Source organism: Choristoneura fumiferana, chromosome 12 (genome assembly GCF_025370935.1).
Source record: "Choristoneura fumiferana chromosome 12, NRCan_CFum_1, whole genome shotgun sequence".
Taxonomy (NCBI): Eukaryota; Metazoa; Arthropoda; class Insecta; order Lepidoptera; family Tortricidae; genus Choristoneura; species Choristoneura fumiferana.
This window is the reverse complement of record NC_133483.1, coordinates 14,159,953-14,278,819: the sequence shown is the minus strand read 5'-3', so window position 1 is coordinate 14,278,819 and position 118,867 is coordinate 14,159,953. Positions and strand designations below refer to the sequence as shown.

Sequence of the window (118,867 nt, the reverse complement as noted above, 5' to 3'; positions counted from 1 at the left end):
CACCACCGCCCATGAGTGCGAACTAACTCAAGGAGAGTCATTGAGCCGTTGCCGGCCTTTTAAGAAGTAGTAACTAAGCAACCAAAATTTGAAAATGAACTCGTATAGAGTTCCAAACGCGTCATGTGTTGTGTGATATGTTTGTGGCAGTTGGGTCCGCGTAACATATTATGTAGGTACCTATTGTGTGATATGAAAGAGGGCGGGTTCTTCATGTTAATATATATGTGTTGCACAGATGTAGCCGTGTTGCACGGTTTGTAGCGGCGAAGCCTGTGGGCGAAGCAAAGTAAAACAGTATAGGTAGTTTATTAATATTAATTTTCTACTTCTAAATTTTATCATCTGTGATTTACTTAATCACGAACAGTAATATAAGAATATATTGAATCAGGCGTTACTTTGCGGAGGTCCATATCAATGAACTAAAAGAATTGCTTTACTCACCCGCGAGTCCCGCGACCTTAAGATAGCTAACACCTGGTAGCATGGTGTACGGTTGTGTTGCTCAGAAGATGAGCTCCGGTTGAGTTCGAAACGCGTCAGTTTAGTGTGGTGGTGGTGATAGATGAGTTTGTGTGATTTGTGTGTGTTCTTGCAGTGTGGAGGTGGAGGAGCTGTATGAACACGCATATTTTGCATAAGCCTAGCTATCTTACTCGTAAGGTCGCGGGTGAGCAAAGAAATTCTTTTAGTTCAGTAATATAAGAACATATACATAACAAGATTGTGGAAAAGTATATAATAGCACTGTATCGCAACGATACTGCAACCTCTTACTTTTTAGGGTTCCGTATAGTCTTTTTCTTTATAAGTTGAGTTCGGACAGGCAAAGGTGCAGCCACTTAATTCATATGGTTTTTATACAGAACAAAAACTTTCCGTACTTCCGAACATAATCCATAGCTGCCATCAAGTAACATGTAACTTTAACATCGTCACTGACTAGTAAACGTCAATTAAAAAAACAATTCACAAGGAGAGCCTTGCAGTCGGGTAAAAACAAAATTTACCTTGGATAAATTTTGTCATTTTCATATTGCCCACTCGTTTATTGCTGTTCACTTTCTATTTACGTTTGCAATACTTTTTGTAAAAAAAGAATGAAAAAATTTGAAGTCCTACCTACTTTTTTCTCTAATTATGTGTTTTATTTAACTTACCTAGTCGTAGTACTATAATATTAAATAATATAACGGATAAACTATAATAATAGAATATAAGTGTAAGTATACACTTTCAGATATATTTAAATAAGTTTGCAGTGGGGAAAGCCCGTATGAAAAATCCAAAAAAGTCACGTAAAAAAAAAGTAATTATGTAATTATGTGATTAGTGATTACGACGTCACATTTAAACGAAGCTATTCGGGTTCATGATTTGTTGTGAATTTGACGCGGATAATTCAAGGCTGAGCCGTGACGGACGCATCCGCCACCTATTCATACAATTAGCCTGGCTGTCCAGCCATTGTGGTTTTCAATCAAAACAAGTATTTTTACTCGTACCCAGGGTGAAACGTTTGTATAAATGCTAGTATAAAATGGGTATGATTGTCATGAACATTTTCATAGCTAGTCCGTAGAGTTAACAATCATGAAGAGTTCTCTAGTAATCTCAGTAGGTATGGTTAGATTCCATATTTGGTGAACCTCATCTACACTTTACATCAGGTGAGATGGGTCACATGATACGTTTTATATTTAAAAAAAAAAGTTAAAATCCGTAACGATGAACTCGAGTTCGTGCGAGAAAAATCCTAATTAATGTGACAAAAAACGGAACCCACTCTCCTATCCTCCCACTCGGCTATCTTGCAAAAGTATACTCACACTTTTTAATCAATTAAGTTCATCATCATCATCATCCCAGCCTATATACGTCCCACTGCTGGGCACAGGCCTCCTCTCAGAACAAGAGGGCTTGGGCTATAGTTCCCACGCGGGCCCAGTGCGGATTGGGAACTTCACACGCACCATTGAATTGCTTCGCAGGTTTGTGCAGGTTTTCCTCACGATGTTTTCCTTCACCGCAAAGCTCGTGGTAAATTTCAAATGTAATTCCGCACATGAATTTGGAAAACTCAGAGGTGCGAGCCGGGTTTGAACCCACGACCCTCTGTTTGAGAGGCGATAGGTCAAACCACTAGGCCACCCAATTAAGTTGCATGTAATAAATTAAGTTTTTGACAAAATATCATTTTTAATACAAGCTATTTTGCCGACTGTACTTTTTGTTGACTATATTCGCATTGGCATTCAATGTACATAAGTATACCATAGTTTTAGTCAATTAACCAATGGAAATGCGTCAAAATAAACTTGCAAGATTTGACCCAGCAAAACAATAACAAACAGGGCAAGTTATAAGTATATATTATATGTCAGGGGTGGCCAACTTGATCAGACCCAAAATCTACTGTTTACTGACGAAACCCTGTGCGATCTACCAATTACGTACTTCTTGAAATCTTAAATGAAACAGCACAGTTCAGTATTTATATTTTTTGCCTTGCCACGATCGACTGGACTAATAGTCGCGATCGACCGGTCGATCTTGCCCACCCCTGTTATATATATTATATTTGTTAGACTCAAGCTTATTAAGCAGCTGCTCTGCTCAGGATCTTTAACTTTATCAAGTCTGCAGGGTTTTTGGTTGAATGTCATGCTTATGCCTATGAGTACAAGTGATATTTACCTACTTCTTATTATATCGATTATTTGTTCTTATTTTTCACCTCACTAGCTCGAAATAGTAGATTGATAACCAAGGGTGGAAAGTGACGCATTTTCCGGAGATATTTCTGGCGCTCGAACGAAGTGAGAGCGCCAATAGTTTGAGGGAAAATGGGTAATTTTATGAAATTCGGGTGCACCCGAGTTAGACACTCTATTTTTCATTTCGACTGTGAGGAAAGCAAAAATACCACAAAAAAATGAGAATAATAATAAATTGAATTTACTTATATCCAACCTCCAACGGTATACCTTTTCGAGTGACCACTTGCCACGGCCGACTATAAAAAAAATCGAGTTGGTCACGACCAAGGAGCTTATATACAAAACTGGAGGTTGAACGCCGAACGAAGAAGTTTGACCTTTATTACTTTTTTATATATTCCATCTCTTTCTTTCACATTTCACGAATGACTTCCATCTATTTCTTAACCTAACTAAAGAAAGAGATGGAATATGTTCGTGACGTAATAAAGATCAAATTTCTTGTTTCAAACGGATGTTCGGCGTTCAACCTTCAGTGTTGTATATAGGTAAGCTTCTTGGTCAAGACGTGCATCTAGATGGCCATGCTGAAACGTGAAAAAAAAGGTCATTGACGTAACTCAATAGTCTTCGACTCCGTTGCTAATCGAAAAATAAAAATAAAATACTTTCCACCCTAGAGATGAAAACGCAATTTTCCACCCGGCTATCTACCCATGAAAATTAAACTTTCCGAACAGGAGAGATGAACAAGCTTTCTTTATCCTTCGAAATCTGCGTGGAAAGTCGCTTTTTATCCTCTTGGCTGGAAAGAGTTTTTGAAATTCGAACGTTATCGTGAACGGGTGCCCCCTTGAAAATACATACCGACCGCTTACTTTCACAACCTCTTATCTGGCCACAAAATTGCTGTAGAATCATCTTTATAATATGTTAAGTACAATAGTGTGTTGATTTGTTGTATACAATTCGGGTAGATGCAAGGTTGAGGAAGTAAGCGTTGAATATTGACGTGTTCACAAAGAAAGTTCGTTATACATTGTTGAAGTAATATTTTAATCTGTTAATTAATCTGTTATTTTATTCTTATTAAACATTTATTTAGTAATAATAAAGCTCATTTCAGTTTTCTGAAATTATTTCAAATGCGACTATAATTACAAATAAAAATACAGAACAAACAAGAAGATTCTTGTTATTATTGTTGTGTGGTATTAATACCAAAAAAAAATAGATAACATTTATTTACATTTTGTTCCATTACAAAAGTTTCTTCGTCTTTATTCACAAAAAATAACGATAAATATGTGGTCCAATTCCGAACGCAACTACCGGAGGGAAAAATTTCACACTGTCAATATTACCAATTCTAGTAATAATTATTTTAACTTTAAGTAGGTTTAGCTACTTGCATAATGAAATGTTAAAGTACTGGCTAACTCACTTATCAACGTCCAACCCAAACCCTGGATCTAGAAAGCTGAACTTTTACTTGGGCTTCGAAATTCCCTCTTTTTATGGAGACAAGAACGTGAATGTATTTTGAGATATTTCCATGGGATGAGAATTCTGCGATTTAGAAAAAGCCACTGGCATAAGCTAGCTAGCATAACCTGAAACTGATTTATAAGAGTGTTCAATTTATTTTCTTCCATCTACCTACTATTTTTCTCGCTGTCGTGAGGTGAAAAATTGTGTGTTCCGCTCGGCTGTAAAGTTGTTTGGCATCTCGTGCCTTTGAAACCCTCGACTACGCTCAGGATTCCGATCCTAGAATCCTTCGCTTGCTCGGGTTTCAATATAAGCACTCGTGCCAAACAGTTACTTTCCAGTCTTGCATAACAAATAACTATTAAATAAAAGTGCCAGTTAGGCATTTTAGTTCGTTTTGTTAATTCAGTAATTAAATAAATTTAAAAACTTAAAATGTTTGCCCGGAATCTTTCAATGAGGTTCAGGAATGGTCAATGAGTGGTGCGTTTGTTTCGTATTTAGATTCACTGTCGTTTGATTATTTATGTATTAATTACATACAACTAGGCGATCAAAGTCATTACAATAGTAGAAATAATAGCAGTTAACCTTCTTATGTACAACTAAACATAGACAATATCTAGAATAACCTAGAGTGAATACGACGTATGACAAAGCACAGGTAATTAAGTTAGATGTGCACGCTTAGATAGCATCACTGACTAAGAAAAGTTTAGATTTTCACGCCATTGTTCACTGCAGATTAAATATTTTTTGCTGAATTACATACATACGTGACGTACGTTGACTCAGTTGACTGACACTATCACCCGGGGTCTTAAATGCATTGCTTGCCTAAATCTAATCTTTTACCTTAAAACGACTATTAGCATATTTATATTTATTTACATATTAATCTCGGAAACGGTTCTAACGATTTTTTATGAAATTTGCTACGTCGGGGTTTTGGGGGCAAACAATCTATTTAGCTTGATCTCATTTCTGAGAAAACGCGTGTTTTCGAGTTTTGGCCAGAGCGAAGCTCGGTCTCCCATGTACTATACCTATAAACGAGCAATAAAACTATCTGTACAGGGTGTAATCGTGTATTCTGTAAAGGCGATTATTCTGTAAATATAACAGATATCAGAAAACTTTAAACTGATATCGAAAGTACCGTTACCCAATGAGTAAAATCACGTGAATAACAAAAAAAAAACAGAAATATCCCAAGTATTAACTTTAAACCCACCCATACATTTAGTACGCCATTAGCGGAAGGCTTACAATCTATTACTAATTTAATTAATGAAACAGATAAATTGGTATTTTTCATTAATAAAACAGATGAATATGTGCCTTTATACTTAACAATAAATTTATGGGAATAATATAAATGGGAAATAAGCTTGAAATAAGGGATCCCATACACACAATACGACTGACAGTGGCCTTGCACGCAGTGTCTTAAGTAGAGCATTTGAATAGCTCAAATTTAAAATAGCTCTTTCTTTCGAAGCCCTAAAAATTATACAACACTAACTATGCTAACAACTGTATGGTAATTAAACTTTAACCGTCTTTAAATAATGGCAACAAATAACTAGTTACGAGTCGTAATACGAAAGCTTGCGTGGTAACTTTTAGGTTAGGTAGTAATTAGAATAAACTACTAGTCTAGGTGGGTACTTTTTACAAACTTTTATTTAACTTCTAATGTATGTACGGGTCAAATCTTACAAATTAGTGGCCTTGCACGCAGTGTCTTAAGTAGAGGATTTGAATAGCTCTTACTTTCGAAGCCCTAAAAATTATACAACACTAACTATGCTAACAACTGTATGGTAATTAAACTTTAGCCGTCTTTAAATAATGGCAACAAATAACTAAGAAAGTTTGCGTGGTAACTTTATAGTGGTAGTAATTAGAATAAACTACTAGTCTAGGTGGGTACTTTTTACAAACTTTTATTTAACTTCTAATGTATGTACGGGTCAAATCTTACAAGTTAAATACACTTCTTGCAGTCGAATTGACTTGAAATTTGACATACATAATGTAAATCTGGTGACAATACCTACTTACAATAATCTGGTAGTGACATCCTAGTGATTCAGCCAGCAGGGCTACTACGAAACTCGAAGCTCGAAGTTCGTGTCGTGCGGTCCCTCTGACACTTATGCTATTTAATACGACAGCAAGAGGGACGGTACGATACGAACTTCGAGTTTCGAGTTTCGTAGTAGCCCTGCAGGAGGTAACCCCTCAATGGTGAAGCTCGACTTGAAATTTGGTACAGAAATGTAGTTTAGATAACAATGAGAGTATAGTCAGCAAAAAGTATAGTCAGCATAAAAAATATTAAAAACTACATTTTTAACAAACAAATATTTAATGATACAGTACTTTAATTAAAATGAAGCTGCATACTTTCGCACCTTGTCACTTTGTAGCCACGTATTTACCTACGTACCTAGCTAATATAAAAATTAAAACCCGGCCAAGAGTGTCGGGTCTCGCTATTCACAAGGTGATACGACTGGGTAGGTACTCTACGCTCGTGTCAGAAGAGAGCCTAGGACGAACTTCCCATGCGGGCTCAGTGCGGGTTGGGAACTTGGGAATAAATTTAAAAATCATAAATTCTATGGCACCTATTCCCTTAATCCACATTTACATGAGACCATAATAACAAAGCCAGCCAAATGAGAGTCAGACCGCGTACCGAGCGTACGCATTGAGCAACTTACATACGCCTAACAATTTTTATTATTTTTAATACTATAGAATAAACCTATAATACCTAAGTAACTTTGTCACTTGTACGTATACGTATCACTCTTTTATGACCAGTTGGTATTAAGCACCTAATTATACTACGTAGGTTAACAAATAGTCACATGAATTAGGGTCTCGTTAGCACCCTAAAAATATCATAATTTGTAATAATGCAATGAAATTAAAAATATACTAGACTATACCTACTAAACTTAAATACAAACTAAGTACTTACTTTCAGGGCTAAGACTTCACTTTTAAAAGAGCAGTATAATAATTAAAATACACTCGAGTGCAACGAAAAAAGGCCAATTTCAGAAACCTTTACCCATACTGATCTCAGAAACTCTTTAAAAAGTTAGCTTATTCAAATAAACATGGGTATGGATAACTATGAAAAAAAAACCTTGTTGTTTGTTGCCAACTACTGCCGTGAAAAAGGTACTTAGGTTAAATTCTGAAGAATTGTCTTTTGCAAATAGACCTAAGTATTAATAGCTTAAGATTTGGTACATGCTTCTTTTTTACCTACCTTTTGCAGGTGGTAGGACCTTGTGCAAGGTCCGCCCGGATTGCTACCACCATCTTGCTCGCTAATCCTGCCGTGAAGCAGCAGTGCTTGCACTGTTGTGTTTCGGCGTGGAGAGTAAGACAGCCGGTGAAATTACTGGCACTTGAGGTATCCCATCTTAGGCCTCTAGGTTGGCAACGCATCTGCAGTCCCCCTGGTGTTGCAGGTGTCTATGGGCGGTGGTGATCTCTTACCATCAGGAGACCCACTTGCTCGTTTGCCATCCAATCGAATAAAAAAAAAAAAAAAACGTGTACTTATGTGTTGTATGTACAGTATTACCCATAGAGCGAAAAAATGGACGGAGTCATTGAAATGCAAAAAGAACAGTCAGTGTATTATTATTAATAAGTTGTCCAAAAGTCACAGTTACAGGAAAACGGTTGTAACTAACGCTGACTGGCAGTATCCTAGGGTTATTAAAAGGTTCAAAGTTAAAGTCAAAATAATTTTATTCGATTTTTTTATTTAATTTAGGCTATAACAAGCGCTTTTAGCACTTTTTGACATTCATATGTCTAAAAATCTATCACCGGTTCGGAAAGCCCCCTGTTGAGAAGACTCGGTTCCTGAGTGACCCGTTTCGTTTGCTCTCGAGTGTAAAAAAAGGTTATTCATCTAATAAACAAAACTGACCTTGGAATAGCGAGAAAAGTGTCATCGTGGCCGAAGAGAATGGCTTAAACTTGTAACGAAATAACTCGTGACCCGCAACCGCTGCTGGCCGTGAACCGACTACTAATTGTCGCTTTAAACAACGAGTATGAACTACCTCGGCACACACTCGGAGAAAATTAGTACTAATTAACTATTAACTAAATTACTACTACTACTACTAACTAAATTAGTACTAATTAGCCTATTACTAAACAAGTTGAAATCAATTGGAATTACGGGCAGCGCTTTCAGCATTTTTCAATCTTACTTAACAAATAGGTACCAGGTAGTAAAAATAGAACAATACAGTAGTTCTCCTTTACCTATTACTTACGGCGTGCCACAGGGATCAATCCTGGGTCCTTTGCTCTTTTTAATCTACATTAACAATCTACATGAAGTAGGACTGCGGGGCCATTTAACTCTATATGCAGACGATACATGCCTATTTTATTTTGGAGACACGCTTTCTGATATCATGCAACAAGCCCAACTAGATCTGGATCTATTGTTCAATTGGTTTCAGCGCAATTTACTAACAATAAATACCACCAAAACTTGTTACATAATTTTCTCGGCTAAAAATAAAAAACTAGAAAAAAATTGTCATCTCTACATTAATGGCGAGAAACTAGAAGAGAAGGAGCATGAAAGGTACCTAGGATTGATCCTTGATAGCAAACTGACATGGAAGCCCCATATTGCTAGCATCGTGCCCAAACTATCATCTTTGACGGGAGCAATATATAGAATAGTAGGCTGTCTCCCTAAGAACATTCGCGTCACCATCTATAATTCTTTAGTCAAACCACATCTAGAGTATCTGGTGGAAGTTTGGGGTAATGCAGCAGCGACCAATCTTAAAGGTCTTCAAATTGCACAGAATAAAATTTTAAAAACTTTATTTCACTATGATTTCTTAACACCCTCCAAAAAATTATATAAAGAAACAAAAGTAATGTACTTGAAACAAATATATGCCTACAAGACCTGTATATTAATACATAAAATATTAAACAATAAAATACATACGGAAATAAAATTTAACAAAAATCGCAACTTCCAAAAAATTAAATTAAGAAATGCCGAGCACATATCACTACGAGCCCCTAGAACCAGGTATGGACACCAAAATTTGATGTATGAAGGTGCTAAATTATATAATGATTTACCAAAAGCCATAAAAGATAGCAAAACACTTAATATATTTAAAAATAAAGTTAAATCATACATAGTTGATAACATTATATAGCCATAACACTTTGCACTGTATAAATATAGGTACTTAAGTCACCGTGTATGTATCAACTACTGCGAAACGTAATAATTGTTGTAATTCTAGTTGTAGAAATTGTCTTATAAGTGAAGTTAACTGTAATTTCTTTAGACAATAAATGTTCTTTAAACCGATATTGCTTTGGCCCGCATATGGAAACTAAGGCCCATGCTTTCTCATTCAGTACCCTTAGTGTAAGTTTTCGGTTACAAAATACGTATCGATCGCGTTCGCGTTAAAGTCTCAATTTGTATGGAAACACGAACATCGCAAACGTCCCGCTAGAGGCGCTGTTCGTGTTTCCATAAAAATTGAGATTTTAACGCGAACGCGATCGAGACGTATTTTGTAACCGAAAACATACACTAAGGGTACTGAGTACAGTGGTACAGTGTAGAGCACAAGCCGGACCTCATAGGGTTAACCATACAGTAATTGGCCACGGTACAGTAATTGCCCACTTGAATTAAATCAAAAATTTACAAAGAAAAGTGGTGATAAATCATAACAAATATCGTGCTAATTATAATTAATGCTCTAATATTACTTAAACTAATAATCAAAAAAAATCAAAAATCAAAATCATTTATTCAGTAAATAGGCCGCAATGGGCACTTTTACACGTCATTTTTTAAAACTACCAGCGCTTTCGGAAAGACCATCATTGCCAAGAAGAATGCGCCGCAAGAAACTTGGCAGAAAGTCATTTTTTCAACATAAAATAATTACAAATAAAATACTTAAAAACTACAGTATACAATGAAATAAAAGAAAATACAAAATAATAATAATAATAATACAGGGATGTATGGGGTCCCTTAGTTACAAAACTAAACTCTAACTATAATCTACGTTCAGTGGAAGTGTAGACTGCTTCCACCGTCATAAATTAAAAATAATAATAATTATAATAATAATAATTTAATTCTGAAATTTACATTTCAGGTCAAGTAACCATTAAACTTTTGGATTCCGAAGGCAAGCTCACGTCTGCCGCCCCCAAAGTTAGCTCACACGAACTCATGTCATGCTCTGAAAGCAGAGCGGTACCGAGTGCATGGTATTGCTTCCGTTCCCATAAGCTCTATGGGATCGTCTTGGGAGCTTCGACGTCGCGGGCCTGTGACTAGAAATTAAACTAAAAATATACACGTTTAAAATCCATAAGCTTAACAATATACAGCCTTAAATATAGCAAGGGGATGTATAAAGTCCCTGAGTTAATAATAAAATTACTATATAGCAAGGGGATGTAGAAAGTCCCTGAGTTAACAATAAATAAAATTCCTAATCTAAATAATTCAGAGATGTATATAGTCTCTGAATGTCAAAGTAAACTAATTTAATTAACCAAATTATACAATCTTCAGAGGTGTAAAAAGCCTCCAATGTCAAAAACTTAAAATAATTATTAAAATAAAGAAATGGAGATGTATAAGGTCTCCAAATGTCAAACCAATAAATATTTTTAAATTAAATTCTGCAACGTGGACAACGGCAACAGAACCAGAAACTAGACACGAAATGCGCCGGGACACTGCCAAGTCACACTTCACAACACTTATTTATACACCGACATAAAAACACACACATACACAAACACGAATACATCACATCACACATCAACATCCTAATTTTCATCGGCTTTCAGTTTAGGCCATGTCGCATCATCACATAAGTACTCCTCAACTTTATAGTAAGCTTTCTTCAGAAGTGCACTCTTTATGTATTCTTTAAAAGAGTTGTGTGGCAATTTCCATGCTTCTACAGGAACTTTATTGTAAAATCTCACACAGTTTCCCACAAAAGATTTGCTTACTTTCCGTAAACGGAATTTTGGAACGGCAAGCTTGTGCTTATTACGAGTATTGATATCATGTACGTCTGACACTTTTTAAAGGACTCGATATTCTTGTGTGTATACAATATCACATCATGTATATACTGTGAAGCTACTGTGAGGATGTTTATCTCCTTGAAGCGTTCTCTTAGTGAATCTCGGGAGCCAAGGTTGTAGATAGACCGGACTGCCCTCTTCTGTAGAATGAAGATAGTTTCTATGTCGGCTGCCTTGCCCCAAATCAGCATACCATAGGACATTATGCTGTGAAAATAACTGAAATAAACTAGCCGGGCAGTTTCAACGTTGGTAAATTGTCTGATTCTTCGTACAGCATAGGCGGCAGAGCTCAATCTACCAGCAAGACCAGAAATATGCGGGCTCCATTGTAAATTACGATCCAACGTAAGACCAAGAAAAACAGTCTCATGCACAAGTTTCAGATTCTCTCCGTTTAAGGAAATAGTTGTTTCAAACTGTCTCACATTAGGCAACGAAAATTTTATACACTTAGTTTTAGCTGCATTTAGTAATAAATTGTTAGCGGTGAACCAGTTTAGCGCCTCTGCTAAAGTCTCATTGATGTGGGTTGGATCTTCTTGTTGCCTGTTTACTTTGAATATCAAAGAAGTATCATCTGCAAACAATACTATGTTACATTTCTGTTCTAGCAAGTGGGGCAGGTCATTTATATATACTAGAAAGAGAAATGGACCCAAAATGGAGCCTTGTGGAACTCCAAGCTTCACCGCTGAGCCAGCTGACTGCGTTCTATTTATGTCCACTTTTTGAATTCTTTGGCTGAGATAAGACTTAACCAGGTTAAGTGCTTTAGCTGAAAGTCCATAGTGTTGAAGTTTGCGGATAAGCGTCTCATGCTCCACGCAATCGAAGGCCTTGGAGAGGTCGCAAAATATTCCTATTGCATCTTGCGAATTTTCCCATGCATCATAAATGTACTTCATGAGACTTGCGGCTGCATCTGTTGTCGAACGGCCTTTTGTGAAACCGAATTGCTGACTGTGTAGTAGGTTGTTTACATTGAAGTGACGAAGCAGCTGGTTAAGCATGATCTTTTCAAACACTTTACTCAGCACAGGCAGCACAGATATCGGACGAAAGTTGCCAGGATCAGATGAGCTCCCAGCTTTAAACAATGGAATCACTTTGCTATATTTCATTAAGTCCGGAAACACACCATCATCAATGCACTTATTAAATATGACGGCTAGGTACGGTGCCACAATATGGATGACAGATTGCATAACTCGAACAGAAATACCCCAAAGATCCTCCGTATTCTTCAGTTTTAAAGATTTAAAAGTCTTTATAATTTCTTCAGAGTTAGTATGTTGAAAATCAAAATTCAGACGTTTATCCTTCGCAATTTCATTTAGATAAGAACTAGCCAGCACAGTGGAAGACTTTAGATCGCGAGTCGTATTTACAGCAATATCTGAGAAAAAATTTTCAAAAGCACCCGCCACTTCTAAATCTGAAGTCAATATTCTATCATCCACTTTTAATTGGAATTGACAATTACGGGGCTTAGATTTACCTGTTTCTGAATTTATTACATTCCATACAGCTTTTACTTTATTTTCAGCGGATTTAACTTTATTACTAAGATAATCAGCCTTGGCAGCAATACATACTTTTTTAAATAATTTGGAATATTTTCTAACGTAGTCTATAAAGGAGGGGTCTTGACTGTGACTTTTCATTTCATAAAGTTCGTAAAGCCTAGTTCTACTCTTATGTATTCCCACCGTGGCCCAGTCACTAAACTTTGCCTTGTTACCGTTTCTCATTTTAGTTCTTAATGTGAAAACTTTTTCGAACTCTCGATTAATTACTGTAGACAGGTTCTTATATAGGACGTTAGGATCACTTCCCTCCATGTAAGGCTCAGGAACGCTGTTGATAATATTTTCCTTGAATTTTCTACACGGGCTTCTGTAACGGGTCTGTAGGTTATTACTCGATCATTTGTCTGTTTAAGTATTGTAAAACAGGCTTTTTGGCCGCTGTGATCGGAATTAAAACAGTTGATTATTTCCTTGTCCATAGCATCACACTTGCAGAAAATATTATCTAAACATGTAGCTGTGTTAGCCGTCACTCTCGTTGGTTCCTCAAAAGATGAAACAAGTTAAATGATTTAAATAAATTCAAAAGTCTTCCAGAATATCTATTTGCCGAGTCTAGTAAATTCACATTAAAATCTCCACATACGATGACAGATTTACTACTAGCAAAAACTTGTTTCAAAGCATCTTCCATCACGGGTTCGAACTGACAAAAGTCTGAGGACGGCGGCCTATATACACATAATATGATGTGATTCTCTAATTCAACACACGAAATTTCAATAACTCGTTCAATGGACAGCTGAACTACATTTTTTAGTTCTTTGCTCTTGTAATCGTCCTTAACAATAATCATAGAGCCTCCATGAATAGCCGATTTTTAATGATTATTCCTAATGTTTACTTGTACTAAAGATAAAATAAAATGCGTGCGAGCGAGCGAAGCGAGCGAGCAAGACGGTTTGGAGAAGAAGCGACTTGGATAAGTTAGGTTCAGAAGGCTAAGGCGGGAGCGAAGCGGAGCGTAGCTCCGGCCTAAGCCTTCGATGTTAGGTTTTTTTTATAGCAGCCAAGATAACTCCCACTAGGAAAGTAGGTTGGATGGATGACATTCAGTATGTTGCCAAATTAAGGTGTCATTTGACGAAAATAATGTTTTAGCTTTTTGATGTTAGGGCTAGTGAAATAAGGTACAACGTTAATTCGGATTGCTAAAATTAGGGCTAATGAATAGTTAGGAAAGTCAAAAATTCGGCTTTTTATTTTAGGGCCAGTGAAATTAGGTACCACGTAAATTCGGAATGCTAAAATTAGAGCTAATAAATATTTAGGAAAACAAAAAATTCGGCTTTTTGATTTTAGGGCTAGTGAAATTAGTGGTAGTGAAAATAGGATTAAAAATTTTCGGGCTACCATAGGAGAACCGGCCAATTACTGTATGGTTTACCTATATAAGACTGTGGCTATATATCTGACATGGCAGCAGTAGGTACGTCGGACCACTACCACAGCCAGGGACATCAGGTCCAGCGGAGCCTGGATGGCAAAGCCAGGGGTAGATTCTGGCTTTGACTAATGACCATCGCCAACAAGTTTTGGCTTACCTATGCTAGATTACAGAAGTTCGCTCCGAACACAAAAGACCAGCTGTGGCACTGAATCCCCCGTTGGGACTTCAAGTTTCCCTCCCTTCCCTTTCGTAATTATTTTCGCTACGAGTTACTTTTTTCTGAGGTATATAGCATAATCAATCCCAACAAAAACTTACCTACTGTGCAAAACATGCCAGTTTGTCTCAATTGAAATAATTTTTCTATAAAAACTAGCGAAATCTCACATTCAAGCCACCAAGAATAAGGGTTCAAATTAAGATTTAGAATACTTTATGGGTAGGCACGTAATTAACTTGTAATCTCGTCTTACTTCATTAACTTACGAATCTGAAAGTTGACTCGTTACTCAATTAAGTTAACGCTCGTTTGCGTGCCTAAATGCATGATTGGTCCATGTGTGATTTGATTTGTTTAGGTTCAATTTGCTAACGCTACATGGATATATCTATTTTTGTTCAAGGAAATCTAGTTTTACGTCAATGTAAACGCAGTTGGCAACAAACGCATTATCCCAATAAAAATGAATTAAATTCCAATTCGACTCAGCGAATTCGAGTCAGTTTTACAAACTATTTATTTATTATAGGTAAAAAATATTTTTACCTGTTTTATTTGTTTATTGCTATCCGACGTAAAACCATGTCATTTTTCGGGATAAAAACTGTTTTGTGTCCTTCCTGTGGTCTCAAACTACTTATATATCTCCACACCTCATCTAATGTATCAATGTGAAAATAATTGAAATAAATAAACCAGTTCAGCAATTTAAGCGTGAAAAGGTAACAGACAGACGGACATAGGGCAAATTGACATAGGACCGACGTACTGACAGACATCCTTACCCACTAATTCGAAACAAAGTCTGCTTAATCTCTTTCTTTCCTCATGTCAAATGGTTTTTACTTAGAAATTCTTTAGCAAGAAAACAGTCGAAGCATCGTTGCAGTCGTGTAGATGTAAATGCGTCAGATGCACTCTGCTTATTGGAGCGTTAGGAAAAGTGCGCATCCGAGCGCGACCGTGCGTTGATCACACGCAGATCCGTTTAATTACAATTCCGGTATTAACTGAGAGCTAAGCTATTTCCACTTGAACCCCATAAACTGTTTTTGTATTTTGTTCATGTGTTATTGCCAATCAAGCACCGGCTGAAATTCCTGCGCTTCTACTTCAGGGTGGATTGGGTGTTCCGTCTTAGGGAAGTGAAGATAGAAATCTTGAAATAGTTATGTATCTTTTGTTTTTTTTGTTTTTACAGTGTATTTGTTGCTACTGTTATGCTGTATTTATTTATTGGTAAATAAATAAACTACGGCGCAATGCAACTTGGGTTAGGTAGGTAAACAAGTGATTAGGGAACTTTGCTATTTTTCATGAAAAGCAGAATGAAGTAATGATGTGTCGCTCTGTGATCTTTAAGTAATTATAAAAATAAAACACAATTATTTACAATGGTACAAAGTAATAAACAACATTTTTTGTATAAAATATTTACTTAACTATAACACTTAATATTAACTATACAAAACGAACAAAATGCTTTTTTTTGTTTAAATTACACAAATACCTTAAGAAGAACAATTTGAAGAAAATATTGCTGGCACAAAGACAAGATAAAGATACTCCCTTATATTACTAAACTCAGTTGATTCGGAAATAAGACATTTAAGTAATGAATGAATCGATCGATACATCAATCAATTTACAATGATTATCGCCAGTTTCACAATTCGACTAATCGTACGTAATCGTAATAGCAGACAGCTAGAAATACCCATCTAATTGATCAAGGTCGGCATGCAAATTAAATTGAGTTTCAATAATCGCACCTATCTGACGTCTCGCTTTATAATTAACTCAAATTTAACAATACAATACAATTACTCTTTATTGAACACCAACACATAGTAAACAGTATACAAAACACAGGTAAGAAATGGAGCTTTTCCAAGGTAAGTAAGGCAATAGCAATACCATGAAATCGATGATTCAAAACTTTTTATAACCCCATAAGTCCTGGATTCTTAAAACATATAGTGCTTGAGATAAGACCATCTTGAAGTATGTAGAAACACAGACACCGTCCAAGTAATACATTTAAGTAGTAGTGGCACGCAAAGAAATAAATTGACTCGTGCGTGATTCCTTTTATCTTACTCACTACAAACTTTAGTAAAATACATATTTCTGGCTGCTGCGATTTATCTTGGATTCTTGAGGGCATTGCCCCGAATGCTTTAATCGCAATGCACTATGCACATCCAAGGTCTATGTAGTTCGAATACAAGCCCAAGTAAACATCTCTATCACCCACCACGGACTTTTCTTGAACTCAAACAGCAAAATGCGATAACCAAGCGTGTAATGTTTTAATACATCGTTAATCGGCACATTTCAAAGGAGAAATATCTGCCATAAAATATTTATTCTGACAACCTTCTGCGTACCTATTTTGATTGCCTAGATTCACACAAATCACCGATTTTACTTTTGTAACAGGTAACTGGCCACCTGGCAACATGCAAGATTGACCAGTTTAAACCGATTAAAATTTAACATGACGAAAATTTATGATAGGTGTACGCAAGATAGGTCAACTGCCGTCATCCACTTAAATACAGGTCCGTGCATATCACTTTACAAACACAACTTAGACTAACACTTCCCGGCGTCCTTGTAGTGTAGGGCCTGTACTCCTGCGCCTGTACTCCTGGTCATCGAAGGTAGATCTGTAAGGGTTCGAGGGTCCTCTGAACTCAGGTCTTCGCTCAGGCCACCGCCTCCTATTCCTGTCTTGGTACGTTGCCCTTAAAGGCCTGCGCGGCCGGTACCGCGCACTGTAAAACGGTAGAAGTCTTTGAACTACAATTGCATGATTCATTAATATTAATCAACATCTGCTGGTATGATAAGCAGGTTTTAACGAACACGCACTTGTTTTTTAGAAGTGCAAATTGCGTAATAGTCAACATTGTTTCATGATTATAAATACTTATTATGCATTTTGTCGCCTTGTTTCCGGAAAAAGTTATTGGGTATGCTTGATAATTGCTACCTACTGCATTTTTCATTGCATGCAATGACGGTGCTTTAGCCAAATTAAAGTTGCCTACGAATTTTTCAATGCATTGCAAACTTGTTATTTTTTTACGCAAAGTTAGTACTTATAATCATGTGAAATCAGTGATTTTTTCAGTAGCGGTCTATATATAGGTACTTGAACCTAAAAAAAGGGTTAATTTTGTGTAATTTGGCCGCACTCAACTCTATTTTTAACTTAAGATGGCGAATCACATAGTGATGGTTTTAGTTAAAAAATATCTATCAATATCATCAATATGAAGAGCTACGTCGTTAACTTGTGTTCTTCTACATAGTTTCCTCATTTCTGACTGGATACCGTAGAGATACATCAAGAATAGCTCTTTCCTTTACTCTTTGTTCTTATCTCGCTACAAATTCTTACATTTTAGGCCGCTTAGAATGCGGCACTTTCTTGCTAGTCCTGTAGCCTTCGGGTCGCGGCCGGTAATCGTCCTCGTCATAGGCTGTCCCCTCTTCAAACTCCTCGTGCGACGGCCGCGTGTGGTGGAACACCGGCCTTATCTGATGCACAGGAACTGGGTAAGGCTTTAACACTGGAACCGGTACCTAAAATGTATGTTAAAACGGCTTTAGTATTTTTAATGGGAAATGTATGTATGCACGTAACTAAACTCTTAACTGTACGGAAATAAATCAAAAACACAATTGACAAATATTTAGATCTAGACACGCCGTAGCGTGTCAAGTCAAGTTCAAGCTAACAGAACTGGCGAGCAGCACCGTGTGTAATACTTTATTAGTTACTTTAAATCTATGTTTTTTTATTTGTTTCATTTATTAAAATTTGTGTAAATTAGATCTCAAAATAAACCTAAGCTATTCATTCAAATTCATTTTTGTACTTATAAAAGTTTTCAGTCAGTCGGTCAGAGCATTCAGAGTGCGCTCGAAACCTACTAAATAGCCTATACATGTCACGCATACAAACATACAAAAAATAACATATATATCATTTAACTGTACAATACTATATAAAATTCTTACTCTTTACTCTAGTAAGTAAGTAAGTAAGTTTGTTAGTTTTATGCTTTTATTCTTATATAAATTTAAAATAATAGATGGCACGCTTTTATTGGGTTGTTTGTGTTTAGCAATCATTTATTATCAGGTAGTATTAAGGATTAGCATAAGTTAGAGTTAACAAATTCCCTGATGGCTCCCGAGTTGACCCGCCACCCCTGCCGTAGTATGTAAGAAAACTGTATGTATAAAAAGTAAAAGGGAAAACTAGAATAATAATTAAAAGATGGGTGATCACTGAAAAAAAATTATAAACGATAGAAAAAGAGAATAAAGAAAAATAAGATAAAAAGAAACAATAACGCGGACACCTCAAAATACGTATACTCGTAGCATAAAGATACCGATAGCATAAGATTAGCATAAGATATAGTGTTAGCAGCTAGGGTGGAGGGTGAACTTGGGAGAAAATCAGAATTATAGGTAACAAGATGACTTAAATTGCAATAAATAAATTGGTTAGAATCAAATCAAATCAATATCTGTGGTAGATGACAGGGGTGATGAGAGTGAACGGCAGCCACCAGTTTCCGGTGGCCGTTGGTCTCTCATCATCTTTAAAACAAAAACAAAAAAAGCTAACCTAACCTAACCTTATCTACAATAACTGCAAATCGCGGTAGATATGAAGGAAGAAAGAAAGAATACTATGATGAATGAAAGTACGAGAGGTAGCAAAAGCGAGAACTAGTATGCAAGAGACAGTTAACATATCATGTCAGAGGTAGCAGAAAAAAAAACAGGTTAGGCCATGTTAGGTTAGGTTTACAAAAAAAGGTTAGGCGATGTTAGGTTAGGTTTACAAAAAAAAGGGTAGGTTATGTTAAGTTAGGTTATAAAAAAGGGTAGATTAAGTTAGGTTGGGTTTTAAAAAAAAGGTAGCTTTTTGCATGTTTACATAACTATACCAAATTTTAAGTCAATCCGACTACTGGAAGTTGGTTGAATTTAACTTGTAAGATTTGAATACAGACAACGGGACGGGTGAAACGAAATAAAAGCTTGTAAAATCGAAATATTATGTAAGTTCATACACACGAAACTGCAAGAAGCTAATCTCATGGAAAAAATGTAAACAATTTAATACTAACATATTAATATTACAAATCGAACTCAGTTTTTTTTTTCATGATTTACATAGTTTCTCAGTTGGCTGATTTTTTAAATTCTCAATTTTGAAATTACAGATATAATGCGGGGGCTTGGAATCAAAGCCAGTTTCTCTCAATTCTTCTACACTGACCCTAGCGATTATAGGTAGGTAGGTAGGTACAACCCGTGGCACAAAACTGAAGCGGTGACCGTTCATATCTGCATATTTGACAATCGTGCACGCCAATCAACGCTTACCATTGCCATTTGCCAGCCCCGCCCGCCCCGCGCATCGCTAACTCCCCCTCGATACCTTATTTTTTTGTACTTCTGCACATTAAGTCACCGCTAGACTTAAGTGCCGCGGGCTGTACACCAGTTGTAGGTATTTCCTATGTACCTACTAGTCATTCAATTCTGCTTTATTATAATTATATTAAACGAGGCAACTTAAAATTAAAATAGTTTAAATTTCTAATAGTTAATATCGCATCTCCGTTATCCATAAGCCGCACCACACCCTTTTTTTGATTCAATTAAAATATTTCTAGTCTAAAGCAACACGAATAATAGACATTGCCAGCACATAATTCAGAACAGCAACGCTTAATCCCAGTAAAAAATGTTTTAATTAATTACATATTCAGCAATTTTTGCTTGTATCATATTACAAGCATTCTATTGTGACACATCTTGATAAGCACAACACGATTAAACTGACAACTTCTTATACAGGCTTTACCCATTATATTGGTAGTGTGCCACACGAGGCCTATCATTCAAGACTATCTTTTTGTATTATAATTTAATGTAGAATTTTTTGCACTATAATGTAACGACGAGGTTTGAGTCATGAACTGTTTCAAATTTTGTCAATTTAAGGGTTAATCAAGGCTGCTTTGATTATTTATTAATAGTTTTTCAATCTATTATTATTTAAGAGAGGTCTTTGTCCAGCTGTAGGCCTCAAATGTAAGCTAAGTAATGATGATAAAAATCTTTTATCAATAAATACCCTGATGGCACCAGTCATGGACAAGAACCAATAATGTCTTTTTTTTCGGTAACTCAAATTTTACTACTTACACTAATAATAATAATAATATAATGCAATAACACTAATAAAAATAATAATAACGTTCAGATAACTGATGATGAATCAAATAAAGTTCATGAATGGTAAGCTAGAAGGTATTGAATCCTTGTTGTCCATTACTGGGTAGGTACTACTGTGCTTAACTTAACCATGATTGGTGACGGCTCTCGACATAATGATTCAAAACCTTGTAAAGAAACAAGAAAGTTTTCGTACAAAACCCTCATCATAGTACTCTACATATAGGTACACAACAAGTATTTATGGTTAGGTTAGTTTAATACATACGAGTATAGGTAGAGTAATTCACGATGACGCGTGCCGTGGTTCTTATTACAATGTGATTAATGTCTAATTTTGACAAAATCACGCGTCTTTCTGGATGCCACTAGGTATAGTTAGGTTACGTTCAAACGTATGTACACTCCGTGAGCTCTTAAAAAAACCTTCGGATTTTAGAAGTATACTTCGGGTATTGACGATGACACCCGATCGTGCGGTTCTGTTCTGTTATCAACTCGCAAAACTTTTCGAAGTTACCGTAAAAAGAATAACCATCAGTACAAAATAAACCTTACTGTAATAATATTACGCTTATTTATCTTTTTCTAATTTTAATACAGTATGACTTTTTGTCATGACACAAATAAAACAAAATCAGCATTTTCGAATTCTTCCATCGCTTATTTAAATAGAGAACAACCCGCCTTCACACACTACTTTTGTTTGGAAGTATATAGAGCTGTTATACCGTGTCTACTTCTCTTGGCTACTCGTATGTCAAATAATTTTTTTTGGTCTGCTGCGTTAAATATCTTTTTAATGTACTTTTCGAAATCCTCGTTGCTTCTATAACTGGGTCTTGAACCTCATTAAAATATTTACAATCAACACATTTCTTGAAACTGTCAGCTTCTTATAAAAACAAATATATACATTAGAATTTCACGTTATTGGCTATATTTACAGAAATACCCTATTTAAGTTGACCCCATGGAAATCAATATACGACAAATAAGTAAGTGGTGGTTTCAACTGCTCTATATAAATCACTGAAAACACAACGAGTGCACTCTTCGCGTGATGGATTGCTACTAAGTCAAAAAGACAATTGTCATTTCCTATTACGAATCCTTACGATTTCCCCCGAAACCCGAAGGTTTTTCTAAGAGCTCACGGATTGTAAGTAATTTTAAGTACCTATTTAGTCAACTTCAATACCTATTGAAAAGTAGTGTTAAATTATAAGCAGCGTCTGAATATTTGTGTAAAAATAGTGCCTCTTTTTATACCCGTAAAAGTTGGAGTAGAAATAAAAAATACAAAAATACTCCAAAAAACCAATCATAGGTTTATTTTTAACAAAATTTGGTCTTGATCATTATCAGAATTGATTATTTATGAAATATGTATTAGTAAAATTATACTAAATCTTAAAATATTAAGGGGCTGTTTCACCATCCATTAATTAGTGTTAACTGACGGTTAAATGTGATGCCGTCTCTATTTGTTTTCTTCGAATAGACGGAGACAGCATCACATTTAACCATCAGTTAACACTAATCAATGGATGGTGAAACAGCCCTTAAGTATATCACAACGTAAATATATCGAAGCTTATGTACCTATTTTGGTAGAGTTAAATAAGAAAAGCTAACCACAAAGGCAACGCATATGAAATATAACATAACCGGGCAAGCACGATTGTTAAAAATGCGTGTTAATATTTATTAATACGTGTATTAAAATATATAAGAACGTCGTATAAGTGTTATTATTATTATAAATGTGTTAGCTAAGCCCAGATCTTTCTTCTACATTATAAACAAATCCACGCACTTATGAATAACATATTTACATGAAAGAAAAGATATAGTACTTAATAATAAAAAGCATTTAGTAAAATAAGCATGTACGTTATAATTCAATGTATTTCTATTATGAGTTATATACGTATCAGTATCAGTAACAACTGACCTTTTTTTCTACTTTTACCGGAACCGGTTTTTCAACCGGATAAGGAACTTTTTTATAGACCGGATAGGGCACCGGTTTTTCGATCTGCACGGTCAGCTCTTTGACAATTGGTACCGCTACCGGCTTGGGTATCGGGACTCGCACCGGATACGGTTGCGGCACCGGCACTATCACGGGTCGTGGGATTTCAATCTGTGAAGTATGTTCACATAAGGCTGCGTTTCCACCAGAGATGTGCGTGGATGTGTTGCAAGGAACATGTTTTTCATGAACCAATAGGAACGCTTCATATACCTAGCCTCGCTCCACGCAGCTGTTTCCACCAGAGCGGTGCTATGCAAGAATAGGTAAATGAAGCGTTTCTATTGATTCATGAAAAATAATTCCTCGCACATCTCTGGTGGGAATGCAGGCTTAATCTTCTTAGGTATATATTTAGTTAGTGTTTTTGAAAACATATCTTTTACGACAACTTTAATATTTTGTGCCCTTACAGGGCATCATGTCCTGACTTACCTATACATATTTTATACCATTTTAATTGCTATGTAGTTACATAACTTTACAATTACTAACTAAATAAATTAATATTCCTGAAAATAAAAAAACATTAACTTTGTTTTTTTAGGACCTTGCACATTATGTTTTCTTTCTGTGCATCAATTTTAACTTCGACATACTTATTGCTTAATAATTAATTAGCATTTACCTGCAACTTTGCACAAGTAAACTCTTAAATCTAGAAGTTAAATTAAAACCATGGGATTTTATTTAATTCCCATGGGAGTTTCATGAATTATATAGCCATTCCGTTCTGGAATACACTTCGAGTTGTTTACGTGCAGTTTTCTGTTTTATACAGTTAATATTTAAATATTTAAACTTATTATTTTTATCGCCAAAAATAATTAACGGGCCACGTTTGTATAAAGAGTGAGTTTTTCCTCTTCTCTGAGTTTTTCAACAGTCGGTGACCATACTATAAATTTTTGATTAAGATACAGAAAATAGTTCTATACCTACAGGAAAACCTAGTCTTGGGTGTCTAAAGCAAACCTTCTCTGCCCTCGCGATTTTAATGCGCATTTGTTCTATTTCTTTCCTGCATTGGTGCATGGTCACGGACATAAGCTAGCAGTAGCGTAACACGAAATTTTTCATTAGGCAAAGCAGTTGCTTAATTAAGTCAGTTGACATAATTATTTATTATTAATCCTTTTAGTATTTTGGGCTTGGACCCAGTATGACGCTACATACATAACCCTGAGTTAACAGTTAACTAGGAATAGTAGTAAACCATGGTCGGCTCATGTCCACCTCAACCTCTTGAGGACCACCGTCAAATTTCTATTTGTCAATCTATTGTGGATAACTTGTTCTCTTATTGATTGCACCAACACATGTTTAATAACGATAGTATATAGTTGTAAGTTATCTACGTAAGTATACTTACCAGCTATTAATCTTGGTTATATATTATTCATTTTATATTTATTTAAATACTTATTATCTTGACCACTAGTACCTAGTGAAAGTACATAACTTAAGGCAGCTAATGTTCCATAACGCAGGGCGATGGACTTGGACACCACTAGACGTTTATTAACCTAACCATTGATTTCCCTGTAGGTACCTTACTTCTGGTGCAATTGCTAGACTTTAGTTTCACTTTCATTGAGAAGTAACACGATATTACGAAATTAAGTTCAGGACTATTAACTCTATATGATATTATAAGCAGTATAACAAGAGAAATATTATCGAATCCCGCTTATGTGAGGCAGACATTGTAATCCTGTATAATCTGTAAGTAAATCATTTTATTGATGTGACGTATACTTAACCTCGAAAGTCGCTACAGTCCTTAGTATTTTGTCACAATATACAATACTTATAACAGTTTCAAATGTTCCAAACAGTTGTTTTTTTTTTTGAGATTATGACTTGGTTACAATTTGTTGAAGTTATGGCTTATTAGGGGTAAGGGCTCCTTTTGAGCTTGACTATAAAAAAGGTGGACCAAGTTTTTAGGGTTCCGTAGCCAACGGTCTGTCTGTCCGTCCGTATGTCAGAGCCACTTTTTTCCGAAACTATAAGAACTTGTTGAAACTTGGCAAGAAGATGTATTCTGTGAACCGCATTAACACATCACATCTGACATGTAATTACTTTATTTTGATTTTGATTGTGATAATGTAATTTAAAATATTGTTGTCTTGTTAATATGAAGCCTTGAGTTATGAAATAAATATTATTATTATTTTTATTATTAAGATTTTCACACAAAAATAGAAAAAAAAACAATGAATTTTGGGGATTCGCCATACTTAGAACTGAAACTCAAAAACATCATCAGACCCATACGTGTGGGGTATCTATGGATAGATCTTCAAAAATGATATTGATGTTTCTAATATCATTTTTTTCTAAACTGAATAGTTTGCGCGAGAGACCCTTCCAAAGTGGTTATATTTGTGTCCCTCCCCCCCCCTGTAACTTCTAAAATAAGAGCATGATAAAACTAAAAAATATATATGATGTACATTACCATGCAAACTTACACCGACAATTAGTTTGAACGAGATCTAGTAAGTAGTTTTTTTTAATACGTCATTTACTTGCTGCTACAGAACCCTTCATGGGCGAGTCCGACTCGCACTTGGCCGCTTTTTTTCCTTATTCCTGTACAAAATTTAGCTTTAAATAACCACGTTCAGAGATCGCTCTGATTTTCAAGTAAAATTTTTTACAAATTTACAAAGTACCTTTAACGATCAATTTTCGAAATTATCACGAGTGCGATCTATAAACTACAATATAAAGTCAACGAGTACTCATAGTAACAAAAATACTAAAATTGCAAATAACTTGACGTGTTGAATATGAAGTAGTATACTCGACTATCTATAAAACTACACACGGTTTACTCCTAAAGAAACTGTACCGTGTGTTTAGTTTCATGATTTCTCTGGGCCGCACGCGCATCATCTTACCGCCTACGGCAGGCGAGAAAATCAGTGCGCGACGCGTGGTACCAGCTTTTCCGATCCGCATTCTTTTAAATGCTTTTTGCTGACTAATTAGGTACATAAAATTATCCGACTGAATGTAAAACTTGGGACATCTAACTCGAACGTTTATACCACAAACTCCATGATATTATTAGTACCTACTTATTAGTACCTACCTATTAAGTTATTATAAATTATAGCTTACCGCGTATGGCTTCGGTATAGGCACATGCACAGGTTTGGCATCAGATGCATAAGTTTCGAAATCACGGAGTGTTTCCTTGTATTTCGATTGCAAATAAGATTGCTTCCATTTCTCGACGAGCTTCATATAATCAAATTCATCAGACACATCATGGAATGGCTTATAAGATGGCAAGTAAGAAGGGTGCGAAGTATCATGGGTCCTGAGACCTAGTAAATCTTCTTCAGATTTGAATCTTGTGAGAGATACATCTTTAGTCCAATCATTTGGGTTGTTTAGTTTCTGTGGTCTGGGTTTATTTTGATAGAGCCACTCACTTGGTTTTCTGTCACTGTATTTGCTTGAGCTAAATTTATGACTGTAAGGTTTTTTTGGTATATGAACAACATCATTAGTAATTTCATCGCCTTTGAACGGATAACTTAACGAATGATGCTTATCATCGTCTCTAAACGGAGAGCTAAACGAATGATGCTGGTGTGATAAGAATTCTGGTTCTTTAACATTACCCCAAATAGAGCTGGTGGTTGGGGCACTATTACCATATAAATTTTTAAACTGATTTATGTAGTCATCAGATTTGAACAAATCTTTATATTTAGATTGTATAGTGGAATAATCATCTTCATAATGCGCTTTCACTCCGGGTATCTTCTTAAAGCTAGAGTAATCTGTCCCTGGAAAGTTGTTGTAAAGTTCTAAGTTATTGCTAGCTGAAGCTTGTTCCTCAGAATGACTGCTGAATGGTTTCTTCAATGTGCTCGTATCAAATTTGAAACTCATATTACTGTAATCGGTCGAATATTCGTAGTTTTTTAGAGGATTCCTCCAGTTTTTGTTAGAGCTGTTGTATGAGATTGAACTGAGTTGACTGTCTGAGTCCCAGGGGTTGTGTTTTATTTTATCTTTAAATTCAAGATTGAGTTTTCCACTCTTGGTGATAGTTTTGGGAGTAGTGTAACTTATAAAATTATTGGAGTAGTCATGATGTGTATATACATTCGGCCTCGGATCTTCTTTTTCTTGATCTTCCTCAGTAACTTTGTAATTATTTTTATATGTCTGTGGCGGATATTTGAAGCTACTACTTTGGATTTCACTATCCTTATTTTGTTTATTTTCATATTTTTTCTTCTTCGTAACCGATTGAAATGTAAGGGGTTGTAGTTGAGGCCTCTGTTGAGGTTCTACCTCTGTAGGATAATATTGCTTATATTTTGTAAAGTCGATTACCTTAGGAAAATTAAATGAAATGGTATTATTTGAAGTGGGCTTTACAACTTCGTCACCAATTTCAGTCGGTGGATAGGTTGGTGCATAATTAAAGACATTCCTAATGGTGTTGGCTGACTCACCGTAAGATGTAGGCTTGTTTTGAGTAGGCTCTGCTTCCTTGAAATTTAAATATTTATTTTCACTAGGACTTGAAGGTCCACTACTGTAAACATTAAACGACGCCGTATCATTAAATTGGTTTAAGTATTTATTTTTATTTTTGTTTCGGCCCAGTTTAGTACCATATATGGGAGAATTACTTTCTTCGTCAACGATTTGCTTGTACTTCTCTTCTGGTGAGTCGTTTTGTCCGTTATCTTCATTGTGATCTAAGTTGATGGGGTTGTAGTAACTTGCGGAATTATACTGTAGTATGCTTGGTTGGGCGTTGTTATCTTCAACAATACCGGTAGCCTGGCCCTCCTGCGTTTGAGATCCGAATCCTGATGTTTCTAATGATGATGGAAATGCCGGTGCGTATAATCTTGTAGGTGTTGAATCTTGATTAGCATTGCTCAGGTAATTCACGTAGTCCGGGGAACTGGGCACGAACCCATCGTAAGATCCTACGTCGTTGAATCCAAACGTCGAGTAGGAAACTACACTGGGTTTCGGGCTGGTGTCTTCTTCGGGTTTGGGTTTGATACGCCTAGTCTTTTTAGCGTTGACGGTAGTAGAGATAAGGAGTCCAATGAGCGCGACGCGAAAAATTTTGTTGGTCATGTTGGGGCACTTAACATTTTCCGAGCGTTGCGAGTAGTTGAAGTGCCGGGCGCGACTGACGTGGGGTAGGACTGCGCCCGGTGCTTGCCCGGCTCCCCGTCCTAAGAAAACGAAAGCGTTCACGGTTCGTAAACGCAATAAATTTCCCCGGCTAATTATTCTTTGACAACGAAGCGGGTTCGATAATCTTATAATTCATGTCATGATAGTTGGATATGTGCAATAATTAGCGCATTTGATATGTGTATTAGGATACGTGGCTTCCGCCTTTGTTTATTGAATTTCTATTTAATTTTATTACTTTTATTGTTACAAGTATTTCCGTAACTAGGGACAATTGATTTAATATTAGGAACACACATCCTACTAATTAGATGTTTGGATGTTTGTTACTCAATCACGTCTAAACCGCTGAACCGATTAGATGGAATTCGTTATACAGAGAGTTTGAGTCTTCGGGAAGAACATAGGATAGTTTTTATTTCGGAAAAATGCATAGTTTTGCAGGATAGCGATAAATGAATACTACGCCGACGGAGACGCGGGCAACGGTAAGTGTATAATAAAACACGGATCTGCTAAAACACTTTTATTTGTCTAAAGAAATTATGAATTCTTATTAAAGTTTTCATTGTGAAAACGTTGTCTCCCATTACGAAGAGTAAGTTACTTAATACAATTACATAATCCAACATAAATGGCCGCACAAGCTCAGGTAAACAATAGCTCTTCATGTAATGAAGACCACTTTGTACTAGGACACAAACAACTTAACACTTAACGTAAGAAAAAGTATATTTTTCCAATTAAAAAATGAAGTGAAATGATAACAAGTGGAATGATATATAATTAAGTTTCGTAGCTTTGCGAGAATCTTCATCCTTTAAATATCCTACCTTACTCAGACATAAATTATTAATACTCTGAAAGTAAATAACAGCTACGTATACATATAATAATAAGTATATATAATTATATAATAGGCACAATGGAGACAACATAAAAGGTACACTAATTTGAAACGATAATTAATGAACATTTATATGGTAAAGCCGTACCCTCATAAAAGTACTTTAGTTAGCAACGTAAGGTATTGAATGTCTTATTCACATCACATCATCGTTAATGTAGGGAATTACATAATTATCCAGAGATTCATTGTTCGTCCTAAACCAACTTGAATTGACTTCCTTCAGCCATCAGTAGCTGGAGATGGCGCTGTTACAGAAAATATTAAAATTATTTTGGCTTTTTATTGAAATTGATGCAGGATAAGGGTAACAAAAACATCTATTATTATCATTTATGACAGTAGACTAGTTGTCTACGGAATAATTAATAATACAAAAATATCTTTCATCTATCACTTTTATGAACACTTTCAAAAGTACTGGTCATCTATAGGTTTTATTGGTGCATTTGATAACTTTATAGAAACGATGCATACTTACTTGTGCAATACTTTATCAATCAAGTAATTCTAGGCCTAAGTTCCTAAAATTTATACTGAATTCAATGTCGTTGATTCTACATTTCATAAGATTTATTTTCTACTCTGTCATAAAATAATTTATTATATTTAAATCACGCTTACATGTTACTTTCTCTAAACAATACATTTTATATTTTTCAACATCTACCTACTCTCTATAAGTATTGTAGTAAAATAGTTAATATTACACGATTATTCTGATACTATCTAAACGCGATACTATGGTAGACAAGTAAGGAGTTTAACAAGAACAGTAAATGCTTATAAATGAACTCTACAGACGACAAAATGTTAAGTTTCGTGACATTAAAAAGTTTAGAAAAATATTTCATCCTCTTGGTACAAAGTCGACGTTACCCTTATTATTAGATACCTCATGCAGTCGATTTTCAGTCGTGTTTTTCGAGACGATAAGTATACGTAGTATCGAATTAAATAATAATGCACTTAAATTACGGTAACATAAAAAAATAGTTCCTGTCCTGGGTTCAACAAAGCCTTTTCTTTTACCTTCTTTATTATAAAAGCGAATTCTGCTATTGCACATAGTGTGTTATTTTTATTTTACAGTTACTTTTCTTAATCACAAGATATTTACGCCCCAGTAACAATACACATCTCCGTACACTGTGTGTTAAAGTAAATTCGCAATATTTCAGTGGGCTGGTTGGGTTAGTTTGACTGGACCCCTGTAAATGTTTTTCAGCATATTTGAGATTAGATGTTTCATATTGGTCGATTTTTAAAGTGTAAGACGTCAAAAGGTTAATTTTATTTACTTAATGAGTGAAGAGTGTTCAGTAAACTAACACAACCATCTGCTGCAATATTTCGGCTAAGTACATTTTAATACAACTTGTATTTCAAGAAGTTTGCTTTACTTTGTACCTTTTCACAGATTTCATACAATATGATAATAAAAAGCTAATCAAACACTTCAATAATAATCTCGAGAGATCTCCATTCAACAGCTACAAATCCCACAGCATAATAATTAATATACGTTTTGTGTAGTGTTCCTGGAGGTGTATTTTCTGAGAAATCGTACTGAAACATGCTTCTACACGATAGGCCACTGTCGGAAAGACAGAGATGAAGTTACATATAGTAACCATGACTAATCTCTCTAAACTCTGACATCGGCCCGACCAGTAGCTTAGCATTATAGTTAATTTGTGACACTCAAAGTGAAATCTTTCGGAATTCCTGTGCAACAGGTTAACCGTTATAACTATTCGCATTCAAAGCACACAGCACACATCAACCACGTTAGCTCATGCTATGTATATTATCAAAACACCCTCTATAGCGTAACGCATTCAACCAACAATATATTTTAAATAGTCCTCTTTAAAATTATTATACGCCCTAAAATCCAATTTTCAACTCCATTCTATCATAGATGGCGTTGATAAAGTTTAGCCCACATACCGCTACATGTCATTAAAATAGTCTTAACTGAGTTGGATTATATTTCAATTTCCATTACTCTATAAATGATTATAATTCAAAGAAATACTCTTACTCTATGGCTACAAAGAACATGGCTATAATTTTTATTACGTACTACTCGTTATTAACAGTTTCAAATGTATGCTATTAATGTTTCAAAGAGATGTCCAGAATTGAAGATAGAGAAGCAGATTTGAATGGTTTAAGTCGAAGGCATACCATACACAAACAAATTATGATGAGTTCTTTGGTAGGAGGAGAAACTAACAAGTTTTTACTAATACATTTTTGAAATGTTTGTTTCTGGGCTCAAAAATTAAGTAAGAAGTTATTAAGATGATAAATAACAAAGCCTAGACAAAGCACTAGCGACGGTTTTCTCAATAATACAATTCTGATATTCACTGGGCGCCTATACTAACATCTGTAGGTACATCAGAAGTAAGGGTGCTAGATATACGCTAGATGACGCTACTGAAACGTAAGGATTATGGAGTTTTGTTGTCGATCATACAAGACTAAGTGATCTTGCCAAATTCCTTATGATATTTTCATAAATCGCTTCTATAATTTTGGTCTGAGTCTAAGGGCTTATTGTTTCACCACTCATTGGTAAATTTTGTAACACAAATAAATTTGATGTTTTCTCTGTCTGCATAAGACAGTCTAAACAGCCGAAATTAAAAAAAAGTTATTTAACTTTTTACTCAAAAAGGCATATTATTCAATTCAAGAATATTTAAATGAAAGATGGTAAATTTATACTATTAATTATGTACATAAATATTTAATAACAAAACATGCATGACGTATTTTTGAATGCCTACATATTTGTATGCTTCATGGCGCAACAAAGTGACACTATAATAATATGTATTTTACTCATAAGATCTCTGTTCACATTTACCTATGTTTTGATAAATAGAATGATTGATTGATTGATTAATTGATTATATGTTTAGACAAAACAAACAAAAAAATATCGTTGAGTGGTGAAACAGGCCCTAATACAAAGAATTTGATTTCTTACTCGCTTGCTCTTGTCGCTTAGAATTTAAAGTTAAAAGTTGTTTGATTTAATTAAAGACGAGTCAACAAAAATCAAGATTACTAACCATAACGACGTACCAAGATCAATTGCACCATGACAGCGCCATCTAGTATTTCATGACGTAATCCTTTCGTTCAAATACCGCCATCTAACGTATCTAGCGCGTACTAGATAGATCACTTCACTGCGTGGCGGCGGGCGAAGCGGGCGCCGCATGCCGTAAGCGCGCACGCACTTCTTGGAGCGTTGGATTGGTCGCCGGGTCCGTCTCTTCGGGTGTTTCCGCTTGCTCCAAACGGCGCGCTCGTTCGGCTATAGCTCGCTCTAACTCTGGAATTATAAAGAGTTGCGCTAAGTTATCATTTGAATACGTATTTTTATGTGCTTCGATTATTTCGAGCATTTATTAAATGGAATTTATTTGAATATATTATCGCGTTCAATCAACTGCAGCTCACTAGCATCGCCAATAAGTAGTATTATAATTTTAATACACAGTATGAAACCAAGGTCAAATTAACGTATTTCATTAATTGGTATGCGAGCGGGCGTCTACAAAAACTCAAACTGAACGTCACCACAGACGTCAGGCAGGGCAGGAGCCATTCTTTAAGTCGCTATAAGTTGTACTTTTACATTCTTCGTGCAATACCATTGTGCTACAACTAGCCTGATCACAAATAATAGAGATATTTGTTCAAAAGCGCATTTTTTCTAACCCGTGTTTTTTTTTCTATAGGCACTATTTCAATAACAGTGGCTGCAGAAAAAGCAAATAGTAGATTGTACAACAAGTGCATAAAACGTGCCATTTTACCCGAGACGTTTAAATCCTCACGAGTCGTAGACGAGGATTGATAGTTAAGTTGAGGGAAAAATGGGTATTATAAGCAAGTAATACACTCTAATTTTCACTTTAATTTAATAATTAAACAATCCCTACTAATTTTATAAATGCGTTTGTGAGTATGTTTGCTTGTTTATTTGTTTGTTACACTTTCACGCTTAAAGTACTCAACCCATCGTGATAAAATTTGGTATTGATTGAGGTAGTTTGACACTTTGAGAAAAACAGGATTGGTAATTTCATCCCAGAAAATTGTACTCGTAGTTCTCGGGCGGGCGCGCCTTAAACGGATTCTTAGCAAACAAAGTCGCGGACAACAACTAGTGCTCTAGCACAGCGATTACCTGTCCATGTGCTCAGTTCATACCACATGTAAAATTACGTAAATGCGCCTAGACAATATAAACAGGAAGTGGGTAGTGCTCAATTAATTTATGCATTTTGCAACATGATGCAGTTTCAAGTTGTGCGGCAATTTCTCCCACGCTAGACTCGATCGATCGCTACGGGTAAACGGGAAACAACATGTAATTTCACTTTCATTTAACTTTGGCTATCCATAATCAAGCAATGAACTGTATATAACGTTTACAGTTTAGGTAGTTGGCGTAGCACCCCCTCATTCATATGTTTTCTTTTTTCTTTTTTTTTATTTCTGCCCAACAATAGGTACTGTTTTTTTAAAGTATTACGAGTCGATTTCAATGTTTGTATTTTAGGTATATGTATGTTTTTTTTATTCGACTGGATGGCAAACGAGCAAGTGGGTCTCCTGATGGTAAGAGATCACCACCGCCCATAAACATCTGCAACACCAGGGGTATTGAAGATGCGTTGCCAACCTAGAGGCCTAAGATGCGATACCTCAAGTGCCAGTGTTAGTGTAATGTTAAATGTGTGAAGACCTGATGGTCCCAAATGAATACCAGCGCCGGTCCTAAGGTCGGCTTTATACAGATTTGGGTCCATTTCATGACTTGATCATTCGTATTTTTGTTCCGTGTTCTCTTTGTCATCAATAAATGTTTTATTTCTTTCTTTAAATAAAACTAAATAATTATGTTTGTAATACTTTGTAATCAGCGTGTTTTGAGAGTTACTATTTTTTATATTATGTCAAGCACTTTACGTGATAGGACCTCTATGTTTAGGTATTTGATTTATTTAAATACCTACACTTTTACTTTTGTCTTCATGCACCCAATTTTATTACCATCGTTAAAAGCGGAACGCGTCACAATTCACATCGCTCTGCGCTCATGTATCTTTTTTATCAGTATGAATGCAGACGTGTAAGAATTTATACATGTTTATTTTTTTATAAATGATAGAAAGCAGATCAATAGATCTTAACGAACATAATATTATGTACAGTCGTTACAAAGATATGTATCTACTTATTGACCTTAGTGCGTTGGAATAGGGTAAAAACATACTTGTCTTAGCCTTTGTACTTAGCACTTTTTTGTAACTTTTTTGTATAATAAAGAGATAAACAAACAAACAAAAGATCACCCGCATCATTTTGTCGACTGTACATCAGACAGCGTCGAGACTCAAGACTTCTATGCAGTTTCATTGAGTGACATTTGAGGTGAACGCCCGTCCGCTGCACCTGTGTCATATCATATCGGACTGGACCGGATAAAGAACCTGTCCGAATATAAAATATACCTACCTACAAGCAAATAAACTACCATCTACCGATACCAGTTCACTGCAAACAGAAACTTTTTTGCGAAACATTGCGCGCCAGACTAAATTGAATTTTTTTTGCAACATTCTTAACATATTTTTATCGCAATTTCGATGCATGGAATACTAATTCATTTATTTTTTGGTCATTAAATGACTGGAAAGTATAGTGTCATAATGTCATACATAGGTAAGCGCCACGGCTTAGATTAAAGATAACGCTGTTACATAAAGGATAAAAGCATTATTTAGCATTTTATTACGTGTTATGAAAGAATTGCCGAGAAATACACTCGAAATCTGATTCATACATGAGTAACAGTAAACATATCTATGAATATTTCAAAAAAAAAAATACCTTCATAAGCGAGGAACGTAGTAGCACGTGCGCTAGAACAATCGCTTGAATGCAATACCTACCTTATAGGTACCAATTATGGAATGGTATCGAACACAAACGAACCGGTGTTTATTCATAGTGCTTTCGCCTTCGCCTTTAAGTAAAAATTTCACAATTGGCGTTCTCGATTCCAATATTATTTAATTTAACAAAGGTAGCTTTGGTATTTAGCAACGTTATATAACAAGCGTTATTTCAATATCGTTGCTGAATTTAGCACAATTGCTAATCGCTTTAATTGCCATGTATTCGAATCTTTCTGGCTTTAGCTCCACTTTCCGCAAGGCGTTACCATCTTGACCATCTTGTACCATAGTAAATCATCCAAAGTATTATTAAGATTTCATAACTATAATAATTACTTCAACATCAACCGTAACAATACCGCCAATTATATCGTTAACGTGGATAATTATGATTTGATATTTTGAAACCTAAGTAATAATTATAGCGTGCTTAGTTATTATCGGGTTGAGATTATTTATTTGTAAAGAGTTGTTTACTTAAAATATCAGGTTTTCTGCGTGCGTATTCAGATAAGAAGTAATTGACCTTGACATTTCACCTTTGACTTCTTTAGAAAATATTCTGACCTGGAGTTTCCCTGTGTTCTTTGACTTGATTTAAGATCTGCTTTTCTTTGTGTTTCGAAAGCGCCTTTTGTAGTTCGCTTTTCTGGTTCAGGACATTCTTCCCTCTGAAATAGATAACGTAGAAAACTTTAATACAAGGGAACAAAAGCACATTCACTTTCGATTTGAAAAAGATAAATAGATAGCTAAATATATAACAGAATCGATCGAGCAGGAAATCGATGACGACAATGTTTTCATTGCAAAAACCAATGTCGGACATTGAATAATGGATAGATTATTTAGATTATCTTATCGCGAAAAATACCGCGAAATTGGCGTTAAACAAATAGGCTCTAATCGGAAACGTGAATCTTATCAATTTGTACTCCCTGTGACCATATAAGGTAATGTTTGGTTCGTCGACAATAAACCAATTAACGATAATTTATAATGCTGATAGCAGTGTCATTGTTTGATAAATTCTGTTTCGGATTGTACTAAAATCGTAATAACGCTTAGCTACTACGACTTTTTTTCTACGGGAATTGTTTGCTGAAAGATGTCTTTGAAGACAAAGCCAGAGTGCTAGATTTTAGTAGGCACCACCGAACAAAAAGGTAAGATCACTGATTCCAGGTCGATTTAAAAACCAGTAAGCGCTCATCGCTAATGGTTTTGTTTAATGATTCAACTAAAATAGCTAAACGTGTTGTGCGCACTCTTTTTATAGTTACAAGGCCGAATCGCGTCATAGGTATTTCGATAGTCTCTGGAAGGATAACAGAAAAAACTGAAAATGTCTTTTTGGATTGCTATGAAAACATGTGTTTTGGTTTTTTACATTCTAAAGCGTACATAACTCCGAGGTAATTTAGTTAACCCTTAAATTGACAAAATTGAAAAAGTTCATGATTCAAGCCTCATCGGTAACTTGAGTCCAAAAAATTCTGCATTAAAAAAATACAAAAAGATAGTCTTGAATCATGGTCGCTGTGGTGTACACTATCAATTAAAAGGGTGTAGGTAGATAAGTTAACTAATCTCAAAGTTTATGAAACTTCGTTAACGATGATTTTTTAAATAGACCATGCAAATGGCCCTAGGATGTAGTAATCTTTTAATAGGTATTATATTTAAGTTAATAATCAGTTTTGTTAGACGTTAGATCAATTATTCAGATAAGAAGTCGATAAACAATAAAATTATACTACCACTATTTAATTGAATACAGTAGGACACTTCAGAGATAGATAAGTACTATTATTACACACCAGGGTCTTTGAATAATTCCCACGCGAAGTGCTACATGTAGAATGCATATGTGCAGCAGTTACTTTACTTGACGTCAACGATGTTTTATTTTTCTATTGCGACTCTTGCCACTAACATTGTGTTAATTAATTGTTAAGGCAATATGGCGTGCTTAATTTTAGTAAACCAACTAAATTTCACACATATTTATTTGGACATTAAAGTCTGTAATTAAACACATACTTACATGAAACAAAAACAAGTAGATATTTTTCCATTACACAAGTCTAAAATAAGTAAGCAATCAACAAGCTCAGCAGACCAGAAATTTACGATTGGCTTGCAAGCGGGTAGATGCAGTGGAATCGAGTTGACGTCCCATTACCACGGGTAAATCCCGTCCTAATTACTGACGGCTTTACGGAACGTCGCTGATTGCAGCAGCGGAGGAATGTAACTCTATTTACATATTGGATTCCGGCCACCTTAAATGCTCGTACACCTACATCTACATATATCAAGACTGCAATCAGCGAAGTCTCCGGTGCGAGTAAAAGCTGTAAAACCCAGCCCGGCATCGGCTGCACTCGCTTACGATATCTGATATATCTTCCGATTGATTTTCTGTAATCTGATTGGAGCTAGGTACTGATATCAAATATGTTTACTACTGAGTAAGTGGGAAATCATACAGCGTAAACGATTCAACGCTATACCTTCCGCCGCCTAACTTAGCCTAAAAGTTCATTGCCACGACTAGTACCACAAAAACTACCTATAAAGGTATAATTCCAATAATTGAATAAGCACTATACCGTTAAGCGATTCGAACACAATCCGGAAGTAACGTAAAGACGTCGCATAAAAAAAATATCTCAAATGCGTCAAAACTGAGTATTAAGTAATGAACTTTTAGGCAGATTTATATGGCGCGTGGTAGGTACATCATTTTAATAACTGTTTTTGGTTTTCCTCGAAGTACTCGTAGTACACGAAGAAAAAAGTTAGCAACTGCTGCAGCTATTGGGTCATCATAAGGTTCTCTAGAAAGGCGTTACAACGATGCCAGTCTACGCCTCTGCGGTGAGAATGTCCTATACCTATGCAGTGTTTGCCTCTATGCAGCGACTGCGTATCTATAGAATTGCATTCCCGTTCGCTGGTTCGGAATTGCTTCCTTCCGTCGGGCGGCGCGGAAATAACAGACCGAGGTGACAGCGGCAACAGCACAGTCATCGGGAAATTGACTGAATCAACAAGTAGCGCTCCAAAGTATCTGCTGCTTAATAGAATCCATGTTCAAGTTTTCATTATTTTTTCACTGGTAAAGAAATATTAGTTCATTATCATTTTCTTCATAAATTTTATGTTCATTAAGTAGTGTAAATAAATCCCGACCTTGTGCGTGAATAACCGGGCTGTTATTCAAAACTGTGGTGGTAATATTGAACACTTGTTTACGATAAAATTCATTAGGCTCGTGTTGAGTTATTGGAATGACTCACACGTTTTTAGGTTCCGATTCTTTACTCCGGGAATGTTGGTTTGATACTTAAGCAACACCGAGTATGGAGATATTGCAAAACAGTATATTGCAAAGAGTGAATGTGACATAACGTGCGCTAAACATTTATGGAGTATAAAACAGATATTGCTAAGCTACTGGAGAACCAGGTTAAGCAGGCATTAGCAATTGATGAATAAAGGAATAATATCTATTAAGATAACATTTAACGTCTGTTGTCGGCTGCGAATATAATGAATTCAAATAAAACTCAATTTATTTTATGAACATTGTGGTTAAGGCGACAGACAGATGTTCAGTAATTATAGTGAGTTCACAAGACGAGGCAGGATGTCGTGCACCTGTGCTCTAAGAATCCGAACACATACATTCAGTCTTAGCAAAAAGCCCACATGTGCAGCGCAATGCTCATTCACATCTATAATCGTAGCGATGTTTGTCAAAATGTAAAAGGCTAGAATACGAAGATGAATAGAATCAATATCGGTTACTTTTTACGTTATTCCCGAGTTTCGTTAGTAGGCTGTCGGCTATTCGAGCCCGGAATGTTCATAAAAAGTGCACCCGACTTAGATTCCCAGAGTATAAAAGAATTTGGGCGCCGATACTTATTGTTCAAATAACTCCGTTGAGCATGTTAGAGCATTATACTTAATATGTGGGCTCTTATCTATGACGAAATTTGGAAAAATCAAGCAGCTGTTTAATCTTAAGCCAATTTGTATAACGCCGTAGATAATGTTGATAATATTTGAGTAGTTGGATAATATACTTAACGGCACGTAATGACGGCATACAGTGAAAAGACAATTGGGCCCAAAGTTATCAAAGCCTAAAGTTAAATGACCTATATGCATAAAATTCAGACATAATTTCCATTCTTTAAAAAAAATTGTTATGTAGGTACACTAAAAAAATATAGCCAGGTGGATGTGAATTTGGTTCATGTCATTTTAAATATATACATAAAAGCATGTATATTTCCACTAGCTGTTGCTTGTGACTTCGTTTACGAAGAATTCGTTTATCACGTGCCTTCGCGATCAACGCGGAGGTATCCTTTTATTAATTATGGTAGTCTAATATTATATGTACAAAGTTTACATATTAATCCATATCCATACTCATATTATAAATGCGAAAGTGTGTGTGTTTGTATGTTTGCCCGTCTTTTCATCGTTCCGTCGAAACGGAGCGACGGATCGACGTGATTTTTGCCATAGAGATAGTTCATGGGCCAGAGAGTGACATAGGCTACTTTTTATCCCGGAAAAAGAACAGTTCCCGAGGGAACAGCGTGCGATAACCGAATTCCACGCGGACGAAGCCACGGGCAAAAGCTAGTTTATTTAAAAATCCATACAATAGTTAAGATGTGAAAACGGAACAAACAAACTCTCTTCCGCATTTATAATATTATCTACATATAACCAGCCAACGTATGTAACGTGGATTCGCCTGTTACAAAATGAAAAGCCCGACTTGTCAGTTCTGCACTGCACAAAGCTTATTGAGTGGAAGGTGCAAAGTGCTTCCCAGAAGAGCCCTTCGGAACAATGTAAAGCCTTATCAAAGAAAGTGCTTGAATTTCTTAAAGCAAGGCAATATACGCGCCCCACGCCGGTGCCAGAGAGACAAGAATAAGGAACATAATAATGTTTAAACGATGCATACATAACGGTAATGATACTAATGATGTTTTTTACAGAATCAAATAAATGATGAATGAGCATTCCAAGAAACCATGCCAATTCTCCACCAATAAGTAGGTACTTATTATATTATCAATCACTAACATATTTCTGGCGATGCGGCGGGGTATGGTTATCATTGGCATGTCCATGATTCACACATAATATAGTTTTAACGCAACTAACTAGATATGACAGCGTTCTTGGTATCTTATTCTTATATATTAGAATAGGAATAGGTTAGTCACTTAACTCACTATCTAAATAAAGTTTAGTCTGACTCAATCTACTCAAAAAATTTGTAAGCCATTGCAAGTCCTTTGAAGACTAACGAGTATCTTGGGTTCTTTGGAATAATACATTATCGTTAGGTTTTTTGCGTTCCTAGCTCCATATAACAATATCCATCTGCTAGCTTATCTGTTATTCACCGAATTTTAAAATAGCTGCAATACCTGGTGGTAACGATTTAATAGCATTGTCCAAATTCCTATGCTTTGTGAGCTAGGTATATAAACCTCGCTGTCGTTGAATCATTCCTTCACGCCTACATAAATCTTAAAAAACTTACATTTTCTGATTGAAGAGCAGTTCTCGATGCAAGTCCATGCGCTGTGGGCTGTCCAGGCAGGGGTTAGGCAGCCGTCGGGGGGCAATAAGGGCCGCTGCCCCCTCCCCCTCTTGCACCATCTCGTCAGCTCCCAGGACTGCCTCGGAAACCAGCGTGGGGACCAGGCCCACGCTGCTGGACGCGATCAACGCGCTCCTCGATACAACTGGAAGTACAAACTGTTGATTAGATAAAGTTTTTAAAATATATTGACCGATGTTCTCTTTTAAAGTGGGACGATAACATTCGGCCTGTTTAATCAAATTTGCTATATATAACCCAATCGAATAACAATGTTCGTTGGCGATGACTGCGTACCGATAGCGAATGCTGCTATTCAATTTGACATTATATAAAATTATTTGTAAATACGAAGACAAATTGCGCAGATTTTGTTTTACATCCACGTTGAAGACGTGGGATTTATGCAAACTGTTTGAAAATGTGTATCATTATAACATAAATTATACTTCACAAGACTTTAAAGGTAAGACCTGTACTGAGGTCATTCGCCATCGCCAATAATAATAAGTAGAATGACATCATCTCTTAATATATTTATTACCTATATACATGTCTTGTACACTTGCCACTCTAAAAGGGTCTTTGCAAAGTTAAACTCTTGGCGTTTAGCCAAAAACAAGCAGAGATCCATTAGGTTGCTTTACGCAAATGCATGGTAAGCATTTCTGCAGTTCATCGTGCTTCTGTTGGTTGCGTAACATGAGTAGTAGCAGCGTTATTGGCAGCCTGGAAATAGGTTTGTTTTGGGGTGACCTCGTTTGTTTCGTGTCTGATTGCGGGTTCCCGTAAACTAAGGTTAATAAGTGTGTCGAGGCCTCGCTTCCTCGCCTCGCAGCCAGGAATTATCTGTAGTTTACACAGTGAATTGTCTACGGCACAATTGCAACCCTGCAGTGTGGACAGTGTGGAGTTGTGATTGTGTTTCAGCACTCTTCCTGCTCGTTATCGCGGTAACCACGGCCTCATTCCTGGCACTTTAGATAAACGGAAACGGAGTTATGAACTTTTAAAATTCGTTTTGTTCACGAGCTCGCAGCGGTAGCGGCGTGCGCCCAGTTAAAAGTTGTACTTACTCGTAGCTCGATTTTAGCCTCTTAGCATTGTAAGAGGTAAAAGTAACTTGTTAAAAGATACTAATTAACTTCAGAAAAATATTTAGCAAAAGTATAACTACTTACTTAATGACTTGAAGAATGTTTTGCGACCTTTAAAACGTGATAATTTGTTGAACGATCTTTCAATAAGTGTATTTTACATCGTCATGCAAGAATATTTATAAGATCAACGAACTTAATGTATCCATAACTCTGTACAGCAGCCTTAATCTAGCGAAGCAGGTCAAACTATAGCTCACATCTAATGTATGACATAACAACATAAATTTACATAATGCATACTACCTAATGAGCGCTATCTTGACTTTTCGTTTAAAAAATACTTATTTTTGAAACTTTTAAAGATATTTACTTGTTTCTTCTTTCAATACTTAGATCATTGGTTAAAAATTTCGCAATCGTTACTAAAATATATCTTGTTACTCGTAGATTAAGAAAACATTCGATTAGTTAATAACCTTCTTGGCACGATAATGATTAAGCACCATGTCAAAATTTAATTTGTCATCCAAAAAAACAACAACAAAACATAAGTACTGCGTATTACGCGCTATTCTGTACTCGTATTGAAGAAACTTATGTTTCAAGTATGGCGTTACAGATCCAGCCACAAAATAGATACCTACTATCGTCTATACTATACCACAGTCCACAAAAGCGTCCTTAAGATTTTTCCCGATTATTTTTAATGTGAGTAGATGACACTGAAATACTACAAATATCAAGCATTTTGCTTTACATTGCTTCTTCGAATAAACTTAAAAGTGTAATAAAAATTAAAAAAACTAATTATTTTTAAAAGTCGCTGAACTAATGTTGTTCAGTTTGAGGAGTAGGATCCATGTTAATCAAAATGACATATAATTTAATATTAATATAATTAAATTATCATTTAAATCGTCAGCTCATTATGTTATCGTCTGCACAATCATAACCATAAACTTTTAAATTGCACTTCGAATCTGTGGTGCTGCTTGTTACATGTTGGTCACGAGTAGACTTTTAAGGTGAAGAAAGCCAGCGTTTTATGCATACCTACTAGATAGAGGTTTTTGCTCTAAAATTATGATTCAAAATCTCACAATTTCAGTTTAAATCAGTTTTGCTGAAAGTGCATCCAGCTGCAGTCACAGAATCCACTGAAACTGTGTAAATTTTTGAGACTTGGAACAAAAACGTACGAAGTAAAGTAAACAAAAACATTTTAAATAAAAAAACCTTATTCTCGAATTTTCAATGTTTAAAAAAAAAATCTTACAAACTGCCGACGGTAAGTTACGTACATAGGTTTCTTTTGTCGCAGTTTACCGCCGCGATGACCCGGCCATAAGCGTGTTTTGGAAGTTATGTTATGTCATGCGCATGCGATGGCAGTAGGTACAGAAAAACTGTTGAATACTCGTACGTGCACGGCTTGTCTAATTCCATGTCTATTATGAGTGACGCTACCTTTGGCCCATTTCACAAAGCTACAAGTTACAATTTACAAGCGGTAGTCTCTTTTCAATGCATACTGTTAAACAAAGACTACCGCTTGTAAATTGTAACTTGTAGCTTCGTGAAATAAGGCACTATCTAATGGCGATGATGAAGGCGGCTTAAAATTGTGTACGACTTGATTTATGTAGGACTTACGAAGTCAAAGTATGTGATTATGAATTAAGATAAAAGTGCCAGTCTGCTAAAACGTCTCGTCATAAGGACGTAGTATAACATATCCAAACTACATATCCGTTCCAATTTGTGAGATATCATGTTATAACAAACAAACATTATCAGTTAAATAAAAGTATACTAAATGTCCCATATTTCACAGGTTGATAAATTGTACAATTATTTAAAATGTTATTTAGAACTTAAAAATGGTGACTGTGCCGTGCCCGATTTCAAAATAGGACGGACCCATTTCTCCCCGTGGGGTTCATAAAAGGTGTCAGGGTGAATTGTTGTAAGCGTGGGCAGCAGCGCTCTCTATTGCCAACTAGGAACTCCGGACTCCAGAGCCTATACCTACTACGAAGTGCAAAATTCGAACTTCGTATCTTGCCGTCCGCGTATGCTTATTATATACGAGAGTGAGAGGGACGGTACGACACAAACTGCGATTTTCGAATTTCGTAGTAGCCCCTCAGCACTTCGGTGTAGATAAGGAAAGGGGAAACCACCACACTATTTTCCCAAGAAAGTCGTTATGAAGGCTCACTACTGATCTTCAAGCGACGGCCATGATCACTCCTGTTGAGTGTAGCGACCAAGAAGAGAAACAAGGTAATAGAGTCTAATTAACTGAAAACATATTTATTTTGTTGAGTAATTGCACAAAAGCTTTCTATTTACCTCTTAAAATTATATAAAAAATTAAATTACATAACTTTGTAATATGAATTTACCTACCTACTTCAAATGTTTAACAACTTATTAGCGTGCGTGTGATTACATGATACGATTAGTAGCGACATTCACACGAACCACAAATGTGGGCAATTGACCATAATCCAGGAAATATTATACACTGAAACTGCCACTGCACATACCGGATGTTGCCCGTACCTGCGAAATTACCCTTAGAACAGTGTTAATGCTGGCGGACCGCAGGGAAACTAAATATTTAAAGCAATAAAAGTATTTTCACTTAATCACCTCAAGGCGCCGGCTTATTATGGGATAATGTTAAGACGGACTATAAACATATGAAGACTGCTTACGCGGGCAATGTTTTACGGGTTTTGGCTATGCGTATCATTAAGATGCTAAGTAGGATCTTTAAGTTTAAGAGGGACTTGACAGCAGGTCGATAAAGCTTCTTATTTGTGTGTATGCAACTGAAGGAGCGCCCTTGAAAGGATAAGGTACGCACCAGGCCCGTTTATTGAACCAGCCGCCTGTGAAGGTCGCAGCGTTGCGTGCGTACTCGGGGTAAATTCCCTTTCAAGGTCCTCTCTGGTGCGGGAAAAGTTCGATCTGCATCACCTACGAACGATCGCACACTTTGATGTGGGAACACTAATAAAATGTTGTCACAATAAAATCTGCATCCAATCGTTTCTCTAATAAAAAGTTCCAATTTGCAACCTGCCTCGCTCGTACTGTTCGGTAGTGAATCTTTACACGATAAAGTATTTTTTCTATTAGAATTTTTGTCCATGCTTAGTATTTTCCTGGTTATCTTTCCGTAGATACTATACCCTTATCAACAGAGATATATAGATTAAAGAATTTTGTAACTCATTAAAAAATAATATTTTAAGAGATAAGAGGCGCCTCGGTCAAATTAGTAATTGTTAACCTTTTGACGGTTTGCTGTGGCTTGCTTGAGATAGGGGTGAACAAAAATACCTACAACCAAGTTGATAACCTTCTTTTTTTAAGTCGGTTAAAAAACAATTTCCACAGAACATCGAATATTTTATTGATATCAGGTTACGGAAGCTAAGTAGGGGACATGTTAGTTTATTAAGTGTAACGATTTATCACTCTGCTTGATTACGTTCGTTATGGAAACCATACCTTTGAAAATAGTCGTGATTAATTCAGTACAGTCACGGATTGAAGTTCTGCACGCAGTAGTTCATTTGTAAAATCGATGCCAATCGTCTGACCCCTGACCTATGAGTATTTTTAGCAGTCCATCCCGCTATATTACCTGGGCAAGGTCGGTTTGTTGCTCGTTTGCTGAAACAATTGACGTCATACCGAGTCTGAAGGCTGCCATGTTAAATCTAGCGAATTAATCGCGGAAACGTAGCTTAGCTACGAAAATAGATATTCCGTCAACGCTAAGCTTCTACCTCGTCTACCTTGGGAACATTCAATTAGGCTTTTAATTACTAGTTTTTGCTTCCCACGTTCCCAGTGTATATCCGAGTGAGAAAATGTTCAAGAAGAAACAGGAGTGTGGAGCACTCAGCTCTCTTTAAGATGGGTTGCCTTTGAATACTTTGCCTACAAGTTTTCCCCACAGCTTCCCTGTGAAGGCGGCTCTTACGACGTATGCCCTATTCAAAAAACGTGCAATCCGCGCAAACACTGCACTTCTTTTTATTGCGCAACCTAATTTCAGGTTCCACTTTACAATGTTTGCATCTATGTTGTTTCATGTTTTTTCGTTTGAGGTATTACTTAATAAGGTAAAAAGCTTCAAAGTTTTTTTCTACTCTTGTAGTAACTGAGTGCCTACAAAAGTATTAAGTACAGGAAAACAATATAGCTACGCAACAACAAAAAGTGAACAATGAATTCATTTGCAAAGTCCATTGTCTTATCAGTAATGATCTTTCCTGAACAGGTATAGAAACTGTTTACTTAACATACAGTGTGTGTAGGACAAAGATTGATCACATATTCAATATTCATATACACCTTACCACCAACACTTATATGAAAACAAACACTTTGAAGTATAATTATAACAAAATATTGTTATTGTTGTAACCATATTCTGTCTATGACTAAACAAGTAGTCGGTGGTAATTTAAATTACCTATATAACACTAAAGGCAGAACGTCGCTAATATTCAAATCATAACAAAAGCCATCACTCGATTGTACGCAAGAAGGGTGACACTCTTTCCCGGCCCGGATAACACCGACATGGAAATACCGGCCCTGTTTTTTATGTACACGACCATAGAAACTGGACGTGTACACGAAAAACATGGTCGGTATTTCCATCCCTGTATTATTCGGGCCGGGAAAGAGTGTCACCCGTACACAAAGGATGGATTAGGCATCCATTTATCGTGTCTGGGCCAGATTTACCTCTAGCAACCCTTTAATTTCCATCATCGCCTCAATAACCTTTAACGTAAAAAGCTTTTTAAAAAGCTCTCTGCTTTTATGATCCGCGGAACAGTGATGGAACTAAACATTTTTTTTCTTACACTGTCACACATTAAATTAACGACGTTTCGCACTTGTTTTTTGTTTGGGTAAAATAACAGTTATAACTATTGACTTTGCCGACATGTTACGTACCTATACCGTAACAAATAGCTGTACAAAATTATTATATTTTGGCAGAAGCCTTCACAAAGCAAAATACCTGCCATGCCTATTTTATACACTACATTGTAGTGACTAAAAATAACCAGGAAAAAAAGAAGATGACTAACGAATTCAGGTCAGCATTTTGCTTGATCCCGAAGGACTTTCCGTGACTACATGAAAAGAACCCAGCCATAAAGAGTGGCCAGCTGTACTTATTGTCAATGCTCAATAATAAAACTCTGCTATTTGTGCAATGCAGGTACTATAATTGTGTTTCACAATATAACCCGCCTAATTGACACGTATAACATAGCATGACAAAACTAAACTTTGGCTTGAAAATATGTTTCATACAAAAGAGTATAAGAACATAACAATTAAATCAAAACTATTTACATAAAAAGCAATTGAAATCTCAATTGAGAACTGCAACAGTGGCAACATTATCTACTCTACTTACATAAAGATTGTGTGAAAAGCATATTTCACCGACACACTTTAAATCTAAATCCAGAGCTATGATTATTTCGAAACAGGCGTGACTATTAGACAATAAAGCGATGAGTTTATATCTCGAATAAGAAAAAGTTACGAGACAAATTATTGCTTCAGATTATGAGTCCCAAGACACGTGCGTGTTGGGGTCGGATGTTTATTGCTCATAATGTATAAATGGGTAGGGAACACTTAGAAAGCACTTCACATTGGATATGGAAAAACAATTGAAAGACATATAAGTAGTAGAGCGGAGAGTAGCTATGAATATGTCCACAGTGACGACTTGGCACAAGTGATGACGTGCGCAATCAGCGTTAGAACAAATCCCCCGTGGATGCAACCGCTCAATCAATAAACAACTTCCTCATGCGGGCGTACACGAATCAGTTAACATGATGACAGTTATGATTTCGATATGGCATTTTCCCGTGGGCTCCTTACAGGGGTTAATAAATTCGACCAAATGCATTGAGAAAGCCTGCACTTGCTGAGCTAATGGGCTCAATGGAACTAATAGAACTTCATTGTTTTAAATTAATGATTAACCAGCTTTACTATTTAGGTCATGTTTCTTAGCTTTAATTTGTAGAGTGAAAAAGCCCGAATTATGCGGGTCGCTAGACAAATAAAACTTTCTTGTGGTATTGTACAAAATACCTAAGAGTTTTGCCTATTTAAAACTTTTTTAAAACCTAAATAAATGTATCATCGAAAAGTCCGTACCGCCCGTAGATCATAGTGTATCGAGTGTTTGAAAATAACTGGGGTGTGACTAGGAAAGGGTTGCGGGAGCTTAAGGGGACGTCCCCATTTGATCGTCCGGGCACTATTAGTCCGAAAGATAACCGTACGTTAAAATTTTATCAAGCTCGTGATTGCCATGTGCGGGGCAATAAATAAAAAATATAATGACCCCTTTCGGACACGTCATTTACATAACACTGAACGGATTAATTTGGAATAGGAGATTATGTCGACATACTTACAATAAACAAGTACAAATGAGATCGTTATATATAACGATTCGAACCTTATCAGCCGAAAGTATGCACGATAGCGAACTAAAAGCCTAATTCAAAGGCGGATAAATGTTTACTCACATTCCGACTTCATGCTGAAGTACGCGGATTAGAATAACTATTTTATCTTTGTCATTATTACTTAATTATTACGACTGCTATTCACTATAATTATCTCGTTACATTTATTTCTGATACTATTTAGCTACGGCATTGTGTATTCAAATGGTCTCTACCAGGATCAGTAAGGTTTGACGAGGCCTACGAGACCGGTGGCAGCCTGTGACCCCAATATTGTGTTCAAACATGGTGTTGTCGACAGCCACCCACCTATACTTATACAGACTTATAGAAATGCGCGTTATGCGCGTAGCCCACCTAGATACATAAACAGACTTTATGAACTTCAACCGCGCCTCAAAATAGGAGCTGACCACTAAATACCATGTGGAATGTTCCAGCTATTTTATACGCCTATATTTTTATTCGATAGGGGATCTTTGAACTTAAATTTGGACTTGGTACGAAGACCAATGTCTTCGTACTGGTTCTTGTTAACTATATATGCAGGTTATCATTAATTAAAGGACTTAATACCACAATTGGCACAAATGTTCTGACAAATTAAATTTGGACTTATATCACAAAATTTAATCCTCTTTATATTGGATTTTGGTAAATTACGTAAAACTTCAAGTTTCATTCATAAATAATATTGACGATGACGAATTCATGCAGGATATTATGAATTACGTGTTTACAAGAATTTCCTCTAGAATCCAGTCAACACTTGATTCATATATATACGAGTACATGGTGAAATCTAAATTGTAAATAGAAATATTTTTTTCTAAGTCCATATGTGACTAATAGTTACCTCCGTTGATAATTAGTTTAAATAAAATCAAAATAAGATCGAGGTTAATTGCCATTGTATTATCACGTGATGTTATAATTTTTAATATTCTACTAGTTTCATAAACTCTACATTACCAAAGTACTTTAGCAACGAAAGATATATATTTGTCTCCACTATCTTATCATTATCAAATAAGTATTTAGTCGTATTTTTATTATCACCGACACGGAATAGAGTCGCCTTGACCGATCCTTTACGAAACATGTTCTATCGCTAACATGACAATTTCGAGTATCAATCAATTGAGAAAGAGCAACTTCTTAAGCAAGAACCAAATTTGGGGCACGGCGATGCGAACGCCATTTTCATTAATTTGATGGTGTTCATGCATTTCGCGATTAATAAGATTAAGTTATTAGTAAAGAGTCGCTATCGACATTACGTCTGTAGGTTTCCTTATATTTTATAGGCGTTCCTGTCTAGTACGATCTGAGTTTCATAGTTTTCACTACCGTGTGATGTAGTTGTAGCTTACTGCGCGTGTAATTCAGCTACCCTGCACGTAGTGTGTGCCGGCGTCGTTCCGGGGAGGCTTTAGCGTCGCGTGCCGCGGCGGGGGAGCCAGGAATATCGAATTAAAAAATAGTTGTCAGTTATTACGACGCATTGTTAAGTATGTCAGTAGATTTCCCTGGCATGAGTCACGGTTGGAAAATGTATTTAGTTTAACTAAGACTATGTACTTATCCCTAATTACAGGTTGTGTAGCGTAATGTGTAATATGAAAAAAAAGGTAACTAACTATTCAATCAGTCACGCCAAAATGTATATAAATACGACCATTCAAAATGTTGCAATAAGTAAATACTAAATACTGAATTACAAGTCATGTGTTTGTTTGGAAACATAATGATAACAAAACAATGGGCAGATATGTTACCGACATGTCAGTATTCAATAATAACAACCAACAGTAAGTAAGTATATTTTTATTTAGCCCGCTAACATCAAACAATGACCCGTTCTAAAAACCAAACATACAAACAAACATTCCGCGCCTACTGTTGCACCGGCAGTAGCATTATAAACAAAACAAATGAAAAGCGATCTTTCGACGTTCCAATCTCATTATCGAAGTTGTACAAACAATATCGATAACAATAGTTGCGGACATCCCTTCGGTGGTGCGTTCACGGGCAGGGCACGCAGGGCGTTGACCCCGCAGACGGAGCTTTTCGCGTCTCGCCCTACTTGCCCAGCCCGCGCAACCCGCCCGCCCAACTCGCATAATAAACATACGTAATTTTTGACGATACGAAAGTAAATAAATAAACATACTAGTACAAATAAACCAAAACAACATTAGAACCGAACGTATTCTTGTCACCTTTTTCGTTTAAATTGTAATAAAAACTATCTAACGATCTATCTCCATTGACGAAAGTTAACTCTCCTTAATAAAATTACAACGTAGTAAACAACTTACCTCTAGTTAAGAAATAACACGCGATCGTGTTCAAAGCTAGTCGATAGGCGACAGATCAATAAGAGATTTCTCACTGCAAAGACGAAACGCAATAACGAAGAGCTTCTACGTACACATTCATTGTTTCTTTGTCGCTGGCAAAAACAACTTCGAGGAAAATAGTAATAAAGACTATTAACGGTTCCCGTGCCTCGGTTACATTTCTGTTAACACATTTCCTTCGCCGGATGCACTGAAATACGTTTCAAGCTACCACTCGGCCGAAAAATCGTGCTCAAGGACTGCCTCGTGTCGGAAAAACGCACTTGAAATTATGTAAGTGTTCGTTGAGTGTACCTTACTCGGCGAAGTGCCGAGCATTATGCTTAAAACTGTTGCTGCTGGCTTGGAAATTTAAGAAATATAAATACGTAAATAATACGTACCTAATTACACATAATACATAATTATCAGCTCGCTTTTTATACGGAGATAACTTGTGGATCTTGAAAAAGAGCCCAGGCAGCGGCGGCAACGGCGTAGAGCGATATAATAGCTACTTTTGGCTACTTTTTGTGAGCTTTTTTTTTACTTTGGGACTAGGTCAATTGGTGTGAATTGTCCCATGATATTTATTTATTTATTTTATTTATAATAGGTATAACCCATAGCTAGCCAGAAAGCCATTCATTAGTCACTAGCACAAACAATTAATTTTTATTATCTCGCTCTAAAATACGATGGAAGAGCAAAAAAGTCAGACCTAACACGAACAGAGTTATTTATCGAATGTGGTGTTAGGTCTCTCACGACACGCGATACGTTCCTACTCCTAGTTTTCTCTTGAATCCAGGCGGATCAAAGCTCTACTCCGCACTTGATTCCACTTTCCCTTTCAACGCATCCAATGGCGCTTAGTTTTTGTAGAGCTTGTGTTCTGGTGATATGTATCATCTTAGGCCTCTAGGTTGGCAACGCATCTGCAATACCCCTGGTGTTGCAGGTGTCTATGGGCGGTGGTGATCTCTTGCCATCAGGAGACCCACTTGCTCATTTGCCATCCAGTCGAAAAAAAATAATTAGGTGTATGTAGAGACATCTGAAAACCTTATACGACGCACATATGTTTTCTTTGCACAGGATATCCATTAATCTAAGCCATCGATTCTGTAGACCCCATGAAGGCTGAACCTATATATTATGGTATGGAATAAAAGCCTGACACAATTAATAAGAAGGATGGAAAGTAATAAAATCCTAGCAGTTGGATGAAAATCCAATTCGCTTTATGAAGAATAAACAACAGCAAACATGGCGTTCTGCATTTTTATTCCAAACTTCTTCTTTTTCCAAAATTCTTATAATGAGTTATATTATGTCGTGTGTCGAATGACTAAAACATGACAGTATTTTTCTAATGTAACTAACTGGTTCGCTTCGCTCTCGTTAGAAATGCCGACAAACGCCTAATGGACGTGTCGTAAGACAATTCCACACTTTCATAAGAAGATGTCATTTGCGGATATGTCGTCTCCTCTAATGTATTTAACTTTCCTTCGTGCAGATTAGCTGAGATTACAAAGCTTAAGCCAATAATATAAGTAATCGGTTGAGTGGCTGGAACAGAAACTGGATTTATTTTCTAAGCCAATATCACTTTCAGTGCTCAAATATTTCGTACGGCAAAGTTTTAAAACTGTCATTGCAACAGTCTGTCTTTTGTAAATATACGTAACGATTTATGCATCTCTAATAAAAAGGGATACGAAACACATTGTCTACCCTTTTCGGCATTTACATTAACAAACGTGTGTTCATTTATTTAAATTAACAAATACACTTTCGATGCATAAATATGAATTTATAATATTCATCATGAATATTACTTAATGCAATCATGATTGGGTTCGATTTTTATTGCAAGTCGTAAATATTAATTGCGAAGTCCAATTCAGTGCAAGGACATCTTTTACTCATGATCAAAGATAGCATGTCACAAAACTATATTGCTCGATCAAATCTCACTAAAAAAAAAATCTGACAGTAGCTGTAACTGTTACTTGGTCCTTTGTAAACTTAACTTTGTAAGCGTAGGTAAACATAATTATACCACGCTATGGCTGAACGCAACAAATCAAACAATCGTATGTTTCAAGATATTCCCGCAAACGCCCTACTTCCTCTATAGGCCAATAATACGTGAGAACTCACGGGTAAACAATTTACGTGTAATGTTTCAACCAAACTGGCTCTGTTAATTAATAGTACGACCGACTTTAAAAGCACGTTAGTTCTATTTTCTCTTCCTTGCTGCTACTTGTCGTAAATACAGGGATGAGTTATATAGAGAGCGCAGTCAGTAGTCTAAGTAAATAAAGTGTTAGGATAATTAATTTTATTGCCAGCTATTAGTTTAAATGATCTAGAAACTTCCTACAGCATAATGCTTAAACAACATATGGCTAGTCGACTACACACGCTACTTTAACATGATGTGGCAGGAATGCTTAGATTTCTTAATTCAATACAAAGTAGCTGCCTATGTACTATATAAAAAAAAACATATAAAGAAAAAATCTGATTTCACTCACTTTATTACGTTTAAAGTGTGGGGGGAGGCTCCAATAGAGAGATCTCTCTCCAGGCAGGTGTTATGCCTGGGGACCGAAGTCCGAAGGAAGAGCGTCGGAACTTGTATATATGCGACCGGACTTCGGTCCCCAAGCATAACACCTGCCTGGAGAGAGTTCTCTCTATTGGAGCCTCCCCCCACAAAAGCAATAAAAAGGACGAGGTACTCGGCATTTGTCCCGACCCTCTCAAATATATGGATAGCTTCATTAGTGAAGAAAGTTTACGCACAGTTCATAACTAGTCGCGTATATTCACGGCTCGGAGTACACGCTATATATGTAGTGCTACGAAAACGATTGGCTAGAATAGAAAGCCTACCACCCATGGTGCTAGCAGCTTATCCTGCGATCCCTGTCCCCTTTGTCCGGCTCCCGTGCCAAATGCCGCGAGCTGCATACGTAATGCACCTCTGTTTTGTCCACAATGCGATGCACAAAAAGATAAATGTAGAGCTTCCGCATAGCGAGAAGTGACCCATCATTCCACTCTATATAATTGGACAGAAACACTAACTAAAAAAGTATGATAAGTCATACATTTTTAGTACATTAAATACTTTTCATGAAACTCATAACATTACGTTTTGTTCAATTCTTGATCTATTGCAAATTGACCAAAATAAAAACACCACATTTTTTTTAATGTTAATTTTTTGTAAAGTTCTCGAAATTTCCCACATATCCGTGTATCATACTTAGGATTCCATGACGTAAATGGCAAAACGGAAGCCGTCAAAAGTCGAGGCATGTGAGTCTGTTACAGTTGAATGAGTTCAGAACCGTTTAACCCAGAATGCTGCCGTGATTTACTAATAATAATGTTTTACATTAAGTACTCGTACATTCAAATACCTATTTACTGAAAGATAACCGCAATTAACAAGACTCACTTTGTATCCCTTACAATTGAGCCTCGTACTCCTTGTATTCATATGCGGATGAGAATAACACGTCGTTATACAGAAACAATCAACAAAGCTTGTCCGTGACACCGACGATCGGGGACTCAACGCTCGTTATACCTCGAATACAAAATATTTATGTATACGCCTCAAACAGTTACTCATTCATTATTTATTTATTATCAGGCAACTTATGGGAAGCAGCTTCGCTAACCAGAATGATGTGGACGTTACATTTTAACACGTATCATTAATACCATACCAATACCAATTGAAATATATTGCTACAGAGCAAATTAAGTTTTTAGCGTCATTAGCTTCAAGTTATTTCGTAGTCAAACTTAATTACGGATTGGGATGTAGGTACATAGATGTTGCGAGACCAAGGAGGACCTTTTCGTTAACGATAAACGGTCTGATGAATAAAGACAATGGAGGAATACGCATATTTTGTAAATAGGAAGGCTTTTAAGGCATTTAGACATGCAAACAAGTAAAGTCTGACATAACAAAGGATATCAGGTGACCTGAACCGAGCTGAGACTCTCGCGCAGTATGTCACCGCGATCGGATATCGTAATCACGCAGCGTGAAAGCGTTGGACAAGTGCTTTTGTTTATACCGAGCTATTAGTACGTGTGCCAAATGACAACGAGCCGTGTTGAAACGCCGCTGCCCGATTGAAAACGCAATACCATAATTAAAGTGTCAGGTTACCGTACTTTCAATCGTAAACACCGAGGCTAATTAGGATATGACATGGAAAGGTGACACTATGGAAACTTTGATGAATGCTCACTGATTTGAATACCGTTTTCGTAGATGGCCAGTTTCTCCTGTATGGATGGTGCAGCTTTACGTGGTCCTTCGTCGCGCATGGCGTGGACGGATGCGTGGCGAACGACTAAATGCCTCGCGCAGAAGCCGGCAACGTGTCACGGTCACCTAACAGGATTACCTGTCCCACTGCGCAGGTGAACTGAATAATATAGGCCATAAGGCCCTTGAGTCTCTTAACTGGCTTACCGGTAAATGTTGGGCGAACTTCGTGTATCGTTATGGCCCCTAAATTAGTTTAGTGTCGACTTACCCTAACCGCAAATCTATGTTAAACGGATTTCCTACGCCAGTATTGCCAGCTGGCTTTACATTCATATAGGTCAATGATTAGGGATTGTATGCCAACATTATTCATGATGTTTTTTCTAGAGATAATTTACTTGACGATCAACAAGCCTCGCCAGCTAAACAATGCAATGACGCATTAGCTCCGGTATCATTTACGTGGAGTCTGTGCGTCGAGTCAAACATGACATTTCGAGTAGTCTACTCGTGTGATATGGGAAAAATAATAATACGAATTAAACTTATGGCTTTGCCACAAGAATCATACCGTCAACGGACAGATTAGAAAAATTTTGAGCACTTGACAAACATTATCGATATCGAAAGAAACTTGAAAACTAGGTAACCACTTTGATTTGTAAGAATTCTTGCTCTCCTATTTCTGTTTTTATTAGGGTTCCGGAGCCAAAATGACAAAAACAGAACCCTTATAGTTTCGCCATGTCTGTCTGTCCGTCCGCGGCTTTGCTCAGGGACTATCAATGCTAGAAAGCTGTAATTTTGTACGGATATATAAGTAAACTATGCCGACAAAAAAGTACATTAAAAAATATAAAAAAAAATTTTTTAGGGTGCCTCCCAATAGACGTAAATTGGGGTTGATTTTTTTTTTTTTCTCATCCAACCCTATAGTGTGGGATATTGTTGGATAGGTCTTTTAAAACCATTAGGGGTTTCCTAAGATGGTTTTTCGATTCAGGTATTAGTTTGCCAAATATTCAAATTTAAAGTGCAAATTTTCATGAAAATCGGTCGGCCCCCCAATTTTTTCGTAATGGCTACGGAACCCTATTTTGGGCGTGTCCAACACGCTCTTGGCCGGTTTTTAAAAATGTATACTAGCTTATGCCCGCAGCTTCGTTCTCGTAGAAAAATTAAAACATAAGCTACCTTTTTATCGAAATATGTATAGTTATCGTAAGAATTTCGAAAAATATAGATGCCTTCTTAGTTTACCTCAATGATCTTCATGAAATATGTCTGAAATATTTTAAGAATCTAGTTACCTACTGTGGTTAATGTTGTACATCGTCTATCAGTCAGTCAGCTCCTTCTTTTAAAAATATAGATTTGCTAGCTAGGTATGTATGTCTTTGGAAGAAGTAATTTTGCCTCATCATAATGTCTAGACTAGAATATCATAACGTGCGATTTATAAATTTGCGAAATGTTACCTATTTGTTTTACTTGTATTATTTACTAGCCTTTTCCCACGGCTTCGCACGCGCGTGGACCATTAGGTCTACCAGTGAAGTGAAATGATTTATTCAGGCATGCGGAGATTGGGTTACAGTTGCAGTCACACTTGCAACTTTAGAAGTCTCACCAAACCCTACATTTACAGGTGTATATACATTTGTATAAACTAGATGATATACTACTTATTAAACATCAATTATTTAAGAAAACTATTAGTTAACAGTTTAATTGAAATTTCGGGATTCCGCAAAAATTTCCTTGGGAATTCCCAAAAATATTATCGTGGTTACAAGCTACTACTTCTCTAAATTAGGGTGTTGCTTACCTACTGAAATTCATCTAAGTAAGACAACCGACGGGTTAGGTATGGAATCGGCAGTTTTAGTCTAACTTTTAAATATATATGTTTCTACAGTTTAATTTTACAATGAAAAAACCTGCTAAACGTTGCAAAATTAAAATAGGCAAACAGGTGTCTTGTTCCTAGATGAAGATTTTCTGCATCATCATCATCATCCAAGTATGTATGTAATATGTATATCTTATCGACTATAGGTATAGAGTCGTCCGTCATTAACTTAATTCTAAGCTCTACATGACTCTACACATTAAATAAGAGTTTTAGCTCTAAAAATATATTTAATGGTAAATACCTACTTAATTTCATTTTTAAGACAATCTATACCTATAGATATGCAATATAATACAATAAAATACATAGATATGTTGACTATTCGTCGATTATTGCGTTGTGGCTATAAGAACCTAGCATCAATCATACAAAATATACCTAACAAATTTCAAGAAAATCCGACCATTTGCAAGTGGAACGTAATAAAACCTTTAAAAAAATCTACAGAAAGCAGTTAGGTACTTACTGGAGATACAAAACAGGAATCCCATCAAATTTCTTATACAATGCGGCTCCTCAGAGGTCTTAAATTTGATTATTTTACGCACTTTAATATACTAGGTAAGTACTTATATTTTCTTTATTTCATTGTAAAAAAGATTTTAAAAATATGGCAAACAAAATTACCCAACAACCGTGAGTAAATATTTTCTAAATAGGTCAAACATTAAAATAACGAATACAATAAATACTAACATATGCTTTTAATTATTCCTATTCAGCTGACAACCAGTCAAGCGTTTTAAAAAATAGGGATACTGAATAAAATTACTTACCTAATTCTGAAAAATCGCCTTTACACGTCTGCTTAGTTCAATAGTCGCGATCTATCACAAAATTTAGATAACAGACACGTGAGAACGACCGCTTGTTAGTTATTTTACTAAATAAAACACGGGAATTTTCGTCACGTAAAACACACGATTGATCTACGACACCACTGCGCTACAAATCCATTTCGCGTCTGATAAACAAAACTTCCGCCCGCCCCCATGGAGCGCGCGCATTCCTGTGTTACCAACAAGAAAAAACTGTCAAATAACAATAATTGGCGTGGCGACAAAAAAATGAATTGTATAAAAAATTAATCCTTTATTAAAAAAATAATCCTTTATTATCTAATTATTGCAAAAAGTCAAATTATAAACGTAGTTGGATTTTTTACTACCACAGTCTTCGATTGCAACATTTTTTTTTCTCAATAGCAACACAATTTTAAATGACATTTGTGTGACATTTGCTTGATTGTCGATTGGCAATCGCCAGGGCTCCGAATATTTTTGATTTCCGCTTTTTTCTAAAATCATACCACTTGAAGACAAATAATGGGCTACAAATTTCTAAAACTTGCTTCCATCTCGGTTAGGGTAAGCTACAGTTTCTTATCAACCCTATGTTACTGTTCAAAATATGTACCGAAAAAGTGACTTGTTATGCAATGATTCACGTAGATACATGTGTTGTAATGGGATTAACGACATGAAAATGTGTTTAGGAGATGTAATTATGAATAAGTTATGCATATCTTGTTATATTATTTCATATTATGCTATGCGAAAAAGTCGTTATAGTTACATTGACCTTCAAGCATGTGACAGAGTTTTTCAACCCGGTCGGTGCGGTGAACTGACAACAGCAAGATTCAGCTTGTATTATCTGCTATCTGTTATATTATCATATTGCGGTTGTTGTTATGGGGCGATTATATTTTATTTATGATCAAAACATTGCAGCCTGGAAGTTTTCGCATTGGTGTACGAGGTTACGCCACAACCCATGATGCTGATCTGGTGGTTATCGGAGCCGGCCCTGGCGGTTACGTCGCGGCTATCAAAGCTGCCCAGCTTGGAATGAAGGTAAGACTAACATAGCATTCTTATCATCTAAATAAAACAGAAAAAAATGTGAGGATCACGATAGAAACCTTTAACTTTCATATGCTTTGTCCTGGATCAGTCCAAAATTTAAGGCTATCTTTTGTATTTTTATCTTATTCGGTGTTATTAACCCCTCATAGCGGGAACTAAGAAAAGCACTGAATTCTAGTCTCATAAGCACAAAATCTGTTGATTTAAAAAAAATACAAAAAGATAGCCTTAAATTTGACACGGATCCGTGTCTTAAGCATACAAGTGGTTAATATAATTTAAAACAAAAGAGGCTAATTCTATCTACCAGGTTTTTTTTTACATTCCGTATAAGTACAAAAGGTTAATGATGTGGTAATTTTCCTGTTTTAATTGTATTTAACTGCTCTTCATATGTCACCCACAGTTGCAGCTTCTGTAGTCCAAGTTTTTACACAATAATAAAAAACATAGTTATTTGTGTCACAAGGGAGCAAAATGGTGTATTTACGGCAAGGGTGTACATTGAATCCAGAATGTAGCGAAGGATTCTACAATAAATAAAGTAGAATCCTGAGCGTAATGCGGGATTCAAGTGTTAACGCCCAAGAGGAAAATAATTTTGCTCTTGAGTGGCTCATACAACTTTTCACACCAAGCATTAAGAAACTTCGAAAAAAAATATTCTAAATATTATTAAAGAACTACCAGCATAGAAAATGGCGTGGCTTTATAATTATCAACTTCAAAAAATGGCATTTGCAATAAAACACTTAGAAAGTTGCACTTTGGTCCCTCTCGTCAGGGAGGAAAAGTTACTTTGCTGAAGGAGAAGTGTGAAAAATTTTATGTTTCATCCTCAGGTTTATTCTGTTGAGAAAGACCCAACACTGGGTGGAACATGCCTAAACGTGGGTTGTATTCCCTCGAAGGCTTTGCTCCACAATACTCACTTGTACCACCAAGCAGCACATGACTTCAAACACCGAGGCATTGAAGTAGGCAATGTGTCATTTGACTTCAAAAAGATGATGGAGTACAAAGCCAATTCTGTGAAAGCCCTCACTGGAGGTATTGCTATGCTCTTCCAGAAAAATAAGGTAAATTTAACCAAGTTGTTTATAAATAATTTAATTGCCAAAAAAGCTTTGCTTAATAAGGTGATAATTAACAAAAAGGATAATCTTAACTAATTAATTGAATAAGAGGAAGTGGAGCGGTGCGGCGCGGCGTGGAGGCGGTACCGGTTGTAATATTTGAGCTAACGTAAAAGAGGCCACAAAGAATACCGCGCCACGCTTATTTCCCGGCCTCTTTCATGTTAGCTCGAATAGAACAACCGGTACCGCCTTCGCGCCGCGCCGCACCGGCCCTTGAACCTATTTAGCATCATAGGAAATACTGTTTTGTGTAATTTTTTAACATACACAATTATTATAATTATTTTAAAAATAATGTCATTGTCAAATGCATATCCAGATATCTTCTTCACTTCAATAATTAATGTAGGATAAACAGCCCTATGGTAGTTTTATCACTATCATTAATTGTAATTAAACAGTGAAGTAATTGTTTGAGACCTTACCTATAGAGCCCAATTTATATGTTTTTAGTTTTTATAAATTCTTTAATTGACAGGTGAACCTGCTCAAAGGTGTTGGCAGCATTGTGGCTCCTAACAAGGTGGAAGTTAAAGGTGCAAGTGGGACGGATACAGTCAATGCTAAGAACATTCTAATTGCTACTGGCTCTGAAGTTACTCCTTTCCCTGGAGTTACGGTAACTATATCTAGAATTTAATGTGGTTTTTTAGAAAGGTTATGGTAAGCAATATAAAAAAAAATTATTAACTTGTAAACCAACAGAGATATTTTGAGAAAGTACCTAAAGGATAAAAAATACTGGTTCAGAAAATAAGTGCAGTGCTATGCAATATACCTATTTTGCAATAGAATATTTTTATAACCTAAAATAAATATTCTATTGCAATGCAAAATAGGTATATTATATGCAACTGGCCACAATGTGGTGTGGCCACAACTAAGATAATAATAATAATTCTTTATTTGCTTAGAATAATAATAATAAATAAAATGTATATAATTTGTATACCATGTCAGTGGCAGGGAAATTAGTGTTACCTTGAACTAACTACTTTGATTCCGATAGCAGATTTATTCACATCACGGCTTGATATGACAGCTAATTCTAATACCATTTAACTTTATTTTTAGTTTGATGAAAAAACAATTGTGTCATCAACTGGTGCACTGTCTCTTGCAACAGTACCCAAGAGTATGCTGGTCATTGGAGCTGGAGTCATCGGTCTGGAACTGGGCTCCGTATATCAAAGGCTTGGTGCTGATGTGACAGCTGTTGAGTTTCTCACTACTATTGGAGGTAAGATTATAATTGACATTATCTTTGGCCTGTGCCTGTCCCACTGCTGGGTGCAAGCCTCCCCGCAAACTGAGAAAGATTGGGCTGCAGTTCCCACGCAGGCCCAGCGCGATTCGGGAAATTTACGTACACCATTGAATTGCTTTGCAGCTGAATGCAGGATCCTCACAATGATACTTTCCTTTACTGAAAATTTTATGGTTAATTCATGTTTTATTTATATCGAAGACAACTATGAATAGGGAATTCATCATCTTGACACAAGTCTGCAATTTATCTTTTATTATCTATGTACAACTGATAAATTGCTTGTTTGGTTTACGATTTCAGTTCTATATAAACATATATTTGGCGTTCAACTTTGCACAATATCATGTGCAATTAAAATTTTAAGGTTTAATACCCAAATAGAACTCTATTCTTAAACTCTTGTCAGTCTGTCTGTTTGTTATCAGTATCTTTTGACTGGTAAAAGGTAGTCATAGTAGACAATAATAAAAACAGAGTAAAATTAGCATTTTAAAGTTGTCCCTATGCGAGGGTTGTATTTTGTTTGTCGTTTTTTACTCGATCTTAATAATGAGTGGAAACTTGGGGTCTATTACTATTATGGGGCTTACAGCGTAGTTAGTCTTGTCGTAGACGATGCGCGTTTGCGGTGCGAAAAATTCTCAAAACGCTAGTACAAAAGTGACTGAATATCGTTTGATGCGCGTAAAGGCGCGTTAACTGCGTGTCATCTACGCCAAAAAAATGCGGTGTGTGTGTAGTCCCTTAATTTTCACAGTATGTCCATTACATTAGTATGGCCGCGTTGGCGACAAATACCGAAAATAAATCAAAGTTATAATTTAAGTGGGGGCATACAACAAAAAGTACTAGACAGCTATGTAAGTACACCCCATCCATCTTCATGCAAACAACCTCTTCCGCATCCATTATAAATCAACATGTCAAACAGAGCCAACTGTCACCAATACCAAACAAGATACTAAAGCATTATCTCTATATTAAATATAATGACCCGGATAACTCACGTCTTAAATGGAGTTTAGCTCGACATGTTTCGGGCTAATCCGAGCAAACATGCTATACATGCATACGAGCTAAACTCGATTTAAGACGTGAGTTATCCGGGTCATTATATTTAATATGAGTGAGTCTCACGGTAGTTTCATGTTCATTATCTCTATACTTATTCATTTCAAAAACTTCGCTATACAAGCATGACCGTTCCATATCCCAACGAGCAACAAAGGTACAACTTAAGTTGTGGAGCCATCATGCTTTAATATGGTATTTGACAACTCCTGAATTTGCTATGTCTTAATATTATTACGAAAATATAGATGTACAGACAGTGTTTAGCGAAGAGAAAACTTAAATCGGTTGAAAATTGGATTTATTGTGATTTTTTTAAAAATCTATATACCTGTCTTTTTCTCAAACGCTTTTCTCTATGCAGCAAGTATGGCGCTACTAGCGTGTGACGTCACATGCAAGTATGTCTGTCTCCGTCTAATCTTGAATTTCAAACCTTTATAACTTTGTTATTTATAAAGGTAGCTTAAAAATTGTTTCTCTATTTGATAACAGGCATTGTGTAGTTTTAATTCATAAAACATACAAAATAGTTAAATACCGTATTCTTCTGTTACAGGCGTTGGTATCGACGGCGAGGTAGCGAAAACGCTCCAAAAGATCCTGGACAAGCAGGGAATGAAGTTCAAGCTCGGCACGAAGGTCATGAGTGTCAAGAACGAGGGCGGCGGCGTCTCCGTCGAGGTCGAAGCCGCTAAAGGAGGCAATAAGGAAACGGTAAGTTCAGGACAACTACAGTAGCGTGGAGTGGAGCTGACATTTTTGGATGATGATAAGTGCCCTGAAAACATTCGCTTAGATCAGTGTAAAAAAGAAATAATAAAATAAATATTGTCGACCAGATAGCTAAGTGGTTAGAGAACCTGACTATGAAGCATGAGGTTCCGGGCTCGAGCCCCGGCTGGGGCAGATATTTGTGTGAATAATACAAATGTATGTTCTCGGGTCTTCGGTGTTTAATCCCACTATCCCACTAATATTATAAATGCGAAAGTTTGTTAGTCTGTTTGTTACTTCATCACGTCTAAACCACTGAGCCGATTTAGATGAAATTCGGTATACAGATAGTTTGAGTCCTGGGGAAAGACCTAGGATAGTTTTTATCCAGGAAAATTGCATAGTTCCCGCGGGATAGCATTAAACGGATTCTACGCGGACAGAGTCGCGGGCAACAGGCTAGTATGTATATAAGTATGTATTTATCTATATAAGTATGTTTATCCGTTGCTTAGTACCTATCCATAGTACAAGTTTTGCTTAGTTTAAGACTAAGTTAATTGGTGTCAATTGTCCCTTGATATTTATTTTTATTATTTAATTAAAAAAGAAAGTTATCCGTTCAAGCTACTTTCATTCCATTATGAAAGCATTCGAACATAAAATTGCTGCATAATTGTGATAAAAAAATCTGGATTTAATGTTAAGCTCACTTAAGTCACATTTTTTACGAATTGCCTGTACATTTTGATGTCGTTTTCGATTATTTGTTAGTTCCTGTATTTCTACCAGATAACTAAAAAATCTGTATCAGAATCTTGCGCCATTTTTACAGAAAAATAGGGAGAGGGACCTATCCAGAGAAATGAGATGGATCGAATCGCTCCGCTCAGCTGTTGGCGTCAGCTGTAAATGAAGCGTTTTTATTTTTGGTGGAAACGCAGCCTAAGTCACGTACATACACTCGTATTCGTTGCCAGCATTGGCAGCATGAATATGTTGAAGTATACTTACGTTGTTCGTGTGATTGTTTACAGTTGAAGTGCGATGTTGTCCTAATATCTGTTGGTCGCCGCCCCTACACCAAAGATCTGGGGCTGGACAAAGTCGGCATCGCGTTGGATGACCGCGGCCGCGTCCCCGTCAACGAGAAGTTCCAGACCAAAGTGCCCGGGTAACGTTCATTATATCACAAGCACACGACTATTACGCGCGAGAGCGTTTTTTCAGTTCATTACGTGTTCTGCCAGAGAAAATGACCACCGCGATGTCCCTAAAATTAGCGGTTGAGATATCGGGATGTTATCCCAATTATCGCCTAGGGATATCGCAACAAAAGTAGCCTATGTCTTATTCCAGACATCCAGCTAACTAAAACAAATTTTAAACAAAATAGCCCTTTTTCGCTTTTATTAATTAACTAGAAAACCACTCAACTTAGAACCCTAGTTGACTGAAACTAAAATCAGCTGTAGTTTAACCTTCTTAAAGGAATATTGTAATTAGCAATCACCATGTATTGAAATGATGAAATGTTTTATAAACGAATTCGTTTTCAGAATCTACGCCATTGGTGACTGCATTCACGGACCTATGTTAGCTCACAAGGCGGAAGACGAAGGCATCGTCTGCGTAGAGGGCATTAAGGTAAGCCCACTTAAAATCCGGTTTTATAATACCATAAAATTATCCGGTTCGAAGGGCCATCGAAACTGCTCATCCATATTGAATTGATTAATAATAAAACCATGGTTTTCAGGGCATGCCAGTTCACTTCAATTACGACTGCATCCCTTCAGTTATCTACACTTTTCCAGAGGTTGGCTGGGTCGGAAAATCTGAGGAAGATCTCAAAAAAGAGGTAAGTCAATACTTAAGGATTTTGTCGTATTCCTTTCGCCGCCTAACTTTGCCTAAAATTTCATTGCCCCGACTGGTACCACAAAAACTATAAAGGTATAATTCCAATAATTGAATAGGCACTATACCGTTAAGCGATTCGAACACAATCCGGGAGTAACGTAAAGACGTCGCATAAAAAATGAATCTCAAAAATGCGGCAAAACTGAGTATTAAGTAATGAACTTTTAGGCAGATTTATATGGCGCGTGGTATAGAAATAGTTCTGTCACGCTCTGTTACCACGTCCTGAATAGAGAGAAGTAATATTTACATGGCAAGTACAATACAATAACTCTTTATTGCACATCATCACATAGTAAGCAGTTCCGAAAACACAAGTATATACCGCTTCAGAGCAATCTCTTCCAGGCAACCTTTACAAAAGACTGAAGTAAGGAAAAAAATTTAGCAGGTGGTGCAATTTACGGTACATTATCCATAACAATAACGCGACACGCGACAACTTACCATATTTCTGTTATCTTTGCTGTAGCATTTACAATTAACAAAATACATCATATTCATTAGCAATTTCCAAAATATATTTCTATTTTTTATAGGGCAAGGCGTACAAAGTAGGCAAATTCCCGTTCCTGGCTAACTCAAGAGCGAAAACCAACGGCGAGCCCGACGGTTTCGTAAAAGTCCTATCAGACAAGGCGACAGATGTCATCCTCGGCACCCACATCATTGGCCCCGTAAGTATAACTCTTACGCACTGTGTAGGTTTATATGTATAGCACGGTGAAGATTAGGCCGTGTCCATCATCGTAGTTTATTTGGCGGCTGTTTCATTACATCGGTCATATTCGGTGACATATTATGTCACTAATGCTATAATAATAGAAAAAAGACCTTACAAATAGACACGACATGGACTAATGGTCAGTTGAGTATTGATTGGCGACTAGGCATTTTTAGGGGATTTAGACCGCGCATCTACCCTTGATCATTACGTTAGTAAATGAGTCGAAATATCCAGATTTTTTGAAGTTTTCCGGAATATTAAAACTGTTGTTTTTGCTTATCAAGCATCGGTATTGTCTTTAGTTTTCATAAAAATGTAACCTCAGCATCATGTCTTGATAATACTTGCCGAAACTGTAAAGAATATAAAAACGCCGCAAAAACGCTGATTATTTACCCTGTCAAATGTGGCCAAGCCCCTATATATATTTTTTTATTCAGGGTGGCGGCGAGCTGATCAACGAGGCAGTGCTTGCGCAGGAGTATGGAGCGGCCGCGGAAGACGTCGCAAGGGTGTGCCACGCGCATCCCGTAAGTATAGCCGTATTATATTAGATAACTCTAACATCAACCTAATAAGAGCGAAAAAGGTCGACCAGCTCGGCCGATACGAAACGTGTTTTTCGCTCTTATTGCATGGACTGATAAATCCGATTCCACGTGGGTGGGTGTGGGGAGACCTTTGCTTAATAACTAAATTCAACTCTGGCTTGTTCGAGTCTAAGCTAATGCCCGGTATACGGGATTCAGGCTCAGCTTTCATAAACGTAACGCTATTTATTTAATTTTTGAAAGACAATCATAAAGGCGCGGTCACATGCAATCGCTCGACATCGCATTTCGACAAAAATATTGTTTTTTTTTTTTTTCATTCACTGATTTATTTTATTTGTACCACTGCCGCGACTGCTACTAAATGAGATTAAAATCAGCTTCTAAGACCAAGATAATTCCTGCAAGCAGCCATCTTGACTGATTTCACGCTACTTTTTTGAGTGGCGGGAAATTCAAAATCACATTCAAAATGGGGTCACGTGCCCAGATTTATTGTACTCATGGCTGCGCACGTGCATAAACCATTGGGTTACGCTATTCAATTGAAACCCCAGGATTTTGCAAAATATCCTAAAAATAACATATTGGATTTCAGTAGTTAGATAAAAAACATGCGCCCAAAATTTTCTCTAATCTCAGTGGTTGAAATTTAAGGATTTTATCCCGAATAACGGGATAAAAGTTAGCCTATGTCACAATACACGTAACTAGGCCGTAATTCGACTTCATACTAGCGCCCGAATCGCCGCACGCACACAGCCAACCGTCATTTACACAGCCGCTAACCAATCGTCGCAAGACAAAACTACGCAGTGCCACGTCGCGCGCCGCGCAGTCCGGTCGCTAGTCGAGTGCTGTGCCGCGCCGCCCGCTCTCCCCGTTTCGATTCCGTAACGTGGCTATAAGCGCTCGGTACTAAGTAACTGGGTACTATAATATTTTATTTAATAATGGCGGCGTCACGACAACGTTATACTGCAGTGTTTACGGGTGCCTAAATTCAACAGTGATAAAACCAACATTGTAATTTTTTCAACATTCTGCTGATGCTGAAAGGTAAAATTAATCCCTATTAGGTACTTTATTATTAAAGTCTATTTGTCTAGGTACCTACTCAAAAAAATGTAAACCATCTTGATGGGTCTATTTATAGAAAATTACGTTAGATAAGTAAGTAGTACAATAACGTAACCTAACCAACAAAAAGTTGGAAAACCCCCGACTATGTCGCATCAAAGTTCAATATTGAACCGATTAAACCGATTTTGTAGTCGCCAACCCTAGCGCTCCGCGCAGCCGTGGATATAAATTTCAAGAACACAGCTACAGCTGAGTCGATCTACTGCCTTGTTACGTATATTGTGCATGTGTTATTCCAGACGTCCACCTATCTACATACTTACCAAATTTTATCATCGTGAAGGAGTAACTAACATACACACGCACATACCTCCGCATTTATAATGTTAGTAGGATCTTATAGCTCTTGAATTTAGCTAAATTGACTATTGTTAAAACTACCTTCACGTTGTGCTTAAAATTCGGGTAGTGTTGGTATAACGATTTGTTTTTTTTTTTTTCATTTCAGACATGTTCAGAGGCCCTGCGTGAGGCTAACTTGGCAGCGTACTGCGGGAAACCTATCAACTTCTAGGCGTTAATGTGGACAGTATGGCCCCAACAGCCTCGGGGGCCGTTAGTCACGTAGGCTAATGATGCACGTCCCTGTAAGGATCTTGTATGAATCTGATATGAAAGAATTTTTGGGTATTAAACTTGATTAACGCTGCCACTTTTTCTTCATCGCCGATATCTCGATACGTAGACGACTCGCCGGTATATTTTATTGCGCTAAGCGGACTTTTAAACGATATGTATATTAATATCAATTTGTAGCTTATTTATTTCCGAAATGTTTTATCTTGGCTCCATTCCGTTCGCTGAGAGATGGGTACCGTTCATCGCGCATTTACTGCGAGTAAATGTTATGTACATTGGTGTATTTATTTTCTTTTGTAAATAGATTTACAGAAATACAATTCTCTTTTAATAACTGTTATTTTTTGTTTTATTTATTTTACTTTAAAACATTACTATTTCGTTTTTATAATGAAAATAATATACTCCCTCGATGCATATGATAGTTTATTTGAGACAGCAAATTAACATCAATTTACTATTAATTTATAAAATCATAATGGATTATAACGTCATTCATATCATAATATATTAGACTAAACTAGATTAATAAAAAAAAACTTCATCCTGGGGGTAGTTTGGTAAAAACAAGGGTAACTTACAAATATTAAAATCTCCTAACGTTTTAAAGCACAATTTCATATTGGAGAATAGAAAAAAATGACTAGATAAAACCGCAACAAAGGCATTTACACGGGTGAGCAACAATTTAAATTATTCATTTCTTAAATAAGTTGCAATTTATGATTAATAACTACATGTCCTAACACACCAACAACCGATAATTTAACCAAACATGTTGATAAAATAACCATTGTATATAACTATAAATTAAAAACAAAATGGTATGTTTATCTATTGCATGTATAAATAAGCTCTATGAAGATGTCATAAAATACAGTATATCACATTCAAGTGGACAGATTTCATTTCTAAAAACACGCTAACCTAAAACTCTGTCGTCATCATGAATAAGTATAATAATGTTAGTTCATAACGTCTGAAAGACTAGGATTTCTTACATATATTTATCTAAAATAAGAGTCCTCTCCTAGGCCGCCTGGAGCAAAGCCGTCTGGATAATTAATAATAACAATAATCCCTAATCCAAGAGAACCTCGAATAAGTAAATCTCTTATCATTCATTACTGCAACCCCAAGTGTCCAGAACTTCGCTGCACATCCTCAAATAGAATGTTAGCGTCAAAATCTAGGCCACCAGGATGTTTATTAAAGGTCCCTAATCCAAGACAATCTCGAATATACCCTTATCATTACCTCAACCTCAAGTGTCAAGTATTTCGCTACACGTGACCAAATAGAAATTCCGCGTCAAAATCTAGGCTATCAGGATAATTATAATAGGTTATCTAAGCCAAGACAATCTTGAATAAATCCCTAAGCATTACGTCAACCAGAAGTGTCAAGCACTTCACTCCACATGTTCAAATAGAATTTCGGCGTCAAAACACTGGCCAGCACGATAATTATTATGGGCCTAGGGGTATCCAAGAACATCTCAAATAAATTTCTTACCATTTGTTCAACCCCATGTGTCAAGTACTTCACTGCACATGTTCAAATAGAATTTAGGCGTTAAAATCTGACTGTATTGCGCACAATCATTAGAGTACATTATAGCGCCGGCCATTGTCGTGGCATTAGACTCCATGTACTTGCGCAATACTACTTCCAAATCTGCTACAGACAAGTTATTTTCTAAGTAAAAGTTCTTTGAGAGACGGAAGCAAATCTCCCACAAATCTGTATCAACGGGGAAGATACTGATGCATCTATCAATTACACTAGCTGCCTTTACAGATAGATTCGTTTCTGTGATTGTCGTGGTAGATGCGGGAACTGATATCTTTGGTATGTATTTGATTTCGTCGCAACAACAAGGTAAAGTCTGGAATAAAGCAAGGTTTACTTCTGGATACGGTTCTTCGTTGAGTATTGTGAGTGATATGTCCTTGATTCTCTTTGACATAATATTAGTAACGACAATTTTGAGTTCGTCTTTCTTATGCGGATATTTAACATCTGCGTTCGAATCTGCAGTAGTCTCCACTTCAGTGTGAGTGAGATAGAAACGATCTTCCTGTGGACTGCATTTCAAATTTTCTAACAAAAGTCTCAAACATTCAGAGTATTTTTTGTTGTGATAAGCCAACTTAGCTGCCATGTTAAAATTGTTGGCTAAAACGTCTTCATTTATGAATTCTTTTAGTAGCAAGATGATGTCATCAGCCCACGATTTCTTCTTGAAGTCTTTAAACGACGCGAGTGGATTTAGACAGGGTTCGATCGGCTTTCTAGATGAGCCCTCTATATCGAATGGGAACATAATATCGATTCTATCGATGGGCTGGAACAGGAATTTGTTGTTCGAACGGCTGGCCGGTATTTTGATAACGCGTTTTGTAGTTTTCATCATTATTACGCGGTTGGTGCCTTTTTCTTTTTCGTTATTGTTCTGTGGAGCAAAAAAGTTGCTATTGAACTCAAAAATGTACTAAAAATGTATTAGTTTTTCGCCGCCAAAGTGGCATATTTCAATAGCGACGCCTGGTTGAATAGGTAGTACCAGTTGCAGAGGGGAACTGGAAGCCATATCGTCACTACTTTGAAAAAGCTCATACCTACATCTCAAAATTAATAATCACTCTAATCGGTGCGCATCAAGGTTTAATTTAGATTACATGCTGATTTAAGATCTGGGCTTTCTTAAATAATTAATAACATTCATAATATTTTTTTTTTATTTATTGTAATTTTTATTCATATCATTTACGAGTATACGCTCAAAAGATGCTTTAAGTAAGGGTGGTGCGGTACAACTAGGGAATCTTAAAAAAAACGAGCCTTTTCTCAAAGGGCCGGCAACGCATCAATATTTCAACTTAACAGGTGAGCCGCTAACTCATTCTCCTCCTATCATATAAAAAAACAAAGATCCTGGGATAAACTTACATGTAAGTGCAGGTTGCCAGTGGCATAAATCCGTCCGTCGTCGTCAATGTACACCGTAAAGTCGCCGCCGCAAGCCGCGAGCGCCCTGGACCGCCCCTCGCCGTCTTTTGGAGTTTCCGGCGTCTTCGCCTCCTTAGCGTTATCGGGCTGCGAGTCTGTCTTGATGCGGACTTCTGTAGGCACTTGGATTTGTTTTCTATCGCCACTTCCTGTTTTAGACAGTCAATTAATAGAGTAATAAAAGCTTAATAGAGATGGGTGTAAGAAATGCTAGCGTGCACAGGAAAAATAAACATCAAAAAAGCAGTAGAGTCGTGTCCACATATCGAGGGCTCCCTGTTCAAACCCGATAAGTCGAAATAATTGACTGTTGAAAAAAGAACACTAAATGTAGAAGTTTAAATTCGATTTTTTTATGAATTATTTTATTTATTAGATCGAGTTATTAGGTTTGACCAGGGAACCCTCGATATTTTTGATAAAATTTTTGCTCAGAAGTATAAGAACTCGACTGTATCAAACTGTAATTATTTTTTGTAAATTTTTCGTGCGTGTACAATAATTTGATACAGTAAAATTAGAGAAAAGTTTTTTCCTGTCAAATTTTTTAAATAAAACTCGTCATAGCTGTCATACTTAAAACGTACTTGAATATGAAACTTGTACTTGATATTGTTGTTTTATATGAAAAAGTTGACGTCTGGGTACAAAAAGTTGGACGATGTTAACTGGTCTACCATACAAAACGACTGACTAGATGAAGTACCTACCATGAAAAGTAGTATAGGACATTAGTACTGACCTAGTTGCCCGTCAAAATTCAAGCCCCAAGTATACATGGTGCCAGCACTGTCGATGATGCACGAATGATGCCAACCAGCTGCCATCTGAAAAAACAAAACAGAATAAATCTGTATCCTTATAAACACCAGCCACCAAAGCTCTTGCTTGCTAGACAGAGCCAGCTGCTAGTACAATAGGCCCCACTAACGTGTGTGACGCGAGCGGCGACGCGGTGTATATCCAGCCGGGCGGGCGCCAGGTGCGGGTCCTGCGCGGGGCCGGCGGGGTCCGGGGGGGCGGGGGGCGAGCGCCGCGCGTGCCGCGCCCGCACTTGCTGCGGACTGGCGCCCCATGACCACAGCTCCTGCTTGCTGGATAGCGCCAGCTGAGAGTCAAAATTACATATATGAGAGAACACCCGCCACATTACCACTCAATGGCTGCCTGCCCACTGGACCGGAACGAGGGAGTAATGTGGAGCGGAGTTGCAGAGGCATGGGACTAGATAACAGAGCAAAACGAAAAAGTATTGCGGTCCGAAATGGCTGGCTGTTTTCATTAGCTGAGCTGCCCCGTTTCCCTGCCCACGCTCGTTTCTCCGCCCCGCTTCCCCGCACGCACACGTTTTACGCCCCTCTTCTCTAATCTTCTTCCTCTGCCCCTCCCTTTAGAAGAAAGGATTCGGAAGCAGCCTGTGAGGTCTAAAGGGAAACTAGATAAGTCTGATAAAGAGGCCGTAGGTGGTAATTTGCATGAGGAGACTGATGCTGGGAAGTCGGCGGGTAATGGTTCAGGGCGGTCTGAGAATGCTGCCACGGATGGTGATGAATCCGTAGCTGACGTATGGCAAGAAGTCCGAAACCGGAAAATACGATTGTCTTCTGTGCGGTGTACTGTGGTCCGGAAGTTACTCGCTCAAGGCTGTTGAGATTCGCAAGTATGTGCACTCTGGAACATGATGTCAGGAGTGGACGATATACGTCTTATATGCCAACTCTATGCCCTGGGAAAGGGTTTACAGTTGAAGCAGCTCAAAGGGGCGACTATAAATCATATAAGATTGGTGTTCCCTGTGAACTTTATGAGAAGTGTCTGTCCCCGGAAGTTTGGCCTGAAAATGCGCGAGTTAAGGCGTGGTTATTTCGGAGACCACAAGATAGCGGCGCAGCCTCGGCGTGGTCGAAACGTCAGCAGTAAGCGGGTATTGCTCTGATATTGTGTACCAGAATGTGAGAGGCCTCAATACAAGACTTAATTATTTTAAACAAAATCTTCTGTCTCTTGAGTGCGACGTGGTTGCTGTGACCGAGTCATTCCTCACTGAAGCTGTCTATGACTCGGAGCTTGTATGTGGCGGCTGGGCAGTGATGCGCCGTGACCGAGCCACTGGTGCGCGGGTGGTGGTGTACTGTTGGCGGCGCGTCCCGGTATCACCTTGCGGCGTCTCTGCGACTTCGAGACATCAACTGGTGAAGACTTATGGGTGTCATTCGTTGTGGAGCGTTTTACATACTATATGTGCGTGGTATACATCCCACCTAGTGCTTCTGATGAAACTTATATGAGATGGTTTCAGAAAGTGGAATCAGTAGCAGATAAACTGAAGAGTGCAGTCATAATAGTTGGTGACCTGAACTTGAACCTAGTTTATAAATCTCGGAATATTTTAAACTACTATTCTTATTTTTTAACTGTGTGTAATTTGATTGAGATGAATGAAGTAATTAATGTACATGGTGGTAAATTGGATGTCGTATTGGTGTCTGAGTGCACATGCGGTATTGTTGTCTCAGAAATGAGTAGCGGGCTGGTTCCGAAGACTGATGGGTTCCACCCACCTTTAGAGATCTCTATTCCTATGGATTATGCTGCCCAACGATTGTCTACGGAACGATTGGAGCCCAGCAATGTCGACATGCAGCGGGACTGGAACTTTAGTAAAGGCAATTATGAACTTCTTTATGAACTTGTGACTAAATCGAATTGGCATGAAGTTCTTAGTGCTGTGAATGTCGACATTGCTGTGGAACAGTTTTATAATATTATTTATGACATATTTGACAAGTGTATACCTAGAAAGAGTAGATCAAGAGGTCTCAGCAGATCCTATCCGGTTTGGTTCACTGCAGATTTGATAAAAGATTTAAACGCAAAGGTGAACTGCATCGGAAATGGAAATTGACTAAAAATAGGTTTATTTATGACGAATTCTCAAAAATAAGGGCCGATGTGAAAAGGCGGATATCGTCGGCCTATAGTAGCTATCTTGATCGAATCCAGGCTAGTGTGAAAGATAATCCAAAAGCGTTTTGGCAGCACGTGCATAATCTAAAATCGAAGGGTGGATTTGTACCTCGAGTGACTTTTGACGGTAAGGAATACGTTGGTGAGGGTGCAGCCACCGCGTTTGCTACGTTCTTCTCGGAGGTTTTCTTGCCGAATGTTCCTTCTCTGGACCCGAATGCTCGAGGTTGTAGTGGACATAACCTTGTTTCCAACTATGTTAACATAACGTCTATAACAATGGAAGAAGTTGAGATAGGCATAAAACGTCTTAAAGCAAGTTGTTCGGTTGGGCCTGATAATTTGCCGGCATATATAGTGAAGGGATGTGTGGACTATTTCAAATTGCCCTTACTTCACCTGTTTAACTTGGCTCTTGCATCTGGCACCTACCCGCGCCTCTGGAAGATCTCTAGAGTGAGACCAATTCCGAAGGCTGGTGACGGTACTGTGGTGGAAAATCATAGACCTATAGCTGTATTATCCACTCCAGCGAAGTTATTCGAAGCCATAATTCATAGAGCTCTGTCTGCACAGGTCAGGCCATTCTTGAGTGATGCTCAGCATGGATTTAGGTCGAAGCGCTCTGTCGATACGAATCTGCTTATCCTGGTTGACATCATCTCGGAGCATCTTGATAGGGGCATACAGGTTGATGTTATTTATTTCGACTTCAAGAAGGCATTCGATCGCGTGGATAATGATGTGTTAATGCTTAAACTTGAAAAGATTGGTTTTACTCCCAAACTATTGTCATTCTTCGCTAGTTATCTACGAGATCGACAGCAGTATGTAAGACATGGGTGCTTCGTTTCGGCGCCGTATCACACTAGGTCTGGCGTAAGTCAGGGCTCTATACTGGGGCCATTTCTATTCGGGATTATGGTTAATGACCTTGCCTCGGTTCTTGAATCGGCACAGTGCCTTCTTTACGCCGATGACCTAAAGCTGGTTTACGGTGTGCAGCAGAGGGGCGACTGTGACTCTTTGCAGAGAGATATTGACTCGGTTTTCCGGTGGAGTGTAGAGAACAGGCTTCTTTTCAATTCAGCCAAATGTTCGGTATGCACTTTCAGTCGTGCACGCGCCCCGTTACATGCTCAGTACGTATTGGGGTCGGAGCCCATTGACCGCGTGAGTTCAATTAAAGATCTGGGTGTGCTATTCGATACCTGTCTTACCTTCCATGACCACATTGCGGAGCTATCTTCCAACTGTTTCCGGAGACTGGGCTTCGTTATTCGTAATGTACGAGATTTTAATGATGCTGGAGCTATAAAACTTGTTTACAATGCGTTAGTTAGGAGCAAACTGGAGGCTTCGTCAATTATTTGGCACCCGCATGAATCTGCGTACTCCTTACTTCTGGAGAAGGTCCAAAAAGCTTTCCTTAGGTTTTTATATAAGAAAAAGTTTGGACACTACCCATTCTTATACCCGACAAATTACCTTCTTGGGACTCTCGTTTCAACTCTCTAGAGGTGAGGCGGAATTGCGGGTTACTCATATTTGCATGTCAGGTTCTGCGGGGTGAGTCGGACTGTCCCGAGCTGGTGGCTCAACTTGTGAGGTTGTATGCCCCGGATATTCCGAAAATAAGGCTCAGGCCACGACGGCGCGATTTGCTGGCAGTGCCGGCGGCGCGTACGGTGTCACGTAGGAACTCGCCTTTACTCCGTGTCCTAACACAGCTTAACGCGTTGCTGGCATCGACACCTGAGTGCGACCTGCTAGCGTGGAGATGGACGGCTGTGCGTGCTGAATGCTTGCGGTTTTGTGAGTTTTTAGATGATAGGATTTCGACTGTCCCAATTTGAACCTGTTATTATTATAATAAGTTTAAACCTAAGTTTAGTTAGTATGTTCAGTGTAAGTTTAAATAATAGATTTCGTTTTCGTGTGCATTAGTGTAAACTGTCATGCCACGTGAACATAGTTTTTACCAATAAATAAAAATAAATAAAATAAGAACTCGACTGTATCAAACTGTAATTATTTTTTGTAAATTTTTCGTGCGTGTACAATAATTTGATACAGTAAAATTAGAGAAAAGTTTTTTCCTGTCAAATTTTTTAAATAAAACTCGTCATAGCTGTCATACTTAAAACGTACTTGAATATGAAACTTGTACTTGATATTGTTGTTTTATATGAAAAAGTTGACGTCTGGGTACAAAAAGTTGGACGATGTTAACTGGTCTACCATACAAAACGACTGACTAGATGAAGTACCTACCATGAAAAGTAGTATAGGACATTAGTACTGACCTAGTTGCCCATCAAAATTCAAGCCCCAAGTATACATGGTGCCAGCACTGTCGATGATGCACGAATGATGCCAACCAGCTGCCATCTGAAAACACAAAACAGAATAAATTATAAACACCAGCCACCAAAGCTCTTGCTTGCTAGACAGAGCCAGCTGCTAGTACAATAGGCCCCACTAACGTGTGTGACGCGAGCGGCGACGCGGTGTATATCCAGCCGGGCGGGCGCCAGGTGCGGGTCCTGCGCGGGGCCGGCGGGTCCGGGGGGGCGGGGGCGAGCGCCGCGCGTGCCGCGCCCGCACTTGCTGCGGACTGGCGCCCCATGACCACAGCTCCTGCTTGCTGGATAGCGCCAGCTGAGAGTCAAAATTACATATATGAGAGAACACCCGCCACATTACCACTCAATGGCTGCCTGCCCACTGGACCGGAACGAGGGAGTAATGTGGAGCGGAGTTGCAGAGGCATGGGACTAGATAACAGAGCAAAACGAAAAAGTATTGCGGTCCGAAATGGCTGGCTGTTTTCATTAGCGGAGCTGCCCCGTTTCCCTGCCCACGCTCGTTTCTCCGCCCCGCTTCCCCGCACGCACACGTTTTACGCCCCTCTTCTCTAATCTTCTTCCTCGCCCCTCCCTTTTAGTCTAAGATCCGAACTTGAAAAGATCTTCACCGGTATGATAATAGAATGAAATGTATTTTATAATAAATTTAGTATTTTAGAAAATATATTAGAAATGGATTAGCTAAAAAAATCCTGGACAGGCTATTTTTAATTATTAAAAAAAAAGATTTTTAATAAATTTTTGTTGCATCATCGAGATTATAAGACAATTTTACATTAACTTAAAAGTATAATACATATAGAATATGTAGACGTTGGGTTTGCTATTGTTTACCTGGACGAACTACTGGGTTGCCAGGTATAAACTTAAACAGGTATGTCGACGTCATTTACTTTCACTTGATAAGATAATAGAAAAAATTGTATATCAACGTAAGCGCCATTTTATTGTGAACACGTTGATATAGGGTTGTCTGCATTTAATTAAAAATCATTAAAAATAAAATAAAAAAAACTTGACTGTCCAGGATTTTTTAGCAAAATCATTTCTAATACGTTTTCTAAAATACTAAATTTATTATAAAAATACATTTCATTCTATTATCAGACCGGTGAAGATCTTTTCAAGTTCGGATCTTCTACTATTTCCACTGAAGAGGAGCGGAGATGCAATTCTATTGGTGTATTTTTATCTCGCTCACCTCTCCGCTGCCTCGCTCCGCTCCATTGGACAGGCAGCCTAATCTTATCTGTTTAATTTTGGGATTTAATACTAATCCAAATCGCGAACCCGCAACACCCCTTTGTTAAAAGGGTGGTTCAACATTTCTTGCACCTCGCTGCCAAGTTACGTCTCCTGGAAAACTCTTTAAAACTATAAGTTTCTATGTTTTCTGCGGTTAAAAGTCATCGAGCGTACATTTTTGTCGTAGTTTCCCATTACTTTATGGACTATTTCTTAAGCATGTTGTAGCATATAACAGTTTTTTTTAGAAACACTGTCACTGTTGTCTCTTGGGTCAACGGGAGAGAATAACAAACAAGAAAAAGTTGATTAACCCAACAACAGGGGGGCTACTACGAAACTCAAATTTCGTATCGCACCGTCCCTCTCACTCTCGTGCTAAATATAAGCGTCAGCGAGACGGCAAGAGACGAAGTTCGAATTTTGCACTTCGTAGTAGGGCGAGTACTCACAGTGTGGAAATAGCCGACGGCTATCATCTCGACGGGGTCTGTGAGAGCGACGCGTACAGGCAGCGAACTCTTCTCGCGGCCGCCGGTGCCCAGCTGGCCGAACACGCCCGCCCCCATCGCCCACACCTCACCGTTTTTCATCAGAACTACGGTGTGACACGCGCCGCAACCCACTTGTAATACCTGCGATTTAGGAAAGACTCATATATGTTGGAGAAAGACGGAAAAGAAGTTTACTGTAAAAAAAAAAACATTTTTGAATACTTACAAACTTTTTTGCTGACTGTACTTTTTTATGGCATAATTGTATTGTCATCCAAACTATATTTCCGTACCAAATTTCAAGTAGATGCCACTAACCGTTGAGGATGTCACTACTAGATTATTGTACTGTCACCAAATTGACATAAGAATGCCCAATTTCAAGTCAATCCGACCACTGGAAGTGGATCAAATTCAACTTGCAAGATTTGACCCGCACCGTGCACCCCTAAAAGCCTAACGGGAGAATACGTGTTCCGGGCCGGATTAACCATTAGGGATAAGTCCGCCTTTGTACAAGTATCTCAAAGTCTGTCAGTTGTAGTTTGTTTCTTTTCTTTTATACAATAAAGAGTTTACATACATACATACACACATACCATTACGCAGAGTAGGCAACTGCCTAGGGGCCCCGCACCCACACAAAAACACATCGAAAATTACTCATACCTACTTACAATAATTTATAGTACAGTGAAAAAATAATTGGATGTTTTGTATTCTCAAACGACAATAGCTATTTACTTTTTTTCGGCCCGTTCTGTCAGTTGATTTGAATGAACTTGAAAAGAGCTGATGATCAATTGGCCCACGAAAATGCTAAGCACTAGTCATAAAATTGTCTTACCTTTCTGCCTTGAAACTTGGTTACCAATTGCGGAGTCCATTTGTCATCAATGCTGCCAAGTCCGAGTTGACCGTGCACGCCCCACCTAAGCAGAAATGTGATGCAAACATTAGGGTATACACAGTGAGTGTGTGAAGAATAAAACCAATAAAACAACATTTTTCTTCACCACACAGGTCATGGTAAATTTCTAATGTAACAAATTCCGAAAAATTCAAAAGTGTTAGTCTAGGCACGATCAAACCCACACCCCTCTTGAGAGGCCAAACCACTAAGCTACCACAACTACATAGCATAACATAGCTTTAAAGGTTTGTAAAGTTTATATGAAAATCTGAGAAGGGAGGGACGGTATGACGAAAAGCGTAATATGTAGGACGCCCTGTTGTTAAACGGGGTGATGATATTTGTAAGACAGCGACCAGGGATTGAAGGAGAGCTAAAGATCGAGCTCAGTATACGTTATGCCTATCCAATTTATTAAAAGTGTAAACAAACCGATTTCATCAAAATTCTTGTATAAACACTCACTGGATCGAATCAATAACACATTTATCTGCCTATAATTCGTGTCTTTTAACTAGATGTCTAATCACTTTTCACCAAAATTCACTTTATTTCAATATTTGTTTTTCATTTGAAAAAGTCTTCGTCAAAATCTGACGTTATTTCTTGATTGAAACATGTGTATAATCTGTAGTAGCATAGAGTAGCGTAGAGATGGTGGAAAATTTTACATTTTAAAAATCGATTAATGCGCGGATGAATAAGCGATTTTTATTTACTTTCCTTAAAATTAAAAAATAGTTACTGCTTTTATAATCGAATAAACAGTCTTTAGAATGAAATCAAGTATTGTAAATAATAAAATAGACGAAAATACTTTGATCTATTCAATTAATAAATTGATCGATTTACAGAACAGATTAATTATTTTTCAATAGGTTCTAGGTTTTCACATCATTGAATGGCTGTGGTCGGATAAATGGCGTCTTTGTTTACACTTTTCATACATTGGATCGAAATACAATATAGCATGGCATATGCCTATGTCTAACAGTAATTCTTATTTCAGAGTTAGACTTGTCGGTGTAGCCGATGAATGAGTCTCCACTTCTCTCTACTCAAAGCTGCCTCCTTAACCTCCTTATACGACATGACGGCTAACTTCTCTTTTATTTTAAACTGATACAGGCTGATAATTAAGTGGGTTAGGTCTATTTTTTACAACTCACCCCCACGTATAAAGCCTTCCGCCAACATCGACAGCAGCGGAGTGGTAATGCCCCGCCGCCACGGCCGCTAAAGGCGCGGTGCCACTGAGCGCGGCGCGCAGCAACGCTCCGCCGGACGCCGTCGCGTCGCCTGTCGCGCCCGCCCACTGGGACCCCACACCCAACTGGCCATAAGAATTGTCGCCCGCGGAGTAAATCTATAAAAACGTTTCGAACTAGTAATTGAAGAAGAAAGAAATAAATACAAAAACTGGATAGAAATAAAAAAATAAAAACTATCTGAAATGTATGAATAGGTATAGTCATTCACGATGACGCGTGCCGTGGTTCTTAAGAGCGTTTATACCAGCTGAGCTTGCAACGTTGCATTTTTGTTAGTTTTACTCGATTATTCCGGAAAAATTTAATGAAAATTAATAATGTTGTCTGATACAACACTTCTTAATATATAAGTTAATATTTCTTCGTCTACTCCAATAATTCTTCGTGATAGACTTTTATATTCTTTAAAAACGAATTAATGTTTATAACCGGTTTTTAAAGAAAATAAAAGTCTGTACCGAATAATTATTGGAGTAGAGACATTAACTAAGAATTGTTCTATCAGACAAAAATTTTAATTTTCATAATTTTTATGAAATAATCGAGAAAAACTAACCAAAATGCAACGTTGCCAGATCAGCAGGTATAAACGCTCTTACGCTCTTACATGCTTACTTTACTTTACGCTCTTAATACAATGTCTAATTTTGACACTAGGTATAAGCGCATAACTTCCGAACGACGGCACCCATATTGGTTATTGTCAGGACAAGGTTTGTGTGAAACAAAACAAAAACAAAACAAACGAGGTCTCCGCAAAAATATGTAATATAATATTAGTCGTAATAACGATCGTTTGGTAAAATTATTGAATCATATAACAACACTGACTCTCTGCTCCATCATACTCATTGATAAATATAATGAGTCAGTATTAGTGATTGTTTTCTCCAAATAAACAAAGACAGCATCACAATTATAAACAAACGAACAAACCAGTAACTTACCCCATTTTCAGTCAGCACAAGCGTATGATGCCTGCCGCAAGCCACGTCAATGACCCTTCCAATCAGCTCCGTGTTCACTGGCGTATCAGTCATCATGACTTTGGCATTCCCTTCATCAGCCACAGCCCAATGCGCGAGCCCGCAGCTCAGAGTTCTTCGCGGAGTGAACTGGTTCTTCCAAGTCTCCGCGTGCTGTGTCATTTCCAAATAGATGTCGGGGCAAGGATTGCGGGCCTCTATAGTACTCGCTACATGCATGAACGTCGATATGAGCTGGAGCATTCTTGTTGCCTAAAAAAATTTCCAAATATTTTTTTAGTGGCAGATAGACATATAAGTAAATTTGCGTTTAATTTGTGGCTACAGGTGAGCTTTGTAGTTCGATCAAATTCGCGAATTTAAGTCATACACGAGCGGAAAAGCTCTTCGAGCCAGATGTACGCGAACTTACTCGTACGTCAATCGGGCCCTTAATACAAGCTTAGCTTCTACATTTTTACACCAATTTTCAATAGGATTCGACCACTCAAAGAAGGCGAAAATAGACTTTATTTTAATTTTTTATTCATTACCTACAAAATTGAATCTGAACAAACCTACAACTCAATTTAAATTTGTAAATTAGACAACCACTTAATCACCCACATTCAGTTTGAAAACACCCTTAGTTTGTTTTTCAATTCAAGTCAAATTATCATTAAATACTTACATAAATAGTTGATATACCCTGACACAAGTCTCGCATCACGGGTCTCAATTGATCTTGCATAGGATTCATCCACAGACACAAGCACTGAAACCATCAAAAAGTTAAATCCTAACTAACGTAACGTTAATACTAACGGTAAAAAAGTAAATATTATAAATAAATGTAACATTTCATGGTCTCTCTTTTGTTTAAGATGCTGTCATGTGGAAAAAACATAATCCTTATGATTGAGTCTTTTGATCGAAATCGTTAAATTATGGGTGTTTTTTTACCATATGAAGTCCAAAATGAAGTCTTCTTTTAGTAAAATTTTCTACCTTCTATATTTAGAATACTTTGCTTGACATGGCATAGCCGTCCCGTTAATTTTTCACGCGAGCAAAGCCTAATTATTTAACTAAAACAAACCTTTAGAATCCTAGTGTCGAATTTTCTGCAGTTATCTGTTAAGAAGTCAAAAAGCCATTGGGCATTTTCTTCGAGCAGCAGCGGCACGATGTACCGCTGCTGAAGGAGACAGCTGATAGCTCCTCGGCAGATGTCACTCTTGGATTTGAGTGCAGCTAGAATCAAGTTGGGGTGTCCGCAGTGGGTGCTGAAGACTGGTACCAGGTCCCAAAGGCCTATCGCCGCGGCAATTGCGGTCAACTCCGTTAGTTCCACTGCTGTTAAGGTTGTGAACTTGGCGTCCCTACAAAAAAAGGCTCATGCTACATTCGACGACAGTTATTTCGTGCGCGATAACTACTGATACACCATTTTCCAAAAATAAAAACATCAATTGACTTCAAATGTAAATTTAATTAAAATTGATCAATCGATTTTGGTGACATTCATACGAGACCAGTTTGGAACCTTCCAAGATCCTTCTACTTCTGAATCCTTACAAGTACAAACAGTATTTAGCAAATCGGTTTACAAATGACGATTTTTTTTTCCATTAAAAATTTTAAAAAATTTAAACAGACCATAAAAACCTTGAAATTATTTTTCTGGGTACCTACTAGCTCGAAGTCGGTGCCTCAGCACGAGCCAGCAGGAGTGGAACAATCGTCGTCTACCTCAGCTGCATACTATGGGTTTCATTCAATCCCTGGGTGCTGGGTCACCAACTTCGAGTTAGTAGGTACCGGGAAAAATATTTTCAAGGTTTTTGGAGTCGGCTTTACTATTTTTGTTAAAAAAAAAACTTTATTTCTCACTTTTTAGTGATTCATAGCCAAAGTGTATCTCACAACGATTCCATTAAGCCCAAACACGGTTTAGTTACGTTGTTTTATAACCGAGTGCCGTTGCCTACCTTGCGGCTTCAGTATCAAATCAGTTCGAAAGAATCATTAACTTAAAGCTTCTTCTTAGTCGCTTATCTAGGTATATTAATCATGATCATTTATAGACGCGCGAGCATCAATTAGCTTTGACGAGTTCCATTGGCCATCTATGGTCTTCGTCATCAGGTCCAGTTTACCAAATAATACTTTCTGAATGTAAATGCTTATCTTAATGCTAAAAATGCCAAAATCGCCATAGGTGTGCCTATAAAATTTGAGGTTAGGTAACGTCAAAAAAACCTCACGATCGATAACGCCATCTAGCGATATTTCGGCTGTCAATTAGCCCACATTTATTCCTTACTTCTGTCTATTATAAACGTTGCCTGAAAGAGAACGCTCTGAAGCGATGAGGCCGCATATTGCTTACCTTGGAAAAATTCTATATACCTGTTTTCTGTATTGCTTACTATGTCAAAATACCACAAACGGGACTTTATCACGCTAAGTGTCGCCCTCGAGATGAATGTTCTGAGGGGCGATCGGACGTTGTTAGTGTTGTTTGTCAGTGTGATGGGGTGACAAATAAAAATGACCCAGTGCGGGTAGTTCGTGATACGAGTGCCAGTACTATTTGTGATCAAGTGCGGGTAGTTCGAAGGACCCGCGCTGCTAGGCAGACTTGACACCCCACACCTCAGTCTACTCATGACCACGTCGAGGTAAATATTACTCGTGTGTGTTAGCGTGATAAGTCCCGTTTGTGGTATTTTGACTATGCTTACAATGTGTTGGTGTTCAATAAAGCGTAATTGGGTCGATCAACTTTGTTGTCCCTCGTTGCGTATTAAACTGTCCTACTTTTGACCCCTCGCCGACGGGACAGAATAACAACAAGAAATAGTTGATCCACCCAACTGTATAATATTGTATAGTCCCTATGTATACCCGCTTTTAGGCACGAAAACTCACATATCAAAGCTCTCCTCCGAGTTGGTGCCCATTTTGAGCAGCATCGCAAGCATCTTGATCGCGATGGCCCCGGAGCCGAGGCTGCCGACGTTGCCCACGTGTTTGTACATGGACAGCTCGTGCAGGCGTCCGAAGACACCTAGACGCGCCACCCAGCCATCTGGCTGACTCTGAAAACGAACTTTCTATCACATCGCGGCATATAATTGGACGCTGTTTTGCAATACTGAGTTAACCCACTGTCATTTTCCAATACAATGTCAACTGTTAAAATTATTTTCTAAGGGTTGACATTGCAGAATTAATCAGGGTTGACACACTATTGCATAACAGCGTCCTATATATATCCTACTACAGGGCACAGACCTTAGTCGTAGTTCCCACGCAAGCCCAGTGCTGATTGGGCACTTCACACATACCATTGAATTGAATTGCTTCGCAGGTTTGTAAAGGTTTTCTCACGTTTTCCTTCACTGTCAAGCTCGTGGTACATTTCAAATGTAATTTCGCACATGACTTTAGAAAAACTTTTGCGCATCTTTTGATGCGAGTCCGAATTTGAACTCACGATTCTCTGCCTGAGAGACCATAGGTCTAACCAGAGGCTTTATTCCTTCATAGGCGAGCGAGACCCGACACGATTTTTTCCGGACGTGAAGCTGTTGGCAAAATACAAAATCGGTGTCGGGCGAGTGTGAATAGGTTTTCACCTGAGACAGCGAATAAAGGTACTGCGCAGCGGCTATGTTTCCTCGCGATAGCAGCATGTCGGCGGAGGCTCGCAGTAGCGTAGGGACGGGCGCTGCCAGCGCAGCCGCGCGTTGCTCCGCGCCCGCGCCGCCACGCATTATGAGCCCCACTAGCCACTCGCACGGCTCCGAACTGCGGGGACAAACCACAAAAACAAATAAACAACGGACCGAAATTACCTGTCGTCAGGCTTTATAGGCCTTCGTACAATGCGACTGAGCATTCATTTTTGATATCATGTTTGTTGGTAACATATACTGATTATATCCAAAAAGAAGGAATTTTTCAATACATCCGGACCCGATTGCAATTTGTTTGCCCGGATTGCTACCACCATCTTGCTCGCTAATCCTGCCGTGAAGTAGCAGTGCTTGCACTGTTGTGTTTCGGGGTGGAGAGTGAGACAGCCGGTGAAATTACTGGCACTACAGGTATCCCATCTTAGGCCTCTGGGTTGGCAACGCATCTGCAATCCCCCTGGTGTTGCGGTTGTCTATTAGCGGTGGTGATCTCTTACCATCGGGAGACCCACTTGCTTGTTTTCCATCTAGTCAAATAAATAAAAAACAGATTGTCAAACCAAGTAAACTTTTTTTTTATCTTTATTATACTGATTTTGCTGTCACTAAAAACGAAGAAATGGTTCCTAAGAATAGATCCTTGCATGTCTTACTTATAGCTTCAGACTTGCCCATACTGAACAATCAAAATGTGCCAATTATACAGGTAGAATAAAAAAAAAGAGCTTGAGCTGCTTCATTTCAACTTCAAAGGGCATACCAAAACTGAAAACACGTTTATTATATTAAACATGATTACGAATAATCTCCTACAGCATAAAACTTACACAGTATTCAAGATATAAGCTCCACGGGTTGTAACAACGAGGCAGGAGTCGAGCGCAAACCGTGGCAATTGCAGGTCGCACATAAACGTAGGTTCTCGCCAGCCGTTCGTCGCAGAAGCTGGCTCTTTGACTGACATAATATGGGCACCGCGCACATCGCCGATCAACTCTGCCGCCCAGAGTTCCGTAAAATCCCTCTTTGTGCCTAAAAGGGATTCTCCCTGGAAACGTGTTAAAAATATAAGTAAACAGTAGTAGCCTTTGAAACGTGAACCCTTAGGTTTGGCAGTTGTTTCTTGCCAGATTCTTCTCAACAGAAATTTTTCCGAACCGGTGGTAGTTTTTTTATGACATTCACAAGTGTTTGTTAGCCTAAATTGAAGGATATTTTGACTTTGACTTTGACTTTTGAACCAACATAATTACCAGAAACTACCACTAACTATAACTTGCACTATGGCGTGCAATGAATATGCAGCGGTATACCCTACAACTGCTGGGCTACTACGAAACTCGAAGTTCGTCTCATGAGGTCCCTCTGACAGTTATACTATTTAATACGAGAGCGAGAGGGACGGTATGATACGAACTTCGAGTTTCGAGTTTCGTAGTAGCCCTGCTGGTGCTGGCGAGTACATGCGCGGCGCACCGCTGGCGCTGCTAACCCTCACTGCACGAAAATGACGCACACATTGACAAATGTTGGCACTTATACTAGTAGTAGAATAAACATCCTTGTTTAAAACCAAAATACTTATGACATTATCATTAATGTAATTCTAAGCAATACAGAATAGAGTTAAATTAGGTAATAAAGTAGCTGGACTTTAGTAAGCCCTGTACTTACTTGTATAACTGAAAAATTTGCACTATGCACTTCCAATTCATTTTTCCTCAACAGAAAAATTAGTCTTTGAGACCATAATCCTTGTAGATATAACCCATCTTTCTTGATACAAGGCCTAAGGGTCCTCGATGGAGTTTCTTCCTCTGGACTTTCCAACTAAAATTTAACAGTATATACATATTTAAATCTTACTGAATATACAAACAACATACAATTAGTAAGTTATAAACCAAAGACTTACAATCAATGTCCCCTCGTTAATTTCAAACGCAGAAAGAAAATGTCTTCCATTTACATATTGCGCCGATAAAGCCCAATTATTGGATCCTTTACGAAATGATGGCAGATACTCAGTGGGTTTCAATACATATTCTACCATATGAGACTTATTTTCATCTGGCAATATAGTAAAACATCAGTATTAGAATTTGACAATCAGATAGTCAAGTGGTTAGTGAACCTGACTATGACGCTTAACCCTTTTCCAGCCATAGTGCATATAGGAGACCACATAAATGTACACAAATATTTGACCTTGCTAAATTTACAATATGGTATAAAATCAATTGAAGTTTAAATGAATCCCTCCTAGGTTAACTACATAAAACTGTGATCCATTTTGTGGTAGCATATCTAAGTTTGCAGGGCTTGGACAAGGGTTAAAGTGTCTCAGGTTCAATACCCAGTTGTTTGATCTTGAGTCTTGGATGTTTAATATGTATTTAAGTATGTCTTTACCTATATAAATATGTTTATCCATTGTATGGTATCCATAACACAAGCTTTGCTTACTTTGAGACTAGGTTAATTGGTGTCAAGTGTCCCATAATATTTATTTATTTTATTATTGACTTTTCAAAGTACATATAAGGGCAAAAAGTTTTAGTGTATACCTTTACTGCTGCTTTGTGTGAAAAGAGTAATTTTATCCTTAGATAACTGCTTTATATAAGACATGAAACCATCTCTTTTGTCAACTTGAGCTCTATTTTGTTGGAGCCAGTTGTAGCCATAAGACCTGTGTTCCAAAATCAACTTCCATTGTTGAGATTTACCTCCGGAAATCTGAAAACAATATACCTCAATAAATAAGAATGAACACATGAATAAAATATTATAATAGTTGATTGCAAATGAACAGCTAATAGAAATCAAACAGAGTTAGATAAAATTAGTTTACCAATAGAGCTAGCAAGTCCAGTGAATCATCAAAACAAATCTGCAAGTCCTTAATTTCACTGGATACTTTACATTCTCCAACAACACTTTCTGATTCCAAGCAATAAAAGGTCACTGTCCCAATCTGTAACATAAAACACACCTTTGGGGTGAGTTCGCATTCATTTTATTTGTGCAAGTAAAAGCATATTGAATTTAGACTTAACTGTCTAGATTCAGTTTGTATTTTTGATATAGGTTTTACGGGATGACCGTAAAAGTAACAAAAAATTTGGAATTGAAATAAAAAATACAAAAAGATTCCAAAAAACCAATCTAAACTGAGGTATTTTTGATCAAACAGTTCCCACCTTGGATCCAATAATAATGATGTTCTCAGACTCTTTAGTGAGCCACCACACCACGGAGGTTGGTTTTGGGATATTAGCCAGCGGCAGAACGGTGACACCGGATAGAGACCACTTGCAATCGAACACATCTTGAGGTGTAAACTGAGGAAGGAATGGCACAAGCAAGATTTTTTGTTCGCTAACGATTAGTACCCAGGTGCCACTAGGCTCGAAACACATACAATAAATAGGATTATCCAAAAAATCCCAATCTAAATTTTTGTCGAAACGTTCTGATTCGCGGTTGATGTAGTAGAATAATAGTTCTCTATCACTGGAAAAAGCCAAAAACTTTTTTAATCCAACTTCATAAAAACTATATGATGAAATATCAAGGTGTACAAGGACGTCTAACTTAAATAAACCAGAAAAATCAAAATTTTCACTTTGTTGGGCCATTTTGTATAATATTTTGATTTCTGACACTTCTGATCTGACTGAATTTTCCCCATTCCATTGAATTGAATCTGACATGACGATGACAGTTCATCTGATTTGGTTTGACAGGACAGGGACATTTTTCATTTTTCTTGGTTTATCCGTTTATGTTTATCCATAACGAAGTTACAGGTGGTCAAACTTTGAATTTTTTAAGTCTTTTAACTTCAACATACCATGAATCACTTCCAGAAAAGCGTGAGACTGTGCTGGACACTAGTGGACCTAGCGGCGCTAGCGGAGGCACTCATAGATGAGAGTGTGTATACTGAGGCACTGCCGAGACCCTTGATTATTTCCATGTTCGTAATGTTAATTAATGATTTTGTTTAACTTCAGTACTCTTGTAATGTTACCAGAGTAAGAGACTATATTAGGCTACCACTTGGCTACCAGCAAGTCGAATAAAAAAAATAAAAAAAAGTCAAAGAGTATATTGTAATGTCAGCAAGTGTATTCCCGTCTTATAATTAGATTTGCTGGGTTGGTGGTCCTGATCAACAATTTGACTTTGACATTTGTTCTGTCCACTGTCAAACAAGTCCTGAGTAAAAAAAAAATAAGTAAAGAAAACTATTCATTAACAATCCTCAAAACACGATAAACCTCAGGCGAAATCATTGATAACCTGCGGCTTCGCTTGTGTTCAAATTATGGTAACGCGTAAAGGCTATGATTATTTTTATCTTGGTTTCTCGCTCCAAATCGTGCATAATTAATTAATTCTGTGTTAATTTAATACATAATTATATATTTCGGGGATCTCAGAAACGGCTCCAACGATTTCGATGAAATTTGGTATGTAGGAGTTTTTGGGGATGAAAAATCGATCTAGCTTGGTCTTATCTCTGAGAAAACGTTTGTTACCGAGTTTCAGTCCGAGCAAAGCTCTGTCGCCCAGGTACTAATTATAATAAATATGTTTTTCTGTGTTACGGGTGTTTGCTCGTGTGGCTTACTTGACAAGGCTTTCATAATGAACTCGTAAAGTTGGACGGACAACCGTAGCCGTAAAGGCCCAACGCACTTGTGACTTTTCTGGTGTTGCAGGTGTTCATGGACGACAGTAATCGCTTACCATCGGGCGATCTGCTTGCTCATTTTCCCCCTATTTCATAAATAAACGTCACTGTCATGGTTCTGCCTAATTGACTATATGTGATATAATAATATTAATTATGTATTGTTTATAGTTTCACGCCAAAATTCGTCTGAAAATGACGCGTAAGCCTGATTTATTGTTTGTTTAATGTGGAAGAGGAGGAGGGCGCAGGGTGGGTTTACAATGTATCATAATTATACAGTGTGGAAAAATAAGTCGGCCCCTGGCCTGGAGGGACTACCATCATAATCATTTTACTTAAAGGAGACATTCCTTTATTTTTAAAAAGAAACAAAACTAAGTTCAAAGATATTTCTAAAACTCGCCTGCCCCGCCCGGGACTCGGTCCAATAAAAATTAATAAAAAACACTCTTTATTTTATTATACTAATCGATATTATTCAGAATAAAATTTCTCTAACAAACATTTGGTATTACCTACTCCCGTCTGTCGTAATGTCAGTTATGACTTTGACTGCAAGACAAGACAGATAGTGAATGTGCTGCTTTGTGGCTTAGGCGCATTTTTTTAATTTTTGGTCGTGTCGTGATTTCTTATATTCAGGCTTTGATTGAAGTCAGAATAAAATACCAGTAATTTTAATGTGTTTTATTATTGACTGTGAGTATTGTAAAATATAATTTAATTGGATAGTTATAGGTTGATAATCGACATAAGAGTTTTACTTTTTAGCTAAAAAATTACTTCTCAAGGTTTCATTATCAAGGTTATGAGACTATTTTCATTTTTCAGGTGGATGATTATAATATAATACCGTGTATGACGTGAAAATTCAGACAGTATAAGTTCCTCTGATGCTAGAAACGCATGAAGACGTATTGTGCCATGATTCAACGAGGCATTGCCTTCTTTTTCAACAAAAGAAATCTGCTTTTCACTAACAGCATTACATCCGGTAGCTTTATGGCTATTGGAGATTTAATACAACAAGAAATTGAATATCAGAATAAGCTTATTCCTGAGAGATATGATTGGCAAAGATGTGGTATGTAAACTAGTTAGCAGTAATACATATCTTGTAATTTATTTTAATTTTATCCCTACTTATCTTAATTTCAGAGAGAATGTTTTTTGTTGGAACTCTAATGGGTCCTCTGCACCATTTCTACTATGTCTACCTAGACAAACTTATGCCAAGAGCTGATGCTAAAACAGCTATCAAGAAAATAATTTGTGATCAAACATTTGCATCTCCAGCCACTATAATATTCTTTTTCTATGGTATGGGTTTAATGGAAAAAAAATCACCTGAACAGAGCACTGAGGAGTTAAGGCAGAAGTTTTTATATGTGTACATGGTTAGTTCTTTACAGCTACCTCACCTTTTTGTCCATCAGAAGAGCAGCTACATAGAGACTTGTCCGTTTATAGAAATCCGGTGTGACAGTATTTAAATATCGAAAATACAAACTGAGACATGGATGCACAGAAAAACCAGAAAAAGAGATCAGCGCTGGGAATCGAACCCAGGTCCTCAGCAATCCGTGCTGCGTGCTTTAACCCCTACACCACCGCTCCAGCGCAGCGGTGGTGTAGGGGTTAAAGCACGCAGCACGGATTGCTGAGGACCTGGGTTCGATTCCCAGCGCTGATCTCTTTTTCTGGTTTTTCTGTGCACCCATGTCTCAGTTTGTATTTTCGATATGGTTTCACGGTATACCCATAAAAGTAACAAATTTGGAGTTGAAATAAAAAATACAAAAAGACTCCAAAAAAAAAAAAAAACAATCAGTATTTAAATAGTTGCATGCATTATTAAGCATGTTGTGTTGTAGTTATTTTTATAATATAGCTGCAGTTATGTTTTGCAAGTTCGAATTGTTGCGGGACGAAGCTTGGCTTGTGAGGTTGTAGCTACATTAGTAATGTTATGTGGTGTTGTACGAGGTACTGCTTGCCTTCATTTATTTGTTTTTCCTTTTTTGAAGTTACAGTAGCCTATTGGTTTGAGCTTATGGCCTTACAAGCAAAGGGTCAAGGGAAACCCTCAGCTCTTTGGGAGTTTTGTGAAATTACAAAATTGAAATTTCCCATGAACCTTATGGTTAAGGAAAACATGAGAGGAAATCTGCATGCACAAGCAAAAAATCCATGTTGTATGTGAAATTCCCAATATGGGCCAGGCCTGCTTGGGAACTAAGGCCCAAACCCTCATATTCTGAGAGGAGGCCTGTGCCCAGCAGTGGGACACATTTAGGCTGAGATGATATTTTCATGCTTAAATTAACCTTTATAAAATTAATTATTTATGGAAATCATATCATAACATAGAACATTAAAAATCTAAAACAAACATATATTTTTTGTTTCAGGGTGACTGTTTATTCTGGCCTCCGGTACAGTTTTTCAACTTTTACTATTTACCAACACAATACAGAGTGTTATACATAAATGCTGCCACATTATTTTTCAATATATTTTTATCATTTATGAAGCACTTTGATCAACATTGACCACAGTTGCCGAGAGCAGATTTAGTCTCTGATGTAAATAATAGGATGTAAATATATGATTTTAAAGATTTATTTACTTTAATGAAATATATTACAATTGAGTAAGAAAAACAGGCCATGCCTTCACAATAAAATGCTACGTCTTGGCTAGCCATTGGTTTCTTTCATTCTTAACTATAATGGTCTTCCTTTATTAGTTAAATTAGGACTATTTTCCTTGTGTCGCCTTCATTTGTTTCAAAAGAATAAGTAAATTATAGCGTGTCGTCTGCAGACGTAACAAATTGTTATATTATTTTTGTACTTTTCGGTTTATAAATACGTCGATTTTATACTAGTGCTAAAAGACAGTGACAAAAATCGTGAACTATTCAAAGGCCCGGCAATGCACCCGCAATTCACCTTATTCAATCAATGGCGGCAATTGCTTTTCATAAGAGGGATCATTCGAGTATTACGTAAGCAGAATTTTAGTTCTTTTTATTATATTAACCCCCATGTCCTCAAAAATAACCAAAGCAAAGATCTAACCTTAAGAATCTACCCTTTCTAATGTATACCTACTTTGTAAGGTCCATTTGTTTTATAGACGTGTTCAAATCGTACACTTGATTCCGATTTAATGAATGAGACCATCAGAAACCGATCGCATAACAAACAAGTAAATAGAATTGGCGAGTTTGTATTGAGATTCACTAATACTTATTTTTTTTATTTTTTTTTACCAACCCGCCTGCCAAGCGTGTGGCAACTAAGGCATTCTCTCCCCAAAGGTACAAGATAAAAAATACTTATTAGCTTGTATTTTATTACGCAATTGGGCCCAGGAGGTAAAAATAATCGTTTATTGGGTTCAGGAAAACACCATGTACATATATGTATATGTTTTAGTTATTTATTACACAAGGTTGACAAGGTGTTACAAAATCTAACATGTAGGCACATCAATACTACATTTATTAATTGATAAAAATGATTGGCTGGTTAGCCATTATTATCATAATAGGCATGTTCAATCCTTACCGGTTTATATTCTAGAATTTGAGATACACCTAGTACAAGAATAATGTAGATAACAGTATTTCATGAAACTCCAGGGAAATCTCCTAACTAAGTGTGTACAAAAACGTACACAAAAGTAGGGTTCTCTTAAAGAATATATTTAGCTTCATAAATCTAGTTCATTTAATTTACAAGTTTATAACAGTATTCTCTTTTGGTTCATATTTCATTGTGCCAAATAATCCCTTATTTTATTTGCATAATATTTAATCCTACAAATATCATAAAACTAAGGGTTAATATTCATGCTTAGCTTAACCCCAACACATTGTCCAATCATCTTTTCTGGTCTGCAGCTTGACTACTATGCGGTATAAAGCCAAAGCTGGACCAAGCGGAAGGCCCAAGCCTCTCACGATGTCAGCGCGTCTTGCCATACTCAATGCGTGCCCGTCGAATTCCTGGAAAACAATAAAAAAAAAACCGTAAGGGTACTTAACGTAATTTTATTTCACTCTTTTCCTAAAAAATTAAATCGTGGTCTTCGTTGACGGCGTATGAAAAACACCTGTGCAAAAATGCCATGTCCCTAAATTCAGAGATTGAGATTATGGGATTTCATATATTGTTTATTCCAGAGATTCTGCTATCTAATTTACATGTAGAGACTCCTAACGCCATCTAGTTCCCACATGGAGAACTGTCTAATCCTGCACCGCGCTTTCGTTTCTCGACTACGACGTATACCTTCATTTGATCCAAATCCATCCACAAACATAATAGATATTAGGTTAAGGAGCAACTTTATAAAAAATGATTTGTGAAGTGTTTCGAAAATACAAACTGAGACATGGATGCACAGAAAAACCAGAAAAAGAGTCCAGCACTGGGAATCGAACTCAGGTTCTCAGCATTCCGTGCTGCGTTTCTTACCCCTACACTACAACTGGACAGGAGTACAGACACGAATTTCTCCCATGCACACATATCTCAGGTTGCTTTTTTCTACTACGCTACTTAAGCAGCAGCACTTGCTCTTCCGAACCCAGCCGAAACGATCGTGCGGGTTAATTACATTTGAATTTGACATGGATTGTACATAAAGGTCCACTGTCGTAACTTTTACATTTGAATTTTGAGTTGACCTTGACATGGATTGTACGTAAAGTTCGTTGTCGTAACTCTTTTCATACTCGGCTGGGTTCGAAAACGACATCTATGTTTCGCTCTCATCGAGACAAGTAACACCCTTTCGGAACTAACCGCTTACCCAGACAAGAGATGTCGCTACTAAGCAATCAAATTATGATTGGTTATTTGGAGTCTTTTTGTATTTTTTATTTCAACTCCAAATTTGTTACTTTTACGGTCCATCCGTAAAACCATATCGAAAATACAAACTGAGACATAGAGACTCCAAATAACCAATTATAATTTGATTGCGTTTGCTCGATGCGAATTGCTCGATGAGAGTAAAACATAGATGTCGCTAGTGCTGCTGCTTAAGTAGCGTAGTATAAAAAAGCAACTTGAGATATGTGTGCATAGGAGAAATTCTTGTCTGTACTACTGTCCAGTGGTAGTGTAGATGTATGGCACGCAGCACGGAATGCTGAGGACCTGGGTTCGATTAACAGCGGTGGTCTCTTTTTCTTGTTTTTTTTTGTGCATCCATGTCTCAGTTTGTATTTTCGATATGGTTTTACAGGATGACCGTAAAAGTAACAAATTTGGAGTTGAAATAAAAAATAGAAAAAGACTCCAAATAACCAATCATAATTGTGATTGTGATTGTGTACGCAAACTTTTTCTAAACAGAGGGTCTAATCCCAAATTTGAATTTCAAAGTTTTTATTGTAACATCGTTGTCTTCACTCCTATTAGAAAATACTATTAGCGTAAGTAGGATGGTACAATACGAGGTTCTATTTTCTAACTCCGAAATATAATACCAGTAAATACTGTGGGTGGGTGTGGGTCTAATTCCTAGTTAGATAAACATATAATATATTTTATTTATGTTAATGATAAGAAAGATTAGAAATAAAAACTGAACTACTGTAGTTCTTGCTATATCTACTCACCTGTTCCTTCAATAAAGGAGCCGCTTCTTCAAAATTCTCCAAAAAATATTCATAGACATCATCTGTTGTCCAATTTGTTATATCTGGTATCCTTGGATCAATGGGGGCATCTTCAGCAAGTTTGGACCCGGCCCGATCCAACTCGTGTGGCTGTAGGAATGGCTGCACTGGAGGAGAATCATGGTCCTGGATACTGTACTCTAAACTCCTAGGAATGATAGCTGGTGATCTAACAACTGTTGGTCTAGATTCTAAGCAGTTGTTGCACTCCCACTGATCCCAAGCCTTAAGCCGTTCTGGAATGCGTGGTGTGTGACAGAGTGCATGATATGAATCAGAACAAATACTGCATACAGTTAAAATACCCTGAAAAATAATGTATTATTAGCATAGGGAATAGCAAGATTGGGTTTATAGATTCAACAATAACAAAATAAAACTTACAGCATCATTAGTCTCACAGCAAACTACACACGTTTTGCAATGTGGACATTGCCAGGTGTTATCTGGTCTAGGCTTTAATATACCAGATCCTGATTGAAGGCAGTTTAAATGGGCCTTATTATTGCAATCTCTGCATTCAACAAGTCTGTCATTTGACGCACGGGATTTCTGCACAAGGCATACTGAACATACACCTCCTGAACTCTCATGTGATGAAGGCTCATCTTGGTCTAGCTCATCACCACTTCCGTCTAGAGACATTTGACTTTCGGAAAGTGGTGTGCCTTCTTTATCTTTACCGCCTTGGCCTGTGATCATTAGTCGTTTCTTAATGGTGCTCTTATTGAGTGAGCCAACTGGTCTGCCTCTTTTACGTTTGCTGGGTACATTATTATCAGAGGGGTCAAAGACTTTTTTGGCCATTTTACGTCTCTCACCCACTCGAACACCTGCATTTCTGGTCATGCTGTTACTTGGTCCTGTGCTAGAGGATCCTCCACCGCCCCGTTTTTTGGGCCGTCCGCGCACTCGCTGCGGTGAGGATCGACATGACGAATTGGCTGAGGAAGTCATCTGTAAAATAGAAGTTGACAATTCACTGTTTGGCAAAATTACTCATGTTTATATATTTTTAATTTTACCTGACAGTATTTAAAATTGACAACTAATTGAAGTATTTTAGCAAAATGTTTTTTAAACAGACAATGTTACCTAAGTTAGATTCGCGTCTGTTGTTTTACATTTTCTCTATACCTAGGTACTAATACCTTTATCTTTCATCCACCACTATTTTGAGTACTATATAATCTAAGACCTCTTATGATTTTGTTTCCTACAAATTTTTTACCGAAAATCGAACCCTAGACCAGGGGTGGCCAACCGGTCCATCGCGACTATAAGTCTAGTCGATCATGGCAAGGCAAAAAATGTATACTGAACAATGCTGTTTAATTTAAGATTTCTAGAAGTATGTAAACAGTAGATCTTAGTAATAGTAGTTTCATGTTCAAAAAAGTAGATCTTGGGTCTAATCAAGTTGGCCACCCCTGCACTAGATTAGTAAAATTGTTATTTGATGGACAGAGCCATTTTTTTTTAAACTCACTAACTACCTACATTATTTAACAATTTTACTAATTATCTAGTTAGATCATTAACAGTGTTTGGATTGGATATTGCCAATCTTGAGGTCTTCATCTCAGGAGATCCTAAAGAATGCGCCACGGTGCCCTGGGGCGCCCATAGAGTATAAAGAAAAATAATTCATGTGCTTGTTATAGCCTAAATTGAATAAATGAATAATTTGAATTTTGAATTTTTGAATTTTGAATTTGAATTTTGACTGACTTTGAATTAAAATATGTAATACCAAATCACCGATTAATACTTACAAGCTCCAAAACCAAAGATACCAATTGCCTTATATTGTTATATTTTATTTTTGTGCCTAGCTATCAGTGTATGAATGTACCCTACTGCATTTAGCTGATTTGCAGAGTCAAAGAGCTGTAAGTGCACTGGCAACTAATAAAGTTTGGGAACTTCACAAGCTAATCAATTTACTACTGAAAATTAAAAATATTGGTCTCAAAAGATAGATAAGTACAACAAGGTTGATACAAAAGCAAAGATCATTTAGTTCAGTGAACATACAAATCTCATTAAAATTCAATCACAAGACTAATAGCACCATATTAATACATAACAAGTCTGATAGGAGAAAACAAAGTGTCTGACTGTTCACAAAAGCCCGAGTGGACTCATTTTTTAACTTTTTAATATCTAGTTAATAGCAGAAAATTAAATGCTTTAGATTTACATACTCTAAAAAAGTTGCCGTGCAAAGCCTTGCTATATTTTTTGGCTTTGCAGCAATAATTGCCTACAAACAGAGAACTTAATAAATAGTCCGGTTCTTGGCACTGAATGTTAATAGGTTGCCACTGAATGCAAGATCTAATGATAGAGATGCAAGTAAAGCCATAGCTAATGACTAGTGTAATACTAAGGAATACATACCTTTGTAGTTGACTCAACATTGTAGTCAAACTTGAAACTGTCAGAGCTATCACCATCATGGTCAGCTGGCCCTAAAGCCAGATTACCATTGGATAGTTTCACAAGACTGCCTGAGGACAGTTCTTTATTGACTATTGTCTCAAGCTGCTTCTTAGAATATTTGGATTCTTGCGAGGCTGCAGCCTTCACAAGATCTTCAAAAGCAATACCATTTTCAAGATAACTTTGATCTTGGTAAATGAGAGTGGCTATGGCCGATGTGATTATTCTTCTCTCACTTGTAGCTATTGCAGTCGCCATCTCTACAAAAAAAAACAGATGTTTTAAATCTTTATGCTTTCAAGTGGAAAAGTTTAGTTATATGTTGAGTATCCTTATTAACATTATTGTGGTTATGAATCATAAGATTAACAACTCACAAATTTAGTTTTGTGACTTACTATTGTTTTGGCTTGATTTCCTTCTCCACTTGGCAGCGTTTCTGTAGCTCTCATTATCTTTATAATCAACTTTGAATATGCTTTTCTCTTTAAGGCAACGTTTGAGATCCGCTTTAGTGTATTTTGGAGCAACTTTGTAAAACTTTAACATAAATTTGCAAATTCTATTGATGTCCGGTCTCGATTTTCGCGAGCGCAAGTGATCAATTGCAGATAAAATCTCTTTTTTATACTTTATCTCTGACATTTCTGTAACAAGTTTATTAAAGTTAACGATTATGACAAAATACTCAGTAAAATAGTAAGCAATTATAGTAAAACAATTCAATTACTTAACTATTTACCGAAAGGCCGAAACTTACCTGAGTAAAATCATACCGGTGTGTTGAAGTCACCCAGCTTCTTTTAGATGAACTTAATTTAAAGTAAAATTAAAAACAAATAATACTGAAATAATTTTGCTTCTAAGAATAAAACCACCACACAGTTAATTTCATTGACTCGCGAAAAAGTTCACTTCTTCACTTGAGACGGACTCGCTCGGTCCGTTCCGTTCACTTGCTTGCATGCAATGCAGCCATATGCAAGCAATACAATGCTTGTTGCTTGCTAGATAAGTACTTGCTTGCTTTCTTATCGCACGCGTTTTCGGAAACGGTGGCGGTATTTTTTGGCAGTGACTAGAAAAACACCTTTGAAGGGCGGGGTTTAAAATTATCTGTGGTAGCGGGGCGGGTGGTGCATGGGACTAATAGGCTACTACAAAATTCAAAAAAAAAAAATTCAAGCCTGTCGGACACGCCCGAATTACGGCTCCGTAGCCATTACGAAAAAATTAAGTAATATTCTTTCGAAGGATTTCGTATTTTGTACAGAATGTTCCAAGTTTAGGTATATTTTATACCTTAGGCTGCTATTTACTCTTAAACTACTAATAGGTATTCTCAAGAAAACAGAACCGTTATAGTTTGCCTTGTAAGTTTGATATATTTGCTACCATCCTAAATTTTTTCAAATTTTCCCACCCATCGGTTTAGATTTTAAAGGGAGGGGGAGATGCTCGATTTTAATGAAAATTTGCACTTGAATATTTTGCAAACAAATCACTGAATCGAAAAATCGTTTTAGCAACCCCCTAATGGTTTTTAAAGACTTATCCAACGATACCCCACACTACAAGGTTGGATGTAAAAAAAAAACACTACGTCTATGGGAGGGAGGTACAATAAAAAAAAACTATTTTTTTTGTACCGTTTTGTCGGCATAGTTTACATTATATATTCGTGCAAAATTACAGCTTTCTAGCATTGATAGTCCATGAGCACAGGCAGACAGACAGACAGACAGACATGGCGAAACTATAAGGGTTCCGTTTTTGCCATTTTGGTTACGGAAGCCTAAACATCGCAGTTTGTATCGTACCGTCCCGCAGACGCTAATATTACTTAATACGAGAGTGAGAACGATAGTACGATACGAAGTTCGATTTTCGACTCATGAGAAGTGAAAAAGGATTTTTCATTTCATCAGCTACTTTGCATTTGTAAATCAGAGTTTTTTAAGTGCTTGAACAATGAGAGCTATCGCGTATGAATTCGCCACTAGAGGCGCTAGTGTAGCGTGAGGTCTCCGAAATGTCAAATCTCATAGTTTTTGGGTGAGCTACGCGGGTTTATTTATAATTAGAATAATTTTGTGAATATTTTGCAATATCTGAAACTAATTATGGCAAATATGCGTTCCGGGGCAATGAATGTTGTGTTTTGTCTTTCGGAAACCTTTGTCCTCCCTTTTTTCCGAACAAAACGGGGACTATGCAACACTGTGGCATGCTCGATATTTTTATGGTACTTACGGTTTTAAGTTGTATTAAATATGATTTTAATCTAAACTTTGTTTTCACGCCCGTAATAACAGACTTTGAAAGCCATACTTAATCTGTCATCTCCCAGGATAACAGGATCGAAGGATTTTGGGCACAAATTTGTGCCTCTGGGAGAGGACAGGTGAAAAACCTCACGGAACAGTGCGCCATCTAGATGGCGCACTGTTCCGTGAGGTTTTTCACCTGTCCTGTGAGGTCACTAGTGAGACAAAAAACGATAGCCCTCATTACGCCAACATGAGTATTTTTTTCACTCTGTTTTTTTTTGCGTAAGTGGAGTACTAGCCTTATGAAGTGACTGACACTGACATGACATTGACAGATAATAGCATAATAAAAATTGATTGAATGGTCAGTGTTGCCAACGCATGCAATTTGTAGTCAATTAGGCTACTCAGGATGGAAATCAGCGACGTAAAATTCTAAATGGCGACTGGTCGCCTTTTAGGCTAATTGAAGGACAAGGGCCTTATAGTAGTTGAACGAAAGCATAAGCAAAAATAATTCCTCCCACGCAAATTGTAGAGTCGAAGAAAAAGAAAAGAGCAAACGAATCAATAAATAATTCAAAATAACATGCAAAATTAACAATAAAACTGAATAAGCGCAGTGTAGGGTTCCGTGCAAATATTTAGCACATCTTACTAACTTTTCAGCCCCTTAGAGTTATGAAATTTGACACCTGGGGCCTATTGCATAAAAGTACTTACAAGCTAATACTATTAGTGATTTTGGTTGTAACTTGTAGTAAGTACAATAATATTAGTTTATAACAATCTAATTTACTTATAGCATAATGTAACCGTAGTTTTTAAGCTTTAATGCAAGTACGTAGGATATCTTACTTTTTAGTTGCCTAATAGAATTAGATAACATTATTATAAATGTGGCTATACCCTACCAGTGTGCATAATATTGTAAGACTTATTAGAATAAGGCCTTATGTATTTTATGTTTCTTGCCAAATAAATAAATAAGTACTAAAAATACTAAAGGACAGGATCAACTTTAGGAAAAAACATTTTTTTTTTTACTTTTATTAATAAAGACTTTATTCTTGCCTATTACTGTTAAATTTTATTGCTCAGGATCAACTTTAGGAAAAAACATTTTTTTTTTACTTTTATTAATAAAGAAATTTGAACAATTTGACGAAATTCTCTGTTGTTACCTATTACTAATGTACGAACACTTAAATAAATTATTAGAATGATCAATATTCGGATTATTCCTGATCTGCATACGCGGTATCCGTATTTTTTTGATTATCGGATGTAGTTTCTGGAATAAACACACCTAGTGTGAATTGATCCAAATTCCTTCCCAAACCATTTTCACAGTTAGAAATTTCGAAAAAAGTTTTACGTTGACGTTACTGTTCCCGCCAACATTTATATGTTTCATTGCAAAGTCCACAGATGGCCAAAGGTTTACCTCACTCAGCCAACTTGGTTACGAGTACTTGTAATTTTGTGTTTTTCTAATAATATTAGGACGCTTATTACAAGTTAGCAAAAATATGTTATGCAACGAAATTTATTAGTACTTGTAAATAATGATGAATTTGCTTGTAACTTTCAAGATATTATTAGTAATTTATGTAGCAAAATTTTCTAATATAATTAGTGAAAACACGAAATAACACAACTTTTAAATTGATAACTAGTAACTTGTATTATTTTCTAATATTATTAGTCGAATTATGCAATAGGCCCCTGATCGGGAATAATACATAGGCTACTTTTTTAGGCGACCTCACCTCAGTTCAAATTTAGCTGCATTAGGCTACTCAAGCTGTGGAAAATGGCGTTATCAGGTTCCAAGTTGTTGGCAACACTGTAAATTTTTTGAACAAAGTGGTGTGTGGTATTAAAAAGAGAAAATTAATAAAGCGAGCGAAACACAAAATAATTGGTTTCGTTAAAGCGTTAAACCAAATTAACTCAATGACCTTAATACATTTCAAACCAAAATGTGCACATTAATGTTATGCTCGCTTCGCGTTACTTATAGCAAAGCACTAGTATTGCGGTCAGTGTTTTATTCTTCTCAGCCTGAACAAGCAAACAAAAGTATCAGCAAAGTCGTCAACGTTGCTATTATTGGAGCTCCAAATTCTGGAAAAAGTACATTAATTAATAACATAGTGGAGAGGAAGGTAAATAAACTGTAGCCTAATAAGATTAGATAACCTTACGTTTTGTGACGCATTTAACTATTCGATCTCATAGAATTTAATTTTATTTGAATCTTTTTTTTTACACATGCTTAGAATTATTAGTTTCTACTCTTAGATATGTGCAGCTTCTAACAAAGTTCATACAACAACACGGCTTGTAAGAGCAATGTGTTTTCAAAACGACACACAGATAATATTTCTGGACACACCTGGAGTTGCTACAGAAAAGGAACAAAAAAGGTAATTTAGCTTATTTTATTTTGTACAAAATTGATTACTGGATTAAAAATTTGCCAATTAAATTACATATTTTCTTAAAATTTTTTAGAACAGCCATAAAATAAACTTAATATTTGCTATTTATTTAGCATTACTTTCTACAAAGTATGATCGCAATCAAATGACAGATTTCACATACAAAACCTGTTTTTTGTTTGCGATTGTGAGCATCTGAAATGTTAGGCAATACTTATGGCCTCTAGAGTTGCCAACCGGTCAACTTACTATAGTGGCTACTGACCTATTCAATTGCGGCAAAGGAGTACCTACAAGCTTATAACCTAACGAACTTAGATAAGTTGAAAACCTCCCGACATTGTCATTTCAAAGTTTATCTCTCAAAAACGGCTGAACCGATTTTAATAAAACATATCTAAGAAAACCTGATATCGAATAAAAAAAATGCATCCAAAATCGGTTCCCCCGTTTCAGAGCTACAGTCAGACGCACACACAGAACAGTCAAACTTATAACACCCCTCTTTTTGCATTGGGGGTTAATAAAATAATAGCAGAAACAGATATAAGATAAATTTGCGAAATCAAAATAGTGCCTGAGTAATTAGAAGAGAAGAAATTGGATTTCCTTACTGTGCCTCTTGAGGGCCTTGAGTATTTATTTAGATTATGGTCAATTTTACGAAGCTCCAGCGGTCTGCGAAACACAGTTTTCAGAATGGCTGGCTAGAGATCTATGTTATCTACAGTCAAAACTGTTTATAGCGACACCAGTTATAATGACATATCAGATTTGACGACCAAGATATACCAAAGTAGCACTGGTTATAACAACCAACCATGCTTAACAACCAAATATTGCTGTCCCTTCAATATCATTATAAACAGTTCTGACTGTATACATGTTTTTTTTATCACATAATTGGCTTTAATTTTCAGATATAAGCTGCCAGAGTCTATGATGAATGCATGTACCAAAAGTCTGAGGTGTGCAGATGTGATAGGTGTTGTACATGACATATCTAATAAATGGACTAAGGATTATCTGCATTCTGATGTACTGACTATGTTGAACAGTGCTGAAAATACACCAAGTTTTCTAATTATTAATAAGGTGAGAATATTTTTAGTTTTTGTAACAATAAAGGTTCACAAATTAATACTTTATTGTAATCAAATCATGCAGTAACTAAAAGAGGTGATGATATTGTAATAGATTTTCGTTTTTGCTATTTTATCTCATTTGTCATATCTGATACCTCCTGAGGCCCGACAATAAATTTATGTTTTCACAATTTGAACTGAATGTCAATCAAGTAAAGTAAAAAATAAATAAATTATGTCCTCAACTGTTGACCAGGGGATCCAGGAGATTAACCCCCTGGTGAAAGTTAACCCCTGGAACGTCCCGCATGCCATGTGTGTGTGTGTGTGTGTAACTAATTGTTTGTGATTGGTTAATTGATTTTATTTGTTTCACTCACCTTCTAGCATAACAACAATACATTTCAAAAAATAGTTGGTAATTTGTATATTTTTTTGATTTCAGGTAGACAGATTAGAATCCAAAAGACAGCTGCTATCAGTTATAAGAAATTTAACCAATGGAATGCTTGCTGGGAACCCAGTCCAAGGTCCTGAGACTCAAAGCAGAAAGAACAGAAAAGACAGAGGCTACAGTCATTTCTCAGACATCTTCTTAGTTTCTGCTTTAAATGGGGATGGTGTTAAGGATATAAAGGTATTTAAATATAGGAACAGAATACCAGTTCTTTGACATTATTATGAATCTCATCTCACTAATATTATAAATGCGAAAGTATGGAAGTCTGTATGTTTGTTTGTTTGTTACTTTATCTCGTCTAAATCGCTGAACCAATTTAGATAAAATTTGGTTTCGGTACATATAGTTTGAGTCCCAGGGAAGGACATGGGATAGTTTTTATCCCGGCATTTGCAAGGTTGGTCAGGTTAAATAAAACTAAAATCCGCATGATGTTGACTTGTTTTCGTGTAAAAAAAAATACCCTACAAGTTCCTCCAATGACGTCTGTAACTAATTGTTTGGTTAATTGATTTTATTTGTCAAAGCATAACAACAATACATTTCAAAAAATTGTTAGGTATCAGTTATAAGAAATTTAAAAAAAGGTCCTGAGAGCTCAAGTTAAAGCTTTAAAATCCAGATTATGAATCTCATCTCACTAATATTATAAATGCGAAAGTTGTTTGTTACTTTATCTCGTCTAAATCGCTGAACCAATTTAGATAAAATTCGGTTCGGGGGAAGGACATGGGATAGTTTTTATCCCGAAAATTGCATAGTTGCAGGTAACGGCTAGTACTTAAATAAAACTCCGTGATGTGGACTTGAAACACTAATCCCTGCACCTCCACCTTGGTTGGCTGTCGGTGATTCTACAAGCGTTTCAAACGCTATTGAAGGAATAAGCTAAGTTAGGTAGCTTAAAAAATCATTATAAATTGAAATTGTACCAGAAGCACACTTGCCAGGGACACAAATGACAAAAGTTTAATAGGTCCAAGTAAGCAAAAAAATAAAATTATTTTCAACTACTTGTTTATAACTTTTCAGGAATACCTCCTCAGCAATGCCAAACCTGCGTTTTTGCAATATGCCCCTGACGAATGGACAGATCAAACTCCAGAATCATTAATAGTGGAAGCAGTAAGAGCCAAGTTCATGGATTTTCTGGCCCAAGAACTTCCATACAACTTGAAGACGGAATTAGAGTATTATGAGGATAGAGAAGAGAAGATAGTTTGTTCTGTTGCAGTAGAGTGCCCTTCTGAGAGAGTGGCTCGGCTTATATCAGGGGCAGGAGGCGGCAGGCTGCAACAAATCAAGTCACAAACTAGAAATGATTTGACAGAATTATTTAAGAAACCAGTTGTTATTAGTATTCAGTTAAAAGCTAGAGTCAAGCCATAGCGTTTTTAGTTAGTTAGGTATCAAAAATACATTAAATAATAAATAAAATAAACACAAATTATACTTTTATTATACCTACCTTATTTTATTAGATGTACAGTACAAGGGCGGATCCACCGTTGTGGGCACGATGGGCATGCCCACAAGCCTAATAGACTTATGACGACACACTTTCACGGTATATCGAGATGCTTGGATGGCTAATGTCTTGATGCGCGGAAAAAGGGAAAAAGGTAATCAAATTCAAAAGTTGTTCATGCATGAGTCATGATTGTTCATGGGCAAGTTCATGCTCCGACTCGCATTTGACCGATTTTCGGGTGGCTGTGACCACAACCTTTTTAGAGGGCTGGATCCGCGGCTAGTACAGTACAACCAAAATGTTAGTCGCTCGGGACTCATCGGTTTTTTTCGTTTCCCTGAAGATTCAAATGAGAAAGAAAAATAAAACCGCTCTTTTGTTTCGAGTTCCGAACGACATTAGCAGACTAGTTTTAAGTTTACCTAAGTATATTTATATGGACATGAATTAGTTTACTTAGGCCTTTGTTTTCTCCCCGAAGCTGGACCTGCAATAGTAAGAGCATGGCGTCCAGTACGAAAATAGGTATACTTAATACAAAACAAAACAGTCGGAAATGGGTGAAAAAGTAAAGTCTTAGAAATTGTTGCAATTTTTAGAACTCCCACTGTACCGCTTGAGAAACAGCTGTCTCGTTCTCAAGCGAAAACTGCGCGGTTAGCCGCATAGTGTGTATGTTGCCTAACATGCGCTTAAATTCTGATCAATGCCTAGTCTTCTGTCAAACACTCACCTTTCAAACTTGTCATTATAAGGATGTACCTATTGTTATTGTCATTTCACCTGTTATTTATTTATTAATTTGGTTCTATTATTAACACAAGACCACATTAAGTGAACACAATGTCCCTACTAGACATAATGTGCATCGCTCCTAGTTGCTGTTGGGTTATAAACCTTAAGAGAGGAACTTTACTGATTGCCTACTCGGTTTTGTTTCCGCTTTCTATCCTAATCATATTGTTAATAGTGGTTTCAGTAGAAAACCAACAAGAAAGCGACGATTTAGTTCTGAAGGTTGGCAGAGTCGGCGTTTATCTGTTATATGCCCCCATCATGGTACTGGCGATTGCAAGCTTACTTCTCATAATCGGTTTATACAAACCATCGCCATGGCTTGTAGAGTTATACGTATGGCAGATGCTTTTTCACAGTTGTCTAATGTTGGTATACTTCATATTTGTTATAGCATATGGTCTATCAAAGGACTATCGTGTTTTTTCGATGTCCATGTTTATTATCGCAATGTTATATTTAACTTTTTGCTATCACTTTTTCCTTGTTGTAAACTCTTACAGAATTAAAATGATTGGCACCTAGTTATACATCTGTTTTACTTTTAGCACACAACAGGTATTTATGCGTTTTTTACTCTGGTGTTTTCATGGCTTTCCCAAGCGCAGTTGCCACAATATTGTAGGCACTTGACCGCACGTGCGCGCTTTTTTTGCACCTGGAAAACTTATAAGTCATCATCCCAGCCTATATACGTCCCACTGCTGGGCACAGGCCTCCTCTCAGAACAAGAGGGCTTGGGCCATAGTTTCCACGCGGGCCCAGTGCGGATTGGGAACTTCGAACCATTGAATCGCTTCGCAGATTTGTGCAGGTTTCCTCACGATGTTTTCCTTCACCGCAAAGCTCGTGGTAAATTTCAAATGTAATTCCGCACATGAATTTCGAAAAACTCAGAGGTGCGAGCCGGGGTTTGAACCCACGACCCTCTGCTTGAGAGGCGATAGGTCAAACCACTAGGCCACCACGGCTTTTTTTTAAAAATCCGGAAATTTCAATTCAGCTGCTGGATCTAATGATTTACCTACGTGTGCGAAGCCGCGGGTAAACACAAGTATTATAAACGCGAAAGTTTGTATGGGTGGATGTTTGTTACTCTAACACGCAAAACTACACTACAATACAATACAATACAAAGACTCTTTAACTACTGAACGGATTTGCATGAAATTTGGCACACAATAATATATAATAATATCCTGGATTAACATCTAGGGTACTTTTAATCCCGAAATAATGTAGGTATGTATGGCTCCCGTGGGATCAAAAACGTTTTAAACTACATACTAAATCTGCGCGAGCGAAGCCGCGGGCAAAAGCTAGTATTATAAATGCGAAAGTTTGTGAGTGAGTGAGTATGTTTGTTACTCCTTCAGGCTGAAACGGCTGGACGGATTTGGATGAAATTTGGTACGTAGATTGCTGGACATCTGGAATAAAACATACCGCTACTTTTTATTCCGATATTCCCACGGGATAGGGATAAAATCTCTAAATAACAACCGCTGGGCTTAGTCATGAAATTTGACATGATTGTTTTTAACCTAACGTCAATGAAAACCACGATTAAATTTTCGGGAATTCCCCCGGGATTTTTTTAAAATCCCGAAATTTCAATTCAGCTGCTGGATCTAATGATTTACGTGTGCAAAGCCGCGGGTATAGACTAATCCATAATATAGAAATGTCAATTTGAAAGGAATGACACCTACACCTACTCGTGTACTTTGGGACCACGCAGGGCCCGTTATGTCTAAGCCTAAAGATGTGTATTTATTACAGTACCTACTGGTAGATATAGGTTAATTTTTTTTATTATTAGTTGTAGAATACGGGATTTTAATTATAAATGTAATTTAAAAATAAATAATTAAAGTAAAATAAAATAAATATTTAAGGTCAAGGTTCAAGGTCAAGGTATTTAAGGTCAATATTTAAGGAGGGTTCCCATACATCAAATGTGTTTTTTTGCCGTTTTATGCTAACGAGAGTCCGACTCGCACTTGGCCGTTTTTTTTACTTTGCCCGTGCGAAGCCGGGGCGGGTCGCTAGTACTTAAATAAACGCCAGGAAACAAACTTTGATTATATCTTCACTAAACTAGTCATGCTTAACAATAGAATCTTACCAAACTCTAAAGACACTGTCTCTGTCTACAACTTAACCACACAACTTTGTTAAGACTTGTTTACGGACAGTGACAGTTTCGGTTTATGTGATGGCGGTTCCTAACTTAGGAGGTAAGTACATTACATTACACGATTAAACGATTTCGGTTTGCGACTAAACTAGTTATAGCTTTGAGTTTACTGACCCTAAATCTATTGGCCCGACTGGTGTTTGGTGAACACTTTCCTACACTTACAAGTTCCTAGTTTATAAAGTTTTATAGGGTGTTTACGTAAGTACGAGTATAAGCAGTGTAAGCTCGACCGACGGTAATGGGGACCCATATAGTGAACCCAACTGCGAGAATTACAAAAGTATTTCGTACAAGTAAGGTATTGTAAAGTTAAAAATATTTGGATAAAATGGTTACGTCCTTAGGATTCATATAAAAGATAAACATGGTAATAAAGGTCATCATCATCATCATCATCCTACCCTATATACGTCCCACTATTGGGCATAGCCTCCTCTCAGAATGAGAAGACTTGGGCCCTAGTTCCCACGCGGGTCCAGTGCATACTGGGAACTTCATACACACCATTGAATTGCTTTGCAGGTATGTGCAGGTTTCCTCGCGATGTTTTCCTTCACCGTTAAGCTCATGTTAAATTTTAATTTTGAAAAACTCAGAGGTTGCGCCCAGGTTTGACCCCACGAGCGTCTACTTGAGAGGCCCTTAGGTCAAACCACCGTACAAAAATCCTGGCCAGGCTCCCCCTAAAAAATAACCCTACGCCAATTAACATAGAACAAAAAAGAATAAATGGCTATAAATGGCTACAATGCAATACTGTGACGATGAATACAGTATGTTCTTTTCTTGTAGAACAGAATAGAATCTCCAGGTCTGTTACCGGCCTAATTTTTGCATTCATTGCATTTGCCCGGATTATCCAACGCAGCTACCTAGGTACCTACTAGTTAAAAATGAACGCAAAATTTTCTCAGTTGGCGAATGAATAGGATAATTTTAACTAGGTATTATTCTTTTCAAAGTGTTGTTCAGCGTTGTTTCAGAGATAAACTGAGCTTATCGCGTTTCAAAACGGTGTACAAAAAATTTGGGATTATAAGAATTTCAGCCGTATTAACTTTGTATATTAAGATTATTTTGGTTTGGGGTGCTCTGGGCTTTCCCTATTTAAGGAGAAGCCATTATAGGGCAGACAGATACAGTAGGCAATAAATACGGTTCTTGCTTCATCGCAGGTAAATAGGTACCTCGGAGTCCCCTTAAGGTTTTCTTTGTCCTCCGCCTTATATTCTTTTATTGTGTTGCTGCGCAGCATTTAGTTAAATCTTTATCATTTGCATGACTAAGTGCCTACTTAAGATAATAAAGTTATCCGCGTTAGGTATGCAAATAATTTTAAAAAGTGCCTTCAGCACCTACCTACGGGCCTTCATCGCCCCGTGTCTTAGAGTCTACACGCTTTACAGTGTAGGTAGAGTAGACAAATTCAATATCAGGCTCACTTGTTTTACTTGCAAATATACACTTATTATTTACAATATCGATGTTTTTTTTTAAAATGAAGGATTATAAAATCCCTATCATGTTCAGATAAACATTATTTTATTACCTATTGTTGAGTTTAACAACGTAGGTACCTCTTACTTATGCAGTTACTTTTGATGCTGACCGTACTAATAACGATTAGGTACAGCACCTTGGGAATAAAAGTACCTTAAACTACGAGTACTACCTGGCTTATAGGTACCTACAACAATCCAAAATTAAATAATCAAAAAAATATTTTGCATTTATACCATGATTTAATTTTTAGGAAATCCCACGGCATTATTGTAAAATCCCGTCTTTACGTGCGCGAAGCTTGTAAACACAAGTTTATTATAAATGTTAATTAGGTACAGCTAGTGTGAGTATTATGTGCTCACTACTCCCCCCGGCATTAAGCCTGTTAAGTACCTCCGGGGGAAGTCATTTATATCGACGAGGGCCAATTGCTGTCGCCCTCCGCAAAGGCTTCGCGTTAATTAATTTCACGTTCAAACATCACACTAACATGGAAAAATATCACGATACTTAATGTATTATGTTTAATTAGGGTTCCATACCTCAAAAGAACAAATGGAATAAATATGATCAAAATAAGCGAAATGAAACAATAGGATCTTTTTACTGTCCGTCTGTTCGTCTGTCAAGGCCCTCTTTATCAGGAACGTGTGGTCGTATTAAGCTGAAATTAATATCAAATACTCAAGTCATACTTACGAAATATAATAATGTAGTAATTATAATAACAACTAGAAAACAAAGTCTGTTTTAATCAGACTTTGTTATTAATGTTAGAATGTATGTTAGAAATTAAAGATTTTTCTAAAATTTCTATGTCTTTCAGTGTACATCAGTAATGATCTACAATGGTCTCATACTGCGTATGTACATTTTGGTCAGGAGAAGAGCTCTGCTGCTAACACAGGATATTATAAACACCTACAAAATTGTACGGAACCCTCGATGCCCGAGACCGACTCGCACTTAGCCGGTTTTTAGCTTCCTGTCTACATCAATTAACCAATGTAAAATAAATAACCTCAAACCGCGTACATTTTTCTAAGGAGCAGAGCGTTGCTAACATTTGATTTTAAATAATTTATTGAATCAGGCGTTACTTTGCGGAGGTCCAATATCAATGAACTAAAAGAATTTCTTTGCTTTAAGGTAGCGAGTGAACAAAGAAATTGTCTTATTTCATTTGATTTAAATTTTCATAAATAAATACCTACTAATTTGTACGGAATCCTCGGTCAACGAATCCGACTAGCGCTTGGCCGGTTTTCGTAAGAACCTTCCTACACTGGTACGATCAAAGAATTCTTATAATTATCCACAGTAAGACTTCGCACTCAGTTAAGGTATTTACGTCTAAGATCAAAGATATTCAGTAATTAATTGTGGAACCTATTTAACCGGACGGATCAATGTCCTCAATTTTGCGGTTGGTCTTATTTTTATCACGAACTAGCATTTACCCGTGACTTCGCTCATGTGTACTATTAAGTAGATATAGTAACTAGTGTAATTTAAATTGTGGAAGATTACTATGTACTCGTATCTACAAACCAAATTTTATCCACATCCGTCTAGCCGGCGTAAAATACTACCAACGATACACATTCACAAACTTTCATTTTTAGGGTTCTATAACTCAGTTGGCATAAACGGAACCCTTATAGAATCTCTTTGTTGTCCATCTGTCTATTTGTCTGTACGTCCGTCTGTCCGTCTGTTAGACTGTTTTTCTCAGGAACGCGTGGTGGTATCAAGTCAAAATTAATGTCAGATACCCAGGTATTTATACCCAGTGGCGTAGCTACCGGAGGGCTAGACGGGGCGGTGGCCCGGGGCCCCCAAGCTCAGGGGTCCTCTCGGACTCTGACTTACAAACTATAAATGACAGTATAGGAGTAGGAGTACGTCGAATTCGGAACACGACGATACGACGAATACGGAACAAATGATTTTAAATACCTAGTTTAGTTGGGGCCCTAGTTTATTTTTGCCCCAGGGCCTTTGGTTTCCTAGCTACGCCACTGGTTACACCCCTTGAAGCAGTAAAAAAATCAAACTTCTAAGTCAACCAATCAAAAGGGGCAGTCATTAAAAACATAACCCTCCTTCGGACAGTCGGGTAAAAAAGTGCTTCATGCAAATTCCCGGGAAATCAACACTTATAGAATATTTTACAATCGTCCTAGAAACTTGAAGTTGGTTATGAAGGTGGCTCTTATAAAACAATCAATGAGATAAGTGTGAAAGTTATTTTTTTATGTTTGTCTGTCTATGTTAGAACCATCTACAATGACCTACACTGCGTACATTTTGCTTAGGAGAGGGGTTCTGCTAACACTAGATATCCATAGACACCTACTAATTTGTACGGAACCCTGGGTGTGCGAGTCTGACTCGCTCTTGGCCAGTTTGTTATATTAGTAGGAGGGTTTGGAGTAAAGGAGAGCACAAAAACCACAGAAATCTGAAGATTTGTTCACTGGTAACACTAAAGCTGAAACTAGGTACATTGACACAGCCAAATAACAACTGTTTTTGTAAAAATAAGAAAAACAATAGCAATTCAGAAAGCGGCATCGTAATTGGTTGGCAGCACGTGTTGTCAGTGTCAACATACAGCGTAAATTTCACACAATTTTAATTAAAGCCCGAGTGTTTACTGATCCTAATGAAAATGCGACAATTCGTAATTTTGAGGACATGATTTGTTCTTTCAATTTGTAGAATTCTACACCGAAACAAATCTTTTGTTTTCGCTTTTGTTTTGTTTCATCGAGTGTGATTTGGTGCACGTGCTCTGAATTTGTGACACCTTCTAAACATACATATATTTATTCTACATACTATATAGTACTCGTATGATATATGTATGTGGAATTTAAACATAGCTTTATATTATGGTTCCGTGCTTATTTTTTCCCAATCGATAACATTGTTATAAATTTCAGCGTTTTGACATGTTTTCTTGCATGGGGACCCCTTAACTTTAATTTGAATTTATTGGAATACATATTATGCGTAGTTTTTTAAGATTATACGACAGACAGGTATACGACAGACAGAGTAGTGACCATTAAAGAGGCACTTGTGTCACTACGCGATAAAATTTTAAAGTTCTGTAAAATTTTAAAATTGTATTTCATTCAGTGGCTTTATTTCGATTGCCAGTGGTACCAAGGTAGATTTCGAATTAGAAATATGTCGGTTGGTACACAAAAAAACGCTCGTACGCTGCACTTGCCACAGCATTCGAGAACTTTTTACATTATTGACTAGGTCATCTAACGATATTAACGTTAAAAAATGCAAAGCCATTATAGCAAGTAGGTACACAGGCTGCAGCGGCCGTAATGCTTCCTCCAGACATCAGCGCGGGCAGTTTTCTATGCACTAAGCACTTAGCTCCAAAATTCGGTCTCATGTGCGCCGGCACGTGTGAAGACTTATAACAGTGCTTAGCGAGGGTGCTAAACCGCCCTCAACTTTATATCAACGCCGATTCAACGCCTAGCGAGTTGTGAACTTACTGCAGTTTATGTAAAAATGTGGCTACATTCTCCATTGTCGTTTCGAGACTTTTACTCGTAGCTACCCATGCACGCTGGGTGTATTTTTTAAAAAACTTTTCTTTGGCTTCACCATATTTGTAAGTTCAGTCAAAGACAATCCTGTACGATCATGAAGCTGTGAAGAACTGACAGTTTAATGAAGGGTTGGCATTATACACTATAAAATTGATTAAATGTATTCCTGTCAACTATAAAAATTATAATTTTATTTGTTTTTTAACCGACTTCACAAAAGGAGGAGGTTCGGTTGTATTTTTGTTTAATGTTTGTTACCTCAGAACTCCGTCATTTATGAACTGATTTGAAATTTTTTTTTGGGTTCGTCTAGGATTGTCTTCAATTAGGTCCCATAAGCATCAAATCAGGATCTGATGATTGAATCTTAAGGAAATCGAGGGAACTCTTCAAATGTTGTAGGGACACCGATAGTAAATTGGATATAATTAGTAGTAACTCGTGCATTTTCTCTTGAAAATCATCATTTGGTGAAGTGGAACTGATGATGAAGACCACAGTTGACCATTGGAGCTACTACTCAATAACAAGTATTTCACGGGTTGAATTTTAATTACTTTAACACAGTTGCTAAGCAATTTGTGCTCCTCGTAATGCATATGGTAAAACGGGTGGTGAAGCGCCAGGACTCCTCAATAATGAATGTCTCTGCATCGGAAAAAGCAATCTTTCGTAAAAGGTGACAAGCAGTTCATATTAAACTATTGTATCTTAGATTATTTACACTAAAAAGCGTGAAACAAAATTTTATAACAAAAAAAATGAACCGACTACAAAACCATGAAAATAATTTTCTACCAGTCTGAAGTCGGTCGGTGCCTCAGCACGAGCTAGCAGGAGTGATTGAAGCCCAACATATAGTGTGTAGGTGAGGTAGATGACTATAGGTCCACTCCTGCTGGCTCGTGCTGAGGCACCGACCGACTTCAGACTGGTAGAAAATTATTTTCATAGTTTTTTGTAGTCGGTTCATTTTTTTGCTATAATTTTTTATTAGCAAAGAGTACTCATGTTCAATGAAAGTTATGTTCAAGTTTGAAGAAATATGTCAGTGGTGTTATACATGATCAGTTTATTAGGTCCTTTGACTCTGTACCTGGCTCTACCCTATACCCGTAACAGATGGTATCTTGAGTAAGCAACATGCATTATTTATTTTATGTGCTGAAAAAATATAGTTACGCAATCGTATCCAAAGACAGGTAAAAGAAGTTACGTTTAAAATTGTTTCGGAATCAACAATATTAAAATGCTTATACTTAGGTACCTAACCTATTTGTAGATGTTAAAGATGAAGAGTCAAGCCACGTTTAATTGTAAATTTTTTTTTTAGCTAGACTGACAAAATAGCTATTAATAAAAGTAACCTAAATAAAGTAACTTTGAAAATAAAAATAATAGCCTCTAAAGCCATCCATAGAAACATCTGCGAATTCACGACGCTCTTTAAATTCCATCATCAAAAGTTTGGATTAAATTTCCACAAATTACTGCTCTTCTTTCTTTGCTGCTAGTAAAACCTCTACAATAGGAACCATAAAAATTCGCAATAGAAGTGAAGCGTGCCCAAAATAATAATCGCGGACTTTAAAACTGAAAAGCTTCATAAAACTGAAACGAGTGTGAGCAAATTGTACTTGAAACTTTGGCTTTGGATGAAACTATTCACTCCCTGTCTGTATAGGTACATCTACCAAAGAATAATAAATTACTGGGCGACGGATAAATAGTTTTATGATTCACTGTTATCAAAATCTGAGCTTCACTAAGTCGTCAGATATGTTTATTTTGTTTTCGCGTAACTTTTAATTTTCAGGGATTATTGAGTGCTTAAGTTACTCGCTTATTCATAGTCACCCTCTTTCATTACTTTTTCTTGTTTTTTTAGCATTGCCCATCATGAAATTTTGTCGTCACCCTACGGTTCGATATAATCAGTTGTACGGCAAAAAAACACGGAAAGTCAAGTCCGACTCGCACTTGGCTGGTTTGTTTTTTACGTAAGAACTGTGGTATAAAATGGTAAAATACTTACTTGATCGACTACAACTCATACAGTAGGTCTATCCAGATGCAACAGTTAAGTAGGTCATGCGTAAAAATAAATCAGATGGTTAATGTATGCATTAAAGTCGTTAACCCACCACAATAAAGACCACCCTTATTACCTGGCTTACTTCGCAAGAAAAGTTTGCCAGAAATAAAATGCTGCGCTATTTCACAATTGCTTTTATTAGGATCATTATTACAATGCACTTCCCTGTAAATAGCATGCCGGGTGCACTTAACTTGCACTCTAAATACTTAATTGTGTGAGCAGCAGGATTATTCCGCAACGCAGGCGAGAATTGAAAATGGCCAAAGCTCAAGGATAAACAAAACAGGAATATCTCAAAAGAATTTCGCTGGAGTTTCTCATGATCGAGATAAATCTTTTAATGTAGATAGCGGTCCTCGGAAGAGCATTATGTGAAAATATCTTCAGTGATGTTAAAAATGAGCTCGTGTGTTTTAGCTGCGCAATTTACTGCTGGAGATATCACCCGATCGTCATTTGTCATCCGTGGTACATTTAACATCATTCTTCAACTTGAAATTAATCAGAAATGGAATAATGAAACAGCCGTATTTAGGACTGTATTGTTTCGTAAACACTCTCTTTATCTGAACAATGTGACCTTAAGATTATTTTAGAGATCTTTGATACTTTATACTAGTAAGTAGGTAGGTGCGGATAGTCAACAAAAAGCTTGTATTAAAATATAAAATGACGCTAATATCATTGTATTAAAATTATTTATCGTCTCACGTTCTTCAACGTCTTAATCGATTTCATAATGTCCCAGATTTATGTATTAAATCAATAAAAGTATTGATTTTACAAAATATTTTATCCATTATTTTTGCGACTGGAAATTGTGCAAGTGTGCTGTGCAACAACGAGATCATGATAAATGATGAAGCAATCAGCAGCTAGTAAATACCGTTTAATAGTACATTGTGCACACAACGATTTTCATCACATTGCGAGGAAAAAATGAAATTATTTTGTGTCTAAACACTTCACAGCTCGGCAAAAGAAAGACGTTAGAAAACAACTGAATAAAATAATGGCTACCCGCCAATACAGGGCGCTACAACAAAATTCGAAAATCGAAGTAGGTATCGTACCGCCCCTCTCACTGTCGTATTAAATAATATTTGTGTCAGCAAAACGATACGAACATCTAGTAGCCCCCCTGATTGTCCCATAGATAATGCTAAGGTAAATTCCAACATGCTTAAAAAGTATTTAAGTACTAAAATTACTGCAAAACAATTTGATATAAATTTAAAATATAAAAATAACGAAGTTTCATGATGCGTGGAAAGTTTTTATGGTGTAAAATTGGGTTATAGCTAAGCTTCAAAGATGTAAATAAAACGTTGGCTGAGAAACCTCTTTAGTCTGAAATTACCTACCTACTTACTTTTTAAAAGTAAAGTCACAACTCCCTTGAGAAGAAAAACTATACGTAAATCCATAATTCCCGCGGGAGCAATTGAGGCCATTGTCCTTTAGTACACAGGCATGGAATAACATCATTGACGAGCAAGTGCGATGAAAATATTATTTACGTGCTACCTATTTGTGATACCGTTACATCATTATCGTGGTGTCCATGATGCTGTTGTTAATACTAACATTGACACTGCATTAAATTTATGAAAACACAGGAACAAAATTGGTTCTGTTGTTATAGAGTGAGAGTCCAAGTTCAATATTCCAATCTAATCCAAGTACGATGTAACGGAAGTGTCCGAGTGCATGTGTTACTTTTTGGGAATGCCAATGGGATTTCTGTAACGTCCTGGAATACCAACGCGGCGAAGTCACGGGTAAAAACTAATCCCATCATATTATTAAGTATACTTTAGTCTGTATTTAACTCGCCCAGTTATTCAATTTGCATAATAAAATTGCTCAATTTAACTCAACTTTATGGTTTACTCCCGGGAGCCCTTACTGTTTCACGAAAATATTTCCTGGATCTAAAGAAACTTTCGTAAAACAAAAAGTTTATGTTTATGCAGGAGCGCTTCCCTCGCGATGTTACGGCTTGGCGATAGTTCGTGTATGACCATAATGTTCTCCGTCGAGCTGTTATTTCCATTAAAACGCTTATCTTCAAGATTCATGGCAAGCCCCGACAAAAATGGTGGTCGTTAAAGAAATTGAATACCTACCCTTTACTCATGTTTAAACTGACACGTAAAATGTAACAGTTTGGAGTATCTTTTATGGCCTGAATTTTTAATGACACAATAAAGCGAACTGCTGATACATTTAGTATAAAGTGGATATTATGGTTTTTCATCACACTTGCTTTTAAACAGTGTCGTAACATGCAGGCTACCTTGGTTGCAACCCCCCAAATAAAACCCTCGACCTTAGTCATTCATTATCATTATCATCATCATCATCATCCCAGCCTATATACGTTCCACTGCTAGGCACAGGCTTCCTCTTGGAACAAGAGGGCTTGGGCCCTAGTTCCCACGCGGGCCCAGTGCGGATTGGGAACTTCGCACGCACTATTGAATCGCTTCGCAGGTTGTGCAGGTTTCCTCACGATGTTTTCCTTCACCGCAAAGCTCGTGGTAAATTTCAAATGTAATTCCGCACATGAATTTCGAAAAACTCAGACGTGCGAGCCGGGGTTCGAACCCACTACCCTCTGCTTGAGAGGCGATAGGTCAAACCACTAGGCCACCACGGCTTCAATGAGTCATTGCCCGTACTAATTTTGTTGTCATGAAGCCTAAGGTCGGTAAATGAGTGTGTTACTGCACGGTGTGCTGCAGCGCCTGCAGGAGCGCGGCGCGGCGCGGTATCGGCAATTTTTGAAAAAAATATTAGTTTTACAAATATACAATTTCACTCGCAAATGTGACGAAAAACATTGTATGTCGCATGGGCGGTACTAGAATTACTTCGGGCTTCTAATGGACTCTCGTTCGTCATTCTTTATTTACCGCCCTTAAGACACAATGTACTATTACAAATGAGTGACATATGTACGAGTGACTGAGCATTTAGCGAACGATAATTTCAGCATGTTCGAGCTTTCACCATTTATCTCGTTAATATTATTTATTGATTACCCATGGATAACAGAGATAGAAATACTAAGCCAAAAAATAATCGTAACCTATGTTAACGTAGAATCTAAATCTAAGTCATTAGCAATTCGCACTGAAACATAATATATTCTGATTACCAATAAATGGAATACACGGATTACTGATGCATGGGAAAAAAACTTTTCCCAAAGTATCACATCCCAAAATATTTTACTTAAAAAACATCAATCAAAATCATTCGCCAAAAAAACTTATCGCAATTTTACAGTTAATATTTTTTTTTTGGCAAATTATTGTT

General features: G+C 37.1%; 7 protein-coding genes across 8 annotated transcripts; 3 read left to right on the top strand and 4 right to left on the bottom strand.

Moving 5' to 3' along the window:
• Positions 1-16,689: 16,689 nt before the first annotated feature.
• LOC141433707 (uncharacterized) lies at positions 16,690-28,058 on the bottom strand. Its single transcript, XM_074095802.1, has 4 exons — positions 26,027-28,058; positions 22,811-23,002; positions 17,987-18,171; positions 16,690-17,357 (listed from the first exon to the last, which is right to left on the bottom strand). The coding sequence occupies exons 1-4, from the start codon at positions 28,022-28,024 to the stop codon at positions 17,171-17,173; spliced, it is 2,562 nt and encodes an 853-aa protein (XP_073951903.1). The 5' UTR covers positions 28,025-28,058; the 3' UTR covers positions 16,690-17,170.
• Positions 28,059-28,600: 542 nt separating this feature from the next.
• Positions 28,601-55,010, bottom strand: LOC141433417 (protein FAM107B). Of its 2 annotated transcripts, none has more exons than XM_074095448.1 (4): positions 54,926-55,010; positions 40,575-40,779; positions 35,555-35,658; positions 28,601-32,349 (listed from the first exon to the last, which is right to left on the bottom strand). In XM_074095448.1, exons 1-4 carry the CDS (start codon positions 54,990-54,992, stop codon positions 32,201-32,203), a joined length of 525 nt encoding a protein of 174 aa, XP_073951549.1. In that variant the 5' UTR covers positions 54,993-55,010; the 3' UTR covers positions 28,601-32,200. The 2 variants fall into 2 exon arrangements, with proteins under 2 accessions (XP_073951549.1, XP_073951550.1); XM_074095449.1 differs by lacking the exon at positions 54,926-55,010 and adding an exon at positions 47,199-47,235.
• Positions 55,011-58,071: 3,061 nt separating this feature from the next.
• Positions 58,072-68,179, top strand: LOC141433415 (dihydrolipoyl dehydrogenase). Its single transcript, XM_074095446.1, has 12 exons — positions 58,072-58,218; positions 58,585-58,707; positions 59,562-59,798; positions 60,337-60,477; positions 60,933-61,098; positions 62,759-62,916; positions 63,954-64,090; positions 64,476-64,563; positions 64,676-64,777; positions 65,379-65,516; positions 66,007-66,096; positions 67,709-68,179. Exons 1-12 carry the CDS (start codon positions 58,177-58,179, stop codon positions 67,772-67,774), a joined length of 1,488 nt encoding a protein of 495 aa, XP_073951547.1. The 5' UTR covers positions 58,072-58,176; the 3' UTR covers positions 67,775-68,179.
• A 69-nt stretch (positions 68,180-68,248) lies between these two features.
• On the bottom strand, positions 68,249-88,498 carry LOC141433416 (uncharacterized). The gene is made up of 18 exons (XM_074095447.1): positions 87,983-88,498; positions 87,634-87,756; positions 87,347-87,518; positions 86,695-86,849; positions 86,454-86,609; positions 85,607-85,827; positions 84,720-84,891; positions 84,010-84,179; positions 82,175-82,457; positions 81,767-81,850; positions 81,058-81,348; positions 80,009-80,205; positions 78,774-78,858; positions 77,885-78,067; positions 71,783-71,959; positions 71,594-71,678; positions 70,792-71,000; positions 68,249-70,294 (listed from the first exon to the last, which is right to left on the bottom strand). Exons 1-18 carry the CDS (start codon positions 88,493-88,495, stop codon positions 69,362-69,364), a joined length of 4,209 nt encoding a protein of 1,402 aa, XP_073951548.1. The 5' UTR covers positions 88,496-88,498; the 3' UTR covers positions 68,249-69,361.
• Positions 88,499-90,053: 1,555 nt separating this feature from the next.
• On the top strand, positions 90,054-92,832 carry LOC141433414 (mpv17-like protein 2). The gene is made up of 4 exons (XM_074095445.1): positions 90,054-90,183; positions 90,316-90,568; positions 90,643-90,881; positions 91,896-92,832. The coding sequence occupies exons 2-4, from the start codon at positions 90,391-90,393 to the stop codon at positions 92,034-92,036; spliced, it is 558 nt and encodes a 185-aa protein (XP_073951546.1). The 5' UTR covers positions 90,054-90,183; positions 90,316-90,390; the 3' UTR covers positions 92,037-92,832.
• Positions 92,833-92,917: 85 nt separating this feature from the next.
• Lint-O (L(3)mbt interactor in ovarian somatic cells) lies at positions 92,918-98,713 on the bottom strand. Its single transcript, XM_074095443.1, has 6 exons — positions 98,388-98,713; positions 98,026-98,274; positions 97,586-97,887; positions 95,567-96,139; positions 95,123-95,488; positions 92,918-93,499 (listed from the first exon to the last, which is right to left on the bottom strand). The coding sequence occupies exons 2-6, from the start codon at positions 98,270-98,272 to the stop codon at positions 93,353-93,355; spliced, it is 1,635 nt and encodes a 544-aa protein (XP_073951544.1). The 5' UTR covers positions 98,273-98,274; positions 98,388-98,713; the 3' UTR covers positions 92,918-93,352.
• Positions 98,714-101,709: 2,996 nt separating this feature from the next.
• On the top strand, positions 101,710-106,650 carry LOC141433412 (GTPase Era, mitochondrial-like). The gene is made up of 5 exons (XM_074095442.1): positions 101,710-102,068; positions 102,205-102,329; positions 103,265-103,439; positions 103,875-104,066; positions 104,922-106,650. Exons 1-5 carry the CDS (start codon positions 101,883-101,885, stop codon positions 105,276-105,278), a joined length of 1,035 nt encoding a protein of 344 aa, XP_073951543.1. The 5' UTR covers positions 101,710-101,882; the 3' UTR covers positions 105,279-106,650.
• The last annotated feature ends 12,217 nt before the right edge of the window (positions 106,651-118,867 follow it).

Bases quoted from the DNA above. Each gene is read 5' to 3' on its own strand.
- LOC141433707 (XM_074095802.1), bottom strand. From the start codon at position 28,024: ATGACCAACAAAATTTTTCGCGTCGCGCTCATTGGACTCCTTATCTCT. The intron at 23,003-26,026 runs GTAAGCTATAAT...CATACTTCACAG, and splicing joins CTATACCGAAGCCATACGCG to ATTGAAATCCCACGACCCGT. The intron at 18,172-22,810 runs GTCAGTTGTTAC...CATACATTTTAG, and splicing joins CGGTAAAAGTAGAAAAAAAG to GTACCGGTTCCAGTGTTAAA.
- LOC141433417 (XM_074095448.1), bottom strand. From the start codon at position 54,992: ATGCGCGACGAAGGACCACGTAAAGCTGCACCATCCATACAGGAGAAA. The intron at 35,659-40,574 runs GTAAGTTTTTTA...TATCTATTTCAG, and splicing joins CTGCTCTTCAATCAGAAAAT to AGGGAAGAATGTCCTGAACC. The intron at 32,350-35,554 runs GTCAGAATATTT...TTATAATTCCAG, and splicing joins AGAACACAGGGAAACTCCAG to AGTTAGAGCGAGCTATAGCC.
- LOC141433415 (XM_074095446.1), top strand. From the start codon at position 58,177: ATGGGCTACAAATTTCTAAAACTTGCTTCCATCTCGGTTAGG. The intron at 64,091-64,475 runs GTAACGTTCATT...ATTCGTTTTCAG, and splicing joins TTCCAGACCAAAGTGCCCGG to AATCTACGCCATTGGTGACT. The intron at 64,564-64,675 runs GTAAGCCCACTT...CATGGTTTTCAG, and splicing joins TCTGCGTAGAGGGCATTAAG to GGCATGCCAGTTCACTTCAA.
- LOC141433416 (XM_074095447.1), bottom strand. From the start codon at position 88,495: ATGTCAGATTCAATTCAATGGAATGGGGAAAATTCAGTCAGATCAGAA. The intron at 87,519-87,633 runs GTAAACTAATTT...TATTGTTTTCAG, and splicing joins TGGACTTGCTAGCTCTATTG to ATTTCCGGAGGTAAATCTCA. The intron at 81,851-82,174 runs GTTTGTTTTAGT...TGATGGTTTCAG, and splicing joins TCGACACTAGGATTCTAAAG to TGCTTGTGTCTGTGGATGAA.
- LOC141433414 (XM_074095445.1), top strand. From the start codon at position 90,391: ATGAAGACGTATTGTGCCATGATTCAACGAGGCATTGCCTTCTTTTTC. The intron at 90,569-90,642 runs GTATGTAAACTA...TCTTAATTTCAG, and splicing joins ATATGATTGGCAAAGATGTG to AGAGAATGTTTTTTGTTGGA. The intron at 90,882-91,895 runs GTTAGTTCTTTA...TTTTTGTTTCAG, and splicing joins AGTTTTTATATGTGTACATG to GGTGACTGTTTATTCTGGCC.
- Lint-O (XM_074095443.1), bottom strand. From the start codon at position 98,272: ATGTCAGAGATAAAGTATAAAAAAGAGATTTTATCTGCAATTGATCAC. The intron at 97,888-98,025 runs GTAAGTCACAAA...TTTTTTTTGTAG, and splicing joins GAAATCAAGCCAAAACAATA to AGATGGCGACTGCAATAGCT. The intron at 96,140-97,585 runs GTATGTATTCCT...TCTATTTTACAG, and splicing joins ATGTTGAGTCAACTACAAAG to ATGACTTCCTCAGCCAATTC.
- LOC141433412 (XM_074095442.1), top strand. From the start codon at position 101,883: ATGTGCACATTAATGTTATGCTCGCTTCGCGTTACTTATAGCAAAGCA. The intron at 102,069-102,204 runs GTAAATAAACTG...TTCTACTCTTAG, and splicing joins ATAACATAGTGGAGAGGAAG to ATATGTGCAGCTTCTAACAA. The intron at 103,440-103,874 runs GTGAGAATATTT...TTTTGATTTCAG, and splicing joins GTTTTCTAATTATTAATAAG to GTAGACAGATTAGAATCCAA.